General features: G+C 44.3%; 1 protein-coding gene across 2 annotated transcripts; it reads left to right on the top strand.

Moving 5' to 3' along the window:
- Window positions 1–29,454: 29,454 nt before the first annotated feature.
- On the top strand, window positions 29,455–125,647 carry IGSF3 (immunoglobulin superfamily member 3). Of its 2 annotated transcripts, XM_079117172.1 has the most exons (12): window positions 29,455–29,609; window positions 30,279–30,943; window positions 78,614–78,991; window positions 81,361–81,771; window positions 86,650–87,039; window positions 88,459–88,518; window positions 90,920–91,321; window positions 94,473–94,877; window positions 111,978–112,388; window positions 115,443–115,850; window positions 120,190–120,687; window positions 122,508–125,647. In XM_079117172.1, the coding sequence occupies exons 2-12, from the start codon at window positions 30,901–30,903 to the stop codon at window positions 122,756–122,758; spliced, it is 3,657 nt and encodes a 1,218-aa protein (XP_078973298.1). In that variant the 5' UTR covers window positions 29,455–29,609; window positions 30,279–30,900; the 3' UTR covers window positions 122,759–125,647. The 2 variants fall into 2 exon arrangements, with proteins under 2 accessions (XP_078973298.1, XP_078973299.1); XM_079117173.1 differs by lacking the exon at window positions 88,459–88,518.
- The last annotated feature ends 18,532 nt before the right edge of the window (window positions 125,648–144,179 follow it).

The following is a 144,179-nucleotide window of genomic DNA, read 5'->3' as shown; positions in this document are numbered from 1 at the left end:
AACTCAATCAAAATCTTTCAGGAAATAAGAAAGGAATAGTTCCCAACTAATTTTATGAAGTAATCATTACTATGATATGAAAACCAAACAAAGATACCAGTTACAGACCAACATTCCTCATGAACATAGATCAACAATCCTTGACCAAACATTAGCAATAGAATCAATGATATAACTGAAATGCTACTACATTGGAACAGAATGAAGTCTACTCCAAGAATGGTTCATTTAACATTTGAAAATCAATCAATGCAATTCTACACATTAATAGGTCATTTTACACATTATGTGGTCATTTAAATCAATGCAGAAAAATCACTGGGTGAAATTCAATGCCCAGTCATATTTTTAAAAATTCAGCAAACTAGGAATAAAAGAATACCATATAACCTCATAAAGAATCTATAAAAACCTGAACAAATTCTTCCTCCCTCCCTTCTATTCTTCCCTTTTTCTTCTTTTATTCCTTTTAGTTTTATAGGCATTATAGGAAATAGATTTTATCATAATTTTTGTTTTGGAGCTTAAATCTATATAGCATTACCACAGACAGTGAGTATGCTTGTTGGGAGAGATCACATGATATGAATCCCAGTACCAATTAAACCAAGAAATTTTGATCAAACACATTGGAAGAAAGAATAAAGTATCTTTCTATTCTTGCTACAGAAAATGTTTAAAAGTCATTGGTTTCGAAAGTGACAATCAATAAGCAAACAGTCAAAATACAAAGGGAAAAAATAATATAGAGGAATGTCAATCACTTAATAAAAACATATTTACTGTATTTCATGATGTTTGTGATATTTGTCATGACAATATCACAGATTTCAATTTTTTGTGTGATTTCCTATTACTCTAAAATAATATCCATACTATATTAATTTTTGCTTTTTTAGCAAAATTTCCAAAACTATTTAAGTCTCAGAGTCCACAAACCTTGGATCTATGTGAGAAATAAGAATAAAAACAAAAGTAACTGGAGTAAAAATGAAGTCATAAAAACATGTTTAATGAAAGGGCAAATGATATTTTAAAATTTTAAACAATAATATCTTCAACCCAATATTAAAAGTTTTTAAACTTTCGATAATGCATAACAAAGGATCATTGTATTTGTCCATTTGGTAAGAATAATTTTTTAAGAAAAGCAAATTTCTGTACTTCTACTTATATCTGTATTGTTTGTGTGTAGATTTGAACACTATGTTTAATTTTGAAAAACTTTCTCACTAATATGGAGATGAAGGTAAGAACATTTATTATTTCCCTTCTATTTAGCATTGTATGGGTGTCCCAGCCAGTGAACTGTGACATGAAAAAAATAAAGACTTACAGATTGGGCAAAGGGAAGATAAGCTTTTTTTTTTTTCCTTTTTATTCACATAGGACATCATTGTGTACCTACAAAATACTAACGAATTTACCAAAAAAGGGTATTACATGAATAAGTGTCTTTAGCAAGATTGCAGATACAAGATCAATATACAAAATCAATTGCATTTCTGTACACTGGCAACATACACTAGAAAATAAATTTTAAAATGCCACTTACAATAGCATCAAAACATAACACACAGTACATTGGAATGAATTTAAACAAGCATGTACAATATCTTTATGCTAAAAAAGACAAAAAAAACCTGCTGAAAATAATTAAAGAGGATTTTTAAATGGAGTGATATACCACGTTCATGAATTGGAAGACTTGTCACTGATAAACTCCAAACTAATCCATAGTTTCAGTGTGATCCCAGTAGATGTCCCAACAGGTTTTGTTTTTTAAAGCAATTGTTGTGCAGAACCTAAAATTTATAGGAAATGCAAAAAAAATCTGTTAGCCAAAACAATTTTGATGAAAAATTTCAAAATTAGAGAACTTTACCTGATTCCAAGACTTACTTTAAAGTTATAGCAATCCAAGTGATTATTTGTAACTGCCTTCTCACCCTAATGGCAGAGCTGAGCAGTTAGCACAGGAACCATGTGGCCCACCAGGTCTAAAATATTTAATGTCTCACCTTTTACAGAAAGAGTTTGCTGACCCCTGTGATAAATGATGCTCACACTTAAGAAACACTCTTACAACTCCTGGCTCACTTTCCCTACTACTCACTGCAGCATAATGGAATGCAGGTTAAGTGAAAGTAATTCTAGAAATAATTTTTAATCCCTTAAAATTTATTCAATAAATTGCTCATAAATTATGGCACTTTGTAATTAATAATATGTTACCTGCAATATCTCCTTTATAACTGCTCACAAAGCCATGGTTCAAAACTGGTCCTACTGGGATGAAGATAATCATATACTAAATTTGTATAGTGTGCAAATATGTAAATGATGCATTGTGTTATTTGACCTGTTTTATGAGTGAGGAGGCTCCTTGGGAAGGGCATCTATGAGAGCCTGCTAGAAGGGGGAGGGCATAGTTAGGAAACGTGGACCAATGGAATAGTGGGATGAATAGCTACACCCTGGTAATGGATTAGCTGGACACAATGAAGACTAGAAAGTAGTGAAAAAAATAATTCTGAAGGTTATTGAGTCTGGATTTTTAGACATAGTTGCCTTTGACTGATGGGAAAATTGAGAAACAATATTTATTTTGTCATCAAAAGCAGAAAGTTCTGAGCTCAATCAGACAATTGCTTAAAGTAGTACTTTTCAAACTAACTGACAAATTACCTGATTATGTTAGTCCATTTCATGCAGCTAAGACAAAATACCTGATGCTGGGTAATGTATAAAGGGAAAAAAAGCTCACAATTCTGGTAGCTGGAAATTCCAAACAGCATAATGTTGATGTTTGGCTGTGTCACAACACAGCAGAGAAGTGGAGAGAGAATTCTTCCTGTGCAGAAGAGAAAAGCGTGAGCAAGGAAGCCAGGGACTGGGGAGGCACTAGTTTACTCCTTCATAATAACCCATTCTCTTGGAAACTAATCCACTCCTGTGAGAATTGTATTAATCCCTTCCAAGGGTGGTGCCTCCATGATCTAATCAATTCTTAAAGTTCCCATCACCTCAGTATTATTACACTGAGGACCAGGCTTCAGGCACTTGCACCTTGGTAGGAGGGTGGGGCAAACCATATCCAAACCACAGCACTAATCATTTCTTTAGAATGCAGATTCTAGTTTAGTAGTTTGGGAGATGAGCCTTGAGATTCTGCATTTCCAAAAAACTCCCAGGTGATTCTGATGTGATTGATTCAAGACCACACTTTAAGTAGTAAAGTATTAAAAGTGACTAATGGTATTAAAAGTGACTAATGGAAATTCAAGTGTAGACTTCCTCTATAACGTAAGTAAGGGAGCGATGGTCTCTTGAAGAGAATATTAAGACTCTAGTCCCTTCCTTGTTTTCTTCTGCTTCCTGGTCACTGTGTGCTCCCTGCCATGATGCACTGTTTCACTACAGCTCCAAAATCAACAGGCCAACTGACCACAAACTGAAACCTCTGCAATCATGAACAAAATAAACCTTCCCTCCTTATAAGTTGATTTTTTCTCAGGTACTTTGTTAACCATAATGGAGAGCCAACTAATACAAGACAAGATGGCAAAGAGTCTGCAATTGAGGGTATTTTCAACATGGAGAAGGATCCAGAACATCAGAGAGACAGGGAAAAAGCTAGCAGGAAAAAAAAGGAGAACCAGAATTCAGGGTCATTAAGAAATTCTTGGGAATACTGAGTTTCAAGGATGAGCTCACTGAATTCAACATGCAACTCATTTGTCACACCAGCTTCCCTGGCCCCTTTTCATTGCTTCATTTGCTCTTCCCCCACTCTCTGTAGACTGCAGTAGATGGTAACTGGGTTGGATCAGAGTTTCCAGAACCCTTTTGCTAGAAAGGCCTCTGTTGTGGTTTGGATCAGGAATGTCCCCCAAAGTCTCATATGTTCAGAGATGGTCTTTTAGAAAAAAATTAGATCTTGAGGGCTCTAACTTCATCAGCAGATTCATCTATTTGATGAACGAATACTTCAAATAAATTATTGGAAATTGGTAGACACTTAGAAGGTGGGACCTTGTTGGAGGGAGTAGGTTACTGAGGGGAAATGGCCTGGAAGAGTTATCTCCTCCTGGTGTCTTCTTCTCCTACTTGTTTTTCTTCCTCTGACTCCTGCTTGCCATGAGTGGAGCAGCTTTCCTCTTCCATACCCTTCCACCATGATGTTCTTATCTTACCTCCGGCCACAGCAATGGAGTCAGCTGACCATAGACTGAAAACTCTGAAAATGTAAGCCAAAATAAATCTTTCACATTTTATGTTGTTTTTGTCAGCTATTTTGGTCACAAGGATGAAAAACTGATGAACACAGCCTCCTGTCACCTATAAGATAACCTGAAGAGCTACCATGTTTCAATATGACCATGTGCCTTCTCCCTGCTGTTGATGACCCAGGCATAGGCAGCTGATCCCAGCTGAGTCAAATATATTTCTTTCCTGGGGTTCTTCCAAATAGCACTACATAGTGGCAAAAGTTGTCAGGTGCAAAATCTACCAGTTATTGGCAGCTATGTTAGAAACCAGCACAGAGAAAAATTAAAAACAGGTGATGGAAGAGAGCCCTGGCAGAAGTCCAGTCTTTGTCCCAGCTGTTCCCAAGCCCAGCTCCATCCCTTCCTTTCCCATGATTGGGTTATTCAACACTCCCCTCCCTGACCCAGAAAATTCCCTCTATTGCCTAAGAGAGTTTGAGTCACTTGTCACAGAATCCTGCTTAATACCTGGCAAACCTTTTCCCAGAACAGTTTCTCTTCTATGCAACCTTCCCTGGAGCCTCTGCACCCTGGTGACTGTAGCCTTCCCCAGGTATTGCCATAGGATGACACCAAGCCAAAACCAGCTGTTGGCAAGGACCATAAACTCCAGTGTTGGTCTTGGAGGATGTTAATGTGTCACCGAACACCAGTGTACCAAAACCATGTGTTCATGGCAACAGCCGAAAGGAGCCCACAGAAGTCTCATCTTTGGCACACGAGGGCCTCCACTGGCAGATTGTTAAGACCCTGGGGGCAAAACTTAATTTGCATAACTATTTGCAATGCACAATTTCTTTTTATTCATTTAGACTAAATTAAATTCATTTTGGAATTCTCAAAGTCATTGTTTTGTTGACTTCCCCCCCCTTACTTCACATTCTAGGTATAGTTCCTTCAAATGGAAAGCCACTTCCATCTCTAGTTCCCTCGATGCCTCAGATCCAAGATGAGGTCTTCTCATACTCTCCACAGTTCTTTAAGAGTAGCAAAAAAATTAACTCCTTAACTGCTAGGAAATTATAAAAACATAAAATAAAATCTGCTGTTATGCAAGAGTGCAAGTATTGTTAGAACCTCCCTCTCTCTCCCCCACCTCCAACACACACACACACACACACACACACACACACACACACACACATGCCAGGTCTAGCTACACATGAGAAGCCCACCCCACCAAGCTTTCTGCAGGCAGAAATGCTGGCATTCGTAAGCTGTCACTCCGAGGAAGACAGCAGCTGTGTTATTCTATGATTTATAGAACAGATTTGCATTTCCTTGCCTTTGAAGCTTGCCTATAATCTGCCACATAAATATTTGAAAGACAGGATGGTGGAAACAGACCTAAGCAGCTTAATCGAACACTTGGCAGGTAGAGGACTTGGGCTGGTGTTCATTTCAAACACCCCCATTGCCCCGGGCCTCTCAGGGTATGTGTACAAAATTGAAATTCAACATTTAAATCCAATCCTACAGTCAAAAATCCCACTTGAAGGAAAAGCCAAAAGAATGCCTGCCAGAAGATAGGTTTTGTTTCATGTCTGGTCTCTTGGGCCGAAAACCTGGCTGGCTTCCTCACTCTCTACTCCAAAAAGTGGGGAGCATGGAGCACACAGGTCTCAGGCACTCCAGATGACCACCCCCCATCCCGCCACTGTGTACTCAGGTGGTGACCTGAGGTCTGCCTGCTCCATAGCAGCCTGTTCCTGAGACTAATTGAGCTCTGACTGCCCCAGAGAATTCGGAGTCCTGGCAGGGAAGCGGAGAAGCCTTGGATTTTTACACCCCTGTTCAGCTTCCCAAAACTGTGGCACAGAAAGCACTTTCAAAGTCCTTATAGGATCTTATTGGGTGGCCACAATCACAAGGCTCTTTAGTCAATGATGAGCTCTAAATCCTGCATTAAAAACACCCATCTAAGCTAGTTTAACCTAATTATTAATCTGTAGTATATTAATTCTGTTAATATACTACAGAATAAATACAAAGTGGGAAATTATGCCTTTATTGGATTCAGTAATTATGCATAGATCCCCCTTTATGTGCTCAAGGAGGGAGCAACTAAGATGTCTTTGTGCTACAGCTAAACCGAGAATGTCACCCATGGCCTAGGCCCCTTATCAGATGTCATACAAGGTGGGGGATGTGGCCAAAAGACGAGAAGATACCCTTAATCTCAAACACCTTTCATAAACTCAGAAGGACTCAGAGCAGAAGGTACAGTGACCAGAGACCAGAGTGCATGTCAAGAGATGTAATTAACCCAGCCCCGCCATGAGTTCTGAGGTCCATGTCCCTGGTCCAAGCACTTCACCTCTCTGGGCTCTCATTTGCAAAATGAAGCAGTTGACCTAATAACCCCAAGACCCCCTTTCATGCTTATGTTTAAGAAGGCTGAGGCAGAGCCTGGATCTAGATTTGTCTGAATGTGGAGTAGCTTCTTTTCCAACTCCTTCCCACATTTCTACTTGAATTTCCAGAGCTCCAGGGAAAGAATACCACTGTGTCCACAGCTGGGTCTTTGATGCCTGCCCAACTTAGGCCAGGGAGAGGGGTGTTGGGGAGGTTGGTGAGAAAGTCATACATGAAGCCTTAAGAGAAAGCTGAGCCTCAAGAAGAAAGGAATCTGTCCACTCAGCAGCACCCCTAACAGGGCAGAAGGAGGAGCTGCTCCAGCCTAGGGTGCTGTCCCTCCTGCAAACAACCACCCTGCAGGCAACCAGACCTACCTCCCAGTCCCTGGATGCCTGCCAACCCTGGGGCCCTGCAATATTGCCACATGGGGGGCCAGAAGATGTTCTCTTCCTTAGACTTCCATGCAGGTTGCCAAGAGCCAGAAGCCCAGGAAGGTCAAGCAATTTGCAGGCATGAGTAAGACATCTCCAGGAATTTCTGGAGAAATGCTGTGGGGAGCGGTATGGGAAACCCTGAGCAGGTTGGTGTCCTAAGACAGGGAGCCATGTTGATGGGGCCTCACAGAAATGCTCAATGAGCTAAGTGCATTTCACAAAAACTTCAAAGGAAAATGAGACTCAAAATAAATCTATCGGTAGGCATGGTGACACGTGCCTGTAGTTCAAGTTCCTTTGGGACCCTGTCTACTTGCCAGTCAAGCCTAGGCCCACCCAGGAAATAAGGTGTAGAAAGCTGTTAGGGTTGACTACAGTCCCTGCCTCCTCAGACCCAGCAGAGCTGCTACACGTGTCCTATCTCCAGCTGAAGCAGAAGCCACTGACCGCTCTGCCACAATAGAGAAACTGGGAGGTGTATAGGAACATGGCAGGAGAGTATGAATACACACAAAGTAATTTCATCATTACCTTACACCAGACTTTTTTTATATTTCCAGGTACATGTGGCCAAAGAAATTGCTACACAAATAGGCAGTGCCCAAAGAAGCCCTGAACCGTTCCTGGGTTCATTGTCAGAACCACGATAATTTTTCCTCCCTTCCCAGGGCTCAGCCCATTGTTCTGTGGGTTCACAGCTGGGCCTCTGCCCTGGGTGGAGCTGCAAGTCTGGGCAGGAGATGTCCAGGAAGCTAGAGTTGTGATCTGCTTCCAGCCTGGGGCAGGAATGGGGCTGAGTGCCAGGATCAACTTTTGATCAATCATTAGGCACAATCTTTGCTCCAGTCACACCAACCACTCCTTGTTCCTGCCTCAGGGTCTTTGAACTTAATATTCTGTCTGTGTGGAATACTCTTCTTCTTGATCTTCACCTGAATTGATGCTCCCCGCTACTCCATCAAATATTACCTTCCAGAAAGACCTTCCACGACCACCTCTAGAGTAGTCCCTGATCACTCTCTGCTATACTACACTGTGGATTTCCTTTTTGACACTTAGAGCGATCTGTGTTAATCAGCTTTCTGTTACTACTACAAAATACCTGGGAAAATCAACTTAAAAAGAGGAAAGGCTTATTTTGGCTCATGATTTCAAAGGTCTCAGTTCTTGACCAGTTGTCCTCATTGCTTTGGATCTGTGGTGAGGTAGTACATCAAAGCAGGGAGTGTATGGCAAAACTATTCACCTCATGATCAGGGCATGAAAGAGAAAGAGCATAGAAGAGACCAAATCCCACAATCCCCTTCAAAGACCCACCCCATCCCAAGAATGCAAAGTTAGGGACTAACCCTTTTAACACTTGGACCTTTGGGGGACACTCCAGATCCAAACCACAGTGCAGCCTATAATTATCTTGTTTATTTGTTTACATGTTCACCGTCTCATTCTTGGGGGAAGGTCAGCTCCTGCAGGGGAGGAGTCTTATCTCTCTTATTCATGGTTGTTGACAACTTTCAGCACAATGCCTGGGACATGGTAGGCTTAATAAGTACCTGTGGAAGGAACAAAGAGGGGATGAATGCACACAGCAGGAGCCATGTGGTCACTTAGCAAGGATAACTGTACTCCCAGGGTCTTCCCTTCCTAACAAGACTCCAGTGTGCTTTCGTAACATGTCCTATTCATGGCATAGGTCACCAAGCTGCTCATGATCTTTCCTTTCCTGGTGCTAATAACTGGCTTCCAAAAGGACCTGTGATTGACTTCATCATGGCTACAACCATAGCAGAAGTCTACTGGGCAGGGTAGGGCTTCTGAAAGAGATTCCCCACTTCATGAAAAGAGAAGCCATCACTGCCACTTAATCTGAATACAATGCTTAGCACAGCTGTGCCCAGCGCCTCCCCTGCAGAATTACCAGGAGGAAAAGCCCAGCCTGCTGAAGATAACTAGGTTGCAAACATGAAGCAACTGGGTCCTCTGTGGTGTTACTAAAGAATAAATTAACCATCTCTGGAGCGTCAGTACCTCTAGACTCCTTGCTATGGAGCATAATACATTTTCTTATTTGTAAGCCATTGTGAGTTCCAACTTCTGTTAGAGCCAAAGGCATTTGAACTATAGAGATTATGGTAAATGCTGTCCCTTGTGGCTGTCACTAACCTGTAGACTGGAACACTGACTTTTATCCCCTATATATAATGTCAGGTGGATATGAATTCATGAACTAGTTCCTTTTTTTCTTCATTCATATATCCAACAGACTTTACTAAAATCTGTGTACTGGGTACTACACCATAAAGGGGCATTCCCTGAAGGATCCCGGGGTTCTGTGGGAACACTACAGGTAAACAGACTGAGAACCCAGAGTGGCCATGCTGCAATAGCACAGTATGAGATGTGTCATGGCAGCAGCCAAGAGCGCCAGGAACGAGTGCCTACAGGCAGGTGGGAGGTGACTAAGCTGGTTTCCCAAAGGAGGTTGTATCCGAGCTGAGTCTTGAATGAAAAACAAGAACTTCCCAGGTGGGTGAGCTGGCCAAGACTCTCAGACAAAGGGGACAACAATGTTCTATATCTCAGAGTCAGAAGGACCACATTTGAAGCACCTATGATGAGCGTGACACTGTACTAAGTGATTTCACCTACATTCCCCTGACCCCAAGCCTGATGATACTGTTGACCCCATTTATAATACCGAAACTGAGGCTCCAAAGTCTAAGAGATTTGTCAAAGGTCACAGAGTCAGAAAGTGATAGAACCAGACTTTGAGCCTAGGCAATTGGGCTCCGGAGCCCTTACTTTTCCTATTGGCCCAGCACCCCCAAACCCACGGACCATACTGAGAAGCACAGGCTTGCAGACTGAATCAGTGACCTATGCAAAAAGAGGGCACGCCTCTGTGGGCAGGAGGGAGAAGGGTGAGCAGACAGGTAGGAAAAAGGTGTGTCCTGGGAAGAGTGGGTGATGAGGACAGTGTGCACAGAAGAGACGATGCAGATGACCTGAAAGCGTGTCTCTCTTCTACCGGATCTATTGCAAATGAATGGGTCTATTCAGGGTTGCCATCTCCTAGCCTTTCCCTTTTAAATCACCTTTACAGTTAAATATTATCTTAAAAATGTATCAGCTCACAAATTTTTGTTAACCTCCCTGCTACGAATATTATCCAGATGGCAAAATAAATAAAATCCATTGGTAGTTACAACTAGCCTCCCTGAGACGGTAACTGGCCTTGGGCTCACAGGGGTTCAGCTTTGCGAAGACAGACTTAATAAACGAACTGGCAGATGAAACAAACAGTCGGTGTCCTGGCACTGCGGGGCACCGCAGGTTGGCCTCCTAGATCCTGCAGACACCCTTGGTCTGCAAGCTCTCGTTTTCAGGAAACAGGGGGGATGGACGGCAGACACCCATCATCATAATAAAATAACAGTACCAGCTAATTTCCTGAGGCTTCAATCTCAGCGGGGAAGGATATAATATTGCAAGCCAGCAGAAGGCAAGCAAGTGGTGATACAGTAGTTCTGTTTTACATTACATTAAATGTTACTATTTCTGAAGGGAATATCTGTGGAGCGCTGGTGTAACCCATAGCAACCAGCTAATAAATTGTAACTTACACTGGCTCAGCTTATTGTAGGGGTGGAGAACAGCAAGGAAAAAATAAAAAGGCAAATGCTGGCAAAAATGCCACAATTTTCCCCTCACTACCCACCCCACCACGCACACCCTATAAACACAGGCTGCGTCAGCCTCCTCTAGCAAAATTACTTAAGGTGAAGTGGGACAATTAGCAGTCAAGGTTTCAGAATTCTTGACCTTTGTGTTGATTTATATATATGATGCTTCTTTTAAAACCCAGAAGTTGCACTTTAAATGTTTCCGGCTCTATGCCCTAGCCTCTCCAAGGGTATCTCTTGGCATCATTTCGTAGCCTCTATTGAGGGTGTCAGTGCTCAGACTCCAGCCTACACATGGCACTGAGAGGCTTAGCTCACCTTTCTTCCTTCTGTCTGCAAATAGTTCATGCCTAATTGCCCCCATACTTCAAATTCACAGCAGGCTGGTGAGCCTTGTTCTTTACTACACTGAGCCTACTCTTTGGCCTCAACCCCAATAGATTCCTCCCATCCATTAGCTTCTGTCCCCTGAGCCATTCAGTCTTTTCAAATTCAGTTAGTCCCTCTGAAACTTGGACACTGGATGGGTATTTACAAGGAATTATTCATGGGCACTTTGTGGCCTTCAGACAGAATGCTCATCTGTTGGGTTGATTAACTGTGCACACCTACTGTCTGTCCCTGTGAACAGTACTGAACTTAATGAAATTGCTTCATGTTTTCAAATGTCTGTCAGCAGTCATTTGGGGGAAATGACCAGTACTCATATACTACCAGAGATTCACTGGGCATCTTCCTTCTCCCTAGCCATCTCTACTCTGCCTATTAAAGAGGAAAGCCAGGGAGTACACTGGGCCTCTGATTGTAAGGGTTCTCCTGTCTCTTTCTCTATGAGATCAGCTTGGGTCCATAGAATAAGGAGGGACTTGAGTCAAGCACCTGGGATCAAGAGCCCCCTACGACACTAACTAAGCTGAGTGTCATGTGGCAAAATCATTTTATTTCTGGGGCCTTAATTCCCTCACCTATATTGTGAAGACTATCAGTTGGGATGCATTTGGCTGCAGGTAACAGAACCCAGCTCACAGAAAGGAGTAAATAGACTTTCTCATGACAGTGAGAAGGGTGGCTAGAGGTTCAACTTCTACTTCTCTGTGATTCTCTTCTCGTTTAGTTCCTTTTATCCCCATGGCCCCCATGCCAGGGCTTCTTTCTCCACTGCAGTGCTTGTTGCAGTTTTGGAAGAGTTTCATGTTGGTCTCCGCACCTGCATCTGGGCCCCTCACTCTCCTGGAAAGGCTCCTGCTCCTAGCCCAGTGGCTGGTATGCAGTCAGGATGAACAGATGGGATGGATGGGTGATCGAGTGAACGATTCTAAGCAAGTTCACTTCTTAAACAATGACAAGGAAATTAGGGGAAACCAAAAGCTGCAAAATGTAAGTTGTAACAGAAAATATTATGATTACTATTACTATCTCACATCTTCATGCCACAGGATCAGCCCCTTGTTTGTTCGTTTTGCTACTAGGGATTGAACCCAGGTCTTCGTGCATGCTAGTTTGAGACAGGGTCTTGTTAGGTTGCCCAGACTGACCTCAAACTTGCAGCCTCCTGCCTCAACTTACTGAGTAACTGAGATTACAGGTGTGGGCCACGGCCCGCAGCTAAAGAGCAGCCTCTGGATGCTGCGTGAACTCTAAAGCACACCACTCTGGAAGTGGGGTTTTTGAATGGAGAATGGAAGAAACAGTTTTCCAAGGAAAAGTAAATTACTTTTGCCCCTTTAAAAAAAAAAAAAAAGGTTTTAATACCCACAATGTAACTATTAATTACAAAAGACAAAATGTATCTTTATACAGGAAAAATATGATGCACACCCCTTAACCAAATAATTAAGTGTAGCATCATCAGCATGAGGGGAAATGACCATACTAGGCCTTCTGATGTGTTTAATCCTACCACACAGTATCACCTGTTTTGCTTTTCCATCCTCCTGCCTCAGCCTCCTGGGTAGCTGGAACTTTGTTCGAGTGTGTGTTACCATGCCCCTGGCCTGTTTTATTTTTTGTAGTGTTTTGTGTGTTTTGGTTCTGGAGATGGAACCCAGGGCACCATGCCTGTTAAGCGTGCTCTCTACCACAGCCCCGCCCCTAGCCCACCTGTGTAGTACTCTCCCCTCAAACATTTAGCTGTACGTAATCACCAGGAAACAATTAGCAAAATGAACTTGCAGGATATTCAACAAAACAGCTAGTGAATTCTTTAAAATGTCAATGTTATTAGCACAAGATAAATAAAGGGGCAGGGCAACTCTTCTAGATTAAAACAGATTAAGAAGATACAGCAAAAAAATAAGTGAGCAAAGTCGATTAGATCCTGGACTAGAAAAATGCTATAAAATACATTTTTTAGATAGTTGGACTATTCATTAAATGATATTATTACATTGCTACTTTTTTAATTTTAGGAGTATCCTTATCTTTCTTAGTGGTTATGTCTGTAATTTACTTTGAAATACTTTAGCAAAAAAAACTCTGCATGTATGACTATATATACATATGTATGACTATATACACATATATATACTCCTGTACTTCACACACTATTCAGACACACATATAGAGGAAAAGAAAATGTGGCCAAATACTGAATAGTGATTCTCAGGAAGGGGTACTGAAGTATTTTTTTAATACTGTTCTTTCAAGTTTTCTGTAGCCTTGAACATTCTCATTATTAAAAACTGGGGGAGAAAGAGACCTTCACAGACAACACCAAAGCCATATTTGCCCATTGACACATCATTCCACGTAGACATGCACATTTCATACATTTTGATACTATTTTTATTACTATGCAATTGTCTTTAGGCTTCTACCTGGGCTAAACTGGGGAACCCAGGTCACTATTCCAGAGTTCACATATTTGTGAGGATGCATGATTCTTTGAAAAGATTCACTGGGTTCCTGGTATCTGATTGCCCCTCCTTCCTTCCCCCTCTGCTCCTCCATCTTCCTCTCTTTCTCCCTCCTTTCCTCCCTCAGCTCCTTCCTCCTCTCTTCTTTCTTTCCTGCCCTCTCCTGTCTTCCTGCCAGTGATCTCAAATGCCCTGAGCATTTAAGTGACCTGGTTCTTGCCCTGCAGCTCTGCATACCCTAGATAAGACTTCCTTTGAGTAAAAGCAGAGAGGCCACTTCCTGGCCCCCATCATGTAGTAGCCTACATACCACAATCACACCTGAAGCATGAATGAGAAAGGACAGACTAAAATGCATCCTTAGTTGATCAAGTCCACGGTCCAGGCAGCATTTGGGGCAAGGTCTTGATGGGGAGGGGCTCTGTCATGGAAGGCTTGGTCTGGCCCTGTCTGATAAAATGCAGATCAGGCCTAGTCCAGAATGCTGGACCATCTGGCAGAATTTCCAGATGGCAGGTCCTTGCTGCTTTCAGTCCCTGGGGCCTGAAGTGGGCAGTCATTGGCAAGGGGCCCTTTGCTCTGTGGAGTGCTAGTCCTGGCTATGCTCATTTCCGGATTCTCAGGCCTTTGTGGTATTTGGCCATCTTGTGAAGTCATTCCTTGGCTTTCCTCTAGCATGCTCCTTGCGCCCCACACAGGGCCAGACTATTCTCTAGGCCAAATGGGTAACAAGGTCATGGTACACAGAAACCGTTGGAACCTCACTCTACCCCACCGGCTGCTGTCTAAAATAGAGGACGTTAGGCCTGACATGCATTAGGCATAGCAGGCAAAGAGCTGTAGGCCCACAACTCTTTGTAGGACACAAATGTTTAAAAACAAATGTTTTAACTTTTAATCTCAGAAGAAAAATAATGATCTTTTAATGTCAAAGATGATATTCTTCCTTACAACCAATCATAAAATACAATTTTTAATATTTTTAATGGACGAAGCCCAGCTCATCCCAACCCCTTCCCCCAAACATGCAGAGTGTCTAGTGTGGGAGGTCGTCATGACACCCTGGGGACAGGCTGCCAGCCTTACTTTCCAGCCCTCCCTCCCAAACCGAGAGTACTACAACAGAACGGTAGTCCTAGAAAAAAAATCAGGCCTCAGGACCTCCGTCCATGTTCCCTTTCTTTGCCTGTGGCCTCTTCCTCAGTTTCTTTCCCTACCACGGCTCTGTGCCTCATGTTTTCAAGAATCTGCAGCAAAAAAAGAGAAACGAGGCCAGCGTGACTTTTTTGCCATAAAGCTACATTTATACCCATTAAAGGACAGTTGTTTTTTCCTGAAATTATGTCCACCTTATTTTTCCTTTCCTTTTCTATTTTTCTTTTTTTCATTTTTATTGTTAGAATAAAAATCATAGGATGACATTGTTTTGGAGTAAGCTCCTGCACCAGGCCCCAGCAGACCAGGATAAAAATAAAAATGGAGTCACTTATACTACAGTTTCACTTCACCAAACCAAAACTAAGCCATTTATCTGAACTTCTCAGAAATCAGGAGAGAAATAGCCAAATTTCCTAACCAGGCCAGTTTCAGCCAGCATAATAATAAAGTCTTCTCTACTTTAATCCTTACCAGAAAAAAAGTAACCTGAAGTAACCTGAAGTCAACCAATCAGTAATTTTACTATTGTTCTCTCTCCCTGTCCCTGCCTTACAAGGGAAATAACTTTGAAACAATCAATCTGCTTTTTTTTCTTTGTTTCAGCTTTCATCAGTCTTTCTGTGTAAGAAACCAACCTCCTGCACTCAGCCCTTTGGCTGTTTTATGGAATGAAGTGTTGCCTGATTCTAGCATCACCAATAAAACCGATTAAGTTTTTAAAATTTCTTGTGGTTTTGTATTTTGATAATACTAAAATGTCATTTTTTTTCTATAAAATCATGATACTAACAGATGATCGTCTGAATAAACATTATTTCACAAAATATAAAAGTTGATAACCCTTCATTGGTCCTGATACCTCGGTCTACCCCACCCCCACTCCCAATTCCGTGGTCAGGTTCCTGGTCTATAAAATCCCACATTCTGAGAAGTGCTGGCTTAGACAACCTGAGTTCATCTTTGAGACTTAATCTTTCACTGGATATGGTGTCGAGCAACTGTAATCCTTGTGACTCTGGAGGCCAAGGCGGGAGGATCAAAAGTTTGAGGCCAGCCTTGACAACTCAGCAAGACTCAGTCTCAAAATAAAAAATAAAAAGAGCTAGAAATGTGATTCAGTGGTTAATCGCTCCTGGGTTTCATCCCCAGTACCAAGGGGGAAAAAAAAAAAAAAAAAGATTTACTTCTCATGACTCATCTGCTTTAATCCCAGGCTGTAAGTTCCTCATGTCCGTTTCTTGTTTCCACCTTTTGGCGGCACCCACTTCCTGTGGTCCTGTTAGCCTTCTCTCTCCTAGACATCTTCTGGAAGTCAGTACTGCATCTTATTTCTTTGTGTCTCCTCTGCTTGGCAAAGTGCCTGGCACCCAGTAACTGCTCAATCAATCTCTGTTGAATGAATAAATATATTAATTCCCAGAAAAATTAAGTTAATGGATAGAATTTCTCAGCTTTTACTTTTTTTTCCCTCTACATTTTTATTAAATCTTTGGCACCTGTTATTGCTTGTCCACTGGCCAGTGCTAGCAGATGACAGAAAGAATTAGCAAGTAGCAAATGAATATTAATGGAACCAGACATAGCCGACGGTGCTTAGTTTGACAGATTGTTTTTTTCTATGGACAGGTGTTTGGGCTTATGGTTGTGGTTTTATATTGTGTGTTAGTGTCTGTAAATTTAATTAAATTTAACATTTTTAAGCAACTTAAGCGTAAAGGTGCTAAATATGTAATTTTGTGCTAATTCATAGGGCGTATTTTAGACTTAAATCTATCAATATTTCATGGTGTTCTGCAAAGGCTACCGTGACTGATTGAAGAAGGCCCAGGGTATGAAATATTTGAGCCTAGAGAATAAAGAACCATTGCCCCAGTGCACATTTAGGCTCTGGGGGCAGATTTTAATTGGAATTACGGCGGGGGGGGGGGGGGGTCTGCCTAAAAGGGGAAACCCAAAAGAAGCCAGTAGAATACAGAGAAAAGGCTTGGAGAGGTTGTGCAAAGCCAGGCCGATTCTTCCCCCTCACCCCCTGTGGCTGCTTTCCATTGCTTAGGTCTGAGAATGTCCTTCTCTCTTGTTCATTCTTACTGAGGCTTTGTGTATATCTATATTAGACATCTGTGTATATTAAGGGTGTGGTAAATGTCAAAAACAATTAGTTATTATTGGATAAAAGAGAAATGCCTTCCATTTCCCTGCTAAATATGAGTCTTCCCACACTCAGCTTACTTTTATTACCTGCCTATTAAAACAATCTCCAGGGGTCGCCATTCCAACTGAAGCAAGCCCTGACCCAAGGTACCTCCCTCTCCAGCAGTTTCTACTGCTCCCCTGCACACAGCCTGTGAGACTGCCAAATTCAACTGACCACCTGATCTTCCAAATCAGTCCCCTTCCTGGCCTCTATGTTTCTTATTTACATTCCCTGTTTTCTGAATCTTGGTTCTTTGATTGAAACAGTCCAATTTCCCCAAATGGATGTCATCACAATCTTTGACCTCCTATATTGCTTTCAAGGCACTTAACAAATTCTGCTTTCTAGAAAAGCAATTTCTATATTTTATTATCCCCAGTCCGCAATACAGACACACATATATTTGCTGTAAGATACTCGCGGTAAGGGAGTTTTATTCATCTGTGTCTAATACTGTGTCTGGCATGTTGTTCTCATTTTATCTATTCTGCACTGAACTGAATTTGTGTCCTCAATAATGCTAAGCTGAATTCTGTATTTATTTTGCTGATGTTCTGTGTGTCACAATTCTTCCAATTGCAAATCTCAGAAGAACCAACACAAAAGAGCATAGTCAGTGAGGAAAAGATGTGACAATATGTCATCTACAGAGAAGTCTGGAGGTAGAGAGGCTTCCAGGGTTGAATCTACGGTGAGTGAGGTCATTTGAAATCTGACTTCTTCAGCGTGTAGGCCAACTGTGGTTCTGGTCATGCTGTGGTGCTGCACATCCAGTTTCTACATATTCACAAATATTGGTGTACAAAGAAAAGAAACCAGTCCCTCTGTGACGCTCTTCCTATCATAAAGGAAAATCTTCACTAAGAGGCTGCCAGCAGATCTCCTCTCACATAACATTGGTTAGAATTGCAGCACATACCAGTGCCTAAGTGATCACTGGCAAAGGAATAGAGCTCTCTCTCTCTCTCTCTCTCTCATTCTCTCTCTCTCTCTCACTCTCTCTCTCTCTTTGTTTATTTTGGGGGGTGGTACCTGGGATTGAACTCAGGGGCACTCAACCACTGAGTCACATCCCCAGCCCTATTTTATATTTTATTTAGAGACAGGGTCTCACTGAGTTGCTTAGGGTCTCGCTGTTGCTGAGGTTGGCTTTGAACTCGTGATCCCCCTTCCTCAGCCTCCTCAGCAGCTGGGATTACAGGTGTGTGCCACTGCACCTGGCTAAAGTTCTCTTGACTGGTGCATACTATTCTAGATTAACCACCTTGATCAGGGCAAAAACTCAGATTACCTAAGGACTTGATCATCACATATCTGAACAAAGTGGGGTTCTGTGTTCAAAGGGAAGAAGTGACTTTGTTTAGACACAATAGTGCGAGTCACAATCAATCTATATTATGGGCTATCAAACTTGGGCCCAACAAAATAGTAGTCTTGAGCTCTGGACACTAATGAGTAGAATGGGAAACTTTGTCTCCTACAGAGATATAATAACAATGGATACTGTTCATTACTCAGCAAGAATTTATCTCTTTTCTCCTCAACCTTTCAACACACCTTCACCCATCTCAAGCTCAGTCAGTGACCTTGCTGAGAAAATATAAGCAAAGCAATCCCATATTTCTCTACCTACAGTCTTTCTTACCTCAGTATATTTTCAGTTGCTCAGCCAAAAACCTCTAAGACATTCTTAAACTCCCCTCTTGCTTCTACACTCACTTCCTATCTATCATCAAATTCTGTCAGCTCTTCCTTAAAAAAAAAAAGGATATCCTGAATCCAATCACATCTTACCACCTCCTTTTCTACCAACTGATCCAAGCCACCACCATCTTTCAGATAGGCGATTGCATGGACCTTTAACTGGTTTCCCTTCATCCATGCTTGACCCCCCACACTCAACTGTCAACACAGCAGCTTGAGCCATCTTTAAAACATTAATCAGATTCTATCACTCCTCTCCTTAAAACTCTCCCAAGTTTTCAATGGTCAACAGGTTCTCACATGACTCCCACCCTCCCCTTCAGCATGCACATTAACTTTTTGACCTCACTTCCTGCAGTTATCTCCCTCGCTGAGCTTCAGCCATACCTGGACTGAGCTTCCAGAAATTTCTTAGTCATAACTGGCATACTCCTGGTTCAGGATGCTCTTTCCTCAATGTCTGCATGCTTGGCTCCCTCAACTCCCTCAGGTCTACAGTCAAAGGTCACATTCACAGGGAGTCTCTGTGGCTCTTTTAGGAAAATCTGTCATTAAAGAAATTATAGGAGCTGAGGTTGTGGCTCAGTGGTAGAATACTTGCCTAGCATATGTGAAGCACTGGGTTCAATTCGCAGCACCACATATAAATAAGTAAATAAGAAGTAAAGTTCTATTGACAACTAATAAAAATATTAAAAAAAAGAAATTATAGCTTGCCAAAAAAAGCTAAATAAATAAATAAATAGATAAATAAATAAATAACAGTCCCTCTTTCCTGGGTTTGCCATTATTTCCTTCTTGGCTTTATTTTTTTTCATAACATTTTTCATTATCTGTTGTGCTGTGTATATATATATATACGTGTGTGTGTATTGTCTTTGTATTTCCTTTGCTATATATTTTACTTATTTGTTTATTTTTGTCTCCCCCTCCTAAAGTGTTAAATTCATGAAGGTAAGATTCTGTTTGTCTCCATTTCATACTCAGCACCTAGGACAGAACATGGCACTTAGTAGGTGTCTAATCATATTTTTAAATGACTAAATTCTCTGAATATTTACTACATGCTACGTATTTTACCCCATGTATTATCCCTGTATTCTTCTGGCTAACCCTAGAATAAAAGCACTACAATATCTGAAGTAGATGCTATGGTTTCTATTTATAGATGAGGAAACTAAGACTGACTGATTGAGAAAATTATCTGAGGTCACATAACCAGTGTTGGGAATATAAAATAATACTTCAAAGACTAGCATTTTAATATGTCAAAAGGCCTTAGAATCTACCTCAGAATTCAGATTCCTCTACCTTGTTTTGTTCCCTCCTTTCCCCCAAGAGCAGGAAGGGACTCTCTTTGGAATTCTCTTTTATGACTGAGGAAAGTTCTCCCGGACCAGGAGAGATTAAAAATGCAGAGTGCACCTGGCATGGTGGTGCACAGCTGTAATCCCAATGACTCTGCAGGTAAAGGCAGGAGAATCAAGAGTTCAAAGCCAGTCTCAGAAACTTAGTGAGGCCCTAAGCAACTTAGTGAGACCCTGACTTTAAATACAATATATACATATATAAAAAGGGCTGTGGATGTGGCTTCATGGTTAAGTGCCCCTGGGTTTAATCTCTAGTACCAAATAAATAAATAAATAAATACCCAGAGAAAGAAGAGACTAAACGTCTTCAACCCAGGACACCCTGCCTGATCAGACCTTTCATCTATTCTTCTGAAGTCAGCTGAGAGAGGTTGCTTAAGAGACTTTATCTACCTAATAAGACAACCTTTCCTCTACTGTGCATTCTCGCAAGTTACTTAAACCTCAATCGTTTGGCCCTTAGGGAGACACATACTTGGTGTATGACTCTGGAAAATACTTGGTGTGTTTTTTTCTTGCCTATGATAATAAGTTTGTATAGCTTTTTCTCCTATTAATGTGCCGACTGTTGATCAATTTCAGCAAACTTTTGAAGGCCAGAAAGAAGTCTTCTTTTGCCCCTTCACCAGTGAAAGAGAAGTAGGATATTTGAACTTTTCACTGTAGAGCCAAATTTTTCATTTGTCATCTTTACATTCCTTCATATTCCAGGGGTGAGGCTGGAACTCACTCCCCAGCTCGGGACCCTCCAATAAGCATATTTGTATGGTGTGACTTCTGACCACCTTGCTGTGGCTCTTTTACTGATGCAAATCAGTAGTTCTGGAAGAAGAGGAGGAGAAAGAGAAGAAAGGCTTGAAAGAAAAAAAAAAACATGGGGGAGGTGCCAGAAGTGATGGTGTCAGGAACCCTCCAGGTCCTGGTCTGCAGTGGAGGACAGGACCACACTAGTGCCCAGGGAAGAGGCTGTGTGCTCCACCCTGCGTCCCCCAGCCTACAGTGCTCCTCTCACACCCTGGTATTATATCCACTCCCTCTTTCCCTCATGGGAAAGACCAGACTCCCAAGCTAAAAACAAGCCTGTTAATAAGCAGCAGTTGCGGAACTCTTAGAACAAATCTACCCACCCTGCTCCACTCCCAGGGGGCTTTGCTTGTGCCCCTCCCCCACAACTGGCCTCAGGCATATCAGGCTTCACTCAGTGCTGGGGTGGGGTTCAGAAACAGCTGTGAAGCTTCCCCCACCACTCCACAGGCTAAATGGCTCTGCGGTGGGTGAGAATGAAAGGGGACTACAGACTGCCTGACATCTGGAGGCCAGAAGCGGGCTGGGGGAGAACCTCCCGATTCCACAAGTCGCCCATTGTTGCAAGAGAGGTAATTTTGGTCCCATCATGGATACATGCATACATATTTAAAGAGAAAAAAAAAATAGTTTTTAACAGTCTAGGACCTAGTCAAGTGTCTGTGGTCTGGAGGCAAATACCAACTCCTGCATTTGCGTTATCATGTGAGAAAGACGCTTACAAAGAAAGGAGCTTTGTTCTATGCCTGGCTTCTCTGGGCAATTAAATGTTCAATATCTGCCATGAGGTTCCTGCTGTTTATTTCTACTTCAGATACATTTCATAGGCACATGTGTGATTAATTAAGGTTCTCCTTTTCTTTCTTGAGTGTGTCTGACTGTATGCTGGAGATTTCATTTTGAAATAATTCAAGACTCGGGCTCTCCTGAAAGGATTGTCATTTGCTTCTGCCAGGGATCTGGTACTTCTCCCAACACCGAACTACTTTGACCCCAGGTCTAGGTTCAAGATCTCTATCTGGGTGGCTCAGTCAGGTCGCAAGTCTGGGTAAGGGCTGACTTACTTCTGATTCTTACTTATCCTGAGGACAGAGCTGGGGCGGGGTGTCCCAGATTCAGTATCAGAGCATCATCTTCTTCCTGGGCTTCAATGTGTGTCACCTCTACCTTATGGGGACAGAACTCAACTCATTTTGCAGATATTTATTCTACATGCACTGATGAAAGCAACCGTGGCTTTGGGTCATGGTCCTCCACTTCTTCTAGCTTTTGCCTGCTAATTCCTTATCACTTTAGTATTTTTTTTCATTTTAATACCTTATTAAACAACATTTAAGACTTATCCAAGTATATGAATGAGCTCAGTGGGAACATTGATTCAAATTTCTTGCTCTGATATTATAAAAACTAGGATTCTTTCTTCTTCCATATCTTCTATGACTTAATCCTTCATTCATATCTCTGTGCAAATATTAGATTGAACCCAGGGATTTACATAGGCTAGGCAAGTACTCTACCACGGAGATACATTCCTAGACCCAAATATACAACTATCTTCACCCTTTCCTGATCACCCCACTGAAAAAACCACCGCCATCCCTGCATCCTCTGCTTCTTCAAAGCACTTATCACCATCTGACATTTAATAACATATTTATTTGCTTATTTGTGTGTTGTCTGTGTCCCCAACAAAATTCTACTTATCATTCATTCAACAAATATTTATTGAGTATGTGCAATATGCAAGGCATTAATCTAGGCATTAAGCACACACTGAAAAACAAAGAAGACCAAGATCACTGTGAGCTAACACACTCCTGGAGAAGACAGACAATAAACTGAAAACCAAGTATAGAATTTAATCCCATAAGGACAGAAAACATGCCTGCATTCTTTACCACCTCAGGGCATGTAACAGCACCTTAAGGTAACTGAATATTTGTTCATTTTTTTTAAAGGACAAAATTCTTGTTCCAGTGTTATTTTTCAGTATTATTGAATCCCTGGTGTTTCAACTGTATTGTTGGTTTACTGCTTTTTTCCTTTTAAATATGGAGTATTTCAGGTGCATTAAGGGTTAAACATACTTGCATGTGGGTCTGGAAATATGATCAGCATTTATTATACTACTGTTATGGGAAATATGTTCTGAGTTCCAAATAATTAACTTCTAAGTGAACTTTTAGAAGCAGTCAGTCAGGCTCATGTATATTTGGGTGAGATTTGCCAACGTCTTTGCACTCTTTTATGAGAAAGGCAACGTGCCAGGCAGATCAGGCCAGATAGCCCTGGCGATCAGTGGGGTAACAGATGTCTTAGAAAAAGCACCCCATCCAGAGGCTCTCTTCTACTTCAAGCTCATGTTTGTTGGGATTCTTAGAATCTCAGATCCGTGGTGACACACCTCTCCCTGGGCAAGGACAGACACTCTGTGATTAAACCAACTATTTTTTTTTCACCAGAGGGTCAAAGACAAATTCTTAAGAGTCCTCCACCTGGACCCCCGCATGGTTGAAAGTGGCAGCCAGCCTGGGCACACAGCCCAGATGCCCTGGGACATTGAGAGGGAGAAAGATTGGGGGTCAGCCAATTTAACACAGAGAAGTCACTCCAATGTGACAAGCATCATGGCATCCAGCCTCCCCACAACCACAAGGATTTTTTCAATTCTTTAGCAAAGGATGGAAGTCCATAGAAAGAAGAAGTCAGGTCATGAGCCAAAGCTGGGTATAAGAAGCATATCCAAGGCTGTTCAATTAAAAAAAAAAACAAAAACAAAAAAGGATGTTCTAAGATTTTTGGAAAAGAGGAATAGAGAGCAATCAAATACTCAAGGTTTGGAACTGGGAAGAATGGGGAGCCTCTTCATCACTATCAGGACTAATTTCAGGATGAATATTGATTTAATAAAAAGGTGAACACTTTGGATTCTTTTGATCTCATGTAATTGAGGTCTTCTCTATCAAAATCAGAAATGGACTGGGATAAAGGGAGTGTGATCATGAATTTGTGAAGCTCTTTTCTTGGTTAGTTTTCTGTTGCTATACATAATATACAAGACTGGGTGATTTATAAAGAAAAGAGATCGATTTAGCTCACAGTTCTGAAAGTTTAAGAACATGGTGCTGATATCTGCTCAGCTTCTGGGGAGGACCTCGTGCTGTATCAACTCATGGTGGAAAAGTGAAAGGGAAGCAGGTGTGTGTGGAACGGCATGTGTGGGAGAGAGAAAGCAAGAACAAGAAGCTGAACTCACTTTTTAAAAATCTGCTCTTGTTGTAACTAACTTACTCTTGCAAGATCTACATTAACTTCTTCATGACAGTTGAGCCCCCTCCCATGACCTAATCACCCATTATAGGTCTTACCATCTCTCAACACTGTTACCTTGGCAACCAAATTTCAAGATGAATTTTGGTGGGGACAAACCACATCCAAACCATAGCAGATATGTCATAAAATTTTGACTTGGAAGAACCCTTAAAAGTCATCTGACTCTAGTCTCAAACAAATGTTTAGGAACAAAATCTGGGCAGGCCTGGGAGCCTGAATTTTAGAGTGCTTCTGCAGTAACTCATGCAGAGCAGGACTGGGACTTTGTGACAAGTTCAAGAAAAAACTTGGATAAAGAGAGGTCAAAGACAGGGTGACAAAATATCACCCCCAAGGGCCAACTTTCAGTTACCTATTTCTCTAGCCACACCCCAACTGCCTACAGTTACCTTTCAGTAGATTATCCATTCAAATTATTAATCCATCAAGTGGATTAATCCTAATCAGGTTACAGCTCTTATAATCCAATAATTTCACCCTTGCACATCCCCACATGAACACAGGAGTTTTGGGGGGACACCTCATATTCAAACCATAACAATCTCTTTGAGATCAGGTGCTATTATTTCCCCCTTTTTACAAATGAGGAACCTCAGGCAAGAGAAGGTAAATAAATTGACCAGAGTTAGGTATCAGTAAGTACAGATCTGCTGGGCATAGTGGCATAGGCCTGTAATCCCAGTGGCTCAGGAAGCTGAGGCAGGAGAATCAAGAGTTCAAAGCCAGCCTCAGCAACTTAACAACTTGGTGAGATCCTGTCTTCAAGTAAAATACAAAAAAGGGCTAGGGATGTGGCTGGGTGGTTAAGTGCCCCTGAGTTCAATCCCCACTACCAAAAAAAAAAGTACAGATCTGGGACACTAACCTACGTATTCTTCTTCAGACCCATTGTCCTCTGTCAGTCAAGAAAAGAATGAGCAGAGCTGTGGGTTTTGTGGAGAAAGGAGAATCTCAACTGAGTAGCATCTTATTTTTACCTCTTGGATAAACCATTCATCAGAGTTTCACTGGGGGCAAATCCAGGCCCTTCTCTAATGCTGGATAGCACATCTCAAGTTCTGAGCACCCACTTGGGATAAAGCCTTTAAGGGATACCCATGTGCCACTTTGGTCTTGAGATGTAATCGTCTTATTTATTTATTTATTATTGTTTGTTCTAGTTATACATGACTAAACTAAGAAGGCATTTTGATTCATTGTACACAAATGGAATACAACATTTCATTTCTCTGGTTGTACACACTGGAGATTCACACCCTTAGTGTAATCATACATGTACATAGGATAATGACGTTTGTCTCATACCACCATCTTCCCTTCCCTCCGACCCCTCTCCTCCCCTCATTTCCCTCTACACAATCCAAAGTTCCTCCATTCTTCCCTTACCCCCTCCCCCGTTTATTTATTTTTAAAGACCAGTGGTATCCTGTTATCCTGAATAAGATCTTCCTAGACTTTGGCTCTGGGGATTCTAACCTATAGGAGGGTAATCAGCAAGATGGAAGCTGGTGATAAGAATTATTCAGTGACTCTGCTTTGGTTGTTCTGTGGTGGGGATGGGGAGGATCTGCTCTTTATTTGGCATTTTCCGAGTGCATTAAGAGTAATTAACATAATTAACTCTGGTTGTTTGTGAGCACATAGCTAGTGCCTGCCTACCTTTAGACAAAATTTCTTGCCCTCAACTTTAGGTGACATAAGCCAAGTTGGCTAACACCCTTTTTGCCTTCTAAGCATAACTTTATGTTGTTTTAGTTTATAGATAAGCCTTTTGATGAAAGCACCCATGGATCTGGAGACTGATGGAACCGTTTGTCCCTATCTTACCCAAAAAACAGATTTTCTATTGGGACTCCCACAGTGCTTAAACTCTATTTTCTAAGAAGCAAAATTAGGAAAATTTAAAGGAAAGTCTGGATCCCTCAATTCTCTCAAAAAGTAGGAAAATCAGACCCCAGAGACCGTTACTCCCAGCAGTAGAGCTGGGCTGGAGTTGGGAAGCCTCCTTCAGGCTGTGCCGTCAGTACATAGGAGCTCAGTGCTTCCTGTCAACAGGCCTCAACCTGGCTTCTGCAGCCTTCTGGGTTTAACTCGAGTGGAGAAAATAAGAAGTCTTCTAAAATGTCTAAAAGATCCACTTGATTCCAGGCCAATCCAGGAACGAATTCAAGATTCAAATGTAAAATGTTCCGAAGCGAATTGCTAATGTTCATCTGGGGCCCCAGACAGATTTGCTGACTGGGGACTTCTGTGCTCTCCTCTCTTTTGATGTCTCTCCTTCCCTTAGGACTCCTTTCAATTTAAATCTCTGCTTGCCGATGATTCCTGAAGGGGCCAGCATCAGGCCCCTGTTCATCCTTCCTTCACTGAGTTGCTTCTATCTCCGGAGGGCAGAGGCATTCTTTTAATTGGACTTTTCTCTATCCAGCAGTTAGCTCTGTTCTTTGCCTATTGTAAATGTTCCATAAACGTAGAGACTAGAAAGAATGCAACACTGGGAACCAACCATAACATATCAGCTGTAGTCATGGAAGCCAAGGGTTTGAAAGATCATTCAGAAGGACTCAAGGCATCTAGGAGGAGGGTGGAAAGGAAAGAACTAAGGATTGAGAAAGGTTTATTGAGTGCAGGGGTTCAAGGATGGAGGCTCAGGAAGAAGCCCCAGGAAGCATAGTCTTGGAGAAAGGTTTGGGCAACTTTGGGGGTTAGAGAGCTCCTGAGCAGATTGAGGTGGACCTTCTACAAGATTCCTTGAATCTTCTCTTTCTTTCTCCATATTTAATTCTTCAGAGACTTTCATTGGATTTACTTTGGAAATGTTTCCAGACTCCACCCACTTTTCACCACTAGTGCTAACAGCATCCTAGTCCAAGTCAGGGTCATCTCTGACCTTATGACTGCCACAGGCTTGGATTCAGCATTCCCCCCAACCCACTCCATTGCTGACTCTCTGCTCTTCCCCAGGAGCCAGGGTGAGCCAAACCACTCCTCAGCTTGTAAGGTCCTACATGATTTGGCTTATGTGGCCTCTCTGATCATGCCTCCTCTTCTTTTTCATGCTATTTCAGACATACTAGTATAACTCTTGTTTTTAGAACACTTGCATTTGCTGTTTGCTAAGCTTGGGATACCCTTCCTTCAGAAATCTCCAGGGTTTCCTCCCTCCCTCCAATCTAACATCACCTTCTCTGAGTGGTCTTCCCTGAACACCCCTCTGAAGCAGAATCCCTCTCCCTATCCCCACTTTTCCACACACACACACACACTATTTGACTTCTCTTTAGGACAAATGTCACATTATGTTATATATTTCTTTCATTGTTTCACACTACAATATAAACTCCATGAAGGCAGAAACTTTTCTTGACACATAGTAGATACTCAATAAATAAATAAAGGAGCCTAAGGAGAGAAGAACAGAGAGATGCCAGAGTCACAGTTGTCTTGGGGAAAAGAGAAAATATTGACACAAGAGGAGATTTTCAATATAATAGTTTAAATATGAGATAAATATTCAATTCAATTCAATTGAAGTATTTATAATGCAATTACACACAGAGATCAAATATCAAGAGTTATTTGGGATAAATTATAATTAAAGGGCAGATCCTGCCTGCAAGAAATTTACAACCAAGAGAAAGGAAAGAGAACATAGGACTCTCCAGTTATCTTTCTATCCCCATAGCATGCTCTTCATTGTCCTGTATATTGGGGGCATTAAATTTTTTCTTTTTTTTTGAGTGTAAGTGAATTATCAGTATATTCTTCCACTAACATTTTTTTACTGTCATACAGTTCAATAAGATGAAAATCACTTTATAAATCCATCACCACTTCTTGAGTTTTTAACTCTACCTACCTCCTACCACTGATTACTTCTTCAGACACTGACAGCTGGCTGCTCCTTGGGCATCTCAAATCCAATATATCCAACTTTGTCCTTTGTCTCCTGATTTCATTCGAAGCTGGAATAGGTGTTTCTGCTCATTCCTCACATTTTCCTGCATGCTATGGGGCCTATCTCCTGGCACCAAGGGACCTACAGATTCCTGTTTCTGTTGCTACTTCTGTAGGCATGGTCATCATTATGTTTTTCTAGATTTTCGGCAATGCCACCCCACACCCACCCCAACCTCCATAGAACTCCTTTCCTATCCATTGTCCAAGTTGAGGACAGAGTGCTCTTTCTAAAATGTGCATCGGATAACCACACTCCCCTACTCTTCCTGATGGCCCCAGGCTAAGGACCAAACCCCTTAACACATCATACAAAGCCCTCTAGCTTCTAGCATCTAAGAATTGCTTCTCAGCTCACTAGTTTCCATTTCTTTCTTACAGTCTAGTCTGGGTCCCACAGAGACTTCTGGTCCTCTGACTTGGCTACTCCCTTCTGGGCCTACAGAGGTGTGTTTTCATGGCTCTGTGATTCATTACCTTCCTCCTTTCTCTTCCTCTGGAACCTCCTTCTGCTTCAATTTCTACCTAGTTTTCCCTATGACCAGTACCTGGCTCCCCATCCCCTGATAATAGGGTTGTGGGGCTTTGCATGTGCTTCCTAGACAGTGTTCTTGTCATGTCTGTTTTATTGTGTGTGTCCCCACCAGACAGCAAACTCCACGAGGGCAGCTTTGTCCTATTCTTTAGTAATGCTGAATGAATGAAAAAGCACTTGCTTGGATAAGGCAATCAGTCATAAAAGATTAATAGTTTATATTTGCTGAGTGGTTATGATGTATCAGACACTGTTCCAAGTGCTTTATAAGTATGACCTAGCAATCTCACATGACTAGATGGGGTTCTTTCTCCATATAACAGACGAGGAAACTGAGACACAGAAAGGTTAGATAACCTGGTTAAGGTCTGCAGCTAGGTAGTGGGGGAACCAGGCTGTTTTCAGAGTCCAGACTGCATCACAGAGAGAAGCACAATATGGGGGTGCACTACATGAACAGATTCAAGACACCAAGGAAGGGCTTTGTTTTTGTTTCTCAGACAGGGGACTCGCTCTTGTGCCGCCCTCTTCACGCCCCTGAGTCCTTTGCTGGGCTTTGGAAAGGGCCTGTGCATCTCGCCAGCCGGCAGGAGTCTGCGTGGGAACCGCTGATTAACTTTCCCGGCCGCTCGGTCCACTCGCAGCTCTAATCAGGTCCCGCTGCCCCAGCGCCAGGCGAGTCCCCCATGCCCCCGCCGGCCGCCGGACTCCGGGCGGAGAAGGGGCGGGGCCGGGGCGGGGCCGCTCACCGAGGCCTCCGCCCTCGCCCGCCGCTGCCTCTCCGGGTGCAGCCGGCCGGGCTGAGCTGGAGGGCGGGGCCTCGGGAGGGGCTGGAGCGCGGCTGCTGGTGCGGTTGCGGGCGGAGAGGAGGAAGCGGCGCGTCCCCTGAGGCGTGCGCCGGACGACCCACCGACAGACAGACAGACGCGTAGAGAGCGAGGCCGGAGGGCCAGGTCAGGCTCCCGCGGGGTTCCGGGCGGCGCCGGGGTGGGGGCGGCAAGGGGGCGCCAGGAGCCCGGCCGAGGGAGGCGGGGAGGGCTGGCGGCGGGCTCGGGCTCGGGGTCGGGCCGGGCCCGAGCCCCTTCCCCAGGCTGGTGGACCGCGCAGTGAGCGCGCTTCGGCAGTGGAGAGTGGAGCCGCCGGCTCCCTTCTTCCCGGTCTCTTTTCTTTCCTATCAGCGAAAAATAAACACCCGCGAAGGTAAAACAATAGCGGGGCCACCTGGGACGCGGCGCGCACCGAGCTCCCACGGTTGGGGCGGGGGCCAGCGTGGAACCCGGGAGTCGCGGCCCCTCCTCGGAGTCCTTTACCGATTTGCCCCGGTAGAGGGTGGGGCTCCCCGCGGCGCCGGACTCGGTAGGAGGCGACGGGAAATCTCAGGAGTGAAGCATTTGGTGAAAGTATTTCAGGAACAATCGGGCTTCCCACAATTGCCCTGCCGTGGGAAGGGAAACTGAGGCGGAGGAAAAGGTAGCGACTTGCCCAAGGTCAGAAATGCAAAGATTGGTTGTCCTAGAGGAGGGACAGGACCCAGGTGCTTGGACCAGCCAAGCGCTCGGCCCCTGTAGGTTTGGTGGCGATTGTATTTGCTTTTTAATAAATCTCTGTTGTGTTTGTTTTAGAAATCTGGCGTTGTGGGGCCGCTTCGGGGCTGCCGAATGCCCGCCTGCTTGTGTCCTGGGCAGGTGCGGGACAGGTGACAGCCCGTAACCATCATGGATGGAGAGGGACTTTTTGATGAGGAGATCCAAACTGTGGATACCAACCAGGTTGATTTGGCTGTCCAAGGTTTTGACAAAATCCGCCGTGTTCCCTTTGGGGAATCCGAATGAGGGAGATCACAGACACCTTCACTGCGAAGCCAAGGACATTCCTGTATAATCAGTGGATGAAAGGATTTTCTCAGCCTCTCATTCTCCCTTTTTATTGAGGATTAATCCACCACAATCTACAGTTCCAGTGGAAATTGCAAGGCACACAATGTGGCAGAAGACTGGAGTGCCCTCAGAATTGCTCTGGACCCTTCCTTTAGCATAAGGGAGTTTTCACACTTGCCACTCCCCTCCCTCCCCCCAGCTCCCTTCTTCTGATTGCCCTCCTTAACCCGTTGTCATTCTCCGAGTTAAGTTCTATTTCCAAAACTGTTCTCTGGAGCTATAAGTGGATTGCCAGAAATGAGAGATTAGGTGCTGGGAGAAGAGGAAGCGCCTTGTGTTGTGTCCTCTCACTGCTGCTGCTGCCGACATGAAGTGCTTTCTCCCAGTGCTGAGCTGTCTGGCTGTGCTGGGTAAGTGACTGCGCTTATCAGTGCAATCGATGTGAAAGTTTAACCTGCTCTTGATTCCTGTAATTCCTGTGTTTCTTTTTCCCATCAACTCTAGACTTCAGGGGACACCAGGAGGCAATTGGTGTGTCACAGATTGAAGTAGAGACCTAAAGGCCATATCTGACCCTGGAGGAATGGTGGGATATTGTTTGTATTTAAGCAGGAACATTTGCTGATTTTAAAGTGTGTGTCCTGGGCCATGGGGTGAGGTCCCTCATCTGCACATCCATGGTGTAGGAATGCATGTGGACTGTGAGCTAGCTTCCTGGAGTAGGAGGGTCATGGATGCTCCAGGGTTTTCACTTTTGTGTTGGTCTGCATTCATTCCTAATTGGAAGTGGCAATGTAATTCCCACTCTGTCGGGAAAGTCTATTTGGTGATAATGATTTTTTTTTTTTTTTTTTTTTTTGAGGGGAAAGTGGGAGTGTGTGGGATGGGAGTGGAAGGGAGGTTATTTCCTTACTAAGTGGCTTAGCGTTTGAGGATGTTAATCCTGTGTCTCCTCACCAAGGAAGCTCAGCACTGGGTCCTAGGGGAAGGAGAGATTGGAGAAGTTCAAACTGCCTGGTAAGGGCTGTGCTTGGTTTGGTTTTTGTTCCCTCAGAGAAGGTCTAAATGCTTAGAGTGGGAGGAAGAAACTGTGGTCCCAAGTGGTGAGCCTCTGATCTACCCCCATGAAGAGCACACCCCCACCAACACTTGTCCATTCTTTTCATGCCACCCAGCAAGACTTAAGTGTGGTGTCTTACAACATACGTTGGGTCTAGAATGAACTCACTATCGAAGATCTGGTGCATTCTCTCACTATCTCCTCAAACCTCAAACGTGAACACACCCCTTGCCCTTTATGTATGGATCTGTTCTTTGCATTTAAAGGGGTTATCACTACTCCCTGTAGAGTTTGCATCTCTAAATCTAGGTGTTTTGCACGTAGGGAATTTATTCGAAATCTTTTGGCACTGAAGTTTGCTTCCCTGCGTAGCCCACACCTTTGTGAGAGTTAACAGGTGTGTGGAAAGAGAATGGACTTTGGAGTTAGAGGGCCTGAGTTCCAGGCACAGTCTCACCATGATTGACATCTGAGTCTCAATAAAACCTCCAAGGGCTGCTGTGGCAAATAATATAAGATATTGTAAACATGTTGACTGCCTTGAGTAGTTTGAAACTCAATAATAAGCATGTTCAATCAGTGACTCCCAAAGTTGGGTACATGTTGATATCATTGAGGGAACTTTCAAAAATCTTATTGTTCAGGCAACGACCCCAGACCAATGAAAGCAGATTCTGTGGGTTGGGGCCCAGTCATTAGTCTTTGGGCTCTCCCAGGTAGTTCCACGCATAGCTGAGTTAGGGAACCAGTGTGTGAGTTCATTAGTGCCAGCTCCAACTGCTCAGTGCACATGCATATCCCAGTCTGGCAGCTAGTTTAGTCCTTTTCTGCCCAGCTGTGGGTTAGGATACAGTTTCTGTGTCTCCTGTCTACTCAGGCAGAGGCAAGAAGGCAGGTAGCCCTCCATTCGCCAGCCTCTTGGTGCTGCTGTATTTGTATTTGTTATACAGTATATGTCATTCACTCAGTATCTGGATCTGAATCAGCAATTAGTGATTCATGTGAATTCAAAAGTACACAACCAAGGAAAGCCTTGGGTGTGGAGTGGAGCGTGTGTGATTGGAGTGGGAAGGAGGACTGAGTAGAAAGGTTGGATTCAGGGCAGGAGAAGGAACCACCAGTGGGAACAAGGAAATGTGACATTTCTGCCTTTTGTTTCTTTTGGCTGCTGAAGAAATGTAAGGCAGCCTGCTGCTCTCCCTGCTGTTGGCTCTCTGGGCCACTGTGGAGCGGAGCTGGGCCCTTGGCACTAGGTAGTGTTACATTTTCCCTCCACCCCCACCCTCATGTGCAAAGAGGTGCTGTGGAGGAAAATGAGCATCAAGGTGATTTTAATGGGGAACAATGACAGAAGGCCATATGTGGGTGAAAGTGGGGACATTTGGAACTGTGGACAGACTTGGTAATCTCTGCCTGATTTTGAGCCTGACTGGTGGAACCTCCTCACTCCTCAATAACTGTCGGCAAGGCCGGGGAGCAGACCTGGCTGTGATTTAACCTGGGAGAAGCAGAAGGTGTTTGGGGAGGGAACGAAAAACCTTACTGGGCTTTTATTTCCTGCTTGCAGTCTGGTGCAGTTTGATTCATGCGTCAGCATTCTTGCCGTGTAATGTGAATTAGCATGTAATGTGAACTAATGTATAGTATGAATTTAAAACAGCAAAGAATCCCAAGGTTTTCAGCCCATGTGGAATCAAGTTTTGTTCGTAAAAAGTTGGATGAGGCTGAATGCTCTTCAACATGAGATGTACGGGTGCCAGCCTCCAGAAACAGTGATTTGAGTTTGGAAATCCTGTGATCGTGTGTGCAGGGGTACACAGGGTAAATCTCTTGAGTTGCTTGTGACTCTCTTAGCATCACTAGACCTGTGCTTTTCTGCTCTTTTCCTTTGCTGGAGTCTAGGATTTGGATCAGGCTCATCTTCTCCTGTTCTGGGGGTACTTATCCTGCTGGTGTCTTTGTCCCACTGAAGCTACTTGGCTTTAGGCTTGGCCTCTGACCACTGTATCTTGTTGCCTGCTATTGCAGGCTGGGTGCCTCACCCCTTGGAACCATTGGTTACTGCCACAATCCTTGTTTCAATTCCAAAACCACTTTTAGCCTGGGCCTAGGCAAGCCAGGGGGACAGTAACCTCCACTACTGAAAGTAGGAGGAGCCAGAGGGGCCCAAGATGGGAGCAGTAGTAAGGGCTGGTGTGAGCCCTAAGATGAGGGAGTGAAGAGGGAGGAGGGAGGAAGAGGGTAACTGGTGCTCAGTGCCTGGGAGCAGCCTACGTTAGTGACAGTGACAGGGAAAAATGACAACAGTGTGGGAGAGGAGAATAGGATTTGTATCTGCATGAACAGGAAGAGAATCAGGAGAGATGAAAGTTAGCTTTAGACATAGAAGCATATTTTGATTTTGGGTACCATGAAGAGTTACACCTCCCAGACCAGTGCTGATGTTGCAAACAAGATGAAATGGCTTTAAAAGTGTTAGCAATGACAAATGAAGTTGACGGTCTATCTCTGGATCAACACCAGAGAACCTGTATATGGCCAGCCATCATCTACATTTTCCTCTGGAGGAGAGAAGTTTGTTTGCAGAGTTTGGGAAGCCTCTTGTTTGAAAAGGATGGGAGTAAGTGATCACTTCCCAGTTAGTTAGGGGAGAGGCCAGAGGGTGCTTCCAAAAGAGACTGAAAGAAACTTTGATCCACTGATGGGCCTGAGCAGAGAGGCAGGACTGTGGAGATCAAAGGCAGAAGAGAAGGAGGAGGCAGAGGAGAGAAGTGAGGTAGTTTGGGCATTCAGGGGGAGGTTCTGAAGGAAAGGGATGAGAATTGTGATTTGTGGGCAAATACCACTGTCCTTACACTGTCCCAGAGGTGGTGCACTTTGCTTTTCTAAGAACTATGTGATGAAATTGCTGAAGAAGGGAATTCTTGTCAGGAAGACTAGACTGGCTAGGATGCCTTTTGTGTTGGTCAGCTTTTTGTCATTATAACAAAATACCTAGCATGATTAACTAATAGAAGAAAGGTTTACTTGGTTTACAGTTCCACTCCACAATTGATTGGCCATGTTGCTTTTGAGCTTGTGATGAGGTAGTACATCATGGCAGAAGGGTGTGGTAGGAGAAAAACACATTTAGTTCATCTCCAGAAAATGGAGGAAGAGGAAGGGGCATGATCCCACTGTCCCTTTCAAGGGTGTGTTTCCAGTGACTTAAAGACTTCTTTTTAATTCTACCTCTTAAAAGTTCATCACCTCTTAATACCACCTCCCTGGAGACAAAGCCTTTAACACATGGGATTTGGAAGACATTTAAGATTCAAATTGTATCATCTTTTTTTTCTTAAATAATTTTTAGGTTGCCAATGGATTATTTATTTATTTGTTTATTTATATGCAGTGCTGAGGATCGAACCTCACACATGCTTGGCCTTACACATGCCAAGCAAATGGTCTACTCTGAGCTGTTACTCCAGCCCAAACTATATACTCTTTTCAACTGTGAGCATCATTGAATCACCTCTGGGCAACTGGGACTGTTAAGATGTTCCATTTACTACATTTTTCATTGAAGCAGATGACTATTACTACTCTAACAGCAGTAATTCCAGCTATCTTAACTCTAGCCTATACTGAGAACCAAGCCCGCAAGCCCGCAAAACAACCCTGCAAGGTAGATACTTTGTATTATCATTTTTTTATAGATGGGTATATTGAAATCCACGGGGATTAAGTAACTTGCCTAAGATGTCTTACTGACCAGGTTGAAGTGGTGCTTCATAGTATTAGGGACCCAGCCTCCATCTGACTTGTCCCTATGTACACCTCCACTCCCACGATCACCTCAGAGTCCAAGATGGCCATTCAAGCCCCAGCCATTAGGAAGGAGGAAAAAGGTTGGTGAAGGGCAAACTCTCTTAAATTAAGGATATTTCCTGGAAGTTATGCATATCACTTTTGCTTACATTCCTCTTGGCTAGAACTTGGTCTTTTGGTTGTACTTAACTGCAAGGGAGGTTGGGAAGTATTGTCCTAATCCTAAGTGTCCATGCGAACTGTCAGAAACTTGAGGCTCTGTTATTTTAAGGAAAGGAAAGAATAGATTTGGAGGACAATTACTGTGGTCCCTGCCATAGCCACAACCTTTTAAGTGACAGAGTGGAATTTTGAAGACTGGACTGATTGGTGTCAAATCCTTTGTTCTTTCATTTGACAAGCAGCCCCTTTTGTGGGAACAAATCCTGGCCACAGTCTCTAAGAAACCTGATTGGGGAAGCATGAGCTCAGTGAACCACAAGTTGTTACCTAAAAGCAACATAAATTGTCATATATTAAACACTACATGTGTGATGTTAGCAGTGAGTACTATAATGTTATGGGATGCTTGTGTGCTGGCCACTGTGCTGTTTTCCATAGTACGGCTTTCTGTATGATGGCTTACGGGCTGTCACGTTCATCACTGTAGCCTTAGAAACTTGGCCTTAGGCCAGGCACAGAGTAAGTAGGTGCTCAGTTAAATTTTTTTAAACAAGTGAATGGTTTCACAAGATGTTTCTCTTGTTTTGTGGTGGTGGAATGGAACTAGGGCCTCCTGCATGTGAGACAAGTGCTTGACCAATGAACTACACCCCCAGTCTTCAGAAGATAAATGTTGTTTTTAATGTTGGCTTTGTTGATTAAGATGAGGACTTTCAAGGCTATAGAAGACTAAGTAATTTTGTTTAAAAGAAAAAGCTAGAAATTGGCAGAAACTGAATTTGAATCCCTTTTTTTTCCTGATTACAAAGCCTTTATTCCATCAAATTAGGGGTTTTTAACCTTTTTTGTGCCATGAATTCTCTTGGCAGTCCAGTGAAGCTTTTGGACCTTGTCTGAAGATAACATTTAAAAATGGATAAATTTTAAGAAATGCATGGGATAACAAATAAATTTTATTGAAATATTGTTATCAAAATATCAAAAGCAAATTAATGATATAGAAATATGCCTCTTCAATAACACTAAATTAAATAACTTCTAACAGCAGGTCTAAAAATTATTATGATTTTGGTGTCACGATGAGTATAAATGGTATTTTGGGGTATATGTATCCACTGTGATATGAAAGGACGTAATTTCTGTTGTGACAGATCACAGCTACTAGAGATATTATGATGTTGGTTGTTCCCATTCATAATCAAAGGAATCGTTAAGTTCACTTGGAGACCAGTGTAAATAGAGATATAATTTTTCCTCCATTTAAGTTCACGTACCTCTTGAATTCTCTCCGTAGACTCCCGCGGAGTTCAAAGTATAGTTCAGTGTAGGTGGTGGTTGTTGAGGAAGACATGAGGTTGTTAGCAGACTCAGACTGAGTGTTCAGAAATGTGTAGGATTTGGATGGAAAGCGCCTTCTATTTCCAGAATAGTCCTTTGTGTATTAATTCTGTCTTTGCTTGGTGAGCAGTCATAACAGTGGTTGGAATGGCCTTGTAGGGACTGAAGAAATGACTCAGTGGCCATAAGGAGCAGTTCAGGTTGGATGATGCTGGACAGGAAAATTGGTTTAGATTATAGTGAGTTTGGGATTGGTGTTTAGAATGGGTCCCTAGAGCTCAGACCCCTTCCTCTGAGCCCAGGCCTGGGAATTGAAGGAAGGGGTTCTAGTTGCTAGACTGCTGTGCATGCTGAATTATGACTCCTTGATTAATACTTGTAGGTTCCTTTGGGAGTTCCTAACCTGCCACGAGCAGACACCTGTTTCTTTGCTGCTTCAGAGTAAGCACAGCTAGTCCTTATAAAAGGTTGGTTTTTAATTTAAAGAAATTTAGGACACCTGTGTGTGAATGGCTCTGATTTTCAAAGGAGTGGTTACATCAAAATCAAGCTTATAGTTGTGGAAAATCACATGCTGCTGAATTCCCTCATCAAGAACCCTTTATTAAGTGACTAATTGTGAGCCACAGTGGGAGGCACCTCACGAAGACCCTGGCACTGGACCTCCTTTAACCGAAATCTTTAGTTAAGTGGGATTTTGTTTTTATTTTTTAAGCTCCACATTCATAAGGGTAAAAGAACACAAGATGCAGTAGGAAGGATTTATCCTACAAATTAGCTTCCAAGCAATCATCTGCCCAGTCCCTACATCTTCTGCATCTATAATTATAGTAGCAGAAGAGAATGATGGGCCTGGGGCATTACAAGGTTTTAAATCAAAGGTTAAATTATATTAACTCTATCTAGGCTGGAAAGTGGTCTAATGTGTTTTAAAAAGCTTTATAATAGGCTTTATAATAATGAGAGTTCAGGCAAGTTTCTGTCTAAACGTCTATTAACCCTCTAAATTTACCAGAATACCCCATTTCCCTTATTCAAGGCCTAGCTGCCCACTACTCCGGCCCTGCCCTCTAGGAGATGGTAATCTAAGGCCACCAGAGAAACAAATGGTAAATGGCTTTGCAGATGGATGGGAAGACACTGGCGGTATGTGCTCTCTGAGAATAGGTGTCTCTTGGGGAGAGGCAAGTTTGTTCTTGTTTTCAGCTTATCAGGAGTGAAGGGAATTTTCTGTCGGGGAGGGAATGAGACTGGAAGAGCTAGTGAATGGTCACTCTGGAGAGGCTCTCTAGAGCTGGGATTGGGGCATTTTTAAGTACCAGGAGAGCAACATCCTGGTAGGATTATGGGGTAGTGGACCATCTAGGCACAGGGGCTGCCTTGAGAAGACTTGGAGACGGATGAAGGTGTACAAATGTCCATGAAGCTGCTGGGGACTGGAGAGGTACTGCTTGGTAAGATTGGAGCAGCTGGTTGGCTTGAGGATTGGGTTTTGGGGCCAGAGACAGGTGGAAGATAGCAGAAAGTGGTGTCCTGGAGGGGCACTGGGAGAAGTGGCCAGGTTCCCCCAGGTGTTACTGGAAGTGGAGAGGTCCTGGGGTGGAAGTGTGCACCAAAGATGATCAGGTCAAAAACAGTCTAACAAAACTGAACTCAAAGAAATCAGTGTGCATCCTCCTAGGAATGCCCACTTTCCACCAACTTTCAGGTCCTCATCCTTCCCTTTTTGAAAACAGAAAAAAAGAAAAAATCTGATAATGGTTGTGTGTTTCTTCTGACCATTCTTTGATGCAGTGAAGTTTGCCCACATCTGCCTTAAGTTGTTATCTTTGTGCATTAATTTTTATCTTGCTTGGGACACACTGTCCAATACTCCCGAGTGCAGCCTGCTGCCTCCTCTGGCTTGGGGACCTTTGAGACTGACTCTACTTCCAGTCTGGCCCTGGTACACCTGTGGCAGTGCTGATGGCCAGGCTGTGGTATTAGGCAGGCTTCCAACTCCTACTTCTCAAGGACCCATTTTATTTCTACCCTGCCCCCAGGACCTCACAGTTTGAAAACTTCTGTTTCACAGACAGCATTTACCAAGAAGTAATTAATCATGCAATAACCAGTATGCTTGCTCACGCTTGAGATAATCCAGCTGTGAAGCAAAAACCTAGGCTTGCACTTTGCGTTGCTGATGACCAAAGAACACATGTGCCTGGCCCTTTAGCTACTTAGTTTGGCATCAGCTAGGTGTTTTTGAAATCTCCAGTGTGGCCAGCTTCCGGACTCCAAGTGCTGCTCTGAGCCTTGGGGACCTTGGACCACCTAGGTGTGTTTGCCCATTAACTGTTTGCATCAGTGACCTTGATCGACTTTGCCAGGAAGCACTTTCAGTGGGGAGAGAGAGGGGACCTGAAGTTGAGCAACCTTCTTGTGCTGCAGGTCACAACACATCCACCCTTTCCTGGCCAGGGCCAGGTACAATCAACTCCTTTTTATTTTATTTTTTTAAAAGACTTCCAGAGAATGTACACATTGTATAATTGAAACAGCACATTGTAAACCATAAACATAGACAACTGTTATGTATCATTTCTCCAAAAGGAGACAAAGGAGAGAATGAAATTTTACAGCCTCTTAGGTATAACACCCCAACAGGAAATCTAGATTTTTACTGAATATTTGATTTGAATTAAGTCATAATTTGTAGCAGCTAACAAAATGCTTTAGGACAAAATGCTGTTTAAAAGTAAGATGATGTGATACTGGTTTTAACTTTATGTGGTAGCTTATATTTGTTTTTTTAAATTTTAATATTTTAACAGAGGTAACAGTGAACAAAATTCTGTTGTAAGAAAGATAGAAAGTAAAATGTGAAAGTTCCCCTCTTTGTCCCATGACCCTTATTGCATTTGATGTACATTCATTATAATTTATACATTCTTCAAGATCCTTTGCTATGCATATATTAAAACAGATACAGATTTTTTTTTTGACACAAATGGAATTATACAGAACATATTGTTCAACAACATGATTTTAAAGGGATGATTTACTTCCCTGTTTTTTCAGGCTTAATTTTATGGCCACATCAGAACTGATTTGGTTATTTTATAGCTAGTTGAAGCTATAATTTGTGAAATCATTGGAGAGTAGTGAACCTCATTCAGTAGCTCTATAACAATAATTTTGTCTTGCTGTATCAGGAGAGCAAGAGTCATAATAAAAAATACCACTTTTAAATTTTAATGTATCTAATGAGAATAATTGGCTCGTTTATTCTGAATATTTTCTGTGAAAAATGCATAAATTCAACAAAGTAAGCACATTCATATTTTACTGACCATTTTGTCATAATGTTGAAATTATGTTAAATTAAAATGAAAACTATAACATAAAACTTGTTAAGAAGACAACCAAACGTACTCTACTTTGTCTGATTCAATCAAATGTTTGTTCATAGACAAGAGTAAAATGAGACTCCTTCTACCTTTTTAATTCTTAGATGCTCCCTTTATTTAGAATGGAGGGACCTAAGGGTCTCTGGCTGTCAGCTCAACAGTAAGACTTTAACCTAAAGAGAACTTTTCCCTCTATCCTTGCAGAACAGCTACTGCTGAAAAGAGATTATCTTCTCAAGGTGATGAGTTACTTTTTAAATTCACTAGTATGACTTTCCCTAAGACCCTGAGAGTAGAAGGAGGCTCCTTGGTTGGTTCATCTTTAGACCTGAGTTTTTGAATAGTTGCTATTATTGGAGGGGAAATTGTTGGATTCACATATCATAGTCGATGCTGTAAGACATCAGAGATTGACCTGCTACTGCCCTTCCAGAAACTACTGAAGGCAGCCCCTCTTCTGCTAGAATCTACTTATTAGATTTTCCTAAAAAGACTTTTTTATGTATTCATTCAATAAATATTTGAGTGCCTGTGACAAGTACTCATTGTTATCTGTTATCTCAAAAGCCACAGAATTAAAAGTTAAAATCATGATGTACATTTTAAAATAGTCACCTGATATGTGTTTTTAATCTTTAATAAATAGAATGATTAATTAAAAATACTCTGACATTAGGGAACTCTTTTTTTTTTTTTTTTATCCCTAAGGTAAGTCTTTCTTTTTACTCTCATTTCAGCATCCTTTTTTCCTTAGCTCTTCTTGAGAAGCCATGAATTACCAATACCCTGGGCAGCCCAGATAAATAGACCTCTAGAAGTGAGATGATGAATTTCAATGATGTGGGAGGGTTAAGATGGGTGGGGGAAAGGGAAAATTCTTTCTGCACAAAACATGCTAATATCCAGAGTCCTAAATATATGGAATGTCCTTATTAACTGCTGGGGATGTTGTCTGTGGGAATTTGGGAATTTCATACTTAGCTCTGACTTTCCAGGAAGTCAGAACAAAAGAGAACCAGAAATAGAAAAATTGCATACTTCGCCTCAGATAGGGTAGCTAGCAGCCATACCAAGTGGTTTAGTCAGCTTTTTTGCCTGTGTGACCAAAGGACCTGACAAGAACAATTTTAGAGAAGGAAAAGTTTTTTTGGTGCTCATCGTTTCAGAGGTCTCAGTCCATAGATGGCCATCACCATTGTTCTGTGCTGAAGCAGGTGAGGCAGTACATCATGGCGGAATGATGTGGTAGAGGAAAGCAGCTCAGAACCTGGGAACTGAGAGACAGTTTTGCTTACCAGGTACAAAATATATACCCCAAAGACACGCCCACAGTGCCCTACCTCCTCTAGTCACACCCTATCTGCCTACAGTTACCACCCAGTTAATCCATTCAAGTGGATCAACACACTGATTAGCTTAAGGCTCCCAAACCCAATCATTTCACCTCTAAACTTTCTTGTCTCACACAGGAGCTTTTGGGGGACACCTCACATCTAAACCACAACACCAGGCTTTCTCTGGAGGACCTCACATTGGGGTTGTGATGGTTGGGTTGATCGTCTTCCCCACCTTAGACTCTGCCCGCTGCCTCCTTCTGTGTGACTCCTCTTGGAGTCATGGGAGGGTAGCAGTGGGGACATGGCCAGGGCCTCACCACTGTTGGGCTTGTTTTCCAGAGCTGCTGTACCAGCTCAGTGCAGTCAGGCTCTTGCTATTTGCCCTCCTGGACGTAGGTTTAACCCTAAAGAGGCATGAATCAGTGCTTTTCTTACGTCACTGTTGATCTCCCAGGTAGCCAGGTATTCCTCCCTTCTCCACAAGTCCCCTAAGCCTGCAGGTCCCAGGGGAATATAAATTCTGCCTGGTGAAAATCACCATGGTCCAGAGCAGCTGGCAGCTGCCCTGGGGGCCTGGCATAGGACCCTCCTCCCTGTAGGCTGACCTTCTCGAGGCCTTTCTCATCGGTTTTGTTTGGCAGGGATTTCCTGCTGGTCTGGAGAGGGTTGGTCTACTGGGAATTCTGCCTCACAGGTGGACACATTTGTTACTTTATTAGAGGAGTGTTTGTACTGATAGTTGGCTCATCCCCAAACTAGACAACCCTTGATGACACTCTTTAGAGATGATTTGCTGAACAGTTTTATAATGTCTTTGGGTGTTTCAGTACAAAAGAGAGCTTGCAGTCTGTCTTCTGATATTTCATTATTAAAAAAAAAAAAAAAAGGTAAGATCACATTTGGAGCTCTCTCACCAGCTCTTTCTCCTTCCCTCTGATGGGATGGGTAATGGCCTTGAACTGGGAACCTCTCTGAACATGACTTTTGAGAGGGGGAGAGTAGATCAGGTACTAATGTGTCCCTAGACACATTTTGGAAGATTCTTTACAAGTCCCACATTCAATCCTTTTAATGATGAATTCTTCTAGAGGTGAGAAAAAGACTGTAGTAGCTTGCGAGGAACGGGAGCGAAGAGTGGAAGGAGGCCTGGAGAATGCCCCAACAGAGACTGTTGTATGTGGTCTTTGTTTTAATTAAAACACAATACGGACGTCGCCTTTCCACTCTTACCCTCACCACAGAGGAGCTGTAATTTCCCATATTTGGAATTTGGGGAGAGCTGGGCCTCCTCTGAGGATTAAGGCCAGATTCAATCTCTGCTTTGGGGGAAAGTAAGTGAATATGGGAGCCTTGAGGGCTGTGGCATTTCTGGTGAAGATGTGATTAGTAAATGTGCCTCCTAGTCATCATTATTCAGCAGCCCCTCCTGTCCTGGAGCTGGGGCCCTGCCCGTCAGTAAGCTGACTCTTGTTTTCTTCTGCATATTTTCCCTTCTGCAAATGTATCGACATTCAGCTTTAATCAAGGAGGCTTTTACTCTGTGATCTGTAGCAGGGATGACTGAAGTCATGTGGAGGATTTTAAGTAACTAATCTCTTAAGACATTCAGAGCATAATCTCTCCTTGCCCATGATCATCCTGCCTGCATCTGGGAGATTTGTGAGGTTCTGCAAAGAAGGCAGGATAGGGACTTGCATCCTTTAGAGAGACCAGGGGTCCTCCTGGCTGGCAACAAGTTTTTGTTTGTTTTTGGCATGAGGACAAAGCCTGGTGTTCACTTGCTGTGTCAAGAGAGTTCAAGACGCCTAGTGAATGTGACCAGTGTGTTTCTAAATCTCCAGGCTGGTGCAAGAACAACGACAGGCCAAAGTCACATGGAGATCCCATCCAAGATCCTTCTTGTCTCTGCAGTGTGTGTCCAGGGCCGGCTCCCAGGGAAAGGCTGTGGAACAGATCAAGAGGCCTGTCACTCACCAGCGTTCATTCATATTTTTAAACTCTATCAGGTTAATCAAAAAAGATCAGGGGTACAGGATCTGAAGTTTTTATATACTTTGCTTCTAATTTAAATGCGATTTTATAGATATGTTGTCTGTTGAACTAAATTAAATTATTGTTGCTCTTTGAGTTGTCACTTCATTTTCTATTTCCAACTACCTTCTGATGTTAGCTCAGGCTCCTGCGACCAGAGGTGTTCTTCAAAAGAATTTGGTGACTATTACTTCAAGTGCTACCTTTGGTACTTGTCTCTTAATAGAATGATAAAATTCCTAACCATGTAGACTAATGAGGAAGATTAGTTTGAATTAGGAAAATGCTTGAATTACCAAATATTTTTCAAGAACATCACTGTTAATACTTTTAAGTAAATACTGTAACTCAAACTATGCTAATAGAGTGCCTAATAAAGATCCTTGGGGGATCCTGCTTTAGGAGAGAAATAAGAATGATTTGCAATTAGTGTACCAATTGTTTATGTAAATGGAGTTTCTGAAATACTAGACTGTGCTCGAAAATCGTTTGTTCTCTTAAGTATTTTAAATAGTCCCTATGAAACCCTGAGCATGCTGGTAGTTTATATGTTGTGTAAAGACCTGTTTTGTGAAGACCTAACTCAACCATATCAGCAATATCAGAAATTCCAAATTAGTGATGCCCTGATTCTTTCCTCCCAAGATTAGGTTTGCTCTCTCTGCCAGATGCTTCCACAGTACTTGCATTTATCTGATGTAATACAGATCAATAAATTTAGCAAATACATAACGTGTTCTGTGTGTTTGGTAGTATGTGAGATAGAGTAGACAAAACTCAGCTATCCTGGAGACTGCAGACATCCTAATATGTCCTCAAGGATGTAGTTTATAGGCTAACAATGAAGTCAAGTAGTAAACGAATAAGTGCACATGTAGTTGATTACAGCAGTGAAGCTAGACTGTGCATTACTTTAGTAATTAGTGGTTTAATATATTGGACTGTATGTCCCATCAGGACAAGAGTTGCGTCTTTGTTTGTCATGGTGTCCCAAGCCTCTCCTTAGCTTTTACCTGGCATGGAGTCAGTGCTAGTGAAGTGTATGACACCACTATTTTTGTAGGTCAAAAAGGGTCAACTATCAGCAGTGTCATACGGTTCAACTTAATAGTTGCTCAGTCAATATGCATTGAATATTGAATGCACGTTATAATCAATGAAGTCTTACTGTAGGCTGCAGTCAGTGCACTTTTCTCTAGCTAAGGAAATGCCAGCCAGCTACAGTATTTAAAAAGAAATTCGAGAATGTCAAAATAGCTAGAACTTGTGGTGCTCTGATATAGACACTGGGCATCAGTGGGTCTGGAGAGCCTTGTGTCCAGTTTATTTTGTTAGTACATTTTCCAGCCCCGGATGGAGGTATGTGTATCTGGTCCTGGAGTGCTGTCAGCAGCCCAAGGAACCTGGGAGAGTATGCTTGAAAGCCAAGATGAACGTAGGGATGGGAGCTGGTTGGCATCTGAAGGAAAGAGGGAGGAGGGAAGGATTGGCACAGCTGAAGGAGCTGTGTCTTTAAGCCTGAGCATGGGGTACACTTTTCCAGACAGAGGTCATGCCTTTGTGTCTTCACTTGATGGATATGTGTGTGCCCACAGGAATATAGTTTGGGTCTTAAGTGTCCCCAAAGGCTTGTTAACTATAGGCTTAGTTTTCAGCCCATGGTGCCATTAGGAGTTGGTCGAACCTTTAGGAGGTGAGACCAAGTGGAAAGAAGTTGGGTCATTGGGAGAGTGCCCTTAAAGGGAGATGTTGGGACCGTGGCCTCTTCCTGTTCCTTCTGTTTCCTGGCCACCATGAGGTGTGCAGCTTTGCTTTATCACGTGTCCCTGCCACAATGTGCTGCCTCACCATAGGCCTAAAGTGACCATGGACTGAAACCTCTGAACCATGAGCCATAATAAAATCTTTCCTTTTTTAAGCTGATTATCTCAGGTATTTTGTCTCAGTAATGGAAAGGTGACTAGCATACCATTAGTTATTTGTGCTTAGTTATTTGCTAGGCACTAATATTCCTTATTGTGAGCCTCCTTTGTGCCTGGAACTTCTGCATGATGAGTTGTGACCTGGACTGTAGACCACTGGCCCATCAGAGGCAAGAGTTGAACTGAGGAGAAGGCTCCAGCTGGGTCTGCTGGGAGAAGCCCAGCCCTCTGGCCTGGGGCCTGCTCCCTATCTGTGGAACTGGAGTTGGGCCCAGGCTACGGCGTGGATCAGAGCTACCAGACCTTCTCTACTAAGAACTTTTTTTGCATCTGTTGGATTTCATGGCTCTCTTTCCAGTTTCTGTGCACAAATGTCCAATTGTGCTACCACATTATAATGCTCAGTATTTTCTCACACCCACAGGATAATTTCTAGTTCAGCTCAATTCCACGGCTATTTGTTGAGCGTCCTTATGAGCCAGCCAGGATGGGGGTGGCAAGTGGGAGAACACAAATACATGACCCTGGCCCCTGCCCGTGGCAGACACAATTAATTGCCCATGCAACTGCCGTTCTTTTCTCTCCCTGCTGGCAGAGCCCAGTTTTGTTTGGATGCTACACCTTCCCACACACCACTCCAGGAAAGGTGACCCTGCTTGTAGCTCTAGGGAAAATGCTAATTGATCTAAGCCACACATGCAGTCCATAGTTTCAGTTGCAGGCATGTAGTATAGGGTTGGCCAATGAGATAAGAGAAGTCTACTGAGGGATTCTGGGAAAGACATCTTCTCTCATAAAAAGAAGCACTCTTTTTTTTTTTTTAAGGGAAAACTCCTTTCACTAGATTCTTGGAAGCGAGGCAGGCATCTTGTCCAAGAGGAAAGCAAGTTTGTTGAGTCTGTCAGAGGGAAAATATGGGAGGAACTGGTTCCTTGTTGACTGAGTCCCTGGAGACTGAGCAGTTCAGCCTTCATATTTTTCTGTCCTCCTGTTTAAGACAATTGTGTCGGTATTTTTACAGTTGAAGGCAAGCTATGTCAGATACTCCCTCAAAAGAGCATGAAACAGGATTTCTTATGAAACACTATGATTCAGATGATCATCAAAAAGTGTCCCATTCAGAACCAGTGTATAGCCCTGGGGTAAGCCACAGAGGAGAGAGGAAAGCACGTTGGCGAGAAGGACTTGAGGGAGGAGCTTGTATTTGGAGTGAATCCTGAAACAGGATTAGGATTTGAGGAGGAAGAACAGAAGGGAGTTCTGGGGGGGGGACAGCATGAGCAGGCCTGTGAGACAGGAGGAACACAGCTCTGACCAAGAACAAAGAGATTGTTTCTTGTTCAAAGTGCAGGTGTAGAAGTTGATACTTGATTTTTGCAGTGGGTAAGTAGTGTGGGCAGGGGAGAAATTTAGGGAAGTATGTTGGTGGAGGAGGATTGAGTAGCTATGCACCAGATTGATTAGAAGGGGAAGAAAGTAAAAACGGAGTGACCAGTTTAAGCCTCTGGAATAATTCAGTTGTAGGTGGTGAGATTTCAGTTGGTAGCAGTAGGAAGTGGGGGGGGGGGGTAGTGGTGAAGATATCAAAGGAATATTGTGAAGGAATAAATAACTGGTGAAAGGAGGGTTGGTTGAGTTTGAGAGAGGGCAGAGTCTGAAAGGTGTCTTTGAGAGTGTGAGTTTGATAACAGCAGAAATTTGGGAAAGGGGTGGCTTTTTGGAAGAGGTTGTATGGTTTTTGCCGGTGGGGTTTTGAGGTAGTGGTAGAAGATCTTGAATTCAATGAAATATGGGCTAGACTTTGGGGATGAGAATTCAGAGCTTAAGATGATGTGGCATAGACCACAACATAACAGACATGCCCATGCTGTGGTGTATGGGACACTCTCTGTCACCTCGGGTGGTGTAGGATCTGCAGGCTTCACTTGTCCTCCTATGTGGTCTGCAGGGAGGGGCGAGAGCTCACTGCCCAACTTCACTCTTGTCTCTAGGACTCTTTTCTGGAAACTGTGTTTACATCCTGACTCCCCAGTCCCCTTCAACTTTCCAGGAGATGGAATCCCTGTTCATTAGTGAGATGCTGCTCTGTCCATGGGTCACCAGATCGTGAAGTGGCTTGCAGAGGGGAATGTTTTGGTGACTGGTGTCCATCAATGACCAGGTTGAACATCTCAATTATCTAGTTAAATGTGGAGCTTAGACCCCCAGACTAGACCAAGAATGAGGTACAGAGCCATCTTTTTTATCTTTTCTTGTTCTTAAAAAGATTGAAAATGTGCCTTAAAGGCTCAGGGGTCCAGAGCCAGGCACTGGCAGCATACTCTTTGTTATGGTGTTGTAGTCATTTTGTCTGGCTGACTCACATTATTTTCCTAAGGGCAGAGGGCCCTGGTGTGTGCTGGGAGGCATTTGGCATCTGGTTTTTGTCAGGCAGCAAGGAAAAGTGCAGATGCGGAATCTGATCTTGCTTTAAACAAAGCAGAGTTAGACGCAAGGGAAGGGCATTTGTGAGCCCCTCTCCTCTGTATGTGATCTCCCGAGTGTCCTGCGTCTCCTGTAGTTGAACACCTTTGACTCCATAAACACCCAGAGGAAAACCCTTCAGGCTTGGGAGACAGCAGGCACTGCCTACCTTGGGGCTTTTCTTTCTGAGTTTGAAAATTTGGACAGGGATGGCACATTCTCTTGTCTGCTGGAGAGCTCAAGTTCTTATTTTTCCTCCACTTTAGCATAACTGGGGCGTCATGAGTGTTGATAGCATTCAGTTGTGCACACTGCCTGTCTGCCTTTTTTCTAACCAAGAGATCTAAGAAGGTCCAAGTTTAATCCCAGAAAGCAGATGTCACTGGAGCCATCTGACAGCTTGGCCTTTCATTTGACTGTTTTTCCTGTCATGCATCCATCTGTCCATTCAGCCTGTATTCATCAACATTTGCTGTGGAACCAGCAGTATGATTTTGGGCAAGTTATTCAACTTTTCTAGGGTCTTCATTTCCTCATCTGTAAAATAATAGGAGATACTCTGTGGGGTGATTGTGAGTTAAATGGGGCCACAGGAAAAGTACTTAGCAGTGTAGATGGAAGTTGTTTTTATTGTTGGCAGGTTTGCCAGCCTGGTCAGCTGACTGGCCACAGATTACCTTAGGTATGTTGTGGTCATTTGGAGATTGGATTTATGCCTCAGTATCTATATGCAAGCCATAAAGAAATGAACTTTGGACAACATTGCCACCTCCCTTGAGATTTATTCTTGTTCTTGTTTCAGTTTGTTTTGTTTGTTTTTTTCCTTTGCAGTGCTGGGATTGAACCCAGGGTCTCACGCATGCCAGGTCCTATACCACTGTGCTACATCCCCAGCCCTTCTTGTTTCAGTCTTGATAAGGCCATTGTAACTGAACTCCAGAAATCTCTGAGCTACTGGCCATATTCACTGGCCCAGAGTGTGCACCAGCCTTGGACACTGTTGTTGATTGTAGCCGAAGCTTCGAAGTGATCCTCAGCCCCATTGTTTGGGTGTTCCTGCCTGAGCTTCCTCTGCCCTTCCTTGTCACTTTTTTTTTTTTTTTTTTTTTTGCCACCTGCTACACCTTTGTCTTTCAATGTCCCTCCCAGTATTTAAACATTTTTACTTCTACCTTTCTCCATCTGATCAGGCTTCTGCCAGTGTACCTCTTCTGTGGCCTGCTCTCCAGGTTCCCTTGGAGAGCAGTGTTTTCTGAGAATGGTGTTGATGTCATCTGGTGTCCCATGCTGGGTCTGAGGGAGAAACCTGCATTAGTCCTTTGATTGTAAAGGTAATGGCAGAGTATCTAATGAGAGGAGTCCTGGGGGAGGTGAGTGATTTGTCACTGGGTGGTGGGCCAGGGGAGGGTTTGGGGAGAGGGCTGTGTTACCTGAGTTGGTATCACTTGACACATAGGCATTAAACAGGCACAGTCACACTGGTCAGCCAGCATGCTGCCCTGGTGGTGGTGGTGGCCCAGGACTGGAGGGATTCAGGGTCCTTCCCTCAGTTGCTGTTGTTACCTTTGCTTAGCTCTCTGCTTCTTCTGCATCCTGTCACCACTGACAACTTACTTGATCTTGCGTCTGGTTACCTGGAATGCTCTTCAATGCCACCTTCTGCCTGGCTCCAGCTCTCCTCCAGTGAATGGAGGATATTCTGTCCTTAGATGTTTGTAAGCCAAAAAACTCACCCTGTCTTGGCTAGAAAGGCATATTGTGCTTAGAGGAACTTCTGAAGTAAAATTAGACATGATCAAGAATTGGCATCATGAACTTCCCAGCCTTTCCAAGTTCCTAGAAGGGTTTTGATTCCATCCTCTTTTGGCCTCAACCGCCCACCCCCAGAAGTCTCCCTACTTCCTAAAAATAATGATAATAGTGTTTCACCCGGATCCAGGCGAAGGAATGCCACGTCTGTCCTGGCGCCTGTGGGAAGTGGCAGAGAACTGCTGAGGCCTGTGTTCCATGTCACAGAGCCTGAGGGTTCAAAAGCAGTGGGAACAAGTCACAGTGAGTCATAAAGAAGACTTTGTACTTGTGGGCTCAGCTCTGGGTTTGAGCCCAAGTGTGTCAGAGCTTCTGTAGTTGTAGAAAGACACTTCTGTGACCCCTCATTATGGTGGAGGAAGTGAGAGGCCTGCAGCCACAGTGGACTGACCCTGGGTAGAACAGCCAGGATGGCACCCTTGTGCTTCTCCAGTCTCCTGTGCCTCCTGGCCCAACAACCATGTCCTCCCTGCTACACTACCCTGCTACCCTGCAGGTCTGGCTGTTCTCAACTGCTGTCCCTTGTTCTCTCTCCCCAGTGTTTCAGTCCTTCACTGAGTCCTCCAGCTCATCCCTGACCCCACTGGTTGGTAGGTATATGGGTCACTAGAGTCAGTTATACCGAGGAGGAGAAGCAGAAGTGCAATGTGAGAGCCACATTGTTCCTGGCTCTCTGCATTTGGTCCTGACCAGGGGGACATTACGCAGCTCCCTAGATACCTGAGGCAGTTGAGGCCCAGCAAGGTTATGTGATTTCACCAAGTCACAGCTCACAGGTCTGTGTCTTTGAGCTCCAGTTAAGGAAAAGGAACCCAGTATTTTTAAATACAATTTATTGTGATATAATTTGCATATAAGAGAATCCACCAATTTTAAGTGTGTAGTTCTTTGAGTGTTCATAAGTGTGAACAGTTGTGCAAATACCATCAGATTAGAATATGGAATGTTCCTGTCATCCCCAAAAGTTCCCTTGTACCTCATGTGGTCGACCCCTTTCCCACCGCCAGGCCCATGGCAGCAGGGGATCTTAATCCTGTCCTCTGCCCTGCCTAGAATGGGAGGCACATGAACTCCTACAGGGTAGCCTTCTGATTCTGACCTCTCATTTAGCACAATGCTCCTGAGATTCCTGCAGTGTGTAGTTCTTGCTTTTTGTGGCTGAGCGGTGTTCCACTGTGTGGATACACCACAGGTTTTCCGTTCACCAGCAGACGGACTTTGGGGTGTTTCTGGTTTGGGGCTGCCATGACATGTATACATCTCTCCACGCTAATACCTAGGAGTGGGGTTGCTGGATCATCTGCCAACATTAAGTTTAACTTTGTTAAACATTTCTAAACTTTTTTCAAGCAGTTATATCCTTGCTGCATGTCTGCTGGTCATGTATGAAGGGGACCTGGTGCTGTGACTTCTAACCTAGAGCTCTTCTGTTGTACTACAGTCCCCAGCTGCTGAGGTGTTAGTGTGCCCTGAGCCTGCCCTTTATGGGATATCTGGGAAAGTTTGACCCTGTGGAGTCAGTTGATGGTGGAAGAGGTTTCCTTGGGGATGTCCCTCAGCACACAGGGCTGTCTTCTCTGAGGGTAGCCACCATCCACACATCCCCCTCTGCCGGCTTTTGTCTCCTGTTGCCTTGGTTCACAAGAAAAACCCACCTGTGGAGCTCCCACTGCTGTAACTGGTACTCGCTTACAACCCGTGGACACTGGAACGATTGTATGCGGCTCACTTTCCTGGCTTTCACAAGCTCCTGTTATGCTGGCTTGTGGCCAGAACTGGAGTCAGAGATGTCCTCTCTCAAATGAACCTCAGTGCAGAAGCCACAGGGATTTGGGGATGTTGCCTTGGTGTCCTGGTGGTTGCTAGGCTGGTGGACTGTTTTGCTGGTGTGTGGGGCTGGGCAGGGTGGTCACAGCTCTGTTTTGGTCTGGAGCTCACTGCTCAGGGCTGTCTTTTACAGGGAACCAGATGACTGTAGTTTCCTACATTGCTTTCCTGTTAGGTCCCTGGTGTTTAGAAAGAGCCAAAACCAGACAGGGGTGCTATCAGGTTACAGTTCTGCCCAGTGTGGTGTCTGTGACTGGAGTGAAGGATGTCAGGAACATGTGGTTGGATTTACTTTTTTCATTTGCAACTGCATTTCCTGAGCAGGGACCACTGATTATTAGATATTCTTTGGTTCAGGGGCCTGTATGAAGGAAAAACATAGGTGCCCTTATCTAAAGGACTGTTGTCACAGCACAGAAGTTGGTCCCACAGCATACATACTGGGAGCTGCCTCACTAAACTCCAGTTTAGTGGAGAGGGTAGTGAGGGACTGGGGGCTGGCTGAAGAGTCCTGGCCTTGGAATTGGAAGCTCTGTTTCCCTGACTCCTGCTAACTTTATGACCTTGGATTAATCACCTGACCTTTTAGAACTTTAGCTTCCTCACTGTAGTACACAAACAACATCCCTCTTTCACAGGGTTTGGAAGATCTGCTGCACGCAGAAGCCCTTTTTACATATGTGGCAATGTGAGACCTGGATGTGGCCACTGCCCTGTGTGTGCGATATGGTTGGGGAGGCAAAGCTAGCACCCAGGAACCTACTTGCCATTCCTCTCCTTACCCTGGTAGTTGCTGTGCCTGCATCCCCAGGAGGATGTGAGCGGCTGGGAGCAATGGACAGGCTGGTCCCCCGCCAGCCCCTGAGCATCAGCCTGGAACCTTCTTGCTGGCTTCTCAGGCTGACAGTAATAAATGCACAGAGCTGTTGAGGAGCAGCTGGAAGTCAGGACACAAAGAACCGTTGGGGGGGGGCTACAGTGAATCTCACTCCTGAAGGTCATTCAGTGTCCATCCTCAAAGGAATATTCAGTGACCCAGAGCTGTGAATGAAAGAGTAACAGCAATTTAGTACCCAGGAGTGAGACCACTGAGGAGGGACAAGAGCATGGATTTGAGAATCGGGAGACCTGAGTTCTCCAAGCCCCTGTCAGGAACTAGCCATGAACCTCTGGGGAGACTGACCTCAGTTTCCTTTTCAGTAAGATGAGGGGGCAGGACCAGATGATCCGCTCCAGAGCTTTCACCTTGCACTGGGGAGTGAGACTCCATGAGGACCCCGTTTGCGATGTTTTTTGGGTGAGACATGCAGGCACAGATGAGCCTTGCACCCCTTTTGTTTGAGGTTGATAAATCCCTGTGGTTAATGAATAATTGCTTTAGGGGCAGAGGTGGGCGAGTGAGAACTGTAAGTGAAGGCCGAGTGGGGACAGATAGGCCGCAGGCAACACTGTGCAGGGGCACCTGAGGATGACCTTGCTAAGCAGTTTTGCCCAGGGCTTGCTGGTAGGTGGCCCTGGTGGCCCCTGCTGACATGTGCCACTGGAGCTCCCAAGGCCCAGCATGGAGCAATGATGGATGACACTGTGACAGAACTGCCACCCCAGAGCAGCTCTGCCCCTGTGGCCCACCACACCCCTGGATTCAGGACACCAGCTGACAGCTTCAGGTTCCCAGTTCCAAACCATTGATTTAAATTCTTGTTGAGGCTTTTCCTTTTCCACATTTTCTTACGCTGTTGAGTCAGTGTGTTTTTTCCTACGGGTGAGACAGGAGCTTTTACTCCCTTCCAGGTTAATGTTTGCTGGGTCCCGAATCCCACAGTGTGTGTGTTTCTTCCCAGTGTATCTTTTATCTTCTGGAAGCCCTGACCTACTCCATCACCTGGGCCCCATTTCCTTAAGCATGGACTCCATCTCAGTCCTCTGCTGTAGCTGCCTGGAGGTATCCAGAATTCTAATATTATTAATTATAATAGCAATTTACTTAAAAGCATATAGTTTGACCTCTTATCCTAAGACATCTCAGACTTAAATTCCCAGCAAACTCCAGGGACTAATTTTTTTTTTTTAACTAAAAAAAGTTTTGTGTTTTAAAAAATATTAAGTAATTCATGCACATGTTAAGAAAACTGAAGTGAGTGTATGAAAACATATGAAATGTTCTGTATGTCAAAGTAAAATTTTAGGAATAAAAGCTTGAGCAATTTTTTTTTTTTAGTGGTACTCAACATGCAAATTTGACAAATAGTGTTCTTCTGACTTAAATCAAAATGTAGCTCAGAAACACTTCTCATAGCCTCCTTTCCTGGTTTTCTGTTTGTCATCTGTTCCTGCTGGCTCTACCTTTACTTATGGAACAACTCCTCTCTGCGGTTACCTCTGCTCTTCTTTGAATAGTCTTTGGTCAGATGCTTTGCAACTTTTTCTTCTTTTAATTTTCTACTGTGAAAATTTTCAAATAAATACGAAGGGGGAAGGAATAAGGTAACGAACCCTCATGCACCTTATCACCCAGTTCCAACAATTATCAGCTCATGGCCAATCTTGTTGTATCTGTACTCTCAGTGTACTTCCCTACCCTCCTGTATTATTTCCAAGAAAATTCAAGGGATGCTTATTGTATTCCCTTGTGTTGTTGAAAACTCTTGTCTACTAAGCTGCCTTTATTAGAAACTTATTTTTCCTTAAAAAATAATTTTTAGAATAACATGAAGGTAAAATTTTGCTCCCATTAGTTTGGTGAAAGTGTGGTGGTCACACAATACCAGGAACTGGCGAAGACACGAAACAGCAGAACACTTAAAACACCCATCTGGGGAATATAAATTGGTGTGATGACATTGCAGAGCAATTTGGACCTTGCACAGTGTGGGTGAAGACACCCTAGATGAACATTTAAAGAATGTTTATGGCAGGGAAAAGCTAGAAACCACTTAAAAGTTCATCAGTAGGAAGGTAAGTGAATTGTGCCGTATATGCTGCATATTTGTACAATGGGTTGACATACAGCAGTTGAAATAAGTGCACTGGAGTGACATCTGTCAACCATGATTACCCTCGAACAGGTTTTTGTCCAGTTAAAATAAGGATGCAAAAAGTTGCATATGGGGTGATGTCATTTTAAATAGTTCTAAAACTTGCAAAATGATATTGTTAATGGATGCATCTATATGTAGTAAAATATAAAAATGTGTGAGAGTGATGAATACCATTTCTGAGGTAGGTAAGGCTGATTGGGGTTGAGAAGCAGGTGGAATAGAGACTCGAGCAGAATCTATAATGCTTTTTTTCTTGGAAAAAAAATCTAAAGCAAATGTGAAATGTTAGGATTTGACAAATCCTGGACATGCATAGGTATTTATCTTTTCCATATGTTTTAAATATTTTCTTATTTAAAAATTAGTTTACAAAATGGATGATTGCCCTTCTTCTTCTGATGAACTTGACATGGTCCATCTTGCCTCTCAATGTCATTGTCTTGACTGACACTCAGAAACTTGACATTTCTGGTTATCTAATCCTGAAAAAAAATGTTATTTTCTATATCATCTAATGACAGTAGCTCATGGATCCCCCAAACCTAATGGATTCCTAGAGGCCCATGACTCTAGGTATTTTCTAGACACATATATTAACAGCTAGAAAAAGCAAAGTAACGAAGCCTAATGATTTGACTTGACAAGCTTACAGGGGAACAATGGCAATATTTTCTTTTTTCCTTGTGGAGGAGGGAAGAGCAATGGGAAGGGAGAAGGCAGAGTGGGGGAGCTTTCCTTGCCTCTGGACCGATCCAAGATGCAGCTTCCCTTCTGTCATCTGCAGTTGGTTCACACCTGTCACCACTCCTGTGGTTTGCACAAAGTAGGGAGAATGGGCACAGAGGAGACAGGACTTGAGCTGTGCAAAGGAACAGTAGGACTTAGATGGGTAATAAGTAGTTGAATAGATGGCACAGAATTGAGGGCCCATCTTTATCAAGCACACTCCCTTTATGGCCTGCTCCTTGCCTGTCTGTCCTTACCTCTGCTGCTCCCCTCTCTGCTCACCCTCGCCTTCCAGCAGACCCACACCCACCCTCTAAGTGAGTGGACCTTTGCCTTCTAGCCTTGGTTTGCATGTGCGATGACCTCTCCTGTGGAATGGAACGGGTGCCTTCCCCTTTCCTGTCTCTGTGCTGCCTGCCAGACTCTGGGCTCACTTCCCAGACTCTGGTCAAGGCGATCTCCAGGTGAGTGCCCCCTCACTGCCACCTGACTCCCTGGGCTGACTCCACCCTCTCACAGTGGATAAAATTGGCACCTTGTCTGCTGTCATTCTTAATTTCATGCTGGTCTCCCTACCTAGGACTTCTTTCTGCTCAGGGATGCAGGTGGAAGATTCAGAATGCAGACTCTGCACAATCATGGGCAGATAACCACCTGCCAATGAGGCTGAGAGTGGTGCCTGCTTCAGATGGTCACTGGGGAGCTTGAGTGTGGCCACATGTGTAAAGCACTTAGTGGCAGGCTTGGCAAGACTCAACTGTCACCTGCTGCAACTGTTGCCATCTACCCCATCTCTTTCCTTCTTCTTTCACTTTTCTTGTTCTCTTAACCAACACAGAATGGATGGATGTCAGTATAAGGAAAACCTAGGGGTGTGAATGACTAATAGTGGGCTTGGGGGCAATGGCATCAACCCTTCAGACCACAGTGTTTGGAAGGGACCATTGGGAGTAAGCTAGAGAAGTGGGGTGTGGTGTGTTAGGATTTGACAAATCCTGGACATGCATGGGTATTTATCTTTTCCATATGTTTTAAATATTTTCTTATTTAAAAATTAGTTTACAAAATGGGTGATTGTCCTTCCTCTTCTGATGAACTTGACATGGTCCCTCTTGCCTCTCAATGTCATTGTCTTGACTGACACTCAGAAACTTGACATTTCTGGTTATCTAATCCTGAAAGAAAAATGTTATTTTCTATATCATCTAATGACAGTAGCTCATGGATCCCCCAAACCTAATGGACTCCTAGAGGCCCATGACCCTAGGTATTTTCTAGACACATATATTAGCAGCTAGAAAAAGCAAAGTAACGAAGCCCTAATGATTTGGACCTGACATGATTGGTGTTGGGGAGTCATCAGGCCATTGTTCTTGTGGTGACAGACTTTGGGGGCAGACTTCCTAAGAGTGGTTTATTAATTTAAAGATATGCTAATGGCCTTGAAGATTGAAGAGAGGAACTTCTGGGTTAGGCTGGTGAGAGTGGCAGTGAACAGGACAGCTGCAGGTGAGAAAGGAGCAGACTCACTGGCTGGATGAAGGGACAAAGGAGGGAGGTGCCATCTTTGCTGTGAGATTTCTAGCCATCTAGACTGCAGGAAACCACAGAAAGAGGGAGGGCAGCATGGGTAACACTGCTGTTTTTTATATGTTTGGGATAGCTTAGGACTTGGCCTCCATTGGCATATTTATTGAGTATACCTACTGTGGATGCCAGCAGGAGGGACTGCAATCTGATATGCTTATAGGCAGAACAAGAGCAGCCCAAGTCTATAAGCAGGGAAATAATGTGCTTGAGCTTTGTCCACAGATTTTCTGGTGATGTTGGAGTCTTGCAGGATTCTGTTCCCTTGACCTTTCTTGAGTTTTCCTAGTCAGTTGATGAAAGTAGAGTTCATACTCAGCTGAGTCATTTAAAATCATCTGTGTGATTTTTAAAGCGAGAAGGGACAGCAAGTGTGTGGGTTGGCAACTGACCTGTTAGGATGCAACGGGTAAATGCAGAGTTCTGAAGCTAGCTGCATGAAGAGTAGGAGGAGAGGCTACGGGTAGGATGGTGGTTTTAGTTGGCAGACATCAACCACGTGATGTGGCTACCAAACAAAGCTGTCTTGTCTGCACAGGAGGAGGGTAGTCTGCTTGCTCTGTCCTGGTTAGCCCATACGAGGGGAGCAGTGTGCACTGCTGGGCAGTACACAGGGATGGAGACACACCAGAGCCTGTTTTCAAGAAATGGGGACAGGAACTGATGCATAGAACACAAGCTCCCTGAGGGTTAGATTGTTCCCATGCATCTATCTGGAGCTTTAGGACCAACCTCAGGGTTCTGTTCCTAGTGTGTGCTCAGCTGCTGTCCATTGAACAGATAAATAAGATTGGGCTTGTCCCATATCCAAGATCCACTAAGCTCAGTTTCAGTTCAGAGTAAGGCAGGACTTTCTAATAGAGCTTCCTCACCTGGGCTGCTCTACAGAGATGTGCACCTGCATGCAGGGTGTCCACAGGTCCAGGAGATTGAAGTGGTAGTTCTGTGAACCCCTAAGAATCCATTGTTCTCCAAATGATCAGGACTTTTTGGTCTGGGAGAATAAGGGAGAGTGGGTACAAATCTGTGATCAGTGAGGGCAGCCAGGAGCAAGTAGATTTGTAAATGAATCGACTGGCAAACTTACAAGTGCACCCCCTGCCACCAAACAATGCTTTTTGTAATTTCTAGATAAAATGCCCTAATTTGAAACAGCATCGAATGGAATTTAAGTTAATGGTGTGAATTGCAGTCCCATCTGCTCGGTTCCATAGCCCAGTAGATCTGTGGAGCCATTTGTCACAATTTGTTTTAAAGCCTGGAAGAAAAATACTCCTGGATGCTGTCCAGAGCCTCTTGTGGAGATGCTGTCTTTGGAATGTGGAAGGAGTGGGTGGTGAGAAAGCTGGGGCTGGACAGAGGAGGTCGTGTGCTGCGAAGCAGAAGATGGGTTCCAGTCTGCTCTCAAGGGTGTGCCCTGAGTCTAGGGAGGCAGACAGGTGTGGAGATCAGTTTCAGTGTGGTGCAGACACACAGGAGAGAATGACTACCTGCCTAAGGCAGTTAGGAAGTTTTCCTAGCAGAGATGACAGTTGACAAACAGGACTTAAAATGTGACTAGGCATTGACCAGGTGGGGTGGAGAAAGGGCCTTTCCAGGCAAAGGGCTTTGGAAGGCCTTGTGAGTTTGCCTTCCTGTTGTGCATGGAGGCCAGAGACTCCGTAATCAGCTTCATTTGATTCTTGGATTGATGACAGCTGTATTTCAGTGCCTCCCAAAAGGAGGTGGTCACTATAATGGAGGATGAGAATATTTTTGTGCTTGAGCTGCCTTGAGTCTTTTCTGGAACATTGTGGGTGTGAAACAAAAAATAGTCCTTTCTATTGTATGTGGGGAGTTAGGAAGGGTAGGTATTGGGCGGCGCTGATGCAGCCCTAGGTGCAGAGGCCTAGAGAAGTGGACCAGCTGTGCCTGTAGGGGGTCACCCCTTAGGTAATCTTCTAATTTCCTTTCTAGGACCAGATTCCCTGCAGCCACCAACTGGGTCAAACAGGTGTTAGGAATAAGCAGAACATGGGGATAGCTCTGCCAGTGAGGGTCCATTAACAAAGGAGGGAAGGAGAATTGACTCCTGTATTCCAGGAAGAGAAAGCACAAGACTGGCAACAGCAGCGTAGTTGGGAGGGGTAGGTAGTCTGAACAGACACAATGAATTTATTTAAATAGATATCTGGCATTGGTGGCCCAAGGGCTTGGTCAAGCTTAGGGCCTTATAACCAGTTAAGAAATAGGAAGTGGCCGTGTGCAGTGGCGCATGCCTGTAATCCCAGTGACTCGGGAGACTGAGGGAAGAGGATTGCAAGTTGAAAACCAGCCTCAGCAGCTTACTGAGGCACTAAGAACTTAGCAAGACCCTGTCTTGCAAAATAAAAATATAAATGAAAAGGCCTGGGGATGTGGCTCAGTGGTCAAGCACCCCTGAGTTCAATCCCTGGTTCCCCCCCACCCCCAAAACAGGAATGAAATGAAGTGAGTCAGAGAAGAGGGCCTTGACATTCTGGATTCTACGGTTTAGAGGCACACGTTCCAGTTGTCTATAGCTATGTATCAAATTGTCCTAACTCTCAGTATTTTAAAGCAGAAGTCATTTATGAGTTCTTTAGGTTGGGACTTCAGGAAGGACTTGGCTGGTGGTTCCAGCTCAGGTTCCCAGTCAACAGCAGTCAGATCGTGGCTGGAGGGGGCAGAGGGAGCTGGAATATTGAGGATGGTCATCTTGTTCTGTTCACGGATCTGTCATGAAGGCTGGCTTGGGCTTCCTCAAAAGTGTGTGGCTTCAGAGCAACAAGGTGACTTGCAGGGTAACTCAGGGTTCCCAGGGAGTGTCCCAGAGAGACGGCAGAGGCTGTATGGTTTTTATGGCCCAGCCTTGTCACTTCCGCCAGAGTTAACCCACCAGATCCCAGGGTAGGAAACACAGATCTGATAGCCTCTGGATGGCAGGAGGGTCAGAGTCACTTGTCAAGCAGAGCAGGATGGGAGGTGCCTTTGCAGCCAGCTTTCAGAAATACACTTCCATGCAGGTGGGAAAGTGGCAGAGGAGCTGCCTCACTGTGTGATTGTGGGTGGAGAAGAGTGGGGGCCACCACGTAGGGTTTGGTGGGCAACCTCAGGCAAGAGGCTGGAGAGCAGGCAGCAAATGACTGAGGAGCTGTGTGCAGGGAGGGAGGAGGAAAACCAGGAGGTGTGCTGGGCGTGATGCCAGCCTTGCCGTGGGTGCTCCGGCAGATGTGAGCGAGTGAGGACAGGAAAGGGGTGGTTTTGGCCAGGACCATGTGTTCTCGTTTTCTAGCTGTCTTTTGCACTCACTTGAACCCCCCACCCCTGTTTCATTCCCTTAGATTTGTAGACAACATTTTATTAGGTAATTTAAAATTATCTATGTCTTTTTTACTGTCTCCCTGTTTTACTTCAGCTTGTATTTTTGTTCATTTATTTTTGAGTAGGCAGTGCTTGTTGTACATGTGTTCAATTGAAAAGGATATCAAAAAATATGTAGATGATGCACATTAAGTCTGTTCCTCATCCTGTCCCCCCAAAGACCACTACTGTTCTGGTTCTTGTGTATCCTTCAGAATCCGTTCTCCTCCGATTTTGCCTGTTTGGTGTGGACTGCATGCAGCAGGGCTGGTGTCCTGCTCTCTGGCCTCTGGTTTCAGCCTCCATAGCATGGAGGCCCTTCCAGAGTCCTGAGAAGGAGAGCTTGCAGACTCAGCACCACCTCAGCCCTGGACTGTGCTCAAGCCTTTTCTGAATCTATAATTTTCACTTCTGCTTCTAATTCAATCAGAATCATTCATGTTGGTTCTTCATTTTGTTTTCTGTGGTCTCTAAGTGGTTTTTTTTTTTTTTTTTTTTTAACCTAAGATCATGATTCTGAACATTTTTATGTGTATATATACGAATCTTTTCCTCGAATGGGGGGGTATATAGAATTAGGGGAGCCTGGATGTTCTGGATATTGGTATCACAGAAAGACATGATAATGGAACTGAAAGGGCTTGCAAGAATTGTCTGTTTCCCCATCTTTTTACAAAATTTAAAAAAGTTTTTTTGTTTTTTTCCACATAGTGAATTTAGCCCTAGAGAGGAAATAAAGATTATTTAATGCCTTCTTACCCCAAATGCAAATCACTGGCAAAAGCAAACCAACTTCCTTGAACTTTCTGGGGTGGGTGGTGACCTGCAGTAATCTCCTAACACCTTTGGCTCCCTGGAGCAGGGGCTGAGAATTGCTTGACTCAGCAGTGACGAGATTTGAGCCCACATCCCAAGTGGAGGGAGTATGGGGTGGGGGTAGTAGTGCCATGCCCATGCCTGGGGCTGGCTTTCAAAGAGACCAACTACAGCTGAACTCCCAGATATTCCAAATGCAGCTCGTAGAAGCCAGAGGCTGTGTCTCTGCAGTGCGCAGCATCGATCTGTAGCATTTGAGGCTATTTTTCTCTGTGAGTGTCCACAAAATTCATTACTTTACAATGAGCCTGGCAGGGATAGCTGTGGTGGAGAAACTCTACTCCGATCCCAGGGTCTCTTACTTCTGGGATTTTGCCTGAGCAAGTAAATCAAATGCTCAGTAAGTATACTCGTGTTGTCATCCCTAACCATGGGATTGAGAACTTTCCAGAAGCCCCATTCTGTGTTTTGCTGTATTTGTTCCTCATTGCAGTCTTCCATCATCCCGAAGCAGGCCAGCATCTGTCCTTCTTGCACTGGCGCTGGGTGCTGTGGGCTGCACAGGTATGGCCAGTTCATCCTGCCCAGGCGAGGTCAGCTCTGAGTTCATAAGCACCATCTCTCTTTTTCCTCCCTAGAACATGAATCCCTTTAAGGTCCTTCCTATATTTGGTAAGACAGTAGTACATGTCTGGAGAAGGATTGTATTAAAACCGAATCCTTCAGCATCCATATGCCAGTTTGCTGCCTGGCAGGGTTGCTTTCTTACCGGCCTCTGAGGGCTCCTCATTCAGTATGCTGGGCCATCATTCTGCAGTTATCTTAGAGGTGGTGTCTGAGTTGCAGTGTAAATCCTAGAGAACATGTCACCATGTGATGGCAGTCTGCTGCTGAGCGGTACTGGCATCCCCACCCCACACAGATTTGTATCTCACCTGGCTGTATGGAAAAGGCCCCTGATAACTCCAGTTGTCAGCACTCGATAGAGCGGGAGACCTCTGGGATGGTCAGTCTTCTCAGGGTTTGATTACCATGTAGGTATTTTAAATGTGGAACTCTAGCAAAGTGACAGCCTTCACAGCTCTGCCATCAGAGTCCTCATGAAAGGGATCATTTTCTTTTATTCTCTTTTCTTTTTTTTTGGTGTGTATGATGCTAGGGGTTGAACTCAGGGCCTTGCATATGCTAAGCGTGTGGCTGTACCACTGAGCTTCACCCCAGCCCTGTGGGATTATTTTCTAATAGGACATCTTGTTTGTCCTTCCTCTTTTTTTCTTGGTAAGCTCATCAGAGTCTCCCTGAGCCTTTCCTTGGTGGAGCTGTGTGAGTTTGTAGTCTGTTGTTTTCCAGGAATGGGCTCTGCCCTCAGTGACTTTTGCTGTGTCTCGACCTTTGTGGCGAGCAAAGCTCATTTGGGAGTTACAGGCTCTGCAGCTGATGGAGACTTTGAAGAGAACTGACTGCCAGGTCTTTTAAAGTGGCCTTGCATTAACCATCTTCTGGCATCTTTCTCAAATCAATGGATGGGTTATCACAGCTTGTGGCGGCAAATCCTGTCTGAATGCTTGCCATCATCAGCCATGGGAAAGTTGGTCTCTGCTCCCTCTGTCCTGCTGAGGGCTGGCTGCGGGCAGTGATTTTTTAGAGGTATATGATAGGGTGTCTAGAGAGTCAGATGGGCCTGTCCAGTGGTGACCCTGTCATCTTCCCCCAGCAGTTTCCCAAGGCCTCGGAGTAGTTCTGGATGCTCCCTGGTACCCCCATGCTCTTGTCTCTTGACTGCATTTCCTTGGCATTGCTCCTGCCAGACTTCCTCCTCTGCCCATGCTATCTGTGCTAGCTGGGGTCCTCATTGACTTTCACTTGTGCCACTTCTACCAGGACCCGTTTCCCATCTCTCCTGCTAGTACCATCTCCCTAAGACACAATTCAGAATGTCTGCTCCCTTCTTTACACTCAGTGGCTCTCCCTGCCTAGGCCCAAGCTCTTCGGCAGGGCACCCAAGCCTTGCCCTGGTCTGGCCCCTTTGTCTTAGATGTCCTTTACCCCTCTGTGCACCCCCCACCCATCGTCAGGCTCCTGCACTTCTCTGGACTTCCAGCTCCTTGGGTCTTTCTTCATAGCCTCAAGCTGCTCTGTGTTGAGACCCTGCATCATACCCTGACCCTCCACGCAGAAAGACCCACTCCTCCTATGTAAAACCTGGCACAGGAGACCTCTCTGCTCTGAAGCCTTTCCTGATCCTCTATAGTTAGAAGGGACCCTGGCTCCATTCTCCATGTATCCTTCATAGCACCATTTATACATCTGTCTCCCACTCCTGGACTGTGAGTATGTGGGTCTTGTAGCCTGGCCTGTTAGCACTGTGTCTAGCAAAGAAGAGGCACCAGCCAGGTGCAGTGGTGCACACCGGTAATCCCAGCAGCTCAGGAGGCTGAGACAGGAGGTTCCCAAGTTCAAAGTCAGCTCCAGCAGATTAGCAAGGCACTTAGCAACTCTGAGAGACCCTGTCTCTAAATAAAATATAAAAAAGGGCTGGGAATGTGACTCATTGGTTAAGCACCTCTGGGCTCAATCCTCAGTACCCCCCCCCAAAAAAAAAAATTTTAGAGGCACCATAAATAATTGTGAAATGAATATGTGAAATAAGTCTGGAGTCAGAGATGGTGGGTGTTGCTTGTTCTGCATTTCTCTGTGAGTTTCTTGGAGCCTCAGTTTGCTCATCTCATCTGTGAAAAGGGGACAATGCACTTCTCTCACAAGATGGTAGTGAAGTTAAAATGAGAAGACACCACTGGGCTTGGTGACTCATGCTTATAATCCCAGTGACTCCAGAGGCTGAGGCAGGAGGATTGCAAGTTCAAAGCCAGTCTTAGCAATTTAGCAAGGCTGTAAGCAACTTAGGGAGATCCTGCCTCAAAATAAAATATAAAAAGGGCTGGAGTGAGACTCAGTAGTAAATGCCTTTGGGTTCAATCCCTGGTACAAAAAAATAAATAAATAAAAATAGACATACACATACACGGAAGTGCTAGACTTGGGCAGTGTTTGTAATAGCAGGTATGCAGTCCTTTGTCCTTTCAGGTGATAAGCAGGGAGAAAGTGTCTATTGCAGGATACATCTCCTTGTGTCTTTTGTCGTCTTCTAAAGACAGCTTCTTAAATATTGCCTCCAAATAGAAGGGTGTACCCAGGGAGCTTCTTACAGAATCTAAGCTAGGTTTGCCACCAGGGGCAGAGGCTTTGAACCCTTGCTGCTTTGTCAGGCCCTGCAGCAAATGTTCAAAGTCCCAATCCTGAAATCTCAGTTCCTGTAAGGCGTCGTGCGCGATGGGGATTTAGAAACAGCCCCACACTACATGTCACGTCCTTGGCCCCGTGTAAGTCAGTGTAAGCCTGGACGTTGATGCCTACACTTGTGCTTTCTCAGGATCCTCAAACCATCTGTCATTCAGGTGCTTTCTTTGTGCCCTGGAAGAATGATTTTCATCAGGCTCGTGGTATCTGTTAATACTGTGCAGAGGCATCCGATTGGAAGACTTGAGAGCAGAGATGCAGTAGAAGGCTCAGAAGGGATCAACATGGAATTGAAAGTTTAATAACTCAGAAAATAAGGAGTTTTTAGGGAAGTCACTAAACAGCTTAAAAAACCTAAGTAGATGAGGTCAAACCTGTTCAACTGGGCCCTAAGGCAGTCAGTGTCTAAATAGAGGGCAACTGAAGAACCGTCTGCCAAGTTCACCTGCCAGCCTGGCTCTGGCCAGTTTTGCCATCACTTCCTTTCAACCCCTTCCCTATTTCACATCAGCTCCCTCTCCCACCTGAGGCCCCTCCTGTTCTACTTACACAGCCCGAGAGTCATCTGCACCAAAATCCTGCTCTCTGATTCCTGTTTTGAGTTGTATAAAGCAGATGATCGGGGAAATTGCAGAGGTATGTGGGGGTGTCTTTCTTTACAAAAATATTTTCAAACCTTTTATAGTTTTTTTCCGCCTTATACTTGATATCATGCTACCAGCATTTTTAGGTGTTTATGAATATTTTTCTCTGTGATTTTTTTATGGCTTTTGTTGGTGCATTATAATTATACATAATAATGGGATTTATTGTGACATTCATACATGCCCATAATTTGATCAGTTTCATTTCCCAGACCCTTCCCTTTCTTCCCCACCCCCCATTCTCTTCCTCTATCGGTCTCCTTTTTTTTTTTTTTAATTTATCCTTTGTAGTTATTTACAAAAGTGGGATATTTGTGCATGGACATAGCATGAATGGTCAGTTTCATTCCCCAGGGCTTCCCTTGACTATCCCCCAACCTCTATCCTTTTGTTCTACTCTGTTAGTCTCTATTTTCATGAAATCTCTTTATTATTCCCTTTCTTCCTTTCTAATTTTCACATGTGAGAGTTTTTCTGTATGATATTTAGTGGCTACATAATATTTCACTGCCTGAGGAAGTGCTGTAATTTACTTAATCCGTTCTTTCTTAGTGGACCTCTTTCTGCTTTTGAACCTTCCTCATGGTGTCTTGCTCCTTCTGTCCCCCACTTCTCCTTTCTGAGTTGTAGCATGTTCATCCTGGCTCTAAGGGTTCTGCTTTGTGTGTTTGTGATACTGACTTACCATGACCTGGTCAGAACCCAGGGCCTGCTGCCACTACCTGTTCATTGTAATGCTTAAAGCATGTTCCTTGAGTTAGAAAAGGTGCAACCTCACAGCTACCCACAGATGAGGGCAAAGGGCAAGAGGAAGGACCACCAGCAATGAAAGTCAAAGCCAAGGAGGAAGGAGTGGCCATGGGTTGCCATCATAAATGACAGGTGCTGGGGAAAACCCCCAGAAGCAGTGTCAGTACTCCCAGTTGAGTGTAGACAGAGTGCTTTGTGAGAGTGCTCACCGCATTTCTAGGTGCCTCACTGCAGGGGTAGGTGGTTGAATGCTAGGTGATGGAATACAGATACTCAGATGGTCACATCTGGCTACATCTGGGGAGAGTGAAATGCACATCATTAATGGCCCTCAAATCTACAATTTTGGAAAACTGACTAACAAAAAAATTTGCTTGGCTGTTGAGATTGCTATGTGGGAAATTTTCACCTAGATCCACAGGTGTGAGTATAGCATGAGCAGTAGGCATGAGAGGGCTGAATATTTGAAGACCAGGACTGTGGCCAGGGGAAGAAAGGAGATTCCTGGAGAGCAGAGGAACAAGGGGACTGCCCCAAGGAGAGTGGTTGAAGTTACAAGGTTTTCCAGTTCTGGTCCTCTGAGGCTTCCCTCTGCCATGAGCTGTACCCTTGGGCTGCTCTGAAGTCCTGGGTGCTTTCTGTACCCTTGTCTGCCTCACCTACCTCCTCTGTGCTGTGATTATCCAGCTAACATCCCAGAAGACATGCTGTGGGCTCATGCTAGTGATTCTGCCACTCAGGGATTGCCCCAGTATCTCTAGGATACCAAGAGGTGCACCAAGAAGGCTCTGGTCAGTGGGGCCCCCCTTGGAATTGGGAGAAGAGCATTGGCGGTGTATACAGGGGTGCTTTCAGGGGTGGGTACCAAAGGCCGCTCCTAGACCAGGAAACTGCTGGGAGGCTCCTCTGAAGACCCCCAACTCAAAAGTCTTCATATTCCTTGTCAGCTCAACAGCTTTGTCTTCTAGTTTTGTATCTCCATGACTGGAGTGGTAGGAGATGGAAAGAAGGGACATTTTGTTGACAGATGCACTGTATTGACTCGCATGGCTTCAGGGACCTAAGGTCACATCTTCATATCCAGGTCTTATTTCCCAAGCCACTTGAGAAGGCCCTCATGGCCCTCTGCCTTGCTTGCCCCTTGCCTACAAATGCTGTCCCTGTAGTCTCCAAGGTGAGTGACACCCTGATGCTGCTGGAAGAAACCCTGTGCTGTTTTCAGAAGGGGCAGGCTTAGCAGTCCTCTTCCTGGGACCACTTGAGCATCCAGGGATGCACGGTTGGAGGGAGGGAGCACAGAAAGGCGGAACATGCCAGGAGCAGAGGAGGAGTTATTCCAGGCCTTGTGCTGGAAGGGCAGCAGTGTGGCCAGTTAAGAGACTGTTTTGAAATCTAGCAGCCACCTTTCTACCAGACTGAAAATCTGGAGAAACTAGGGTGTCCTAGGTTCAGAAATGAAGCCTACAATAGCAGCAGCAGCAGCTGTGAAGAGACATGGCCTGCTGTGAGGGGGAGTGAGGCACAGTCCCTTACTGGAACTCATCCTGAACTTGAGGTTCTTCATGCCAGCAACTGGGCTTGGCAGAGCCGGCGGGGCCACACGGCTGCCCTCCTCCAAGGAGGAGCCCATTTCCGCTATCTTTGAAACCAGATGGAAAGGAAAAGTGGTCAGGGTAATTACAGGGAGAGCATTTACAGGCAAGTAATCCGATCCTGTCTTTTAATTTTTTCTCCTCTAGAAAATAGAGGGCAGATACTGGCACTCATATTCAACCAGAAGGATTTTGATAGGATGCTGGTTGAATCCAGGCAGAGACAAGGAAGAGGCCTACCCTGTGGCCATGGGCGTGGCTTTTGTAGAGGAGCTGCAGCGCTCCCCTTACTGCCTGTCTTTCCAAGTGCTTTTTTCAGGCTACCCTTAGGAAAGACACGAGGGGAATACAGAAGAGGAAAAGAGGAGTAGAAGAAGAGGGTAGGCCTCGGGGCATGGTCCCCACCTTCTCTGGAGAAGAGTTGGGGGTCATGGCAAGAGGTGAGTGATAGGAGAGAAGGAGCAGAATTAGAAGAGCAGGAGGTATATGGTCTGTGGGAACTTCTTGGTGCCACACATGTTATGGGCTAGAAGAGCTAGGGGCTTCCAAGTGATGGCCCTTGTACTAGAACTCACTCTAGGCTTATGGAACATGGAGACATTTTTATATCTCTTCCTCATGGTTTAAATGATTATGGAGAGAAAGGCTGGGAAAATTTCCCAGGACAAGGAAAGGACAAGAGGTAGGAAGGTGGGTGTGCAAAGAGAGAAGGGCTCATTTGTATAGTGAAAAAAAAAATCTAAATATCCACCAATGTGGTATAATCCTATGATGGAATACTAAATAGCTAACTAAAAGGAAAGAACTGGAATTTTATTTAATCAAAAAATTAAGGGAGGAAAACCTAGGAGTGTTAAGGCAGTATAATGGATGTTAATATTCATTTAAAAATGCTGAACAATACTGTATCTTATCAGTGACTCAAAGTTATTTTTAAAAAATCTGGGTCCGAGAATATAACTCAGTTGTCTTAAGACTGCTTACTTCGCATATGCAAGGCCCTGAGTTCTATCCCCAGCATCAAAGTAATTCTGGAGAGATATATCCCTAGATTACAGTTGTGGCCATCTAAGAGAATGAAGAGGAAGCAAGATGAGTAGTAGTGGTAGTCAGAAGAGATTGAAGCCTTGTTATATTCTAAAAGCTTAAAATTTCTAAGTAAATATTCTATCCTAAGTAAATATTATAATGTGTAAGATTTTTTGGAGTCATAGCTTAGCAGTCCTCTCAAGAGGCAGCTTCTGCATTTACTAATGAGACCATTAGGCGACGACTGAGAAGCAACCCTGGGCTCACTAGCTGAGTGCCTTGATCTAGGACAATCTGGCAGCCTGGTGACTTAGCTGTGCAGATGTCAGGGAGATCGAAGTTGGTTGGGGTGAAGTGAATCATTGGTAGTCACACCTGAGAAGTGGCATCCATAATTTAACATTTATTAATCATCATCTTTAGACCAGCTCTATTTTAGGTGCCACTGGAGATTCAGATAAAAGAAAGAAGGAAAAGATGAATGAACTGTATTTTCACTCTTGGATTTCACATCAGGCCAGACCCCAACTTGTCTCTCTTGACTATTAATTTGATCTCTATGTTCCCATTCTTGCCCTCTCTCCACCCATCCTCCAGCTTCACCAGAGTGATGATCCAGAAACCTGAACCTGAGCTGTCCCCATGTATACCTCTGGAAGCCTCTTTCTCAACATCCCTGGTCTCAGAGGAGGTGCTTCAGTTTTTTAATGTGCCTTTCGGTGTCCTCTTCTATCTGGCGTTGATATACCCTCCAGTTGCCTGGCAGACCTGAGCCAACCTCTGCTTATCCGGGAACATTCTCCATTGTTTACATGTGGCATGCACTTCTCTCGCCTTACATCCTTCAGGACCCAGTTCAGACCCACTGCTTTTGTGGTTTTGGGCCTTTCTCCCTCTGAGGCTTAGCCTTGCTCTTTGCACCTCACTGCTGGCATATCCTGTTGTACAATAATAGTTATGCCTATTTTTTGGGAGGGATTATCATCCCTGATTAAAACTCTACATCATTTATTTCTCCCTCCCAGTTTCAGTCTAGGTATCCATCGAATAATAGGCACTGAAAAAGTCTTGAAAATGTAGTGTTATGTCCCAGGTATGTTTGCTGTGTAACAAAGCATTCCAAAACTCAGTAGCTTAAAACAAGCATTTTGTTATGTTCACAGAATCTGAGAGTTGGAGATTTGGGCAGGGCATGGCAGGTATGACTGGAGCCTTAGCTGGGGAGATTGCAAGGCCAGAAGGTGGCCTAGGTGGAGGCTTGTGTACTCATGTGACTGGCAGGCACTGCTGACTGGTGCTTGGAACCTCTGCTGGGGCTCTGGACCATGGCTTCTTCAGGAACTTCAGGATCATGTGACTTCTTACATGGTGGCTCAGCCACAGGCTAGCCAAGTGGAAGCTGCATTGCTGTCCATGGCCCAGCCTTGGAATGCACACAGTCACAAACCTGCCCAGATCCAGAGAAAAGGAAATTAAGGTCTACCTCTTTTTTTTTTTTTTTTTTTTTTTAATTTTTTATTTTTCAGTGCTGGGGATGGAGTTCTGGGCCTCATGTATCTCATGTATGCTATGCAAGTGCTGAACCATCAAACTATATACTGGGCCCCGAGCTCTACCTCTTGATGGGAGTGTGGCATGGTGACATTGCAGAAGAGACTGTGGGACAGGAGATACTTTATTTCATACTTTATTTCCATGTTTGGAAACTACAACATAATCATGATATGTGAGAGAAATTAGTTCCACAGCTAGAGCTAACTCTTATTACCACTGCTGCTACTATAGTTGGTGGCTTAACATTTATTGAACATCTGTTATATTCTGGAAGTAAGTTTTAAATATAGCAAGAGCTATGAAGATTATTACATCATTTTGCAGACAGAGAAACTGAGACTTAGGGAGGTTAACTAATAAGCCCATGATTTCACAGCTATTGTCTGTGACTGGGGAGCTCAGCAAGGGGGAAGATTCAGGAATTGGCTCCAGGTTTGCTGCTGGGTTGTATAGTACTGCACTTACCATGTGGGAGTTGGTGGCTATTTCAAGAGACATTGGATTTGAGATGGGACCTTATTTTGCTTAAGCTGGTCTTGAACTCCTTTGCTTGTGATCCTCTTGCCTCAGCCTCCCAAGTAACTGGGACCACAGAAGTACACCACTGGGCCCAGCTCAAGGGACAGTTTTGATGAAAATTAAGAACCCAGATGCAGATCCTTGTGCCTGTGGTCTTATGAAGCTGAGCTTCTAGTTGTCTTGGTTTTGTGGCTCCCCCTGTGCCATGTGAACTTTGGCTATACTGTCCCTGGAAGTGGTGACATTGACCTGGCCCTGGCCTTCTTTGTTAATGTGCCTTTCATAATGCAGATATATTTAGCCCTGCTTTATTCACTCCCCAACTTCTTGCCTCAGATTCAGCATCTGTGAATCTGAGGGAAGTCACTGAGAGTGTCTGTCTCATGGGGTCTCTGTGAGGGTTCAAATGAGTTAATGCATAGTTAACACATGCAGAGTACTTGGAACAGTGCCAGATATCTGGTTGTGACTCCATAAGTGCTGACTCTTGTTCTTAGTAAGGTCCAGACCTTATGTTTGCCTGTTCCCTAATCTGGAAAGGGGTCAAACAAAGAATCTTTTAGCTTATATTACTTCTTGTCCCCGCTTGGCTGAAGGCTGAAATATAGGAATCCTCAGATGTTGTCTCTGATGTTCTGTCTGACACTGCTTTCTGGAGCCCCTCTCTTTGAAGCCTTTAAGTTATGTGAAGCACTTATTGGCCTGGTCGCCACCTGTTCAGCATGCTGTACGTAGCTGTTCCCATTTTTAACTTGGGCTTATAAGGTTCCCCATCATGTCCTCTAGGACCAGGTGGGCAAACAAGGCAGTTGGTGTTCTGTCACCTACCACTGACGCTTTCAGAGCATGTTCAGTATGAGCTACAAAAACTATTAGTCATGTTCTGTGTCATGGAGAAAGTTACTTAACCTTGAAGACCATTTCCTCCTCTGGTAAATGTGGCTGTAATGAAATCGACCTCATTCAGTTGCCGTGAGGATTCAGTGAGATGCTGTGTGCAGAACAGTAAGGATGGTGTCTGGCTTACTGAAGTGTTAATCATTGTAGCCATTTGTCTTCATCTTAAAAGTACCATGTACTTGCTTATTTAAAAAATGGAGCCGGATGCAGTGGTACATGCTGGTAATTTCAGAGACTTGGGAGACTGAGACAGGAGGATTGCAAGTTCAAAGCCAGCCTCAACAACTTAGTGAGGCCCTAAGCAACTGAGACCCTTTCTCAAAAACAAGGGGGTACTTGGGATGTAACTCAATGGCTAGCACCCCTGGGTTTAATCTTGGTACCAAATAAATGAATAAAAAATGGTACTGGGTGTGGTACATACCTATAATCTCAGCTTCTCAGGAGGCCGATCACACGTTTGAGACCAGACTCGGCAACCTAGTGAGACCCCGTCTCCAAATGAAAAATAAAAAGCACTGGGGATGTAGCTCAATGGTAAAGCACCCCTGATTTTGGTCCCCAGTACTCAACATAAATAAGTAGGAAAATTGGGGAAATTAGGAAAGTAGAGAATAGGAGACATTGATATTCCTGGAATGGGTGAGGGGGAAATCACTCATATTCACATGACTCAGTCATTCAGTCCAATATCGTTAGTGTTTTGTGTGACCATTTTCAAGGTATAGGGTTTTTTTTTTCTCTAATTAATTGTACATGACAGTAGACTACATTAATACGTTTTGATAGATCCTACATAAATGGAGCATAGTCTCTCATTTTTCTGTTTATACATATTATATGTAGGATCACATTGGTCATGCAGTCATATATGTACATGAGGTAATAATGTCTGTTCCACTCTACTATCATTTCTTCCCCCATACCCCTTCTCCTCCCTTCACTCCCTTCTACCAATATAAAGTAACTCTATTCTTCCCTATCTTCCCACACCTGCCCGCTTTATTGTGAATTAGCATCCACATATCAGAGAAAATATTCGGCCTTTAGTTTTTTGGGTTTGGCTTATTTCACTTAGCATGATGTTCTCTAACTCCATTGATTTATCAGCAAAAGCTAGAATGTCATTCTTCTTTAAAGCTAAGTAATATTCCATTTGTGTGTGTGTATATGTATATATATATGTATGTGATATATATGTGTGTGTGTGTCACATTTTCTTTGTTCATGCATCTGTTGTAGGAAACCTAGGTTGGTTCTACAGTTTAGCTATTGTGAATTGAGCCACATTGATGTAGCTGTGTCATTGTAGTGTATATTGATTTTAAATCCTTTGGGTATAAACCAGAGAGTGGGATAACTGGGTCAAATGGTGGTTTCATTCCATGTTTTCTGAGGAATCTCTTTCCAAAATGGTTGCACCAGTTTGCATTTCCACCAGTATGAGTGTACCTTTTTCCCCACATCCTCACCAACATTTATTGTTGTATTTTTGATAATTGCCATTCTGATTGGAGTGAGATGAAATCTTAAGTTTTTTCTAAACATTTTACTGCACACATAGTTTTATAATTTTAACCCAAAGTTAAACATTAATGTTCTTTTTTTTAAAATATTTTTTCTTGTTGTTGATAGACCTTTATTTAATTAATTAATTTATATGCGGTGCTGAAAATCGAACCCAGGGCCTCACACATGCTAGGCAAGCGCTCTACCACTGAGCCACAACCCCAGCCCCCTAATGTTCTTTTTAATACTCTTAATATTTATAGAAGTTTTTTTTCCTGTTTCTAGATTGATATAGGATCAAGATTGGTAGAAATGAGATGAAATTTTTAACTCTTGATTTGTTGACTTCCACAGTATTATTTGATCTCTTGGGTTCCCTGTGAGATTGCTACATGATCCATTACATTATTTCCATATTACAGATGAAGAAATATACTAGTGTGACTGAATCACATGCCAAATTTGTGACAGCAAGTTGGTGAATGAGCTTTGGTGATGATGTAGGCCCCACTGGAAGAGCAGACATGAAATGATGAGGTGGATCCTCTGACATTTTGACATACTCAGTCACGCATTTTGATCCTATAAATTGGATCCTGTGCTTAGAGATGTAGGTCCCTGAGCCAAGAACAGGTTCTGAAAAAAGTGCATGAGAAGCACAATGTCCCCTCCCTGCTCACTAACTGATGAATCAAAATGCCCCTATCCCAGGGCCATCTGGGACATCAAGCAAAAGTTGGAGCATCCTTGGGCAAGCAGTGTCTTGAATAAACTATTTAAGTGATAGCATGTGTTTGCCAGGGACTGACAAACTCGATCTAAAAGGACATGGCCTTGCCCACTGACCATGATTCTTTATCTTCTTTTCCATTGTAAGGGGTCTTTTGAAATTTATAGACCATTTTCCCAAAAGAACACACATGTGCATGTGTCACCCTTTTTCATTTGTTATAACTAATGAAGATGCTAAAGGTGTATCTTGGTGCAAAATGAATTACCCCCAAAGGCTTAAAACAACAAGGAACATTTACCATCTCAGTCTTTGAGGCTCAGGAACTCAGTAGCATCTTAACTGAGCAATTTTGAGCAGTGTCCCTGGAACTGGCAGCCCAGATGCCCTCTCCACCCACTGTCATCTGAAGGTTTGTCTGAGGCTGGAGAATCCTCTCCCAAAGTGGCTCAGTCTCATGTTGGGCAGGTTGGTACTGGCTGTTGGCAAGAAGCCTCATGTGGTCCTCCCCATCAGGTTGCTTTGATGTCCCCACTACATGGCATTTAGCTCTTCTTCAAAGTATATGATCTGAGAGAGCAAGGCAGAAACCCCAGTGCATTCTTATCACCCATGAAGTCATGAGCCATTGTTTGTGCATTTCCTATTGGACACACTGGTAGCCCTATTCAGTGCACAGAGCAAGGTTTCGGGGTGGAGGGTGACAGCGCAGAGCTTCAGTACCTCTCCTGCTAGACCACTTTCCCAGCATCTCAGGGTGTTCACTAACCTGGAAGGTTTCCTGATCTGTACATGAGGGTATGAGTTTCATTACTTGGGCATGATCGATTAAATCATTGGTTGTTGGTGACAACTCAATCCCCAGCTCCACTTCTGTCCCTGAGGTCTGGTGGTGGTGGTGGTGGTGGTTGTAGGGAGGCATTGAAATTTCCAATCCTGTAAGCGTGACCAGCTCCTCCCTTGAAACTAAGGACCCACCTGGAGTTGCTTCATTAGCATAAACTCTGGTGTGGCCCAAATAAGCTCCTAATGAATATGGAGAGACTCCTATTATTCAGGAAATTCCAAAGGGTTAAGGATTCAGGGCCAGGAACTGGGGCCAAAGACCAAATACACCCCACCCCACACACATTATACTATAGTACTGAATACAGAAAAATATTTGTGCAGCAATCATACAACATTTTTTATTTTTGATTAAAAATTTTTTCTAGTTATGAAACTAGTTCATGCTCATTGCAGAGGATTGAAGGAGGAAGTAAAATATAAAGAAGAGAAAAGAACTTTGCCATCCTCTAACCCAGTATTTTCTTTCTAGTCCTTTTTATGTAGTTGTATATTATAACACTTTGATCTTTCTTTTTGCTTGACAAAAGTGATATTTGCTTATTGCAAAGTAATCGAAAGAGTACAGAATGTCTGAGGTTTAAGTTATTTTTTTTTAAAAGCAGTTCTTACCTGGGAGGAGCTTTCTGATGTAAACTGAAGATGGAAGGTGCTCCTGAGCTAGAGGTTGTAGGGCAGGGCAGGGGACAGGGGTCTGTTTGAGGGTAGCAGAGACCACAGCAGAGGCAGTACCAGAAGGACATTATGAGGGTAGAGCGTGGAAGAGGAACTAAACTCTCCAGAAGAAAGGGTTATTTTTTATTTCTTTGTTAAGATCCTCTTCCTAAGTACAGCACTTTTTTCAGGGATCAGAGGCCCTTCATGGGGTGGGAAGGAAATTAAGGAGATATTTAATAGAAAGGTACAGCTGAGTATGTGTGGTTGAAGTACAATCCCGGATTTATCTGTCAGGGCTGTTTGTAACTCTTTTCCGGCCTGGACAAGTTGTTTTGACCCTACTGCCCGGGCTCATTCAGTGGCCACTTAACACTATTTACCTGCGTGCAGGGGGTGTATATGATCCGCTTATCAAGCCCTGGTAAGGTCTGTGAGTAGAACGCAATCTAGCTAAACCCCTTGTTGCATCATCATGGGCCGTGTCTGATGGGTCTTTGCTTTCTTTGGACAGGGAAAGACAAGAGGAGATTGAAACTTTCTTGAATTAACTCACTGTATAATCTCAGGAACTTAAAACCACTGAGAGCCTTAAGTTAGGAAATATTCTTTCATGTGAGTACCTGGCTGGCACCTTCTTGGTACAAACATTTTAAAGAAGCCTTTATTGACCTTGGGGGAGCTTTAAAATATCCTAATGCCCAGGCTGCATTCCAGATCAGCCGTGTTGGAGGGGTAGAGCCTTGTGCCCCATGATTCCATCGTGGATCTAGGGTTAAGACGTAGTCCTCAGAGCAAGATATTGAGCCCTGAACTGCCTTTAGCCTTCTTTGCAAATGGTGGGGCATGATTCTTGCTGCTCCTTCATAGAACACTGAAATTGCAAAGACTCCTAAGTGTTGTGAGCATAGTTAGGTTGTTTTCTAAGTGTCGGCATTTCAGAATTGCTACAAACATTTGATTCAACTGTCACAATGTGTATGTGGGTGGGTGTGTATTTAAAATTGTCATTAAAAGAGTACATATAACTAATGTTATGTGCCAAATTTTAACATACTGAAAATTACTAATGAGTTCTCTTCTCCATGATTTAAAATATAGTAATGAATGTCATCAGCCAGAATGTGTCAAATTTACATACCACTTGGTTCCTGTATTGCTTCCTCTTGCTCCACCCCCACCCCTTTTTTCCATTTTTTCCCTACTTCTTTGCGGGAGCCAAGATGGGGTTCTGTGTAAGACTTGGGGAGAAAAGATTCTGTGTGGAAGCCACAGACCTTTGCTTGTATAGCAAGCCCCATTGAGGTCTGTCATCTTGCAGATGTCAGCTTGCTTTGAGGCATAGCCGGCTGGGCTGGGCTGAGAGCTGCCTTGCACTAGGCTTTGAGCTGTGTCCTCCTCCCTGCTCCCCTTACCAGCTGGGTCCACTTTGGATAGGTTTTATGCCAGGGCAGCTGCCCTTCCCATTTGTGGATAGAAGGGAACCTGCTGTGGGAGTGGGCCATATCTGTGAGTGGAGGTAGGCTTTGAAGTGTTCTTGAGCAGTCATTGGCCAGGGCCTGTCACCTGTGGATCCAGAGCCACAGAATGTCCAGTCAATTTGAGTCCTAGTAGCAGCTTTTTATTGACAACTGACCGAGTGCTAGGCCCTGTGCTAGGGAATTTATAGACAATTTTTTATTCAGTATTTCTCATAACTGTGAGGCATGCATTATTAGTCCTGTCTTGCACATGAGGAAATGGAAGCTCAGGGATTTTAAGTAACTTATCCAAGGTCACAGGCAATAAGTGACAAAGCTAGTATGGGAATACATGCTAGTACTCTCCAGAGTTTTCTTAGTAATTGTTTTGTAGATGAGGAGATGAAGGTCTGGAGAGGAGAAACAATTTGCCCAAAGACATAGTCAGTTCCGATCTACAGCTTTCTCTTCGACACTGCTGTGCCTGGCTGCTGCTGAGTGGGGTACAAAGGGGAATGCCTCCTTCCATCTTTTGAGTAGCTCAGACGCAGTGTGTTGTATTGGTGTATTAGTCCATTTTCCATTACTATAACAAAAAGCCTTAGGCCGAGCACTGTTTTAAAAAGGTTTATTTAGCTCACAGTGTTAGAGGCTGCAACTCCAAAACTGTTGGCTCCTTGAGTTCTGCCTCTGTGATCTGGCTACATTACAGCATGGTGTATGGCATCATGGCAAAAGCCTATGCAAGAAGTCAGTCACATGGTGAGACAGGAAGCCAGAGACAAGGGAAAGGCTGGTCTTGCTCTTTTTTATAAGGGCCCACTTTTGTGGAAGCTAACTCCAGAGACCAGCATTCACCCTTCTTGGGCATTATCTTTCACTAGGCCCCACCTCTGAAATACCTCTCATATCACCACTCTGAGGACCTCTCATATCACCACACTGAGGACCAAGCTTCTAGCACATGAACCCTGGTGGGGGTGGGGTGGGGGAACACAGTCAAACCATATCCCAACTATAGCAGTTGGCATGTAATGAGAAATTAAACTCACCATATTTTATCTGTGTCTCCGTGAAGGGGTGCCATGTGACAAAGAACGTGCAGAAGGCAGGCAGAAGTGACCTTGGAGAGTCATATCTCAGCCAGAAGGCGGGGGTCACAGGCGAATGGGAGCTGAGAGCTCCAGGGCAGCCTATGGCTGTCCTTGTTACAGGTTTTGCTGTGCACTGTCTGTTTTCCCCACTTGGCCAGTTGGTGGGAATCTGGGCAGCAGGGATCTGCTTCAGCTTTTCACGTTCCTATCTGTGTGTGCTCAGCTTAAACTGGAAGCAGGCTCGCAGGAGCTCTGCTCTGCTTCCATTTATGGAGGGAAAAGGAACTAAGGAATGCTTCTTGGGATGGTGATGGGGAGTAGTGACATTTGAAAGTGTAGAGTGTAGCCCCCCTAAAAGGGTCCTGTGCCTCTCCAGCCAGCACTTGAATTAAGGAAGAAATGTTTAATTTCAGCTAGATTGTGTAAGAAGGTTGCTTTCATTTGTTTTCATCTGAATTTGTGCCAAGGATTCAACTTTTCCTGCTCATTTTATTAAAACTTTATAAACAGCCATTAATAATTAGATATAAAACTGCTACATAAATGACAGAGGGACTAAATGAAATTCACAAGGGTCAGCCTTTGAATAAGTAACAGAACCACGTCCTTGCACGATCAAATTCCCATATATGCAAATTAGAGACAGTGCTTTACCATAGAGTGTTTTAATTAATATTTATAAATCACACAGTGCCTCTGAAAGGGCCAGTAAGCTGTTTATATTATTATCATGTCACACAAATAACAAACCCTCTGGAGATTGCTGCCTGTTTTGCATTTTGGTCTGAAAATTAAGCAAGTGTGTTGTGTGTCTGCCTCTTTTGTAGGTGTGGTGTTAGCACAGCGGCAGGTCACAGTCCAGGAAGGACCTCTGTACCGCACAGAGGGCTCCCACATCACCATCTGGTGCAACGTGAGTGGCTACCAGGGACCCTCTGAGCAGAACTTCCAGTGGTCCATTTACCTGCCCTCTGCCCCAGAGCGCGAGGTGCAGATCGTCAGCACCGTGGACTCTTCTTTCCCCTATGCCATCTACACCCAGCGTGTCCGAGGTGGGAAGATCTACGTGGAAAGAGTCCAGGGGAACTCAGCTTTATTGCACATCACAGATCTCCAGGCCCGGGATGCTGGAGAGTATGAATGCCATACACCCAACACTGACGATCGATACTTCGGGAGTTACAGTGCAAAGATGAACCTAGTGGGTAAGGAGATGCTGTTTTCATGTGGCCACTGTTAGGCCTGAGTCCCTGTGCTTCATACCACGTGTTTAACTTTGTCAAGACTCCTCAGGTATTTCAGAGGTCAGCAGGTGGCATATGTGAGCAAAATTTCTGTGCTCACTTGTAAATAATAGAATGTTGATATTGAGACTTAAAAGAGATCTAATGCAAATGTTATGTGTTTCAGAGGTTGACTAGACCTCTAGCTGGTGAAAGGGGTTATGAAAAACATAAGGCAAGGACATTCATGGGTGATGATCATATTCAAATTATTTAGAAAATAGAGTATATGACATCAGCCAGAAGGGAGGTGAAACCCCTGTAGGGACAAAAGGGAACGCTTCCCTGCCCCTTCCAGTAGGCAGATGAATAGAAGAATGGTTTTACGAGGAGGTTTTAATGGGCATGAGGCTAAACTGGAGGAGGGTAACCACCCAGACAACCCAGAGAGACCCAGATACTTACAGGTCCTGCTTCACAGGGGAAAAGGAGATGGGAATGAGACAATTTTGAGGGATAATAAGTGATTTTAGGTGAATGAACTGGTCAGTGTTCAGACAATAGTTTGTAAATTATTCTCTTTGGGAATTGAATGAGCCAAGAAGACGGAGAAGTGGCTTGTGACAGAATCTGCCCTGGTGTGGTTACATTCTTTAATCTTCTTCCCTGTAGATATGAGTTTAGTTAATGAAAACCCAGGGCAGGGACCAAAGGTAATTGCTTTCTTCTTTAGCAGATCTGATCTTTATGCAGATAAGGGAATATCAGAGTATAACCTCTTTCAGCAGATGCTGCTTTCCAAGGGACTTTCACTGAAAATAATCAGCACACCAGGCTGCCCTATTTGAGGTGGAATTCCCTGGACTCCTTCAACCTTTAAAAAGGATGGCCCTTTGGACAGGCTCTGAAATGCACGGACTCTGCTGAATCAGGAAGAGAAAGTGGCTGCAGGTCTTTGCTCAGACCTCTGGCTGCATGAGTAAGGAGTTATGGACTGGCAGCCTCCCTCCGTGTGTGTTGGGTGATAGAGAGGTGTGGAGCAGGGGACTTTCCATGCCCCTGGCCCTAGCCACAGTGTTAGCCAGTGTAAAAGGTTAACAATATCAAGGCTGTTACTTCTCTGCTCAAGTCTTTAATCTCTAGTTTCTATTATCCCAGTTAAGCAGGAGTGTTGATGGTTCTTTGATTAACAGCAATACTGAGTTTTGCTTATTTTTCCTTTCTTGAATAACAGGAGGACTTTAAGACCCAGTACTGAAATGTGCAGGGAGAAAATGCACACTGGTTGTGACTGGGGTGCCCTCATCAGACAGAAGGGTGGTGTTTAGTCTCCAGAAAGACGTAAGGATCAGTGTCAAATTCCAACCAAGGGACCTCAGAACAATCTCTTCACTTCCTAAGTCCTCCCATACTGTGGCTTCCTTTCAGTGTGGACCGTTTTGATTGATAAATGGTGTTTTTAAAATAGGGGATGGTGAGGATTTTCTCTACAAAAACAAAACAAAACAAACAAACCCCCCTAGAAAACCAAAGCTTTTCAAGGACATTGCATGGTTGAATAAAGTTGGGGAATAGAGAGGAAAGTGAGTTGGGGAATAGGGAAAATGAGGCCAGCCTCAGAAACTTAGCAAGGCCCTAAGCAACTTAGTGAGACCCTGTCTCAAAATAAAAAGAGCTAGGGATGTGTCTCAGTGGTAAAATACTCCTAGGTTCAATCCCCAGTACTAATAAATGAATGAATAAAGGAAAGATATCAAAGCGATACTGAAATCAACAAGAAATCTTATTAGCCAGGTGTGGTGGCACTTGCCTATAATCCCCGTGATTCAGGAGGCTGAGGCAGGAGGAATGGAAGTTCAAAGCCAGTCTCAGCAACTTAGTGAGGCCCTAAGCAACTTATTAAGACCCTGTCTCAAAATAAAATAAAATAAAGGACTTAGGATGCAGCTCAGTGATTGAATACCTCTGGGTTCAATCCCTAGTACCAAAAAAAAAAAACAAAAAAAAACCCTTATGAGACTTAAAAGAAAACTGTTTTGACACGTTATGTTTAGGGAGTTCATTTATTATGTTAAACTTCTGAAATATAATTCATGTTTGCTTCTAGTATAATTAAACTGTTAAAGGTAAGTGTCATGTCCCCCTGCCCCTGAATGTATTACACAGCAAAACGGAAAACTCTTCCTTTGTATATTTCTTTGGGCTTATCTGTGCCTTGACCATTGTCAGAGGCTGACTCTGTTGGGAACACAGGAACAGTTGTGCCTGTCTGGAGCAGGAACCTTGTTTCCAGTGAGTCTCAGACTCTGTGGATTTGTGTTGGTTCACTCTTGGAACATTCTGTGTTGCAGTGATCCCAGACTCCCTGCAGACCACCGCCATGCCCCAAACCCTGCACAAAGTGGAGCAGGATCCGCTGGAGCTCAGTTGTGAGGTGGCCACAGAGACAATCCAGCACAGCCACCTGTCTGTGACCTGGCTCCGGCAGAAAGGTGGTGAGAAGCCAGTGGAGGTCATTTCGCTGAGCCGGGACTTTATACTGCACTCCAGCAGCGAATATGCCCAGAGGCAGAGCCTGGGGGAGGTTCGGCTAGACAAGCTGGGGAGGACCACCTTCCGCCTCACCATCTTCCACCTGCAGCCTTCTGACCAGGGCGAGTTCTACTGTGAGGCTGCTGAGTGGATCCAGGATCCCGATGGGTCATGGTATGCCATGACCCGGAAGCGTTCCGAGGGTGCCGTGGTCAACGTCCAACCCACTGGTCAGTTTCTCTGAGCCTCTTATCCCTGTTTTTTACCTGATGGGGAGGGTTGTCAGACACTGGGAGGGTGTGGAGACATCTTTGGTTTTCATGTGAAGTTAGAGATGGTCTTGCCTGTGGCTGGAAGATAGAAGAACATAGGTCTCCTAAGACATGACTTTCCAGAGAGTTGCAGGTAGGTGCTGCCCAGACTGAATCTGGCCTGTTGTCCTGTTTTCTTTACCTACATGCTATTGTACATTTTTTTAAAATATGAAATTCATTTTATTTTTTTATTTTTATTTATTTTTTTGTTCTTTAAATAGCTAAATATATTTGAAATTCATTTTAAAAATGATTTCACAGAAAGCAATTCTATGTCGTGACTCTGACTCCCATTCCTGTTAGCCACATTTTGATACTCCTTTGCTGGTATTGCCTTCTTCAATTACCAGTCTGTCTTCATTCATAGAAGACATTGTGATTATGAGCCTTTCATTGAAGGTATAGAATTATGAGCTATAGAAATCTTGGCTTACATTATTAATTTTTACATTCATATTTCTTTAGTGGTGTTTTACAACTTCCAAACTGCATTGCTTTATCACATATTGTCACAACCCCTCAACAGTTCTGTGCTGTGATTAGGTAGCAGCATTTCTACTTCATAGGTAAGGACATGGAGTACAGATTACTTTATGGAGGGACCCTAGGAAGTGGCCACAGATGTGTTGATGGGGCCAGTCCGAAGAGCACCATGTCCCACCATAGATGCTTTCTCAAGGAAGATCTGGGTTGGGTAGGGCCCCTTAGGAAGTTGAGTGATGTATTGAGGACTGTGGCAAAGTGGTGGTAGCCTGGTGAAGTGCACTGATCTCTGGCTCCTCTCGGTATCTACCATGACCTCGAACTCCACTCCAGGCTCCTGAGCCTGCTCAGCTCCAGGTCAGAGCCAGTAGCTGTTTCTACTGCCTCAGCTTTGCTGGGAGCCAGGTTCTCATATGGGCCACCAGTCCCTGGCTTTGGTTGGAGGACGACCATTAAGGTACACTGAGTGGCCTGTGAGCCTGTGTTGACACTCTCCTCTGGTGAGGACTTTGGTAGTCCTGTTGAGAGAGTGGAGGTTACAGATGGGGTCCTCTTGTCAGGACCTTCTCTTGACCTCCTGTCCTGTTTGCTACAGTGAGTTGTCTTGGTCCTATGTGGTTCCTCTGACATTCGAGAGCAGCACTTGCCAGAATCCTGAACCAGGGGACCCTGGGGAGGGACCTGGGAAGCTGGGTATCTGGTGCACTTCTCAGGTGATACTTCCATTGTCTACATTTTGACAAGGACAGCTCTAGAGGGAAGGGGGCAGAAGGGTTTCTCTGGACATTTAGGGGATTTGAAGACTTTTGCCAGGGAGTTGGGTTCCTAGAGGTAGAGGACTTGGTCTGCTCTGTAGGACCCAAGGCTTTTGGCCCCTTCTGGATCTTCTGAAGTTAAGAAGTCTACCAAAGGGGCTTTATTTCCTATTTATCATTTCCCTTCCTGGACTGTTTTAAGATCAGCTTCAGAAGTCTGGACCAGATTTTGAATCTTAATGCCTTTAAATTAGGTTGCATCGGTTAATCTTCTTTATTTTAATCTTACCAATTTGGAATTATAACTTTTGAATTTGCCCTGCAAATGTTTCTAGACTAATCCAGCAAGGGGAAAATTTAACAACAAGTCAATGACTTTACTCTGGGTTTCTGTTCAGGCTCAGTGGTTACATGGCCAACTTTGCTCTTTTCTTCATTCATTTCAGGAAACACTAGTCAGTCTCTACAGTACCGAAGGTGTGGTGCAGGGCAGTAGGGGATGCAAAGAAGAGTAACACTTAGTCTCCGTACTTAGGGTACTTGCAGACCTGGAAACCAGTGGCCAAGGAGAAGGTGCCGAGTGCTTGATAGTATTTGCAGAGTGCTCTGGGAACACAGTAAATGCAAAGGTCTTGCTGCTGTAATTTTCCCTGGATGGAATATTTGTTAAGGCAAATCTAGGAAATCCAGTAAGTTTAGTGACTTGATTTATTTCAAACTTAAAGAGACATAAAGAAGAAAATTATGAAGGCACAGGATTATTTGTTTGGCAAGTGGAGAAAAGTCACACATGGCGAGATGTTGAGTTTAAGGTATGAGTATTGGTAGAGGAAAGGTAACCTGGATGCCTAAATGTTGTGGTGTGGAGCTGAGACTTGACTCTGTGATTCAAGAGTTTTCAAGCCTTTCTTCTGGGGACCTTAGTAACCCCTGGGAGGTGCCTGAGAGGTTCTACCTCATATGAGCACACGTCCATATGCATGTGCATGCATCCTGGGGTTCAGGGGGTGGTGTGTGAGGGCCTGAGTGTTCCCCTCTTGCTTCAGCCACGTGTTTTATGTTGGGCAGCAAAAGATTTTATATGAAGAAAGGAGTTCCCCTTCCCCTGTCTCCTCTTAGAAGAGCTCTTATAACCAGGGCAGTGGCAGGGGGGAGGCCGTGACTAGAGGCAGAAGGATGGAGGACTTGATGGAAGGAAGAAGCCAGGAGGGAGCCCTGGGGCTGGGCCTGGAGCTGGGCCTGGGGCTCCTGTGGTTCTTTGAACTGTGGGGAGATAGGAGGAGGAAGAAGGGTAATGAGGATGTGCAGAGTCCTGCTTGAAAGTCCCTTGGTGGTGGCACTTGTTGTTTTTTGTTTTTATAACTTTTAGTCAAGGAGTTCATCCCAAAAACTCTTAAGAGAGATGCTCAAAATGTAGAATGCCCAGTGTATCATTGAGCATGGGCATCTGAAGCTTAGTTAGAGGTTGGGCCTGTGAATAAGGAGGACCCAGGAAAAGCCCTTGGGGCAACACTTGGAACAGGCTCAGGAGAGCCTCTCCTGACGGGAGTCACTAGGTGTGGGGGTGGGTCAGAGCCTGTTCCAGTGAGAGAGAAGACCAGAGTGTTCAGGCAAGCAAGAGGAGAAGTGGAGGGGAGGATGTCATGGAACCCAAGGGACTCTAGGAACTCCAGAGGCTGAAGCACACTTAAAAAGAGCCTTTGCTTATGATGGCAGGGGATAGAGTGAACCACAGGTGTCATTAGCTAGGTTAGTTGCTTGTGGGAGAAGGATCAGAAGCCAGATTTCAATGAGCTAAAAAGTGATCAGTACTAGAAAAAGCATTAATCAGTTACTGTCCATTTAATTGACTGGGCAAAACCCAAATCAAATTGCTCTGCAGAAAGGAGGGGTGTTACATATCTTCAACTGGGGAATGTGCGGACTTCCCTGAGGCATGGGATACAAAGACTTTGGCTGGCAAAAGAAGAAAGCCACAGTTGCAGCTAGCCTGACCTCAGGGCAGATGGAAATTCTGAGGTCTAGGGCACCCTTGACACGTCCACACTGGCATTTATGTGGAAGGAGTGCTTTTTTTAGCATTGATGTTGGGTTATGAATTACTGTACTTGGGTTGACCAGAGGGCTAATAACAGAGCAGATAACATGGGCATGGTCACACATGGGTGTGTTCATCCAGACAAATGGTGACAGAGTAAAACTCTTCTTTCAGTCCACGTGTTTTAGTTCTGGTTTCTTGGGAAGGGGAAGCAATTGCTGGCACATTGGAGGTGAGCCCTGTAGTGTCCAGTGTAGTTTGCTCTGTCAGGAAGTTTGAGTAAAGGCAGGAATGAGTTAAGGGGTGTTTGGGGCAAGACCCTGGCCCACGTGGCAGGGGAGTGGGACATGGAGAACAGGTGGGTTGTAGAGCTGAGCTGGAAGAATACTGAAGCAGTTGACTCCAGTTTTCTCAGGACAACAGGATTCTCCTCTGCTTCAAGAGTGTGTGGGATAGGGGATGAATGAGGTGAAGACAGACAGTGGTCAGGGCTTGGAAATGCCTTATGGAGAGGGCAGTTCATGTTGAGGCTATGAAGTCTACAGGGAATTCAGACAGCACTGCAATGGGATTTCCCCTTAATGTTCTCTTTGGAGAAACAGACTAGAGCTGTAAAGAGGGAGATTTGGGAATTGGTCACAGCCAGGGCTCTGTGACTCCATTTCTTAGGACAAAAGTTTCCTCCATCCCTCAACTCCTTTTTCTTTCCACTTACTTCTGCATGGGTGCTTTAGAGGTTGGATAACAGTCTCATGAGTTAACAAGTCACTGTGCACCATCCTACGGAGAGCTCCTCTTGGATCATGCCCTCGAGGCTGGGTAGACACCCAGCTCTGAAGTGTGCTTGGGTTCCTTGGCTACTTTGGAGGTGGTCTGGCTGTTAGTGGAAGTGGGTACAGCCTACATTTGATCTGGCAGGTGGTAGGCCAGTGAGAAGACATTAGTTTTAATTTATTCTATGCCATGCTGTAAGGGTTTGTCTTATCCATGTCTTAATTCCAGTATTCACATGGATGTCGAGAGAGAATTTCAATAGATTCATTTCTGAGTTGGGGTTGGGGTCAGCGCCTAGGCCACTGTAATTTTTTTCTCACAGACCTGTGGGGTAAGTCCTACGATATCTGCTGAAAATATTTGCCATGGTGTTGCTTCCATGGAGATTCAAGGCAAGACCTTTGAAACCTTCCATTTAAGAGATAATAAGAATTCCTTTTGGGTTCTTGGAGTTCTAATCTTGGGCAGTGTAAGTTTTGAATAGAGCTTCATTGGTCTTAACTGAGATAACAAACTCCTTAGATTGTCTGGTCTAGGTGGGACTTTGTGATATTCATGAGTTTCTTTGGGCCTCAGGTAACCTGGGTCTGAATTGGATTTTCTCTCAAGACAAGTGCTGTGGCACTTCCTTGGAGTTAGCATTATTAAGGAGGGCAAAGGTAGTAGGGTTTTGCTGATGCAGTTTGATTATCCACAACCCTCATTCTCCTAGAATACGTCTTTTTTTATTACTTGTTTTCTCAGACAAAGAGTTTACCGTTCGGCTGGAAACAGACAAGCGGCTGCACACAGTGGGTGAGCCTGTGGAGTTCAGATGCATCTTGGAGGCCCAGAACATTCCCGACCGTTACTTTGCTGTCTCCTGGGCCTTCAACAGCTCCCTCATTGCCAGCATGGGGCCTAATGCTGTGCCCATCCTCAACAGTGAATTTGCCCACCGGGAAGCCAGAGGACAGCTTAAAGTGGCCAAAGAAAGTGACAGTGTCTTTGTGCTGAAAATCTACCATCTCCGCCAGGAAGACAGTGGGAAATACAACTGTCGTGTGACGGAGCGAGAGAAGACAGTCACTGGGGAATTCATTGACAAGGAGAGCAAACGTCCAAAGAACATTCCCATCATAGTCCTTCCCCTCAGTAAGTAGAGAGCTCTGTGTGCTTGTCTTCCTTGGTCCCTGGTTCAGTGCCTAAAGTCACATAGCAGGAGAAAGAATACAGCTGAGGTGGGAGAATTCGGGGAGGGTGGACTGCAGCCTTAAAGCAGAGCAGGAGCGAGCCCGCTGAGCCCCTCTGCTTCCTCCAGCCCACCTGCACATCCAGCAGGCCCTGGTTCACAGTCATCAGTGGTGTGTCTCAGCTGGAGATGGATACCAGCAGACCTGAGGTGGAGCAGCTCCATGTAAACATCGGCAGTGCCAGGGCTGCTTGGAGAAAGACCAGGAATCCTGGAAAGCTGATGGCTCCTGAGTGGGATTGAGTCCCAGAAGAAGTGGGTAGAGGCCTATCTTGAAATATGACTTACGGAGAGTTGGTCTTTTAGGGGAGGATTTTAAATAATAAGTACATTCTTAAGAAGGATTTGCTGTTTGGGTTTTTCTAAGTATAAAGGTGGGCATTCCCCTCATTGTCTCTTCCCTGGTTTTGAAATTGTGTTGTTCCAAGTCATGGGGTGGTAGAAGTTCGATTGCCAGCAAAAAGAAAAGGAACAGTCAATGGACGGGATCTCTCACGTCCTCCTGGAGCATGCCTCGGAAAGCTTAGCCTCTGCGAGGCTGCCTGCCTGTGTAAGCTGGCGTTGTCTGGGTGGTGGGGTGCAGCCCCCTTGCTGGGGACTTCAGAGACCACCAGTGTTTGGGCATGTTGTGTTTCAATGTCCATAGTGTCAGGTTGTTCTTATTAATCTCCTTTCTCTCGTAGTTCTGTTTAGTAAAAAGATAATAAAAACTTACAATGCTCTGATTGTAAACAAGATGATGATGTTTTAAAAACTAACCTTAACCTTTCTTTAGCTGCTCAAACTGTCCTTTCTTTTAGTACTCTAATGATTTCCTTTACATTTTTATTTACACCTTTACATATTCAAAATATTTCTCTTCAATAGTAATGTCAAAAATAGGCATGGGGTTTGCCGTTGTTTTTTCTTCTCATCAATAGGATGATTTTTTTTCATTCTTATTGTGTTTTCAAAAACCACCCCTGCACACACACACTTGCATCCACACACCTAATTATCTTGAAATTCTTCTGTTTCTTAGACTTTTTCCCCTGCAATGCCTAGCATGGTGCTTTGCATAGAGTAGGTGCTTGCTGAGTATTTGTTCGGTTGAAACTATTGAATTGAATGCCCACTCTTTACCATTTTCCTGTCTGTCTGTGCTTGCCTTAACCACAGACTCTGTACTTTAAAATCTGCGACTAATTCCTCATTACTTTGTAAGGATCCAGCGAAGGGCAGCCACGCTGTTTACTTCCTGTATCTTTTGTACTGAAAGATTTCCCCCCACCCCTTCCGAGAACTTGTTTGATGATCTGTGGCCTGCTATATTGCTTTTCCAGCAGATAACTGGGTAGTTAAAGTCCCCCAGCACCACCAGATCCTGCCCCAAGGCCACTTGGGTAAGTCTACCAAAGAACAACAACAATCACATCGGTAATGGTGATAATACCTTGGATTTTAATGGCGCTTTTCCTCCCAAGAGCCTGAAGTGCTTCTGCTTAAATTACCTCCCTCTTCGCTCCCACCTCTTAAGTCCCTGTAGAGGCCAATATTATATCCATCCTATGAACAAAGAAGTCAGAGCAGCACACGGGGAGTGACTGAGCCAGTTGCCCACTTAGTGGTTGAACTTGCATTGCATTAGAGACATTTGCTTCTAACTCCAGACCCACCGCTCTGCGCTTGGCCTGTGCTACACCGTCAGCCTCCTATTTTGAAATTTCATTTTTGAACCTGCACTCAGATCCTCATTAGTTCTGATCTAGTTTTCACTTAATCCAGAGAGTTTTAACTCGTTGGCTGCTTTTTTATAGGCCTTGGAACCCTTGTAAATATGTGGAATGGGCATCACGGCACCAGGTGTAAGTTTGCCTTTGCCTCACCTGCCAGAGCGGCTTTTCTCCTAACTGGGTGGTTTTCCAGGCTTACTTCACACAGCAGCCAGAACTTATACCACAGTCCACTGGGGCAACAGTAGGGTTAAAAGCGATGTCCTGCAAACCATTCTTCTGCATGAGACAAGCAAAAGGATGTTCTCCCTTGATGCTGAAGATGACCTTTCATCCCTTACTTTGAATCAGCAACAGTGGGGATGAGTTTTTAACCTAAAAAGGAATATTCTTATTATTAATGATGGTGAAAAATAAGTACCTCTTCTCCTCAGCATCTTGACCCTAAGAAGTAGGCACGATTAGTATCTCCACTTCGTACATGAGAAATTGGAGTTCAGGTGGGTGTTAAAAGGACACTGGGATTACAGAATCAGGAAGTAGTGAGCTTAGGCTCCAGATCTGTGCTTTTAACCACCAGTGCTGTGGAGGGTGGCTCTGCAGGAGCTGCATCATTTCCATGAATTGTCTTTGCAAGACCCTCAGGGAAAGTTGCCCTCCTGGAGAATTGCTACATTCCCTACCAGTCCAGAGATTTTTTTCCCGCCCCATGTGAAACAAGCAAATCCAGAATAGGTAGCAAGCATACTCACTATAGCAGGAGCTAAACGCTGAGGCTCAGTGCTCATCTTTGTCTTTTTCTGCCTGTGGGAGACATAAAGGGGAGAAAAGATTGATTCAAATGCATTGTTACATGTATGTGTGTTTCCCTTGGTAATTGGGTGCGCTTCTTAATCTGGGATTTGATTGAATTGATTGGTTTAAAATTACTATACTCGTTTTTTTGTGAGTGGTGCCCAGAAAATTGGAGCCAAATTAGTTATGGCACTGCACTTTGTGTTCTTTAATACTTACAGTCCTTTTGAACTCAATATAGATGATCATATAAAATAGGGTATGCACAAGTAACAGATTAAAATATAGATGCTATTTATAAAAACAGTTATTGGGATGAGTAAAATTAATCATGGTCATGGTGAGCGCTTTTTGAAAACCTCTGTGTTAGGTGATCCATATACATTGTCTCATTTACTTTTTAATATTTAAAAAAAAAATTCTGCAATTACAGGTAGTATTCTATCTATCTTACCAAAGAAGGAATGGAGGCATATAGAGTTTAAATTATTCAGCTGAATGAGATCGGCTGGCTAAGTGAGTAGCTAGACTGAGGTGGGAAGGGAATGAAATTGTTATCCCAACTTTGATTGGCAGTCTTTCAAGGTAGGGAGCAGAGGAACCCCAGGGCTGAATGAGGACAGGGTAGAGAACAGTAGATGACGAGCCCCTGGCTTTGGTTTATTTCTCTGTGTTCATGAAAGTATGAAAGCTCACCCCTATGCGTGCTGTAAAACTAGGCCATCTGTGCTCCATTATATCCACCCTCAAGCACATGCATGCCATCTTCCAGATACTTCCTAGCATTTTTTTTTTTCTACTTCCTAATATTATCCTGAAGGGCTTAAATGGCATTGTAGATGTTTAGCTTTTACTTGATTGCTGTAACACTGAATGGTGGGAAGGCTGAGGCAGTGCAGGGTTTGGGACTTACTCGTCTTGCTAAAACTTCAAGTTGAAGTCCTAAACTCCAGCCGAATAAGTTACATCATACAGTGTTTCATGCCTTAAATGTTATGTCATTGTATTGTATTTATTAGGTTTTCATTCAGTCTCAGGTCTTAGAAGCTCATTATTCTAGTTCTCTGCACATAGCAGAGAGTATCCTGGGTTATCAGATCCAGAGTCACAGGGAGCACCCAGAAACAGCCAGATCATGTAGCAGCAAGTGTGACAGTACTTTTTATTCTCTATCACCAAACATGATTGCATTTGCACCTTTCCTCCTGTGGCATCTGTGGGGAGGGCACCATGGAGACCATAAAGCCCCCAGTGTGGCACTCTCTCCTCTCCCCAGAGAGCAGCATCTCCGTGGAGGTGGCCAGCAACGCCAGCATCGTCCTTGAGGGTGAGGACCTGCACTTCTCCTGCAGTGTCCGCACAGCGGGCAGGCTGCAAGGCCGCTTCTCTGTCATCTGGCAGCTCGTGGACAGGCAGAACCGCCGCAGCAACATCATGTGGCTAGACCGGGATGGTACCATGCAGCCAGGCTCATCCTACTGGGAGCGCAGCAGCTTTGGGGGTATCCAGATGGAGCAGGTGCAGCCCAACTCCTTCAGCCTGGGCATCTTCCACAGCAGGAAGGAGGACGAGGGCCAATATGAATGCCACGTGACTGAATGGGTGCGGGCAGTGGATGGCGAGTGGCAGATCGTGGGGGAGCGCCGAGCCAGCACTCTCGTCTCCATCACTGCTCTCGGTAAGTGAGGGGTGGGGCGGTTGTGGAGGCCGCTCCCCTGTTCAGCACTTTACCTAGACTTTTATCAGCCCAAAGTTCCCCTAGGAGATAATGGCACTTCAAAAGTACTTGATTGAAAGGAGTCTTCCAGGCAGTAGCGGCGGGGTTGAAAGAACCAGCAATGGATGGTGGAGTGCCTATGACTCACAGTTGCTGGGAGGGTTATCCCTCCTGGGACTGGGTGGTGGGGAGGGTGTTATCAGTATTCTAGCCAGGTTAGTGTCACTGCCTAGCAGGAACATGGCCACTGCCTGGACTGACCTCGGAGAGAAGAAGAGGAGCAATCAAGTATGACAGCATCTCTCTCCTGCCTGCCACGGTCCCTGCTCACTGTCCATGGTGCAGCCCTCCTCAAAGCAGCAGACAGGGTAGAAAATCCAGGGTTGCCATTTATTTGGCATTTACTCTGTATATAGTGGAGTCTAGGCATTTAAGTTTAATTGTCCCACTGAATCCTCTCCTAGCCAAAGATAGACATGTTCATTTTACAAGGAAATAGAGACTAAGTCTAATTTGCCCAAGTTTGCAGCTTTTCAATGACCAATTCACAGTCTGACCCCAGGAAACCAGGAATTCTCTCTTCATATTTTTCAAGGTCTGTGTTTTTATCTATTCCTCTATAAGGCCCCTACTTAAGAAAGCCATTTCCTCATTGCATAAAAAGATACCTTGAGATTTGCTAAAACCAAAGAATATTAGATTTGCTTCTCATGGGGTAGTTAAAAGGCTCTGTCAACTTTTATTTGTCAAATCCAATCAGCATATTAAATTTTAAAAGGCCAGCCTGCTCCTCTGCTGGGAAGATAACGTGGCATGGCACTTCTTCTGTTTACCAGGAAGCTGGCCTCGGTTATCCTCAGCAACTTTACGTCCCACTCTGGGGACCATGTCACTACCTTCGCACATGTAGGGTTGGTGGCACTGTTAGAACACCCAGTAAAGAGCATCCCCAGTGGATAAGCCTGACACCAAGTCCTGCATTTTGTCATCCCTTGAGATTAGGATTAAATTTGTTTTCAAAAAGCTTAATCCCAAAGGTGGACCTCCGAAAACTTCCTCTAGTGACTGTTTCCTAATCATTTCCATCCCCGGGCTCAGCACTAGTGTGAACCCTTGGAGGTAGAACTTTGGGGAAGGCTTCAGGCATCCATACTGGTGGGTTTTTTCCCCTGTCCTGGGAGGTTAAGTATGTCCAAGGAGTGTTTGGAGCTAGGATTGTTTCTCTAGAAGTAATTTTGTGTTATCAGGTTATGCCCAGAGTGATTTCAAACTCACCACATGTCCGACCGTTCCTGCAACCAGGACATACAAAGCAGCCTGCACTGGTCTTCGGGGCTAGCTGTGCTCACCTGCCACGCTCCTACAGGATGCCTCTGGCTAAAAAGCCACAGGGCAGACCGAAGGGGTGGATCTGGAAAGAGTGGGAGGGAACCCTGGACTAAGGCTGTCTTTTTAGTCTAAAATAAGCAATGACACACACACAGATTTTCACATTGGTACAATTAGGTATGGATCTGCTCAGTAGGGAGGTGACAGCAGCAAAGCATGTGGATGAGGTCCTAGGCAGGACATCTTCCCCACACCTGCAGGCCTCCGTGACTGCTCAGGCGGGGCAGCTGGGTTGCTGTGGCACCGTGGTCTGTGACCATGGTGCCCCAAGCAAATCCTGTCCCCCAAGGTTCTGTTCTACATCACTTGTGTGATAGCATGCTACACACAGGTGTGCAAGTGACTGTTACAGCCACTTAGTGTTTAAGTCTTCCGTCTTTTTTTTTTAAAGAATGTATAGTATGAAATCCAAATTGAAGATCCAGAGTTCTCAGCAAATTTTGTCTACTTATTCACTGACAGTTTTCCATTGAAAGCCAGAAGGTTTGTTCTGTGAGTCCTCTTTTGCCTACAGATTTCAAAGTACTTTACTTTGGGTCTGTTTTGTTTCTTGAACACAATACATATTTAACAAAATATATACCCTGTGTCAGGGACTATCCACGTATTTTACAAATATTCATTTAATCTTCACAAAACCCATTTTACCTATGAGGAAACAGGCAGAGAGGAGTTGTAACTCATTTAATGTAGCACAGCAGGAAGGTGTCACAGTCAGACAGCTGGCTCCAGAATTTGTTCATTTAACTGCAGTGTTATGCTTCCCATGGATAAAGCAACCTCAAAAAGCCCCAGAAATCAGTACATTTCGGGTCTGTAGCCTAACTGTGCCATTTACTGGTGGTTGAACTTCACTGTGCCCTACAAAGGGGGACACTAAACCTACCTGTCCTACAAGGTCAGTTTAGTGAAATGTGTGAGCAAAGCTTTTGGCACAGTGCCTGGCACATAAATGGTGCTCAATACGTCCTGGCTGCTGTTAGTGTTGTGATAATGGTGTACTAACATGAACTGGTACTTCCAAACTGAAGGGACTCTGAAGAGCTTGATTGAGGAGTGACTGTTAGGGATTGGTGATGCGCCCTCATTTAGTACGCAATATCCAGACTCACCACTCACTGAAACTGCAAACCCTGAATTTAGGACCATTGTTCCCACCTCACCCGAGGTCACCATCTGCTGACCTTCTTGTGAGGCATCCCTTACTGTCTCCCCACCCCTGGCTTTTGTAGGAGAAGTGGAGAAGGAGCTGGGGGCCTCCATCTGCCTCCCTTCCAGAGCACCCATGCACTAGGAAGCCAGAGAATGGTGTCTGAGTGGGTGGGTGTATACTCCTTGCCAGTGAGCTTTTTTCTCCTGTTTTTGCACGGAATTCTGGAATTTCAAGGAATGACCCTGGTTATGTGGAATCAGCCCCCAAGCGGACAGTAGCATCCAACTCTAGGGGAAGGTCTAATGCAAATCCACATGAGGGTTTCCTGAAAATATTTGGGCTAGAGCTGCTTCAGGAATTGCCTGGGCCTCTTTCTGTGGGGTCTTGCAAACTGTCAGTTTGTGCCTCATTATGATATAAAGTAATATAAGCCTTCATGTGAAAAGATTGTTCCAAAGAAAGCTGGTGAGCCTTGACTGTTCTGCTGGCTTTGCCAGGAGCCCCATTGCTGAGGTCCTGCCCCGGGAAAACCAAGTGCGTCCTCTGGCTGATTCGCTGTTCTCTCTCCAGAAACAGGCTTTGCAGTCACAGCCATCTCCCGAACACCAGGGGTGACCTACAGCGACTCTTTTGACTTGCAGTGTATCATCAAACCCCACTACCCAGCCCGGGTCCCCGTGTCAGTGACGTGGCGATTCCAGCCAGTGGGCACTGTTGAGTTCCATGACCTGGTGACCTTCACACGGGATGGAGGGGTCCAGTGGGGGGACAGGTCCTCCAGCTTCCGAACCCGGACTGCCATCGAGAAGGCCGAGTCCAGCAACAACGTCCGCCTGAGCATTAGCCGGGCCAGTGACACAGAGGCGGGCAAGTACCAGTGTGTGGCTGAACTGTGGAGGAGGAACTACAACAACACGTGGACGCGGCTGGCGGAGAGGACCTCCAACCTGCTAGAGATCCGCGTGCTGCAGCCAGGTGGGTGCCGCCGCCCCGGATCTCCCTGCTGCAGGACCTGTGGGATGTGCGCCCATGTGCTTACACCACATAAGAGTTTTTTTTTTTTTTTTCTTGGAAAACAAATTATTATTTTTTAATTTGTTCTTTGTAGTTACACATGACAGTGGAGTGTATTTCGACATATCATACATACATGGAGTATAACTTCCCATTCTTCTGGTTGTGAAGACGTGGAGTTACATTGGTCCTGTATTTTATTCACATTTGCATAAGAAAGTTAACAATGGGCTGGGAGATAGCTCAGTTGGTAGAGTGCTTGCCTCCCAAGCACAAGGCCCTGGGTTTGATCCCAAGACCCGAAAAAAAAAAAAAAAAAAAAGAGGAAAATTAACAATATGAGATTGGAGGACATGAGCTTTCATGACATAGGATGCATGTGAGGAGGAAACGATTGTGTGTGTTGAGCTCTACCATAGCTTCTGTTTCCCAGCTCTGAGAAATTTCAAGTCAATAAGAAGTTGCAAGAATTTGTACCATGAACCCTTATTTTCTCTTTCCTTGATGGCCTGTGGTTAATGTCTCACCACATTTGTGTTCTCCTTAGTATATTTTTGTTGTTTCTGAACCACTTGAGAGAGTAATTGTGGACATCAGGACATGTCCCTTGATTACTCCGTTGTGTAACTCTAAGAATAGTACCTTGTCCCACCCCACCACACCACTGCCACGTTCTGGGTATTCAGCATTAGTGTGAACCCATTACCTACTTTCTCCAGTTGTCCAAGTATTTCCCTTTCTAGGGCGTGTGTGTGTGTGTGTGTGTGTGTGTGTGTGTGTGTGTGTGTGTGTGTGTGATTTCAAAGGATTGAAGTCAGAGATTCAGTTAGGGAGCATGCATCACATTTAGTTGTCTTGTCTCTTTAGACTCTTAATCTGGATCAATTCCCCTTCCTCTCTGTGTTTGTGTTATGATAACTGACCTTTTTTAAAATTGTTTTTTATTTTAATTTATTTTTATTGTAAACAAATGGGATACATGTTGTTTCTGTTTGTACATGGAGTAACAGCATACCATTTGCATAATCATACATTTACATAGGGTAATGATGTTTGATTCATTCTGTTATTTTTTCCTTCCCCCCCACCCCTCCCACCCCTCTTTTCCCTCTATACAGTCCATTCTTGCCCCGCTGCCACCCCCCATTATGTGTCATCATCCGCTTATCAGTGAGATCATTCTTCCTTTGGTTTTTTGAGATTGGCTTATCTCACTTAGCATGATATTCTCCAATTTCATCCATTTGCCTGCAAATGCCATAATTCTATCATTCTTTATAGCTGAGTAATATTCCATTGTATACATATACCATAGTTTCTTTAACCATTCATCAATTGAAAGACATCTAGGTTGGTTCCACAGTCTGGCTATTGTGAATTGAGCAGCTATGAACAATGATGTGGCTGTATCTCTGTAGTATGCTGGTTTTAAGTCCTTTGGGTATAGGCCGAGGAGTGGGATAGCTAGGTCAAATGGTACATCCATTCCAAGTTTTCTAAGGAATCTCCACACTGCTTTCCAGAGTGGCTGCACTAATTTGCAGCCCCACCAGCAATGTATGAGTGTACCCTTCCCCCCACATCCTCTCCAACACCTATTACTGCTTGTATTCTTTATAATCCCCATTCTAATTGGGGTGAGATGGACTCTTAGTGTAGTTTTGATTTGCATTTCTTGTATTACTAAAGATGGTGAACATTTTTTCATATGTTTGTTGATTGCTTGTAGATCTTCTTCTGTGAAGTGTCTGTTCATTTCCTTAGCCCATTTGTCGATTCGGTTATTTGTATTCTTGGTGTAGAGTTTTTTGAGTTCTTTATAAATTCTAGAAATCAGTGCTCTATGAAGTATGAGTGGCGAAGATATTCTCCCACTCTGTAGGCTCTCTCTTCGCATTGCTGATAGTTTCCTTTGCTGAGAGAAAGCTGTTTAGCTTGAATCTATTCCACTTATTGATTCTTGCTTTTATTTCTTGTGCTGTGGGAGTCCTGTTAAGGAAGTCTGATCCTAAGCCAACAAGGTGAAGATTTGGACCTACTTTTTCTTCTATAAGATGCAGGGTCTCTGGTCTGATTTCAAGGTCCTTCATCCATTATGAGTTGATTTTTGTGCAGAGTGAGAGATACGGGTTTAGTTTCATTCTGTTGCATATGGATTTCCAGTTTTCCCAGCACCATTTGTTGAAGAAGCTATCTTTTCTCCATTGCATATTTTTGGCACTGTTGTCTAATATGAGAAAATTGTATTTATTTGGGTTTGTGTCCGTGTCCTCTGTTCTGTACCATTGATCTTCCTGTCTGTTTTGGTGCCAATACCATGCCGATTTTGTTACTATTGCTTTGTAGTATAGTTGAAGTTCTGGTATTGCCATACCCCCTGTTTCATTCTTCCTGCTAAGGATTGCTTTAGCTATTCTGGGTTTCTTATTCTTCCAGATGAATTTCATGATTGCTTGCTCTATTTCTGTGAGGTACATCATTGGGATTTTAATTGGAATTATATTGAATCTGTATAGCACTTTTGGTAGTATGGCCATTTTGACAATATTAATTCTACCTATCCAAGAACATGGGAGATCTTCCCATCTTCTAAGGTCTTCCTCAGTGTCTTTCTTCAATGTTTTGTAGTTTTCATTGTAAAGATATTTTACCTCTTTGGTTAGATTGATTCCCAAGTATTTTATTTTTTTTGAGGCTATTGCAAATGGAGTAGTTTTCCTCATTTCCCTTTCAGCTGTTTCGTCGCTTGCATATAAAAATGCATTAGATTTATGCGTGTTGGTTTTATAGCCTGCTATTTTGCTGAATTCATTGATGAGGTCTAGAAGTTTTCTGGAGGAGGTTTTTGGATTCTAAGTATATAGAATCACATATCCCTTTAATTCCTTTAGTTTGCCTAATTGCTGTAGCTAGAGTTTCGAGGACAATGTTGAATAGAAGTGGTGAAAGAGGACATCCCTGTCTTGTTCCCATTTTTAAAGGGAATGGATTCAGTTTTTCTCCATTAAGAATGATGTTGGCCATGGGCTTAGCATAAATAGCCTTTACAATGTTCAGGTATGTTCCTACTATCCCTATTTTTTCTAGTGTTTTTAGCATGAAGGGGTGTTGTATTTTGTCGAACGCTTTTTCTGCGTCAATTAAAATAACCATATGATTCTTATCCTTAAGTCTGTTGACATGATGGATTACGTTTATTGATTTACGGATGTTAAACCATCCTTGCATTCCAGGGATGAACCCCACTTGATCGTGGTGCACGATTTTCTTAATATGTTCTTGGATATGGTTTGCCAATATTTTGTTAAGGATCTTTGCATCTATATTCATCAAGGATATTGGTCCTAAATTTTCCTTCCTTGATGTGTCTTTTCCTGGTTTGGGTATGAGGGTGATATTAGCTTCATAGAATGAGTTCGGTAGGGTACCCTCCTTTTCTATTTCCTGGAATACTTTGAGAAGTGTTGGAATGAGTTCTTTTTTGAAGGTCTTACAGAACTCAGCCGAGAATCTGTCTGGTCCTGGGCTTTTCTTGGATGGTAGATTTTTAATGGCTTCTTCTATTTCATTGCTTGATATTGATCTGTTTAAATCGTGTATGTCCTCCTGGTTCAGTTTGGGAGGAGCATATGTCTCTAGAAATTTGTCAATGTCTTCAGTAGTTTCTATTTTGTTGGAATACAGATTTTCAAAGTAGCTTCTTATTATGTTCTGTATCTCAGTGGTGTCTGTCGTGATATTTCCTTTTTCATCACGAATTTTAGTAATTTGAGTTTTCTCTCTCCTTCTCTTTGTTGGAGTGGCTAAGGGTTTGTCTATTTTGTTTACTTTCTCAAAGAACCAACTTTTTGTTTTGTCAATTTTTTGAATTGTTTCTTTTGTTTCAATTTCATTGATTTCCGCTCTGATTTTAATTATCTCCTGTCTTCTACTACTTTTGCTGTTATTCTGTTCTTCTTTTTCTAGGGCTTTGAGCTGTAATGTTAGGTCATTTAGTTGTTGACTTTTCATTCTTTTCTGGAATGCGCTCCATGCAATGAATTTTCCTCTTAATGTCGCTTTCATAGTGTCCCAGAAATTTTGATATGTTGTATCGTCATTCTCATTGACCTCTAAGAATTTATCTCCTCCCTGATGTTTTCTGTTACCCATGTTTCATTCAATAGCATATTATTTAGTCTCCAGGTGTTAATTTCCCTTTTTTATTTCATCATTGATTTCTACTCTCATTCCATTATGATCTGATAGAACACAAGGCAGTATCTCTATTTTTTTGCATTTCCTAAGGGCTGCTTTGTGGCATAACACATGGTCTGTTTTCGAGAAGGTTCCATGTGCTGCTGAGAAGAAAGTGAATCTGCTCGTTGATGGATGGAATATTCTATATATGTCTATTAAGTCTAAGTTATTTATTGTGTTACTGAGTTCTATGGTTTCTTTAGTTGGTTTTTGTTTGGAAGATCTATCTAGTGGTGAAAGTGGTGTGTTAAAGTCACCCCGAATTATTGTGTTGTGGTCTATGTGATTCCTGAAATTGAGAAGGATTTGTTTTTGTACAGGGATGTACCATTGTTTGGGGCATAAATATTTACTATCATTATGTCTTCCTGATTTATGGTTCCCTTAAGCAGTATGAAATGTCCTTCTTTATCCCTTCTGACTAACTTTGGCTTGAAGTCCACTTTATCTGATATAAGGATGGAAACCCCCATTTTTTTTACTGAGTCCATGTGCGTGGTAGGTTTTTTCCCATCCTTTCACCTTTAGTCTGTGGATGTCTTTTTCTATGAGATGAGTCTCTTGCAGGCAGCATATTGTTGGGTCTTTCTTTTTAATCCATTCTGCTAGTCGCTTTTTGATTGATGTGTTTAGGCCATTAACGTTCAGGGTTATTATTGAGATATGATTTGTATTCCCAGTCATTTGGCTTATTTTTGGTTTTTAAGTTGGCTTGATTTCTCCTTTGAGTGGTTTCTCTAAGGTAGATCCTCCCTTTGCTGACCTCCATTGTTGTTTTTCATTTCCTCCTCATGGAATATTTTGTTGAGAACATTCTGTAATGCAGGCTTTCTATTTGTAAATTCTTTTAACTTTTGTTTATCATGGAAGGATTTTATTTCATCTTCAAATCTGAAGGTAAGTTTTGCTGGGTATAGGATTCTTGGTTGGCAACCATGTTCTTTCAGAGCTTGAAATATGTTGTTCCAGGCCCTTCTAGCTTTTAGAGTCTGGGTTGAGAAGTTGGCTGCTATCTGTATTGGTCTCCCCCTATATGTAATCTGATGCTTTTCTCTCGCGGCCTTCAAAATCCTATCTTTATTTTCAATGTTAGGCATTTTCATTATAATGTGCCTTGTGAATCTGTTATGATTTTGTGCATTTGGTGTTCTGTAAGCCTCTTGTAGTTGATTTTCCATTTCATTTTTCAGGTTTGGGAAATTTTCTGATATTATTTCATTGAATAAGTTGTTCATTCCTTTGGTTTGTATCTCTGTGCCTTCCTCAATCCCAATAATTCTTAAATTTGGTCTTTTCATGATGTCCCATAGTTCTTGGAGGTTCTGTTCATGATTTCTTACCATCTTCTCTGTGTGGGCAACTTTATTTTCAAGATTAAATATTTTGTCTTCATTGTCTGAGGTTCTGTCTTCCAAGTGGTCTAGTCTTTTGGTGATGCATTTTTTATTTGGTTTATTGTTTCCTTCATTTCAAGGATTTCCATTTGGTTGTTTTTTTTTTTTTTTTGAGAATCTCTATCTCTGTTGAAATGATGTTTTGCTTCCTGCAGGTGCTCTTTCAGCTTATTGGTATTATCATTCATTGCCTGCATTTGCTCTCTTATCTCATCCTTTGCTTCGCGAATCGTCTTAATCATATATAATCTGAAGTCCTTTTCTGATATTTCTTCTAACATACTGTCATTGAATTCTATTAATATAGAATCTAGATTTGTTTGGATCATTTTCTTCCCCTTGTTTTTTCATGTTGTTCATGTATCTTCCCCTCTAGCAGTGCAGATCTGGGGTATTGCAGATTTCCCCCTACAGGCTTACAGTGGCCCTATAGGTTTCTAAAACCCTTTCTTTAAGGGGAGATCAATATTAGCAGTGCCCAATTCAGACACTATGCAATCCTAGACCAAATAGCCCCTATGAGGACAATAACAAAATTGTCATAATAAACAGAATGAGTTCAAATATTTTCTTTAGTAAAACAAACAGATTTGCAGTAAGGTCTGCAGTTTCAAATGGAGGACAAAGAGGATGCAGAGGGATGTAGAATGTGGCTGTTAATAGGATAAGAAAATATTATACAGAAGTTCTAGAAAATAGAAAGGGTGAGAGCGTAATCAAAAGAAATTGGATGTTAGCATGCAAAAAGGGAGAAAGAGACTCTGAGGGAGCAGGTAAACAAAAGGAAAAGAGAGCAAGGAAAGTAAAGAAATAAAAACTTAAATGTTTTCAATAAGGAGAAAAAAGAAAATCTACAGTATAACAGTCATATAGTAATGAAACCTCCTAGAGTTCAACAGCCTGATGCATGAGAGGTACCTGACAATGAGCTTCAAGTCTCCAGCAGGCATCTCAGGATGGGATTTGCCCCACCAAAAGATCGGAGCTACGGCTTCCAGTATTATCCAAGATGGCCACTCTGGCTTGAAAATGTGTTGGCAAATGGGGAACTACAGCTCAGGGTGTGGATGTGGTCAGCAGGAGGTCTTGGAGGCGGAATGTGGTTGGTCAGTCAGGGGTCCTGGAGGTCGGGTGTGTTTGGTGTGGTTGCGGAATCCTGGAGGCTGGGTGCAATCCATCGGTCTGGGGTCCCGGTGAGAGGGCGCAATCAGTTGGTCTGGGGTCCTGGCGGCAGGGAGCAGTCAGTCGATGTGAGGGCCCCAGAGGCAGGGAGTGATTGGTCGGGCTGAGGGATCCTGGAGATGGGGCTCAGTCTGTCTGGCCAGGGGTCCTCTGGGGCCTGGCTGTTGTCTCAAAATGGCGTCAGCCATGTGTAATCAAACCTGCAGGCACTGTAACAGGGAACTTCCAGGAAACAACAGGCAAGTGGTGCTCCACTGGCGGTTGGCGATCAGTTTACTGACTGTTGTCAGACGATCAGGAGGTGAACCTCATGCGTTGGGTGATGGATAGGTGTAAGGCAGGCGATGGGCAGGCGATGGACAGGCGAGAGGCAGGCAAATGGCGGATGATAGGCGCCTGACAGTGAGCATCTGCACTCAAAAAACACATCGATATGCTGGCAGACTGCAGTGATCACAGCAGACAAATAGGGTAAACAGCAGGGGATCCATAAGCAGCAAAAACTGCCTCACCAAGAAACAGATATCCTGTGCTTGAAACTGGAGTTACGGAGCGACAAGGAATGCAGCCTCCTTCTAGTCCGCCATCTTGGATCCTGATATTGACCTTTATGAAGTCCTCAGGCAAGTTGTTTTCTGGAAAACTCTGTCTCTTTACTTAACCTCATCTCCTGTAGTCTTTGCAACAATTATGTAAAAGATATCATTGTCTCCTGTTTGTAGACAAGGAACTCAGAGGGGAAAGGAAAGGGAGTGGGCTCTTTTTGAGCATCTACCTCATGCTAGGTGCTAATCATCAGTTACTTTATGAGAATTTCACAACCTTGGGAAGGATACATCAGCCTAAGGTCTCCTAGCTAGCTGGTCTGTGGTGGAGGTAGGATTGAAGTTGTGGGGTCTTATGTCTGTAATGTTTCCTTAACTCAGGTCTTCTTCATGTGTGCTGAGTTCCTTATTCCCGTGGAGGCTGAGACTTCTCAAAGTAGAGATAAAGAGGCACTCATCTGGGGGCTTCTGCCATTGATCACCTCAGGCCCTCCATCAATGTGGAGTAGTTCAGTATGTCCTGCTCTGTGGGCTTTCCCTGTGTCCCTCCTGGTTGCCTGCCAGGTTAGAAGCTGGTGGAGCAGGGAGCCCAGGCCATAGGCTCCTGCATCCCTCTTGTTCTCCAGCCCACATGCAGGACAGAACAGGCACCCATACACTGAATTGTGAGAGTTGACCTTTGCAAAGACTTCTTTGTGACTTTCTGCCACAACCGTTTTGCAAAGATGGTTTAAATGCTTTGGAAAAAAGGATTTTTATTTTTTTCTACCCACAAAGAGCTATGATTAGTGCCCTACCTGGTCTGCTGGATGACTTTGTATAGCCACAGGGTTGTTTTCAGCAGTGTGAGGTTAAATAATGGTAATGTCTGTGTTTTTTCTTCCCGTCTTCTGACGCCATTACAGATACCTCTTCTGCACCAGACTTTTAACAAGTGAGTTGTGTAGATGATGAGATGTTCCTGGGCCAATTAGAGCCTGAGGCTAGGCTGAGAAGGGCTGGGGAGAGGCCATTCTTAAGTGCCTTTTCAGGTTAATGGTGGGTTAAAGGGGACACATTTGATGTACGCCCTTGTTGTGGAAGATCTGAGGCCCCCACTTCCCTGCCCTGATGAAGAGAGCATTGGGATCATGATTGTGCCTTTTGTTGTCTTCCCTGTCACTCAAGGTCTGCGTTCTGAGCAGCAGTGGCTATCACATGGTTCTGCAGCTGTGGAAGGTGGAGGTGAGGCTCCCAAGACCTTGCCTGTCATTGCCTCTCTGAATAAGCCCCTGGAATTTGCTCATTTCTGTTGTGACTTGGACTGTAAGACTGGAGTGCCTCAGGGATGAATATGGAGTTGGTTCATTGAAGGCTCTCATTATTTGGATTCTGATTAATTTACAGAAGTGCTAAAAGTAGAAAGGGACAGAAATGAATGAAGTCTCACTTGGGCGCCAGGCTCTGTGCTTGTACTTACACTTTCTTTTTAAATTCATCCCACAGGCTGATCATGTGGATGTCTGTGTTCCCATTTTGCTAGAGAGGAAACCAAATGGTTAGGAAACTCGATGGAGCCACCACCTCCTTACGTGGCAGAATGGAGGCTTGAACTGAGGTTGGAGCCCAGTTCCCTCTGACTTGTGTACATTTGCATTTTCCATTATACTATATCATTGCTTCCTGACAGAAAAGTAGCTGGAGAGTGAGGAGACCCAGCCTCTGCTCTCAGGACTATCCTTGAGTCTTGTGTATGTCAGGGTGGTTTTGTTTGCATTTTCACTGTACAGTGAGGACAAGCAGTGGTTGTCCCAGGGGACTTTTGAGCATCACTGGGCTTGGAATGTTGGGAGCCCTTGGCTTTTGTAAAGGTGCACAGCAATTCACTTTCCTGGCCCTCTGGAGGCTGGAAAGAGCAAAGGTAGGAGCTTGAGGATCCTCATGACTCCCAAAGTGGCTAAGGCACCAGGGAGAGTGCATCCCCTTAAGTGTTGCTGTCTCTCCTTATTAAATATTTACACAGTTAGCACTTAATATTTTCCAAAGAGCTTCATGCCTGTTTCTCCTCTTTTCCCTAAATATGCTGGTTGGTACTGGTGTTTTCATTTTGGGGATGTAGAAGTGTAGGTACATGAGGGCTGACTATGTGCTGGAGACAGTACCGAACACTTGGTGTGTATTATCTCACTGAATCTTCACAGCAAGCGTGGACGGAAGGTTTTACATTCTTATTTGATAGCTGAAGTAGCAGAGGCTCAGAGAGATTCTAACTTGCCCAAGTCAGATAAGCAGTGAGTGGGGAGGCTGGGATTTGAATGTAAGTGTGTCTTATTAAAAGCACTCAGGATGGGAAGAGTTGGACATTTCCTGAAGCCTTGTAATCACAAGTTATTCCTTCTGCATTCAGCTGATGGCACTCTTTACAGAAGAGGCTTCCCCTTGTAGGTGGTTGGTACGGAGCTTGTCACTGGGGAGACTAGCAGTCACAACAGCAGTGGCACTGACAGCAGCTGGTGACTTTTTGCATTTCTCGTGTAGCCATCACCATCCTGAGTGCTTTGCATGCAGTCTCTTACTTCTTTCTTACTCCATGCACTGCTGCCAGGGATACTGCTTCACCCATTTTACAGAAGAGGACACTGCAATAGGGGTTAAGTAAATTGCACAGTGATTCATAATAATTGGCAGAGCCAAGATTCAAATCTGGACGGGCAGTCTGTAGTCCAAGTGCTTAATTTTATTATTCGATGTACTTTCTAGACATAGTACCATATTTTTGTTAATTTTTTTCAGAATCCTTTGGCACCATGTACTCTGTATGTGTGTGTGGGGCGGGGAGCGTTGTGCCTGCATGCCCCATACACACATGCTGGGGCTGGAACCCAGGACTGTGTGTGACAGGCATATACTCTACCACTGAGCTACACCCTAGCACCATGTACTTCTATTTAATATCTCCTCTCTCTGGTTTACTATCGTGATTTCTCCACCCTTAAATTTGTTTTGTAGAAGTTGGGGGGTGATCACAAAGCACTCACAGAGCTTCCTCATGACACAGGTTGCTAAAGGCAAAGTTTTAATTTGTGCCTCTTCAAGCTCCTTTGTTTCTTCTCACTCTGCCACAAGGTGGCTCTAAAGCTTGGTGATTTCAGATCCCCCAAACAGTGCTGGCCTCCCTTCCTTCCACTGTCCCAGCCTACCTTGCCCCCCAAAACATGAATTCTTGGCCCTTATCTGGCATCTTCCATAGAAATGTTTCCTGTCCTTTGCCCTCACCTTTAAAGGATATTCTGTTGAATATTTTTATTCTAAGAGAATCAGTAGAAACCCCAGGGGCTGGTGACTGACTCAGGTTGGTCCATTTGTCATTGACTTCACTGCTGTGTTGTCATTTCCCCCAGCAAGGCTGTGTGGCCTGTGCCTCCGCTGGTCCCTGCCAGAGCCACCTGCTGATCCTGACCACATCACGGGTATTTGATTCATCCAAGCCTTGGGTTGGTCGACTTACTGTGGCTCTTTTACTGCCTGTCCCTTGGCACACTGATCCCTGGGCACATCCTCAAGGAAGTCTTTAGGGAGTGAAGGCTTCCCTCCCTTCCTTTTTGTTGCTGATTGAGCTCAGTCTTATTCCCATTGATCATATAGTGTGATCCCCACAGGGCATTTAGGCAAGACTTTTAGCCAGGTTAGCATACTCTGTACTTAATTCTTAATCAGTTCTTATCTCTTTTAATTGTGAAGCATCACCTTACTTCCTTCTGATTTTCTTTAGCTCCAAAAATACCTTCCAATTACACATTGCTAAATACAGAAGCAATAAGGGAAATGTCAGCCCTCATTTTTCCAAATGTTTACGACCATATCTTGGCCTGGCTATTAAACATTGCACATTAAAATCGACAAAGCAATAAACAGGCTTCCAGGAGGACAGCCTCCGGTGGTAGAAAGCCGACTCGTCAGTAGGTGTATTCTGCAGGGATTTTACTGATGGGTAGTCAGGATGAATATTTAATACCCTCTGGATGTTGCCAAATCTGTTTTCTTCTATTTCTTATTGCTGACCTGGCAGATTGGGTTAGCTGAGGGCTTTTTCTTTGATTCTAGGAGTCCAGGCCATGTAAACACTGGCTCTCATTATCACAGCGTAGTGGGGGGCTAGCTGTCCTATCCCTCCCCAGCGTGGCCCCCGCTTTCTTTCAGGGAAGCCTGGGGTTCTCCTTCAGTTCCCTGTGGCTTGTGCCTGTTATCTGCATAGAGACAGAGTGAGCATGAGGATAGGAGCCCTAGGAGGAGCCCCAGCCCTCTCCCTGGGCCTCAGGCCTTGTCATGCTCACACCAGGCATGCTTGTTGTTGGTGTCAACCAGAAAGGATCACTCGTCCCTCTGTAGACAGGTAAAGCAAGGTAGAGTGTGTCTGGATTTCCCCTATTTAACTCTTACTCCATCCAAACGCATGCTACTTTCCCTTTATCCAGCTCTGCCTCCTACCTCTCCAAGCATCTGTGCAGGTTCCCTGCTGGGAGCTAGGCTGCAGAGATGCATTGTCACAGCTGCTGCTCTGTGGGCTGCCTGGAGGAGGCAGCAGGCTGGGAACACAGGAGTGCAGTAAGGCTTACTGGTGTGGTGGCAGAGCCAGCACAGGGGATGGTCACAGTGGAGCATGGAGGTCACCATGTGTAATAGTGAAAAGCAAACACAGACCACATGACCTCGGCTGGAATTCCACCTCTGCCACATAACTGGCTGTGTGACCATGGACAAGCATCTTTGTAAAATTGGGGGTAATAATATTTATTTCATAGGACTAGAAGATAGGTACTATTTATAAAATACTTAGAATAGTGCTCAGCACAAAGAAAGGACTATAAGAAAGTGTGTTAAATAAATAAGAATACATGGAACTGAGTAATTAGAACTTTAGATCATATGCAGATCATATACTCCTTTTCAATAACAATTTGTAATATTCTCTTTACTGCCCTGGAATGAAACATATAGACAATATAACATTTCTTATCACATAACCTTTAGAAATTGTTATATTACCCTAATGGTGGGATAGAGGAGGATTTTTTTTTAAAAAGTAGTTCATAGTTTAAAAAAAAAAAAACAATGTGCTTCAGCATGTAAGTGCTCAGGGACAGTGACACTAGGAGGCACACTAACCATCACTGCTACAGCTGGCAGAGGCACTGTGACTGTCACCCCTAAATGCAGAGTGACAGTCACTATCACAGATCTGTACCCCAAGCAAGTTTCTGAATCCCCAGGCAATTCTGAAGGAAACAGGAAAAGCCTCTCTTGATTGACCTGGCATTTATTAAAAACATGAAGAAAAAGGTATTGTACTTTTAGTAAAATCAAAGTAAGTTCTAGGCTCAGTGACACACTTTGTACCCATGTGAGTGTCATTTGAAAGTCACATAGGATACAAGACAAAACTATATTATGTAGTTTTCCCAAAACATCTATTGTTGACTTCTGTCCATTAAATATTTTCAAATCAATTTGACAGCCAAGACAGGCCTCCAGATTTTCATGATGCTTGGGGACATTGGCTGCTCTGTTGAGAACTGGTGTTGGGGACTGTGGGGTGGTGAGTTGAGGCAGGCTCTTTCCTGGGGAATGACTATTTCCACTTGCCACTTAGGAAGATCTCTGGCTGTGGCTAGGTCTGGAGGCCCACAGGTTGCTGGGCCGTACCCTGAGTTTCTGACCCAATCGGTTCTAATGAGTTCCAGATAATCTCTGCTGATCTGCGCTGCAGACGCAGAGATCTTGGCCTGAGAGCCACAGGTAGTCAGGATGGAGTACTAGTGCTTGGTCCCTCACAGCCTGTCCGAAGCTCACCTTACTCACCACGCCTGACTGCTTGCCCTTCCCTGAAAACAGTGCACAGTGGTGCCGTCACCTTCTCAGGTGCCCTTTCACTTTCCTTCTCCACCTGATGAACACCCGCTCATTCGTTTCCCAGAACCAAGTAGTCGAGGTCACAACTTTTTGAAGTGTTCTCTCCCTCCCATCATAGTCAGCATTAATAACCCTTCTTTAAAAAGATTAATCCCATTTTTATTCAATCATCCATTTGTTAATTTGTTTAGCAATGATTGAGTTATATAGTCCTTGCCCTTTTGTTTTCTAGATATTTTGCAGGAAGAGAAGACCTTTAAAAAATAACCTTCAGTGTAAGGCATCATGTAACAACTGGGGTGGGGTTTATGGGAATCCTTTATGGATAGGGTGAATAAGTTTTGTGTAAGAACAGCATACACAAACACAGTTCCAGGGTAGAGAGGCTGACTGATGAGGCAACAGCTGTTTCTTGCTGCCTGTACCTCTTCTCTCCTGTCCGTCACCTTGATACCATCCCATCCTGGCTCATAGCACAGCATCCTTTCATTTACTACCAAAAACAGAGTCTCCACGAAGCCTGGGGAGGAAATGTCCAGCTGCAGAAAGCAAGGGCCATTCCTGCAAATGATGGGAGCTGCCCAACCAGGCAGCTGCTGGAATGAGCTGGTGTGTTCTCTTGTGGGTGGGGCATTGCTGCCAGCCACCCTGGCCCTTCTTCCTGCCTCTTGTTGGGTTCTTTTTTCCTCCTGCTAATTCAGTGTTGGGGATTAACCAAACTTCGGTCCTGAGCATCTTTCAGTTCTGCATTTATTGCTTCACTAAATCCATACATGAACACAGCCAAGCCCAGGGTTTCTCAGGCTTTCAGACATGTCTGGATCACTGTGGGATCTTGTTTAAAATGTGGATTCTGACTTAGCAGGCCTAAGAGTCTGCATTTCTGACAAGCTCCCACTTGATTTCTTGCTGCTGTTCTATGGCAGCACTTTCAGAAGTACAGGTACTACAGAGGTTTGACAGTTTCCATCTAACGTTGAGCTTTGAACATGGCACTAGGCACGGAAACCAAAAGGGAATGAGAATATCTAAAAATGTACTGTTTGTATATACTGGGCCTTGTGCTAAGCTCTTTATGTAGACTATTACTTTTAATCTGTACAGTGCTCCTAATGAGCTAGACTGCTATTATTGCTCTCATTTTGCAGAAGGAAATACCTTCCGGCCTTAAGGGGTCTGGGCTCTCTTAACTGTGGAGGGAGGTGAGGCATAGACTGCTCACTGCCCAGGGCAGTGCTATGACAGGGCATGTGAGTACTTGCTAATTAGCTGTGGAGCCTCCAGTCTCCCCTGGGTTTCAGGAAAGGTCCTCCCTGCCCTTGAGATGTGGGAGGAAATTCAGAAGTGTAGGATAAGAGCTGCCCCCTTGCCCACCTGTCAGGCACGCACCCAATTTCAAAAGTACCTCTCTTTTTCAAGCCTCTCAACACTTCACAATATTTTGACATGGGAAGGGGAAAAAAAAATGGAAATGCTTTGAAACATTTCTCTTCCTTGGATTCTCGATCTCAGACCACGTGACCAAATTGAAGTTTAGTCATAGGATTTCAGTTTAACATATGCAGTTACTATGGCAATGGAGGTTTCCTTAGTAACAGTTGCAAAAATAATCTGGCCCCAATTAATAATACATTTTAAAGCTCTTTCTACTCTATACTGAACAACCCACTTTTTTTTTGGCCAAGAACCAGATAATTCAGGTGGTGTCATTTGCACTGATAGAGATATCATTCGTGTGCGGCAAATTGGGTAGGAAAGGAAAGAAAAGGGAGCCAGTCGCTTCAAGCACTGTAGGAATCCCCTCTGAAAAGTCAACTGGTGAGCCAGTGCTAGTCCAGTTTCCAGGCCTGGGGAGCTTCATCGTAAACCCTTCCCTGAATTCCCAGCATGCCCTAGGGAATTTTTGAAGAAGGGAGAAAGCAGAAGCCTAGACTTGTTAACAAAAAAGATGGGACCACGGGACATGGGATTTCTCTCAAGTTGGTGCTTGGTGTGTTTTGGTGGCTTGTCTGTAAGTGTGTGAATTCCACATCCTTGCATAAAGAGAAAGTCTGACTTAGCACCAGGAGTGTGTCCTCAGAGATGCTGTTGCAGTAACCGTGCTGGGTGTGGGATACTACCGCACCTTGACTCATTAACACTTCCCATCCATTCAGGACTATGTCTGTGCAGTACCAGGGGGCCAAGGGATGATTTATGGCTTTTGGTTCCTTGACACAAGGGACTCTACCCTTGCCACGTCTTTGCATATTTAGTGCTGACTAGGACTGGCAGAGAACCCCAGGGTCACACCAACTCAGTTCTGTGTCTGGTTGTGCTTGCTGCTCCTGCAGCTGGACTCTGGCCTTGAGAAACAAGAGCTTGCCCAGCAGGGTGCTGGAGACTGGCCAGGGCAGATCTGCCCTGCTCCTTCCCTCCAGGCTAAGCAACCCAGTTGGAAGAGACACTGGCTGCTCTCCTGTGTTGGGTCTGTACCTTGCCGCGGGTTTTTCTCTCAGCTGGCAAGTGACCAAAACTCGAAGTGTAAAGAAATGTAGAGAGGAGTGGGACAGAATGATGCTTTTACTCCCAGTTCCCTAAGAGAAACTTAGAATTGTTTCTTTTCAGTAGGGGGGAGGAAGGTGGGTAGGAGAAATCAAAGCCAAGTATAATCATGATGGAGTGGGTGAGATCTCACATTACCTTCATAAGATATATTTTGTTAGGCACTGGCTTCTTGCCACCTAAAATGTGAACATCGTCATTAATTAGCAGCTAGGGTGGCACTCTGGAGTCTGGCCTCCCTGCTGTTTTCGGAGCAGGGGAAGGGGAGACTGGAGTTGGCTCTGTTCTACCTCGCTGCTGTCATCTTCCCAGCCTTCTCTACCACCCTACCCCACAAAGGTCCCCCGCAGCACCCTCTCATTGTCTGCTACCACGTTTTTCCAGAACATTCTCATTCTCTCACCCACCCACACACATTTCAGCAAACACTTTGAGCACTTTCTGAAGGCTGGGCACTGTGCTAGGCTCTTAGGTGTGGTGATGAGGACGTCCACTAGCAGAACTCTGTGGGACTGGAACTTCGTCTTGTCCTTCAGGGGATCCCCAGCACTTAGCAGCCTGTGGGAAACAGTGAGTGCTCACAAATATTGGCTGGTTGAGTGGAAAAAACTTGGTCTATCCCCTCGGGGGCTCACAGTCTAGGGAGGAAGAGAGATGGAAGAAAAACAACCTGGGATCTGTAGAGAGTACTAAGGAAGGGCACCTACCCAGGTGGAGGTGGGACAGGAAGGAGGAAGGGGGGCCAGAGGATGGGTGGAGAAGGATCAGTGTGGGAATGTGGCTGAGGAGACAGGCAGAGAGGATAGACCCCAGAGCTCAGGGGGATACTGTACGGGACCATGGAGGGTGCTTGGGGCCAGGTTGTGGTTGTGGCCATGAGTCAGGATAGCTGGACAGAGACCAGGTCTTAAAGGGGCTTTGCCTGGGAAAAGGAATTATTTTCTTTAGAACATCTAGGCATTTGGGAGCCATTAAGCTTCATAAACAGAGACAGGATGTGGTCAGGTTTGTGTTTTAGCTACATGGTCCTGGATGGTAGGGGGAGCCACAGGGAGAGGTGGTAAATGTCTAGTTCAGGGTATGGCAGGAGAAGTGGATAGAGGGCTGTCCTCACACTGACCTTGTTTTGGAGGAAGCCTGTTAGTGGAAGTCTCCAGGAGCAGTGCTGGACAGAGCTAGGCCCTGAGCCTGGACCTGAGGTTTAGAATGGGCCACGTTTCCAGGACAGCGTGTGGTACTTCTTCTGAACGGCTCCCCTTCCTTCACAGTGACAAAGCTGCAGGTGAGCAAGTCAAAGAGAACCCTCACCCTGGTGGAGAACAGGCCCATTCAGTTGAACTGCTCCGTCAAGTCCCAGACCAGCCAGAACTCGCACTTCGCTGTGCTCTGGTACGTCCACAAGCCCTCGGATGCAGACGGCAAGCTCATCCTCAAGACCACCCACAGCTCCGCCTTTGAGTATGGCACCTACGCTGAGGAGGAGGGCCTGAGAGCCAGGCTGCAGTTCGAGAGGCACGTGTCCGGGGGCCTGTTCAGCCTCACTGTCCAGAGAGCGGAGGTCAGTGACAGCGGCAGCTACTACTGCCACGTGGAGGAGTGGCTGCTGAGCCCCAACTATGCCTGGTACAAGCTGGCTGAGGAGGTTTCAGGACGCACAGAAGTCACTGTGAAGCAGCCAGGTGAGGATGGAGGCTGCCTGGGGCCAGGCAGGCCTCTGTGGGGCCCTGGTGACGTGGTCCAGAGTGAGCACTGGTACACAGACCATCGTGCTGGTGCCTGGGGGTCCTTCCACTCTATGTGGTAGGCCCTGTTTTGGATGCAGACTCATAGAGCATCCTTGACTCTGCTCCTACAGTTGCCAGTTTCACTGGGGATGTGGAGGGGTGGCTGAGTCCATAAAATATGGCTGCAGATTCTAGGGCAAGTACTGGATCTCTTTCTGCATTTGTGGTCTGCACCTTGGATTTTGGGCTAGCAGTGACTCCGTACCACAGTTCCTGCCTAGAAGCGTTTCCTGGGTTTCCTCAGCTGGCTCCTCTTCTTCCTGACCTCCTAGCCCAACCCAGGCAGGACTTTCCTACCTCCAGACCAAGTCAGCCCTCAGCCCCCTCTCAGCCCTAGGGTGGAGCCCTTAGCCTGCCCCCTGACAGGCGGTGTCGGACCCCTGCCTCGCACCTAGGAGAGGGGACTGACTGCCTTTGGAAGCCTCGTCTCCACTTTGGGGCAGCCCTGATGGTTAAAGACTGCTTTCCAGTAGTTTCCCACTCAGGTTTTAGATTTGTCCCTAGAACAACCCAAGGTAAACTTGGGTCGTTTCCTTCTGCAGGAAGGCTGTGCCCCTCTTGTCTCCACCTCTGTTGGTTAAGGAGCCCCTTCAACCTCTGGCACATGGTGTGGTTCTAGGACCCTCTTCATCCCTCCTTCCCACACGCCCCACAGTCTGTTGTCACTCCCTGTGCCTCCTGAAGGGCCGTGGGAACTTCAGGCTGTGCTGCCACCCTGAGTCCCGCCTCCGTGCCTTTGCTGAGGCTGTCCCCTCTTTCTGGAGTGCGGCTCTCCTGCTGCTTCTCCCCTGTCTTCACTGCATCCCCAAGACTTCACTCAGCACCTCCTCCAGGAAGTCTGCTCTGGTTTCTACTATATCACTAGGGGTGCCTTACAAAACACATGGTGTAATAATTACCTGCATTTCCCCTCTACTGCAGTGTACACACTAAAGACAGGGCTGTTGTTTTATCTTCAGCCACTAGCATGGCATCCTTAGTAAATATTGGTTGAATCAGGAACAAATGCCTGGTTTCCTTAAATAACACAGGGCCTTTGGATGTGCTACTCTCTCAGCATGGAACAAGTGGGCCATAGATACTTGCTGTTTCACTCTTCCCCTGAGAGGTTTTAACTCATTTTAACTTAAAGCGCACCCTAGACGTCTTTTGCTTTCCCTTTATAGTACGTGTCAGCTTCTGGCATTCTGTTCGTTTACTTATTCACAGGTAAGTAATTATGAAGCACTTACTCATGTTTGTGCTTATATTCATTCATTACCAGCTACTGTGTATTACTTATTCATTATTTACACATTCATGTACACACATATGTATTTGTTGTGTGTCTTTTTCCATGAGCACTGAAGCTCTCTGAATGAGCCCAGGGACTTGGGCTTGACTCCCAGGAGGCCTCAGTACATATTTGTGGAGTAGAAGCCTGTGGGACCAGACACAAAAGTTGCAGTGTGGCCCAGCCTGTGCTGGATGCAGGAGGGCTGTTGCCCACTTTCCCCAGGCTGCCGTGCATCCTGTGCGAGCCTTGTGCTGATGCGCTACCAGGAGGCCCTGCTCTGCAGTGGTCCAGTGACCTACATCCTGACTGCAGACCTGTCCTTGGGCCAACAATGTGCTCTTGGTTCCCTCTTCTCTCCATTTGCCAGAACATCACCTCCGTCCTCTGCCCTTCCTCTCCAGCCACCACATCCTTTCCCTTTCCTCATTTATTCTGAAACCAGGACTCTTGGTGGCTTCTAAATTTATCAAGGGAGTACCCCCATCTAAGGCTGAGTCAAGCTAAGCAGGACAGTGCTAAAGGACCACATGGATTCCTGTCAACACATTTAGTGACATCTCTGTCACAGGGAGTTTTCACACTATTGGCAGCAAACTCACAGGACACAGATTAAAGCAGCTTCTCTCCCACCTTTCAACTGAGATTTTGGGTTAATTTCTGTTTATTTTTCTTTTCTTTTTTTTCCTATTTAGAAAGTATATATTTACAGAGCTTTTGGAAAATACAAAGTAAACAAACAAACAAAATCCCACAATGAAAAAAATAATTTTGCAACCCAAAGATAGTCAGAGTTAACATCTTCTTATGTGTATGTTTTTGGGAAACCGGCTATTTCAATTGTATTTTCTGTTTTCTTTTTTAACTTTTAAATTAAAACAGTAATCCTGAGCACTGTAAAACATTCAGACCACACTGAAGTACAGAGTAATGAGTGACAGTGACAGGCACCCCCCCTCCCCCGTCACTGGAGGGTTGCTCCCCAGGTGCCTCTGTGTGTTTACAGTGCCACAGCTTTTAGATCCCTCTGGTCCAGGGAAGCTCATTAGGGCCCTTTATGAAATTACAGGCCTGCTATCAGTGTGTGCCATTGTTAATGACACTTTTTCACCGGAGGAGGATCTCGTTAGTGAGCTTTCAAACCATCAGTATCAATCTTTTCTTTACCGATGTCAGATCAGTTCTCTTCCCACCTCGAGAGGGAGGCGATTCTGAGGGCCAGCACATGAGCGTATTAAGCTGGGTTTCTTCTGCAGCCTTTTAGGGTTGACACCCAGCACATTCTAGCCATCATCTGGTCAGTTTCCAAGGTTGACTCTTGTGCAAGAGGGGTTCTCCCCGGGCCCTTGCCTGCCCCTTCCCAGCCACCCTGTCAGTCAGCGGCACCCTCTGTGATCCTGTGGATGTGTGGTCTTCTGCAGCTTCTGTTGGTTCTCCCCCAAGCATCTGAACCCACAAGGAAAGGTGATATACTGGGGGCAGCTGCTTCTGGAACACTGGAGTCCTGGAAATTCAGGTCCTTTGTATATGTGATCCAGAGGCTCAGTGTTTAGAGGACCCTGCCTGAGAATGGTATCTGCCAAGGGAGTGTGAGCTGCTCTTGGATACTTGGAAGGCACGCCTTCACCTCTCCTTGGAGAGGGTGCTGTGTGGTGACATCTCTTTCCTCTGATCAGATAGCCGCCTGAGGCTCAGCCAAGCCCACGGGAACCTGTCGGTTCTGGAGACCCGGCAGGTGCAGCTGGAGTGCGTAGTCCTGAACCGCACCAGTGTGACCTCGCAGCTGATGGTGGAGTGGTTTGTGTGGAAGCCCAATCACCCTGAGCGGGAGACTGTGGCCCGCCTGAGCCGCGAGGCCACCTTCCACTACGGAGAGCAGGCAGCCAAAAACAACCTGCAGGGACGGCTGCATCTGGAGAGCCCTTCCCCCGGTGTGTACCGACTCTTCATACAGAACGTGGCTGTGCAGGACAGCGGGACCTACAGCTGCCGCGTGGAGGAGTGGCTGCCCAGCCCCAGCGGCCTGTGGTACAAGAGAGCCGAGGACACCGCCGGACAGACAGCAGTTACCGTCATGCGACCAGGTGAGGGCTGTGTCCCCACCCTCTACTCCCTTTGAAGTTTCCCCTTTAAATATAATATTTTATATGATAAATAAGATTAGTTTATTGTTAAATTGCATGCAGTTAAGTATATGCACGTTTACATTATACATTTGTATTCAAGATTGTCTCAAATTTTTTTTTTCTTGTGAATGGAAAATTGCACATCTGCCTTTGGCCTAAGGTGATTTGATTTCTTAATTAGAATGAAATGGCAATTCATTATTACAGATTATATAATTAGAAAATATACATTCACATTTGGATAAGTGGTTGATATCATGAAAATATTTTTAAAACAATAGCCATGTGGTTCAAAAAGTTAAGCTGGTAGATTTGAAGTAGAAAGGAATTGTTTCTTTAAATAGAAATCTATAACTACCTGCAGCCTCCATTCTCACATCCTAATAATTTTATTGGTTCTAATGACTATTCTATGTGACCTTTTGCTTTTCTTGTCTCTATTGCTATTTCTAAAATACCTAAACACATATAATTACTGGGTATAATAATCGTCACACACTTAAACACATAATTAAAGCTAAGATGTGCAGATTCCCTGTGTCTTTTGCAACACTGTACAACATCATTCATCCATATCAAAGCAAAAAATCAACAGTTCCCACAAGGGCATGGAGTAGAAATGGCTCGTGACCTCTGTCAGTGTGAGCACCTCGTGTTGTCTGGGCACTGACATTCCCATCTGTGATTTGGTCCTGTTGGAAGTCTTGGTCGGGTTTTCATGTCTGGGTTGAGCTGCTCTCTCCCTTGGTGGCACATAGGAGCCTCGTGATTCTGCTGTTCCCATCTGTCAGGGAACATGCTTCAGGGAGGTGAAGTACCTTTGTTACAGGACAGGAGCATTTTCTCACTTGCCTGTGTCTTCCCTAAGCTGGAGAGGAAATCACCTCTACTTGAGTCACATTTTCCTTTGAGTTTTTTTTTTTTTTTTTTTTTTTTTTTATGGTTTTCTGCATTTTCCTTGTCTAGAGGCTTGTCTTTCCTGAAGGTGAGATTGTAGAGAATGGCAACTGAATGCCCTTCTCCCTCAGCTGCCACCCATTTTGCAAATCACTGTACTGAAGCCCCTGGGTAGACTGGAGGAGGCAGACATTTCTTGAGTATGAGGTGTACCCTGCCCAGTTAGGAAATTTGTGTTCAGTCATCCTAACAACCCTGCCTGGTAGATTTTACTGACAGGGAAAATGAAGCCAGAAAGGAATTGCAGTGCAGCTGAGAAGAGCAGAGGGGAGCCCACCTGCTTGCCTTCTGCCACATTGTGTGCTACCAGCACAGCCCTTAAACCTGTGACCCTGCAAATGGGCTCGCCTAGACCCACCTTCCTTCCTTCATCCCAACTGTCCCTGATTGTGTATGTTATGCTAATTACAAAACATACTGAAAACATAACAGTGTGGAAAAGTTACCTATAACCTTATTACTTGTGAGTACCTACTATGTACTTTTGTTTTTCTGGGTAGGTGGGTGGGTTTTAGTCTTTGCCTCACGTCTTCGTATCCTCACTGACTCTTGGCTCTGAATGACATCAGGATCTGACTGTCTTCAGCAGTGTTTCTTCTACCCTCTCAACATTTGGGTGATCATTTTCCTCTGTTCTAGAATGCTGTTCATAGCCACTGTTTCTGTTGCTGTGCGACATTCATCATGAAGCTATACTCCAAAGGCTCATTCTGAGCTGTATGTTGCACATCTGGAAGACTTGAAATGATACAGCTCTGAGAACTGGGTTCACAATGGCTTTGGGGGCTTAGAGCCTGTCATACTCTATGGCATGGGATCTGTGAAGTAAAGGTGGCTGCTCTCAGTGGGGTGGTTGTTCAGGAGGTCGGTCACTGTGTTCGCCTTGCAGAACTGGGGAGGAGGGAAGATCACATTCATCACACACAGGCCAGAGGAGGAGGTCAAGGTGATAGCCAGGGAGCAGAGGGCTTGAATGGAGGGGACAGGCTGAGATAAACTGCTCTCTTGTGTCATGTCCTTGGGAAAGTGTAGCAGTCGACATGAGGGGAAGGGTTGGCCTGTTTTAGAAGGGGACAGACACAGGGAGCTAAACTGGTAGAGAAGCACATTAAGGGGAGGGAAGTTGTAGAAAGGTCAAAAGTTAACTTCATTCCAGAAACTTGTATTGAGTCATTAATGTGCAGTATTCAAACGGATCGGGAAACATGGCAAGCAAAGGAGAAGATAGCAAGGGGGCGTAAATGGGGATGAGGACCTGAGGGAATTAAATGCCTGATGGTCTCTTTGTACCTGACCACCTTGCTATGATGGGCTCCAGCCACACATCGCCACCTCCTTTGACACCATGTGGTTACTCAGAGCTTTGGAATGCCGTGTTGTATGCTGGAGGGCAGGAAACTCCAGAGGCACCCCTTGGTCTGGGGCATAGCTTTCTAATATCTCTGGGATTACACATCAGCTGTCCTCTCTGGAAAGAAACTGCTGAGCTGTGTGAGTTTGAGTCACCTGTGGACTGATATTCTCTACCCTGCTGGCTTCTGTTCCCAAGCACTTTCTCCTCCCTAAGATCTGGGCCAATGCACTGTGCCCACACCTGTAGCCATTTCCTAAACCTTTGTGTACTCATAGTGCACACTGAAATTCCAGATGGACCAGGATGATTTGGAGGGGCCTGGCAGAGCCCCACAGAAGCAGTAGGAAGCCTAGCTTTGTGTTCACCTGCAAGTGACGTTGAGCCTATTCATTGAAAGCTCAGGACATTATTTGGGAAATACTCCTTTTGGTTTTCATCCAAGTAGAATCCCATTTGGCGTCTACTTCTGTAGATGTTACGTCAACATCTTTCATGAACATTTCATAAACAGAGCCAAAGGGAGGCCTTTTAGAAGCTAGGAAATGAATTATTTGTTCAGAACCTTCCAGAGCTAGTCAAAGAAAAAAAAAAAAAGACAACAAGCACCCAGATGAGAGCCTGACCTGTGGCGTCCAAGGCGTGGTTCACCAGCCTGGGGCACCTCCTTGATGATTCCGTCTCCACCTGAGCTGGGAGGGCACTCCCCATGCACACCCTCTGTGAGGCCGATGCCCAGGAGAAGGGGCCCTTGCGGCCTGTGGTCAGGTATTGGCTTCCATCCTTGGCAGTGTGTTTGTCTCCTTGGGCTCACTGTGGCTTTATCAAGAAGCTCCATGCACAGTTTAAATTCAAGAGTTCCTAAGTGGATATATTAGTCTCCGAGGGTTTGTTTTGCATAAAATGAAGGAAATTTATTCTTTCACAGTTTTAGAGGCCAGCAATTCAAAAGCAGGGGTGTCCTCACAGCCATGCTCCCTGCTTTCTAGGGGAGAAACTGCCCTTGCCCCTTCTGGTGTCTGGTGGCCCTGGACATTCCTGGGTCATAGCGTAGGTGTGTCACCCAGTCCATTCCTTCATTGTCTTATAGCCTCTTCTCTGTGTCCTCTCCTATTCTTATTAGGACACCAGTTGTCTTAGTCTGCTTGGTGGTCATAACAGAATACCAGACTGGGTAACATAGGCAACAGAAATGTATGTCTCACAGTTCTGGAGGCTGGAGTCTGAGACTGGGGTGCAGCACACTTGTGTCCTAGTGAGGGTCCCCTTCCTGGCTGGTAGATGATAGATGGCCCTCTTGCTCTGTGCTCACGTGGCCTCACATCCTATACCTGGAAAGAGAGATCTCTTTCTGTTATAAGGCCACCAAACTTATTAGAGCCATACCCTTATGACCTCATTTAATCTTAATTATCTCCTAAAAGCCCTATTTCCAGTCACTTTGAGGTTTAAAACTTCAACAGATGAATCTGGCAAGGAGGGGTATAACAATTTAGTCCCATGAGACCAGTCCCTGGATTTAATGCCCACCCTGCTCCAGCATGTCCTTACTTAGTTAATTACATCTGCAAAGACTCTTTTTTCAAGTAAGGTCACGTTCTGAGGTTCTAAGTGGACATGGATTTTCAGAGGACACTGTTCAATCACTGCAAGAGGTTACAGCAAATGTAATTGTTCCTTCCTCTCTGGATTCCCATAAACAGCCACTTTACCAGCTTCTTAATTCTGCAAATATAAACAGATGTGTATGCACATGAAAACATTTTTCTGCATGTGGTGATGTAGAGTACACAATGTCCTGTACTCCGGTCATTTTTCTTGACTCTTTCCACAGCTCTGCAGATAGCCCGGCCAATATGCCCTTCTAATAGTGCAGAGGACTCAGTGTGGATATTACTACAGTATAACGTGGTTAGCAACGGACATTTAGTTTGTTTAGAGCAAATAAATGAGCCTCTTTTCCCTTTTTTGTCCCCTGTCCCTCCACAGATGCTGCCCTGCAGGTAGACACAGTGGTCCCCAATGCCACGGTGTCTGAGAAGGCAGCTTTTCAGCTGGACTGTAGCATTGTGTCTCGTTCGAGCCAGGACTCCCGCTTTGCTGTGGCCTGGTATTCCCTAAGGACTAAAGCCAGAGGGAAGAGGGGCAGCCCTGGCCTGGAAGAACTAGAGGAGAAGAAGGCAGAGGAGGAGGAAGAGGAGGAGGAGGAAGAAGGGGAGGAGGAAGATGACCTGACAGAGCGCACGGTACTGCTGAGCGTGGGCCCTGACGCTGTCTTCGGCCCAGAGGGCAGTCCTTGGGAGGGCCGGCTTCGCTTCCAGAGGCTCTCTCCCCTGCTTTACCGACTCACGGTGCTGCAGGCCAGCCCCCATGACACAGGCAACTACTCCTGTCACGTGGAGGAGTGGCTGCCCAGCCCTCAGAAGGAGTGGTACCGGCTAACGGAGGAGGAGTCTGCCCCCATTGGCATTCGAGTTCTGGACACAAGTGAGTTTCACTAATGACAGAGGAAGGGTGTGGGCTATTGATTTCAACTGTCTAGAAGATAAATTAAGAACTCGATTATGGGTTAATAAGCAGCTTTCCTAACTGTCGTGGGTATGTATCAGGATTTTAGATATGGCAGGATTTGACATATGTAATTGACCCTCGATTGCCCATGTGAAAAAAGTAAGGGGATCAGAGTTAAAGTGGTGATATACCAAATAATCTTTGTAATAAACTTAATGCTCCACCAGAGTCTATTTTAGTAAGATTTCATTGTGCAAGTACATTGCTAGATATTACTTTGTTTCATTTTGGAATATTGAACCTAGTCTTTCTTTAGTGAAATAGCAAGTGTTTCAGACTCATTAAGAGAAAGGAAAAGAATGAAGCCTGACTTCCTCACTCTCAATCATTCTTTTTCTGGGTCAGTTTTATTTCAGAAGACGACTTGGAGGTTTAGGTGGAATTTGCATGGTTAGAAGGAAGGACCAGCCTCAAAAGGCAATGATGTTACAGGAGAGTTGGGAGAAGCAAAGCTGTGGCCTGTTGCTGGAGAATGTTCCAGAATGAAATTTTCATCATGCAGAGGATCTTTCACTCTGAACAAAGATTGCAGAAAATTCTTACTGGTCTGAATTATTTGTTCTAACGAGGCACCCTTTTGATTGGCCTTCTGTCAAAATATGGAATATATCAGACTGAAAATAGTGTTTGCTATTGTAGAATCAGCCTATCCTGCAGAAATAAGAAATTTGCTAGCATTTTCAACTTCTTTTCACTCAAAACATTTTACCCCATAATCTTGATTTGAGGCTTTGAGTTTTGTCAGCTCTTTCTTTGCCTCAGTCACCTCTTGTAAGTACTGCATTAAATAGAACCATATGAAATTGAGATTTTTGTAGGTCAAAAGTGGTTGACTATCAGCAATTTCATATACCTTTGAGATCTGATAAGTGTAAATATTTGTTAGTGTTTCTTAATCGTCCCAGTGAGCAGCAACTGTGCAATGAAAGGGGCAACAGAAAAAGCCTCACTCAGGCCTAACCTGCCTGATGGTCTATTAAATAATCCAGTGTCCAGAAGTAAAGACAAGGTGTTAGGCCACCCTTTGTGGACTTCCGTGATTATGAAGCTTCGTAGAGCAAAGGGATCATCCAGCAGCCTTATTTTACAGAGAAAACATAGACTTTCCAAGGCCACCTCCCACCAAGGTCTAATCCAGTCCCTCCACTAGGGTGCCTGGTTTCTTGCTGTTCCATATCCAGCTGAAAGTGTGTCTGTGCAGGCAGACACACTGGGCATTGTGAATGGTCCATAATGGCATTTTAATTGCTAACGTTAATCAAACAGGCATCCTTTCTGGTACAACTACTCTCTGAAGCTGGCAGGAAGGGATACTGTTAGATTCTCTAAGAAGGAAGTTGTAGCACAACTGAGTGCAAGGGGACATTTAAAATAGAACCCCACAGGAGGTTAGAGTGAACAGAGTCAGCTTCTTTACTGACCTGGACACAGTTGTTTGCAAGCAATAAGCTCCATTTTATTATATGGCCTTCCAAGCAGAGGTAATGGATCTCAATGGAAAGTGGAAGCATTGTGTTACTTGAAATTGCAGCTGTGGATTGGAAGAGGTGTGGTTATGAGAAAAAGAATATGAGGGTACTCTCCCCACGGAGAATACCTGTGTGGTATCAGGGGAAAGGCAGGTGGGTTTGGGAGCCACCCGGTAGCTTCTGCTGGGTTGGCGAGGTCTTCAGGAGCAAGTGTGGACTGTCCAGGCTCTCAGTGCTCACTGTCCATCTCCCTCACGTCCTTTTCAGGTTCCACCCTCCAGTCGCTCATCTGCTCCAACGACGCACTCTTCTACTTCGTCTTCTTCTACCCTTTCCCTATCTTTGGCATCCTTATCATCACCATCCTGCTGGTACGCTTCAAAAGCCGGAACTCCAGCAAGAACTCTGACGGGAAGAACGGGGTGCCTCTCTTGTGGATCAAAGAACCACATCTCAACTACTCCCCGACTTGCCTGGAGCCCCCAGTGCTCAGCATCCACCCAGGAGCCATAGACTAAGGGGGATACACAGTGGACGTCGGCCACGGAGGGGCTGAGGCCCGCCCTTGCTGCCTCTTGCTCTGTGATTGGACAGTTGACAGCACCCAAACGCTGGAGTGCTGATGCAGAAAACTGTCAGACTTGGGAAATGTTCAGAGCTCGGGGTCAGTCACAGAGACGGACTGCCCCAGGTGGCGGTCTTGGTTGGTTAGCTATTTGCGCCCAAATGTCGTGATCCTGCCATGATAGGTTTCTAGTTTTCGGTTTTGGTAATGTAGTGAGTAGCTCCGGGTGCCACATCTACTCACCGATTTCTCTAGTATTCCCAGATAGATGTTACGGGGGCTCTTATTCTTTGTACTGTACTATTTTTAAATTCCTTTCATTTACCCCTTTTTGGATTCCATAATGTTGTGGACGAATTTCTCTTACACACAACTGATGGCAAGAGGAAGGACCACTTTATAGTAACAAGGAATCTCTTCCAAGACTTTTTGTTTTTGCACATTCGAAAATGCCACTCGTGGATCAAAATACACCCAAACATTTTTTACTTTCTTAACGAGACTTGAAAAATATGTGGAGCGTGGGCCCAATTTGTATCTTATCTTTTCCCTCAGCTGGAGTTGTTGGAACCACTTTGTAGTCAAGATGAAAGCATTGAATTTTGCTTCAAAGGACTGCATATGGGCAAGAGAAATCCTGCATAACCCCATTAGGAGTAGATGGTGCCCAGCCAGCCTATCTGTCAGGGAGGCAAAAAAGGCTCACTCCCAACCTTGCCAAAAAATAAGAACACTGTCTTGGAGAATGGGTCAGAAGTTCCAAACAGCACACACTTTCTGAGCTGAAGTGGGCAGGGCACTGCTTTTGGCAGCTACTGACTCTCCCATTGATCAAAGCCAGTGATTAGACAAGGAAGGAAAAACAGCTGGCTGTTGGTTTGATCCATCTGCATGGGCAGCTCCAGCTGATAACTGTGAGCAGGTGGCTTTTGTTTTCAGGTACTTTGCCAAACTGGAGGGAAAGTTTCCAGTGAGCCTGGAAGCGGGACCACCCTGAGCTCAGCACAGGGGCTGAAGCAGTGGCCATGCATACCCCATGGAGGGCCCTGGGCCAGCACAGTGACCACCCTGAGCTCAGCACAGGGGCTGAAGCAGTGACCATGCATACCCCATGGAAGGCCCTGGGCCAGCACAGTGAAGGATGGGAGGGGGCTTCCAGAGCCCGAGGTTGAAGAGCCTTGAGGAGTATCTACCTCCCTGGAGGTGTGAGGACTAGGTTTTTCTTCTTCCTTCCAATGAGATTTTTCTCAGAGATATTGAAGTCTTCCTCATTCACCATTTTTCCTCTCCCCACATCACTGTTAGAAGACTGCCAGCCTCGGAGGGATCCAGACATGGCCCTTGGTAATCCTTTTTGTTCACTTAGTCTCAGCAGGCAGTGTCATCTGTGGGGTTTTCCCCCCTTACGTTTTTAGATCTTTTTTTGTGTGGTTTTACGTTGATTGTTATGGTGGTTTTTAATTTTAATGTCTCGAGGGCCAGTGTCATCACAGGTTGGGCCAGTTGCCTAGCTCCCCAGGGAGCATCATCAGTTGCAAGTAATTCCTTGTGCTCACTCTGTGAAGATGTTTTTGTACCCTCGCTTCCCCATATTTTGCTGGCCAAGTGTGCCCTCTCCTTTCCCCTGGGAACTTGTATCTTGAATTCTGAAAGGGGTCCAGTTCCATTTGGAAAAAGTCACCTGGGATTCCAGAACTAAGTCTAACCAGAGAGATTCCTATGGAGCCCAGTCCTGAGAATGTGCAGACTCCAAGGAAGGCTGTGGGATTTCCCAGGCCACATGGGCTTGGATCCAGGTCAGGGGTCTGCAGGTACACAGGCAGGGTGGGCCGTTAAGTGGATGCTGGCTGCTCCGCCATTTCTGAAAAAGGCAAATCTGCCTCTTTTCTTCCCGATGCTCCAGTTCTCTCCTAGGAGACAGTGTGTAGGCACTGCCACCTTAATCCCACGGATGCCTACTATGCTGACTCCTATTTATTATGCTGCATCAACATGTTAGAGGTACCGAATTGGCTCAGTCATGAAGAAAGAATGTCTTTTGCCCTATTTCTTCATTTCAGGGGGTGTGGGCTTTCAGTGGAAATTGCTGACTTCTGATTTTTCGGCTGAATCAACAAGGGAAGATGACTGACTTTTCCTTTGTCTGAATGGAAAGATGCCAGAGGGCTGGCCAGGACTAAGATTTCAGTTTGAATTGGTTCATAGCAGTAGAAAAGTAGGTGCTGCGCGTAATTAAATATGTGAAGCAATGCAGGAAAATTGAAAGGAAATAAGAAACCGAAGCCAGTATTTTAATAATTGCTTTCTGTGTTTTTTCTATTGGGCTGGGGATACCATCAAAGGTTGAGCTTTTTGAGCTTTGTATGAAAAAACCCCAGGACCTTCGTTCTTTGGCCATTTCTATGGAAATGTGGTATCAGATGAATGGTAATGGTGCCCTCCAGTGGCTGCAAGACCTCATTGCACGTTGTCTACTGGAGCTCTAGTCTTCTGAGTTCAAGAGAGGAAACCTGCTGGACTCTCTGGACTTACCTACGTCTATAATGTTGCATTTATGAAAAACTACACTGTGCTAGGCGCATTCCAGGACACGGATATAACCACACCCTCTTTCACCAGGGTGTTTCTGTAGCAAGTTTTCATATTCTTTTCAAACAATGGTTTCTCTGCGTTAAATGTTGAAGATAAAGAAAAAAAGAGATGGGGTAAGAAAACTACCCGTGCATGATGTAGAGAGCTGTTGATTTGTTTTTGTTTTTTAAAGGAAAAACTATTTGTAAGATGTTGCACTAAAACGTTTTATATACACTTCAGAGACCTGTAGTAAATTATGTTGACCATATGGCTGTTTACATTTTCTGGGCTTGGCTGTCTCCTTGTCTCCTTCCTCTCACTTAACCAGCCACTTTTTCCCATGGAACTGTGATGTGGGGACCCAGAGTTCTTCCCTTGGTGTTGGCCTGCTAGACTCAAGATCCATGAATTGCGGTCTTTGTGATCATGCTACACTGCAACCTAAGTGATGCTTTTGTACAAATGATTAAGGGAGTGGGGGCTGTCCCTCAGACTCCCTCAAATCACTCTTGTCATCTGCTGAAATGTGTCATAAATATACACCTCTACCTTGACCATCAGTACATGGTACCCCTAGAACTGTGAACACACAGCAGAGCTGGACCCTGCTGGGCAGGTGCAGAGTGTAGAGCTATGGGGTTTTGTTGTTTTGTATCTTGGTGGGAAGGTAGGTTGAGAGGGATGATGAGAAGGAGAACGGAGACGTGGGACAAGCTCCTGGACCGTCAGAGCCTCTGCAGCAGCAACACCACAGCACCCTTCTCAAATTGCATAGTGTACCATGGCCAGGAAATTGCCAGCAAGAATTTTCCCAGATGGAGGGAATGACAGGAGCTAGGTGTTCCTGTTGAGCAAGACCACACAGCACACCACTCTCTGTTCCCTGCACAACTTGAATGCTGCTAGGAGCTCACCACCTGTTCAAATTGAGAAGAAGGTCAGGATGATTAAGGCCAAGTAGTGATTCATGGTTCCTTGGAGCCCACTGTGATTCTTTAAAACTTATAGAACATGCAGAGGGTAAAGAGCAGAGGAGGCGCTTCCCTTATCTTTCTCTAAGTCCAGTACTTGGCAGGGCTTTGCTGGATGCTTTTCCCTGCTTCCCAGTCCTGGCTGCTGGGTCCTTATCAACTTACAGGGCTGGCTTGACCACAGGCTGAAAACATGACTGTTTGCTGGGTAACAGTAATGGCTTCCTGTTAAGACTTATATGCTATTTTTTGCCTAATCTCTGCCCCATTTTCTCTTTCTGTAGGAACTAAATATTAAAAGGGGAAATAGAGTATTATGGAGTAAAATGACCCCTTTATGCCCTTTGTGAAAATCCACAAAGCATTTCTAAAATGAAGTACATGTATGCCTCCCAGTGAGGTGTGTGATGAAATGGCAGGTTAGGGCCAGCACCTTGCTGTCTCTGTTCTGGGATTCCTGTGTTTCACAGGAGTGGTTCCCAGGGTTTGGAAGAAACTAGATCTAGAGCACCACAGTGGTGTGTGCGGAAAAGCTGTGTGCACTGAAAAGTTATCTCTGCCTCCTGAGCCGCCCTTTCTTTCTTGGCCATGATCGTCTACAGTGACAACTGGGCCTCACAACACCAGTCACAGGATGAAAAATAGACCTAGCAGCTCTTAATGCCAAATTCTCAGGGTGAAGGGACTCTGAACGCAGCACAGGGGCAGCCTTTCTGGGCCATGATTCGTGACGTCTGCTGGGTCGGGCATATAAGCACTTCCAAATGCTTGGAGAAGCACAGCAGTTCTTGAAACAACGGCTGGCACTGCTTGAGTCAGAGTCCAAGCCAGAGAGGCTTATGGGTCATTCCTGCCCCAATGCCTGGAGACCAAGCCCTGGGATTCTCCTCAGCACCAGGCAACTGGGCAGTCCTTTGCTTGGCCCTTCTTTCAGGGAGTTGAAAGCTCTTTCTGGTGATTCCAAAATCCTCTTTATCAAAGCCTGCACCTATGTGAAGAGCAAGAGCAGAGGCTTTGGACTTGACCTGTGTTGGAGTCCCACTTCTGCCCCTACTTCATTTCCTTAGGCATTATTTACCTTTTCCCAGCCACACTTTCCTCAACTACAGAAATAAAACAGTGACAACATTGAAGCCATCCCTATAATGCTCTTGATGCAGGGCCTGGAGCATAATGAGTGTTCAACAGATGTCTGTAGTCCTCTCACTTCCTAGCTTAAAAACTTTCAATAGCTCCCTAGTGCCTGAGGGACCCATCCTCCCTGCTTTCCAAGTTGTCCCAAGTTCCTCACAGTCCAGAGCAGAGGAGAAACTTGATTCCTCACTTTTTGTGCTGTACACTGCACCTGCCTTGGTTACCATTATCTATGGATGCCAGAAAAGTCTTCAGGTAGAAGGCTTCATGGGACAGGACATTAGTTCCAGAAATTTCACTGATAGAGATAGTTTAAGAAATAGCTCGTGAATTCCTGCAATATGGTTCAAGTATGTCAGGAATCTGAGGATAAGCTGGGTGTGATGGTGCGTGCCTATAACCCCAGCAGCACGGGAGGCTGAGGGAGGAGGGTGGGGAGTTCAAAGCCAGCCTCAGCAACTTATCAAGGCGCTAAGCAACTCAGTGAGACCCCACCTATAAATAAAATTTTTAAAAGGGCTGGTGATACGGCTCAGTGGTTAAGTGCCCCCGAGTTCAATCCCTAGTACAAAACAAAACAAAACAAAAAACCCTTCCGGGCACAGTGGTGCACACCTGTAATCCCAGCAATCTGGGAGACTGAAACAGGAGGATCACAAGTTCAAAGCCAGCCTTAGCAACCTGGTGAGGTCCTAAGCAACTTAGCGAGACTTATCTCAAAACATTAAAAAAAAAAAAAAAAAAAAAGCTGAGGATGTGGCTCAGTGGTTAAGCACCCCTGGGTTTAACCGTCAGTAAGAAAACAAAACAAAAACCCTGAGTATAACGGAGATACTGGCAGTAAGAAAACACACTTCCACTCAGTTTCTCAGCTTGCCATAGGATTTGCCCTTTCTTAGATTTGCAGATTCTTGTTGGTGGAAACAGTCCTGCTCAATGATAACTAAGGGTTCTCTTAATTCAGCTGGCATGGTGGTGCACACCTGTAATCTCAGTGGCTCAGGAGGCCAAGTCAAGAGAATTATGAGTTCAAAGCCAGTCTTAGCAACTTAGAGAGGCCCTGTCTTTAAACAAAATATTAAAAGGACTGAGTATGTGGCTCAGTGGTTAAGCAACCCTGGGTTCAATCCACAGTACCCCCCCCCCCCCAAAAAAAAACGAGTTAACTCCCTCAACTGGGCAGAGGAAACTGATGCTTGTCTGCAAGACTAGGAACAGGTAGTGAAGCTGATGTGAGCAGCTGGTGTGGGAATAGTAATCTGGCCCGAAGTCCTATCAGGGGAAGGGCAAGCCAGTCAAGACTAAGCCAGTGGCGGGGGAGGGCTAAGTGCCTACTGCAGCTTGGGCTAGGTGGATTTGGGGAGGCCAAATCATAAGGGGTATAATGGTCTGATGCCTCAGTCTGAGGGAAAGGCCAGAGTTGAGATGGAAGAAGAGAGAAGAGATCAAACAGAAAAGAGAGGGGAGAAATCAAGGCTGATAATCCCAGCCGCTTGTGTAGGGGAGTACCTGGTAACCCTACAGGTTCCAACAGTTGTCCCAAATGTCCCCCTTCCTTTTCAATGTTTGAGGAAAGGCTCAAAGAGGTCATCTCCAGGGTCCCATAGCTGAGTAAGTGGCAGGAAAAGCTAGCGCCACGCTGCTCCTGCTGCCAGGATGTGCTAGAGCAATGAGTGCTTTGAATTGCCCTGCTGCCCCCGCAGGGGAAAGTGAGCAGGACCCAGCTTTCCTGGAGCTACAGCCTCATTCCAGCCATCCAGCTCGAGTCGCCTCCACTGCTGAGGAAGAGAGCTGGGGTGTGGAAGGAACGATTCATCTGGTAAAACGCTTGTGGGTAGAGTGGCATCAGAATGAGAAGGACCCAGCAAGGGAAAGGGAAGATCAGGCACAGGGCAGAGCTGGCCCAGGAGCAGCATGGTGCCCCATGTGCAGGGAAGAAGAACATGCATGGTGCTGGGCCAAGAGGGGTCAAATGGAGGAGTCCTAGTAACAAACCACCCCCAAGGCTGCACCTGCCTGCCAGGCCCTGGTGTCCAGGCTGGCTGGAGGCACTGGGTGCAGGCCACATACCCTGGGCTCCACAACATGGCTTGTGGTTACTAGGGTTCACTGAGTGGGGGCCTTCCCTGGGGTCCCTAGGCAGCACTGGTCTGTGGGTGGCCCCAGGACCCTGGCCAGGTGGGAAGGCTGCCTGAGTTCAGTCGTTGAGGTGGAATCAGGCTGCCAACAGAACCTCAGCCTGTGGGAGCCTTTCACAGGAAGTTGTTTCCGTGCTGCAGTGCCTTTGTGCAGTCAGGAAGAAACTTTGTTCTCAGGTATCTGGGTTTGTACCAGTAGTTGTTCCTTTGCAAGCCGTGCTTTGCAGATGACACCCCTCCCCCCACTTTGCCCAAATTGCCCCTAGATGTTTAAGATGTTAACGGCTAAATAATCTTTCTTTCAATTTGCAGAACTCAGAACATCTGGTTGATCTTCAGATTACATCAGAATATGTAACAGCTCTTACTCTTTAGTTCTATGCACCAACCAACACAAATTATGTAAATTGCTGTGAGGTTTAGTTTGCAGAAAAGTAATAGTTCTGTCTAAAGAACTACAGGAACAAGTCCCAGGAGGTCTAATTCCAGCCAGAGCAGGGTGGAGAAAGAGAGAAACCTCGGGTGACTAAGACCTGGCTCAACACACAGTTTTCCTGTCCATTGCCTCTCCTCTCCTTCTTCCCCTACCTATTAAAGCCTTTTATGCCTCTGAGTTTCCAAAACAGAGCTTTGAGCACAATCGCTCCTCCTAATTTTCAGAGCCAGCCTTGAATAAAACTGATTTCTTTCCTCCCCATCAGTTCTCTCAAGAATATTGACTTTTGAGTGGGGAACAGTTGGGACCTGGATCAGGTAATAGGTCCAATTAAGGAAGAAAGGGACTGGTCTCCAGTGCTGTCTAGGGTATTCTCCTCTCTCTGGAGAGCCTTCTCAGCTATCTCTGGGCTCATCTCCCCACCTGGAGTATCTCCAGGAGGGTATGACTTATCACAAGTGACTAAGTTACTTCTCCTGCCTCTGGAGATAACCTCTCCAAGGACTTAAGTGGACCTCATGTCCGCTTCCCCAGCCTGCGAACTCACCCAGACCTGGTCCAACCTGCCCAAAGTATCAACTTTGGCTCGTTCTCCCTGCTGCCCTCCCCTCCTGTCCTCTGGGCAGCCACTTGTGACTTTTCTGAACTACATCACAAAGATAAGAGACACCAGAGTGAGGGAGCAATGGCCTCACCTCAGGATTCCTAAGTAGTGTGGCTGTTGCTTCTTTCTCCTTCCTTCAAAACATAAAAGAACCAGTGTCTAGAACTTTCCATAACTTCCATGCTGCTACTTTAATTAAATTGTCACAATAGCCTCATGAAATAGGTATCTTTGTCTCGGTCTTTACTTCCACCCCCATCCACTTCTCCCAAGTCACAGCCAAACTGAGGAGCATGCAATGACCCCCTTGTTGGTTGCTCATCTTTCCTTGAGGGTTCCCCTGCTGAAGGCCCTTGTTTATGGCCATCAGATTAATTTTCTGTCTCCATTCATTTGTTCAATGTGTGTTGCATGCCAGTGGGGTACATACAATCTTGGAGGACAGCCTAGAGCAAAGGGGTGAGGTTTGCTCAAAAGTACTTACAATATGAGGTAAAGAAGTATGTGTCATGGGAGTGCAGAGGGAAAGAAGTGACTTCTCTTGTGAAATTGAGTACATTTGTGGAATCAACAGCCTTTGAGGGCTGGTAGTATGTGGACATATGACAAAATGGAATAAGTTTTGTTTTAGCACAACTTAGAGGACAAAAAGTTTACTTGGGGGTTCATGGTTTCAGAGGTCTCAGTCCATAGATGGTCAACTCCATTGCTCTGGGCCCAAGGTGAGGCAACCCATCATGGGGAAAGTGCTCAGCCAAGGAAAGCTGCTCAGTTCATGGCAGAGTCAGGAAGGAGAAAGGAAGAGGAAGAGACAGGGACTGCAGGAAGAACAATCTTTCCAGGTCACACCAGAGTGACCCACCTCCTTTAGCCATGCCCCATCTATCTACATTTACCACCCAGTCATTCCATTTAAACTAGGATTGATTGGTTAAGTTACAGCTCTCAATCTATGATTTTGTCTCTGAATATTTCTGTATTAATAGTAGCAGATTCCCAGAGATGAGACCATGTAAGGAAGCCAGGTGTGCAGAGTGAACTCGAGCTATAGAGTAATTCTGTGTGCCCAAGAGAGCTTGAGGTACCATAGGGAGCCCAGAATGTTCCCTGTAGGTGTTTTGAGAATAGTTGTCCCTTGGTATCCATGGGAGATTGGTTCCAGAATCCCTCCAGGAATAACAAAATCAGCAGGTGCTCAAGTCCTTTATATAAAATGGTACCATGTTTCCATATAACCTACACAATCCTCCCTTTAAATCATCTCTAGATTGTTTATAATACCCAACATAATATAAATGCTGTGTAATTATTGTTGGATAATCATGGCAAGGGAAAATGTCTGTTTCTTCAGTACAGATGCAAGGGTTATTTTCCTGAATATTTTCAATTAAAAATTGAAACATTTTTGGAAGGACAAGGACATAGAGAATTGACTATATAGTATTGATATGATACTATATTCTGTTAGAGTCCAGAAGCCAATGCTGGTATTTGGTAATCAAGCCTTTTTAATAATCTAAAACTGTTGCAAATTTTTTTTTTTAATCTTTCTCCTTTTTTTGTATTGATGATATCACTATTCTTGAAGAGTCTGGGCCAGCTGTTCTACAGGAGGAGCCTGGATTTGGATGATCTGTTTCCTCATGGTTAGGTTTGAACTCTTCTGAGCAGCAATATTTCATGGGAATCTTGAGTCTCTCACAGAGCATCACAGCAGGCACATCTGATCAGGATTCCATTATTTGAGTTGTCAACGTCGACAGTTGGGTTAAGGTGAAGCCTACTAGATTTCTCGGTTGTGGAGGCACATTTTCCCCTTGGTAAATAATTTATCATGTGACACTTTGAGGTTAATTCATCATCTGATGTTTGAGATTGAGTGAAGATCCTGTTTCCCAACAATCTTTGATCCAGTGGTTTGTATATACCCATCTCATTCTATTTTTTTAAGCATTAGTATGAACTCATGTGGTTCTTTAATCTAAATATATGCTAATCTTGGCATTCAGAATTGAAAAAAAAAAAAAAAAAAAAGGACATCTATCAGCCCTCTTTCAGTTCGTTGCTCTATGACCTTAAATCTGACAAATGGGAACCTCTTCAGGTGTCAGAGTCCCCTTGCCACAATCTAGTCAGTTTTTGAGCACTTCCTTACCTTTCTGGCCTAGAAAGATCTTCTGGACTCATTTCATGGTTTCCTTTTGTTGGTAATAAATATTTAGAAATCAAGATCTGGTTACTAGGTATACTCCAGACAACTGGAGTCATTGCTTTTCGGTCCTGTCAGTTGTCAGATCTGAGAAATGAGAATTTTTACAAAGAATGACTTTATCCTAATATGGTGAGGATGAATCGAACAAGCAGTTCTTCTGTGTCTTCCTTCAGTCCATGTGCATCCTCTCCCCTCTCCCTCAGGGAGAACTTCCCTAGTATCCTCAATGTGGTTTTCATAATCTATCTTAAAGTCCTTTTGTAAGCATGTAATAGCACTACCAGCCATAAATATACCAAATACAGTCAAACATTTGTTAGCATTTCTTTGTGCTCTTCAAGATAGATCAGTTATGATGTATAGAACACCATATTCAAAAGTTACTCTTCTTTTTCCTTCTGTGTGGTCATGTTATTGATTTAGCATGCAGTTACATTAATTTGCTTCCATTACTATTCAATTTCAGGAGTCTCTCCCTTGATTTAATTTTTATCAAGTAAAATATTAACATGGTTCAAATCATATACAAAGACAGGCTCACAGGGATTCAAGATGGCAGATTGGAGGAAGGATGTATTTCCAGTTGCTCTGTGACTTGGAATTCAAACAGTGGGAGTACCGCTTCTCAGTGAGAAACCCTGAGTCTTAAATTCCTACATCATAAAGATCTGGAAGGACCTCTTGGAGAAAGTCTGTCACACCTCACAGCTGGGCACCTTGGTCTACATAAAAGTCCTCCAGAGGAAAGATGCTGTCTCTGTGCTGAGAAGGGCCCTTTTAAGTGCTGCAAATGACCACTCAGCTCCCAGAGTGAAAGACAAATGCTGGAGTCGTGCTTCCCGTGTGAAGCCAGCACCGCAGGAGGACTGGACTGTGGTCCCCACAAAGGACCCAAAAGTACAGTTCCCACAGTAACTGGTATTGAGCTCGACTTGAAAAGAGATATTCTGGAAAACATGTTACTATTCTCACGGCTGCTTGGCCACCCTCCTACAGCAGTGTCATTCCAGTGGTTTCAAGGGTCACATTTATGAGAAAACAGTGTTGTTGGTTTCACTCCTCTTTCTCTCTGTACTCTCCGTGATGGTCCCCACAACCACATGTTTCCAGTTAGCTCTAAATTGTGCTCCCAGCATGGACATGGTCTGGACTCCTATGTGTGACAGGCTGATTTTGACAGAGTACAAGTGACCATCTTCACTAGTATTTTTTGAGAACAGTAAGAATAATTAATACGCATCTAGGGTCTCAAGTTCTGAACTTGACACAAAAATATTTGGAAGGATGCTGTAAAAGATGAAGGCATTTAATAATAGATAGAAACTGCAAAAGACAGGTCTAATGTTGCTAGACTAACTTTGGATGCAGGTTCCCTCCAGTTCCCATAGAGACGGGTAAGTGAAGATGCATGCCTGTCATTACCCCAAGGCAAATAGGATGAACTTTTAAATTCATCATATTGTGATACAGTGATTCTGGTAATTGCTTCGTTTGCCTTTTATTGTGGACTTGCTAGATATTCAGGCAACTGCAAGTTGCTTAGAAAAATGTAAGAAATTATAATGGAAATAATTAGAAGATTGTAATGTTATTTGATAGACACAGGGAGGTGATTGTGAAGGCGAATGCAAATTAAAATAGGAGGCTTAACCTCTCTCTGTTGGAAATAAAGAGGGAGAATAAAAAGGACATGCTCAGAGAAATCCTATTCCCACACTTCCTTTCCCCCATAACAGATAATATTTGGTTTTGTTTTATTTCTCCTATTTCTTTTTGCAGTTATAAACAGATACATATGTTTATTTCTAGTTCCCCTTCTTAAATAAGGCAATACTTCACTTATTTTTTTGGACCTTGTTTTTGTCACATAATCATGTATCTGTAAAATCAGTTCATAGGAATAATTTTCATTATTTTCAAAGTTGCATGGTACTCCGTGTGTTGTGTAGCTCATTCAGCCAGTATCTGGGGTTAGTATTATATAGTGTGGTCAGGGAGGGTCTCTTCAATAGGTGGCAGTTGATAGTAGGCTTAAGGAAGTGAGAGAGCAGCTCATGCGGCTGTCCAGGGGAGTTGTAATCCAGGCAGAGAGCACATCTGAGGCAAAGACCCTGAGATGAGCTTCAGGTATTTAAGAACTTTCACAGAAACCGTTGTGGGGAAGAGAAGTAAGAAACAACATTGTAAAAGCAGTCAGTATCAGTTCTGTAGATAAAATGTTATGGGCCCTTTTAAAGACTTTGATGTTTTTATTCCCAGTGAAATGGGGAATTTTAGAGGGTTTTGAAGAGGAGTGAAATTATGATGACTTGAGTATTCACAGGAGCTATTCTGGAGGCTGGATGGAGGACAGTAGTGGCTACTTGTATGTGGGAACACATAGGAGGTTTAGGAGGTTCAGGAGCAATACAGGTGAGCACCGTAGGCAGAGGAGGTGAGAACGCAGTGGGGGCATCTGGATGTGTTCTGAAGGTGGAGCTGGGAGTGTTTGCTGCCAGCTTAAGTAAGTGAGGCGACACCTGGAGAGGATGCAGGTGGTGCTGTGTAAGTAGCGAGAGGCCAAGAACATGAGCTATTTTATTATTTAGCTCTTAATTTAGCCTTATGCTTCTGTGGATCCTTTATCTTGTCAACTGTCTCCCCAGCTAGGTTTAAGTCCCTGTGTGAAGGAACCATATTACTATATACATATTTTTTTCAGTGCTGGGGATTGAACCCAGGGCCTTGTGCTTGCGAGGTAAGCACTCTACCAACTGAGCTACAGCCCCAGCCCACCACATTACTTTTTTTAAAAAATATTTCCTTTCATTGATTTGATTTTTTCTCTTTGATGGTACAGATGGTTAAATCTGGATGTTAGATGATAAGGTGTTTATCAAGTATTTCTCCATTGATGTTATCTCACATTATTATGTGAAACGTGTTCAGATGCTCTGCTGCCATCAGGTTACAAGTAGTCCATGTTTTCAATTATAAAAGGTCATCCAAGTCAGAACAGTGTTGCATGTTTATATCAGAAAATCAGTCCTATTGTTAGAAAGGGGTATAAATAACATTGACATGGATTATGCACATACTCTGTATCAGGTGCTGAGCTTAGTATTTTAGATTTTGTTTTCATTTAATTGTCATGCCAATATTTTATAAGGTAGGGGCTATGAAAAAGAAAAACAAGGCTTAGGAAGGTTCAGGACCAAGTTCACACAACAAATAAGTGACAGAGTAGCTTGAGCCCAGGTCTGTGTGAATCCAAATCCACACCCTCACCTGCTCTGTTGCACACCCAGCCCAAGATTTGATGAGCAACTTTTTCAAAGATTGGTACAGTCATAATTAATCTCTTGTATATGACCTGCAGACATTGTCCAATGTAATTTTGCTAAAACGTGAAATTGTACAGAACAGTACAGTTACCAATCACATAAACTTGCACTCCATATCATAATCTGTAATGGGTGTAGAATTCAGAATAGGAGTTTATTTACATATTTATTTATCACTACCATTTGTTGTGTTTATACTATCTGGGCGACTACACTTCACTGCTGGATACTTCTGCATAATCCCAACAACATTATAATATCTGAAAAACAATCCCATAACCTGACTTTTAAACTGATTCTGGTTTCCCCTATTATCACACGAATGTCTTTAAAAAAAACCATCTAACCAAGTTTCACTCATTGCATTTGTTACTATGATTTTTGGTTTAAAATTGATGGGCATCTTTCAGAAACTTTGAAAGACTTAGAAGCACTTTGTAAGAATCAGATCTAGGCATGTACTTAATTGACCCCTGTCACACTGACACTTCTGGAGTAACTCCAGGCCTTGGCTAGTTTTGGATTCTCTATTTCAAAGCAGAGTTTCTCTGCATGGTCAGCCCTTCTTTGCACAAGTTTTCTGCCTCTGGTTTCTCCCCAGGTTGTTTCTTCTCTAGTAAAGGAGGCTTCTGAAACAGAAGGCCACCCTGCAGATCCAACAACCTTCCCTCTCAGGTCTGCAAGTGAAGCCAGGGAAACAACACTTTCCTTGTTTCCAGACAAGCTAAGGTTTGACTATGAAGTGTGACTATAAGACAATGAGACTGTCCCCAGAAAACTGTGAGAAAACATTTTTGCAGTTCCTCTTTGAAGTTGGCTTTCAATGCCTGCTCACCAGCAACCTGGGAGGAAAATACCTCTCAGTTACCTTCTAGGCACAGGGTCCTTTTTGACCTGATTCTTTTTTTTTTTTTTTAGGTACTGGGGATTAAACCCAGAGGTGCTCTACAACAACACCCCAGCCCCTCCACTCCACTTTTTGAGTTAGGGTCTTGCTAAGTTACTGTGGTTCTCCTGCTTCAATCTCCCAAGTTTCTGGGCTAACAGGCATATGCCATTGCACCAGTGACCTAGTTTTTTTAAAAATTTCTTACCTCTGGGTCCTGTGGCCTGCCTGTTTTCTGCAGCTGCTGATGACTGTGCTGGTCACTTATTTAGTCCTTGAGGTCAGGGGCGCAATGTGAAACCAGTGGAAGTGAGGGGACTTCTTGCATAGATCACTGAAATAAATTTATGTGTGTTCCCTATCCCCAGTTGGAGTCATTAGTTTAAAGGTTATTCTTTGTGACCTTGACCTCAAACTAGGTATCCATGGAGGGATCCAAATTCTTTTGATAGGATTGTTCTCAGGAAAGTACCGATTTTGGATTCCAGTGACCTTCACATCCTTTTCGTAATGTTCTGCAAAATGTTGATCAAGACGAGTGGCTGAATTTCCTTTGGGCTCACAGGCCTGTAGTTTCTTGACCATTTCCCCTATGTAATAGTTAAAAGCTAGAAACAACAAACAAGCTTCATACACACATTCAGAAAGCAAGGAATTCAGGTTAATAAGAAACTAATGAGGCTGTGCCATCATAAATTAGCTGCAATGGAGTTTCCCAACTACAAACAGAGTATCTGCAAAATAGCAGGGATTTTAAAGGACTTTTAATGAAATGATCAATAGTGTATTGAATTACCTTGAGTCAGACTTTGGAGGATAAATTTTCAAAGACTTACAGAGTTTTAAATAGCTCTAGTAAGAACCTTACTCCCCAAGGCATGCTGGAGATCTCAGCTAGATCTAAGATGTGAGCAGTCAAAGGTAATATGGCCTTGGAGAACGATGGGATGTGGGTGTGCTGAGTGGACAAACCGGACCAGCGCTGCCTAATAGAAACATACTATGGAACAGGTGAAATAAAAATTATTTTTTTGGTACCAGGGATTGAGTCTAGGTGGGCTTAACTACTGAGCCACATTCCCAGCCCTTTTTGCATTTTATTTAGAGACAGGGTCTCACTAAGTTGCTTATTATAAGTTATTGCTCACTGAGTTGCTGAGGCTGACTTTGAACTTGTGATCCTCCTGCCTTAGCCTCCCAAGCTGCTGGAATTGCAGATATGCACCACCACACCAAATATGGTGGGCAGGTATTGGGGATTGAACTCAGTGGCACTCGACCACTGAGCCACATCCCCAGCCCTCTTTTGTATTTTATTTAGAGATGGGTTCTCACTGAGTTGCTTATTAGCATCTTGATTTTGCTGAGACTGGCTTTGAACTTGCAATTCTCTTGCCTCAGCCTCCCGAGCCTTTGGGATCACAGGTGTGCACCACTGTCCCAGGCTAAAATTAATTTTAATAATGTGTTTTATTTAACCTACTATACCTACACTATTATCAACATGTAGTTAATAGAAAAAGTTCATGAGAGATAGTTTATTGCACTCGTTCATATTAAGTCTTCAGAGTGGGCTGTGCATTTTCTTCACATGCGCACTGGCTGCATGTGGCTATGGCTGCTATACTGGACCACATAGATCTGGAGGAAAACAGTCTGGGAAAGAAGAACTTGAAGTGCAAGAACAAGAGAGAAAAAGGAAATTATTTCAGCATGAGGAAGGCAGCACAAAAGGAAGCTGATGGAGAAAACCAAAAGGTCACTTCTGGATGAGCCATCCAAGAGGCAGATTGACAACTGGGGAGGTTTCAGCATGTAAGGCAGGCTCCAGAAGTTCTTGGATCTCTGGGACCTGGGTTCATTGCCTGTTAGGGGTCAGATGGCCAAAGTTTCAGTCTGAAATGGACGGAGGCAGGGAAGCTGCAAAAGCGCAGGGGGGCTGAAACCAGCCGATCTCTGCCTCCAGCCATCATAGTAACAGAAATCACTAACTGAACTGTGTAAGGGAGGACTTGACAAGAAGGATGAGGGGTGGCCCCAGCTGATGGTTAGCTCTAATACGAAGAGCTGCCTAAGTCAGGGTGCTGACCTGCTCTGCCCCTGACTACCTGAGTGACTGCTGTCTGCAGAACTTCTCTGAGCCCAGTTTCCTTATCTGTAACCTGGTGGTTCTTACCTTTGGATGTTCTTCCCCAGATAGTCTCAGGCTTACACCTTTATTTTTTCTGGCCTGTGCTCAGATACTGATTTATGTTCCCCCACATTCAACAAACTCATCCTGCCCCATACTCAGCTTTATTTTTCTCAGTAGCACTCAACATCACCCACCATAGAAGATATTTACTTTCTTGTTTATTGTGTCCTTCCCCACACTGCAGCAGAGACTCTAAGAGGGAGAGGATTCCCTCTGTTTTGTTCACTAATTACTGATTATTATTACAGAGCCTGGCACATAAGAGGGACTCCACCAATGTTTGGTGAATGAATGAAAGACTAATAACTACTGCACAGAGTTGAGTTGAGGATTAAATGAGTTAACATGTATAAAGCTCTTGGAACAAGTGCTTGGCATGCAGTAAGCCCTCAGTAAATGTTTGTGCTGCTGCTGCTGCTGTTAAATATTATTATTGAGGCTGAGCTGGCCTTGGGATCATTGGATTAAATTTATAAAGAACTAGGTTAAAGAAATAAGCTGCACCATATTTGCTTGTGTAAAAAGACTATGTTCCTCTTCTTCATTATCTACATACCTGGTTAGATTATTTACTAGGAGGGACTAATCTGAGAATTTACGGACTTCATCAGGCAGATCATTTGATATCAGTACTGGACTAGAAATTTGAGATTGGTCGGTTCTCTATTCTGCAAATGTGGTGCATTCATGTCCAGAGAGACTTAACTTTCCAGATTGCCACACCTTCTGATCCTCCGGGTGAGCCTCCACTGGAAGTCGGCTATGATGCAAAGATTCCAAAGTAGTGAGAGGATCAAGGCTGTGATCACAAACCCATGGCTGGAGGAAAATGCCATCTGCTCACTTGAGACCCAAATCAGCCCCTGCTATTCCCAGGACTGGAACAAGACTTTAGCCCAATTAGCATTATGATGTCACACATTCAAAAAGGAAATACCAAGGTTTATATATTTAGGTACGGAAACATTTAGGGGACTGTTTTTATCAAATGACTTTTTTTAACCATAACTGCTAAAATCTGCAGGAAATGTTGAAAATAAAGAAGTATTTTAAAATAACATTGCTAAGAAGAAACTCAAAGGAAACCTGTCACTCAAATTCTAGGAGAATGATTTGTTTGTCTCTAAGTAAGCACCATGCAAGTGTGAGATTAAATAAAATGAAAACAGCCATCGGTCTAAACCTTAGGACCCATGTAAAAATTTGCAGAGGAATTCGTGGCTGGGGGTTGAGAAGAATCTCTTTCATCAACTCCATAGTTAAAATATGGTAATCACATTTTCTGAATAAAAATCTGGACACCTCATCTGCAGAGATATTGAGTTCCATTTATGACTTGAAGCTATAGAATAAGAACTATCAAAATCTGAGTACTGATGTTTTGTAAAGCCATTGCAACAAGATATTTAAAACAACAGTTGTGCCTGTACAACTCATTAGGTATTAGATATCCTCATATCTTTAGTTTTTAAAGCAAGAATAATACTCAAGATTCTTTAAAACAAGTAAGTCTAATAGTTACAAAAAAAAATTTAGCTAGCAAGAAAATCTGCTTAGATGGTCACTGGTAATATAATTTCCCTCCCTCCCTCCTCTCTCTCCTTAAACATTAAAAACTCACTCCAGGCCCGTTCTCACCCAGTGAATTTACCACAGATAATGCCTTGACGTTGGCCTGATTCATGGAAAGAAAATCCCCCAGGGAAAGTCTATTCTGTGTCAGGCAGTGTGCAGACTCTCAATTGTATTCAACCTCAAAGCAAGCTTTTGTGGCAAGCATTATGATTTCTATTTTATCACCATCAACGCCAAAGAGACCTGTGTGCAGAGGCTTTGGGGGCTTCACCCTGGGCCAGTCTGGCTCCACAATATGGGTACTTTCTATTCTGCACAATGCATAATTAGGTAGCGAACCTGGGTCTCTTCTGACTGCTGTTACCGGTAAAGCAACCAGCTCACTGTACACTCCCTTCCTTCCCTTGTGTGTGTGTGTTCATTCATTCATTCATTTATTTGTTCATTCTTCATTTATTCATTCAGGATTTGTGATCTTTTAGGAAAAAAACAACTTTTCTTCTCTTTCTTCACTAGAAATTATCTTATCATCAATTTATTTTAGGGTTAGTCTTGGAAAGAGAACAGAAGACTTTGCTGTCAGGAGGAAATCATGAACATAACCATGCATATAAAAACAGAGGCAGATATTATCTTTAAAGATCATTTCTAACAATTGCTCTTCTTGGTTGAAAAATTCTGTTTATTTTTAAATAATTGATATAATTTTATATTAGAAGTGATTTTATATTATAATAGTCTTTAAAAGTAACACATTCATCAAATATGACATTTATGGAGTAGTAAGTGAGGTCACAGATGGCAATCTCACCACAATCTGTCTTTAAAAGTAAACTCTGTTAATAATTTAGAGTGTCTCTCTACAGCCTGAAAAATATAAAACAAATCCCAGGCATAGAGATGCATGGATACATGTATCCATAGATCTTTTTGTAGTTTTTTAAAAGAGGACTATTCTGTACATATTGTTCTGTGATTTTTGGTTTTTAAGTTAAGGTATTTTCCAAACTCTCAAAAGTAAAAGGATAGTCTATACTTTTTTTAAAAAAAATAGCTATAGGTTGGGAGCAGTGGTGTATGGCTGTAATCTTGGTCCAGGAGGCTGAAGTAGGAGGATCACAAGTTCAAGGTCAACCTCAGCAACTTAGTGAGACCCTGTCTCAAAATAAAAAATAGAAAGGGCTCAGGATGTAGCTCCAGGGTAAGCACTCCTGGGTTTAAAACAAAAAGTAGCTACATAGTAATCTACAGCATAATACTAAATTTTTGAGTACTGCACTAGGTGTTTTTTAAATTACTACAGATAATTTTTAAATGACTATTATCATGCATGTACTTTTATATAGTTTATACTGCGGTTTTACTCTTTATGTCTGGAACAAGTGCTACCCAGATGCTGCCATCCAATGAAATTACAGTTTATATTCTGGTGTATTTCTTTTCTGGCTTTCCGAGAACATACATAAAAATAAATTGTGTACATGTATGCATGTGCGTGTTTAATTCTGCTCACATCCCAATTTTCTCACAACTTTTCCCTCTTATCTGAGTTGTACTGCTAGTGTGCTTTGCTCAGTCAAATCTCTACATGTTGTCTCTTTTCTTGGAGTTGTGATGTCATTCCCTTCTGGTCTTCCTCCTGCTTGTCAGGCCATTTGCTATCTCTTTTGCCCAGGTGTCCTTCTCCTTTAAAGGACCTGCCAGGCCTTCCTTTCTCACCTCACATGTTCTCCCTAGGTGATGGTTCCCACAGCCTCCCCAGAGTCACTACAAGCATGATGACTCCCACATCTGCATCCTTTGTTATGAACCCCAAAACCATGCACCAGCAGCCACTTGATATCTCCATTTGGATGTCTTACAGGCTTCTCACACTTACGGTGTCCCTAACTGAGAGCATCGTCTTCTGGCCCAGACCTGTCCCCTGCTAGGTTCCCCTTCATAGGAAATGGCCTCACCCATCTAGGGGAAAGCCAGTTCTAAGCCCCCTGCACACCCCCACATGCTGCTAGTCACCCAGTCCCACCAATTCTACCTCCCAGATATCTCTTGAACCACCTTTGCCCGCACCATGACACCTGCTGTCCAGTCCAACCATCACTAGCTGTCCAGGATGCTGGGGTTGCCTCCTGGCTGATCTCTCCATCTTACCCCACTCATAGGTTCTCCCATGTCACAACCAGAAAAAAGTAGACATTTTCATTATGTAAAAATTTGGGAACTTTCTAGGGAAGGTAAGTATTAAATGAAGTCAGTAGTCAAAGGCATGTTTGGAAAAAAATTATAATACTGATAACAAAAAAGTTCATACCATAGAAGGAGTTTTAAACTTTGACAAGAAAAAGACAAGCAACCTAATGGGGTGGGGGGGCGAGGAATGGCAAAGGCTATAAAAAGACAGTTCTCAGAAAAGGAAATCCAAATCATCAACAAGCAGAAAAGATGCTTAAATTTATAAAGGTCAGGAAGATGTGAATTCAAATAACAATGAAGTGTCACTTTATATTTGATAGTTCAGTGTGAAAAAAAATTACCTAACGTTGGTAGGAGTACAAAGAAAATGTGACTCGGGCATTACTAATGGAAATGGAAATTGCAAAAGTCTTTTTTTGTAGGCAGTGTGGCAGTTTCTATTAAAATAAAAAATCTATTTGCTCTTTGATTGAGCAATCCCAAGTCCCTTCATGGGACATTGTCCTATAAATATGAAACCGTAAATACATGAGGACATATACACAAGGGTAGTTGTTGCAGTGCCACTGAAGCAGACAAAGCTAGGGACACAAGGGCTGTTTGCCAGAGGTCGATGGCAGATTAATTATGATCCATTCACACCCTGAAATACTGTGTAACCATTAAAAAGAATAAATTATAGCTATACCAGTTGATTGGTTAGGACTCATGAGATATTATTAATGAGAAAGGCAGAATGTAAAACACTGAATAAAAACAATTTTATTAAACATTGGCTGATCCCTTTCATGGATATGCAAATTTATGATATATAATCTTTGTATGAGCAGGAGGAAAAGTTCTAAAGGATGTGTACTGAGTTGTTAATGTAGATTATAGAAGTAGAGTTTGTTATGGGGGTTAGAAGATGAAACATCTTTCCCGCCTCCCCCCAAAAAAAAGAAAAAGAAAAAAAGAGCCTAGATAAGATTATGCAAAACCACATATTATTCTGCATTTGTGTAAAATCGTGTCTACGTATGATTTAAGTTTTTAAGTGCAGCTTTAAAAGAAAGAGTTACATTGTCTTGTCACTATCCTGTTTACAACTGTTCAGTGGCTTTCTTATCTCAAAAACTTCTCTTCTTTCTTCTG

The sequence above is a fragment of the Sciurus vulgaris genome (genome assembly GCF_902686455.1).
Source record: "Sciurus vulgaris genome assembly, chromosome: 1".
NCBI classification, from domain to species: Eukaryota; Metazoa; Chordata; class Mammalia; order Rodentia; family Sciuridae; genus Sciurus; species Sciurus vulgaris.
This window is presented reverse-complemented; position numbering and strand designations above follow the sequence as displayed.

Bases quoted from the DNA above. Each gene is read 5' to 3' on its own strand.
- IGSF3 (XM_079117172.1), top strand. From the start codon at position 30,901: ATGAAGTGCTTTCTCCCAGTGCTGAGCTGTCTGGCTGTGCTGG. The intron at 115,851-120,189 runs GTGAGGGCTGTG...GTCCCTCCACAG, and splicing joins AGTTACCGTCATGCGACCAG to ATGCTGCCCTGCAGGTAGAC. The intron at 120,688-122,507 runs GTGAGTTTCACT...CGTCCTTTTCAG, and splicing joins CATTCGAGTTCTGGACACAA to GTTCCACCCTCCAGTCGCTC.